This window comes from Pipistrellus kuhlii, unplaced genomic scaffold (assembly GCF_014108245.1).
Source record: "Pipistrellus kuhlii isolate mPipKuh1 unplaced genomic scaffold, mPipKuh1.p scaffold_m20_p_8, whole genome shotgun sequence".
Classification (NCBI taxonomy): Eukaryota; Metazoa; Chordata; class Mammalia; order Chiroptera; family Vespertilionidae; genus Pipistrellus; species Pipistrellus kuhlii.
In genome coordinates, this window is record NW_023425584.1 from 28,484,468 (window position 1) to 28,624,079 (window position 139,612).

General features: G+C 42.5%; 2 protein-coding genes across 2 annotated transcripts; both read left to right on the plus strand.

Moving 5' to 3' along the window:
- The first annotated feature begins 8,092 nt into the window (after positions 1-8,092).
- TRPC7 (transient receptor potential cation channel subfamily C member 7) lies at positions 8,093-114,678 on the plus strand. The gene is made up of 12 exons (XM_036424952.2): positions 8,093-8,385; positions 16,933-17,710; positions 44,763-44,945; positions 65,925-66,089; positions 76,569-76,785; positions 85,754-85,987; positions 89,703-89,967; positions 98,409-98,604; positions 104,758-104,979; positions 105,586-105,666; positions 111,564-111,639; positions 113,853-114,678. Coding segments are annotated over exons 1-12 (2,589 nt in total). The 5' UTR covers positions 8,093-8,383; the 3' UTR covers positions 114,023-114,678.
- Positions 114,679-131,239: 16,561 nt separating this feature from the next.
- On the plus strand, positions 131,240-131,856 carry SMIM32 (small integral membrane protein 32). The gene has a single exon (XM_036424958.2). It carries the CDS (start codon positions 131,334-131,336, stop codon positions 131,643-131,645), a length of 312 nt encoding a protein of 103 aa, XP_036280851.1. The 5' UTR covers positions 131,240-131,333; the 3' UTR covers positions 131,646-131,856.
- The last annotated feature ends 7,756 nt before the right edge of the window (positions 131,857-139,612 follow it).

Sequence of the window (139,612 nt, forward strand, 5' to 3'; positions counted from 1 at the left end):
ATTCAAGAAAAAATTCTCCACTGGGGAGATTCTATAGGCCCTTCAGGGTTACATTTCTCTTCTCCTCTTCATTCTTCCCTTCTCCTATTTGCTTGTGCTCTCTTCTGTATGGAGTAGTATTGCCATTTTGGAGGAGAATCAAAAGGGAAAATAAATCGGCTCAAACAAAAGCATCCGGATGCAAAGGAGGATAAAATAAATAACAGTGTGTAGGACACCTTTGGTCAACATGGCTTCGTACTCTATCTCCAATGAAACCATTTTAACCAAACACACTTTGGTAATTGATTCCAATGACTAATATATGTCCACTGAACCAGAGCATGAGGTGTGTGAGTGACAATGAATAAGCCTGTTTAGGATACTGTGACTCACTGAAATTCCATTGATAATAAATGTAACAAATGGTGATGCACTATTTAATCATGCAGCACAGTTATAATTGTTAAGGTTGTTCATTACACAGTTCCTTTCTCAGAAAAAAAAAAAAATTCTGCTCTTAGGATCAAGAATTGTCCTTCATCTGGTTACATGATTTCTACAGGTTACTTGGCTTGTTTTTAATCTCATTCTGGCTTCCAGAAAACCTGGAGCCTGTCTATAGCCTATAGATAGGTCTCGGAAATATCTCTGTGCTAACTTAAATCAAAAATCTTATGAACCTATCCTTAAAATTGTCCTATTCTTTTTCACCTATCTTTAATTTGTTTTATACTTTTTATTTATTGAAATAACACTGGTTAAAAACATTACATAAATTTCAGGTGCATAACATAATTCAATATCTGTATAGCCTGTGTGCTCACCACCAAAAGTTTCATTTTCTTCTTTTTCCATATATTTGACCACCTTTACCCAGTTAATCTCCCCCTCCCCCACCCCTCTCCAGCTGTTAACCACCATTCTTTTGTCTGTATCTATGATTTGTTTTGCTATTTATTTCATTTGTTATTTATTCATTTGTTACTTTTGTTTTATATTCCACATGAGTGAAATCATGGTTTTGTCCTTTTCCATCTGACTTATTTCACTTAGTATGATACCTTCAGTGACAACATTTCATCTTTTTGTAGCTAAGAAGTATTTCATTGTGTGTGTGTGTGTGTGTGTGTGTGTGTGTGTGTACACATATACACACACACATTAGTGGCCTGGTGCACGAAATTCATGCATGGGGGGGTGGGTTCCCCTCAGCCCAGCCTATACCTTCTCCAATCAGACTTCTCTCTCACAATCTGGGACCACTGGCTTTTAACCACTCACCTGCCTGCCTGCCTGATAGTCCCTAACTGTCTCTGCCTGCCTGCCTGATTGCCCCAACCCTTCTGCCTGCCTATCCAATAGCTCTAATCTCTCTGCCTGCCTTCCTGATCACCCTTAACTGCCTCTGCCTGCCTACCAGATTGCCCCTAACTGCCCTCCCCTGCCAGCCTGATCTCACTCCCAACTGCCTTCCCCTACCAGACTGACCTCACCTGCAACTGCCCTCTTCTGCTGGCCTGGTTGCACCCAACTGCTCTTCCCTAACAGCCTGATCTTGCCCCCAAAATATTTAAGACATTAAAACCCCTCCTCAGCCCTCACCTTCTCAGTTCACCCAGATAAGGTTCTAATTGGTCAGTTTCCATGCCAGTGTCAAAAGCTCTGCCTCCTAGGCACCCATTGGCTCTTTGCAGTTCACCCAGATTTGGTTCTGATTGGTTGGTTTCTATGTCAGTCAGCATCTCCAGTCCTATCTCCGGGCCTGATCAGAGATGTGGGGCTGATCAGCAACCCCTGCCGAGGCTGAGAGAGAAGGAGAGGTGTGCTGCTGGCCAGGTAGAAAGAGAAAGAATGAGGCAAGGGCTGATTAACAGCTGCCATAGAGGATATGTATCAGACCCTGCTTCTCTCTTCAGGCCTCTCTCTGGGCCTGATCTATAGCCCCCTCAGCAGTCAGTGCTGGGTCACCACAGCAACCCAGCACTGACTGCAGGAGTGACTTCCAGTGTTCAGTGGAGCGGTCATTACAGTCACTGCACACACACACACACACACACACACACACACACACACACATAGATAGGTAGGTAGATAGATAGATAGATAGATAGATAAAGAGAGAGAGAGATATAGATATAGATATAGATATAGATATTATTCACTCAGCCATCAATGGGCACTTAGGTTGTTTCCCTTCTTGGCTATTGTAAATATGCTACAATGAACACAGGAATTAATATATGTATTCCTTTTTGAATTAGTGTTTTCATATTTGTTGCATAAATGCCCAGTATAGTAATTGATGGACTATATGGTAGTACTATCCTTAATTTTTTAAGGAACCTCCATACTGTTTTACATAGTGGCTGCACCAATTTCTTGTCTTTTTTAAAAAAATATCCATTCTAATAAGTGTGAGATGATATCTCACTATGGTTTTATTTGCAATCCCTAATAACTAGTGTTGAACATCTTTTCATATACCTAATGGTCATCTGAATGTACATTACTCTGATACTAAAACCAGGCAAGGACTTCATACAAAAAAGAAAATTACAGGCCAATATCTCTGATGAACATAAATGCAAAAATCCCAAGAAAAATATAAGCAAATTTAATACAACTGCACATTAAAATTACCATATGCCATAAATAAGTGCAATTCATTCCAGGAATGCAACAAGAATGGTTCCATATCAGCAAATCAATCAATATGATACAACACACTAGCAAAATAAAAGATAAAAATCATATCATCTTAATAGATGTAGATAAAGCATTTGACAAGATACAACAAGTATTTATTATAAAAATTCTCAATAAAATGGGCAAAACTATGAATCACATGGGAAGATCAATAATTTTCCATAAAACACATACAAAATGAACAAGATTAAATTCTTATCACTACATTGAAACACAGTACCATTTGTAGTCATTCCCAATCTGTGAATAAAGACATACTTTTTCATGACTTGAGAACTATCTAGATCACAGGATTTTTCTCAGATCTTGTGCTCACTGGGGAAGTTTTCCAGTGATGTTGCAATCAAAGCAAAATGAGAGTCAGTCTTACTCTTTTTGAATATGAACTAAACAAATTGGATTTTGGACATTCCAAGTAGTATTTATTTTTTAAATGAAAATGATCACTTTCTTAAATCAAACATGAAAGTCTTCCCAGTATATTGCTCTTTGTATTTAGGAGTAATAGCCAGGACTGTCCAGTAACTGAACAAAGTAGCACAGACTATTAAAGAGCATTTTTAGAGCAGAAGAAAAGAGAATGAGCATTCCAAAGGATTCAGGCATCTGAAACAGACTTTAATACTTATGGCTGCAGTTTTTTAAAAAATTTTCTCTTACAATAAATAAGACTAGTGTTTCTTCAAAGTGTGATTTATGTATCATCTGCATCAGATTCACCAGAAGTTTTGGGAAAGAAATGCAAATTCTCTGGAGAAGAAGCACCAGAAATTTATATTTTTAACAGGCTTGTTAGATGATGATGGAACATACAAAGCCTAAGAATAAGTCAATAGAGCATGTTCACTGTTTAGTCATGGAGTAAGCTGTTAAGCAATAATGAAAACTGACATATGCTAAGCTCTGACTATGTGCCATGCATTGCTGCAAGCATTTCATGTGAGTTCTCTCATTGTATCCCCACTATAACTCTACAAGTGAAAGGCTATTATTACTTTCACTAGAGACCCGGTGCACAAAATTCATGCGGGGGGTGGAGGGTGTCCCTCAGCCCAGCCTGCACCCTTTCCAATATGGGACCCCTCAAGGGATGTCTGACTGCCCGTTTAGGCCTGATCCTACGGGCAGTTGGACATCCCTCTAACAATCCAGAACTACTGGCTCCCAACTGCTCGCCTACCTACCTGCCTGATTGCCCCTAACTGCTTCTGCCTATCAGCCTAATCACTCTCTAACCATTCCCCTGCCAGCCCAATTGGCCCTAACTACCCTCCCCAGCCAACCTGGTCACCCCCAACTTCCCTCCCCTGCCAGCCTGGTCACCCCTAACTGACCTCTCTTGCAGACCTGGTCCCACCGTACTGCCCTCCCCTGTTGACCTGGTCACCTTTAACTGCCCTTTGCTGCCAGCCTCATCGCCTATAACTGCCCTCCCCTGCTGGTCTGGTCTCCCCACAACTGCCCTCCCTTGCAGGTCTAGGTCCCTCCAAACTGCCCTCCACTGCAGGCCTGGTCCTCCCCCCCACCTACCCTCCCCTGCAGGCCTGGTCACCCTTAACTGCCCTGTCCTGCAGAACTGGCCCCCCCCAATTGCCCTTCCCTGCAAGCTTGATCACCCCCAACTGCCCTCCCTTGCAGGCCTGGTCCCTCCCAACTGCCCTCCTCTGCTGGCCATCTTGTGGCAGCAATCTTGTGTCCGCATAGGGGCAGCCATCTTTGACCACATGGGGGCAGCCATCTTGTGTAGAGTGACCATCAATTTGCATATTATTCTTTTATTAGATAGGATAAAGGCCTGGTACATGGATGGGGGCTGGCTGGTTTGCCCTGAAGGGTGTCCCAGATCAGGGTGGGGATTCCCTTGGGGCGTGGGGTGGCCTGGGCAAGGGGCCTGTGGTGGTTTGCAGGCTGGCCACACCCCCTGGCGACCCAAGTATAGGCTGGAAGCAGGTATCTGGGATTTATTTATATTCTATAATTGAAACTTTGTAGCCTTGAGCAGAGGCCGGGGCAAGCCAGGGCAGGCGAAAAGTTTGGCTTCCTCCATTGATGGGGGCAATCCAAGCCTCCCGGCTTGCTCTAGCTCCATGGCTATTGCCATTTTGGTTGGGTTAATTTGCATAGTCGCTCCCGAATGGCTGGTGAGCGTGGCTTGTGGGCATCGCAGAGATATGATCAATTTGCATGTTTCTCTTTTATTAGACAGGATTTTATAAGTGAGGGACACACTTAGAAAATGGAATATATGGAATTACTAGTAAAACACAAGATGTTTGGCTAGAAGTGGTATGGACTCTACTGAGACCCTGGGAGAAAACAAAGCTCAAGACCTTACACATGAACTTTAGACACCTTCTACTCCAAGAGCTAATAGTATTATTTTTAATTTAAGTTCTTTATTGCTTAAAGTATTGCATAAGTCTCCTTTTTCCCCCATTGACCAATCCCTAGCCGTACCCCCCAGCACATGCCCTCACACCCTTCCCACATTTGTCCCCATTGGTTATGCTCATATGCATGAAGACAAGTCTTTTGGTTGATCTCTTACCCCCTCACCCACCACCTTCCCTCATAAGTTGGACAGTTTCTTCTATACTTCTATGACTCTTGTTCTATTTTTGTTCATCAGTTTATGCTGTTCATTTTATTCCACAAATGCATGAAATCATGTGATATTTATCTTTCTCTTAGCATAATGCTCTCCAATTCCATCCATGCTGTTGCAAATGGTAAGAATCTTTTTTTTTATAGTGAGCTAATAGTCTTCTGAACTTTAAATTTTTTTCTGTAAGAACCTAATTACTTCCTTGTCTTACATATCGAAAATATACTTTTTTTAGTTTCAGAGAGGAGAGGAGAGGGTAAAAGAGATAGAAACATCAATTATGAGAGCGGATCATTGATCAGCTGCCTCCTGCACACCCCCCACTGGGAATCAAACCCACAACCTCGGCATTTGCCCTTGACCAGGATCAAACCTGGGACTGTTCAGTTCATAGGCCAATACTCTGTCCACTGAGCCAATCTGGTTAGAGCTGAAAATCCTATATAATAAAAGGATAATATGCAAATGAACTAAATGGCAGCATGACTGGTCACTATGATGCACACTGACCACCAGGGGGCAGATGCTCAACGCAAGAGCTTCCCTAGTGGTCAGTGCTCTCCCACTGGAGCAGGACTGCTCAGCCAGAAACCGGCTCACGCCTGGCGAGCACAGTGGTGGTGGCAGGAGCCTCTCCAGTCTCTACAACAGTGCTAATGATATCCGACTGGGAGAGTGGGCCTAAGCCATCAGTCAAACATCCCCCAAGGGCTCCTGGATTGCAAGAGGGCACGGGCCAGACTGAGGGGAATCCCCCAACACCAAGTGCATGAATTTAATGCATCAGGCCTCTATTATTTTATATGCGTGTAATATTTTTTAAATTACAAGTGTTTATCTAAGTGTCATGTAGCTATCTTCTAGAAGCAATAAAGCTCTCTAATAATGTAGGTTGGAACACTGAAGGTTGGAACCTTCACTAAACATCATCCTATCCTATCACTTTTGAAGAACTGTCTGGCCTGATTCAGACCTCTCTTCAGGTATGTACCTATAAAATAGTCTGCTCACTTCCTCCATATATATAACTGTACCATCATTGACACATTTCTTAAAAATATGATTTTTTTAATAAGCTCATCATGAATAGAAACAAGACTAGTTCATGTCAAAATATCATGGAAATATTCTCTTGGTTACTTACTAAAAACAGACTATAATAAGACTCAATTTCCACTGTTATCAACTAAAAGCTACAACACTGTATTTTTAAGGAAGCATTTTATAATTAAGAGTATCTTTTCTATACTGCTTCACTAATCAATATGATGAGACTCCTAATCAACAAGATGTTATCAGTGTCACAGCTAATCTTCTAATCTTGTGGTTGTGTAAGACATTTTTATTGAATTACACATTTTGTATTTTCTTCAAATAATTAAATGTATTTGTTGCTGATTATAATTTTTAAAAATTATCTTGTTCTTCAGACTATAAAAATGTTTAGTGTTATTTTTTTTAACTTCTGAACAGGTGTTTTATTCAACAAAACATAATCTTTAACATTGAAAGACTTTTATAGAAGCCTACAGAAATAAAATGCATTTGTGCCAAGCTTCTTAGAGAATTTTAACTAGAGAATTAATTTAATCTCTCTCGAGCAAGAAGGGAAGAACACTCAAACTTATTATGCATATCTTAAATGCTAAAATCTTCTGGGTGCTCTATATATTGTTATTTCCCAGTTAATTATTACAAATTTGGAAAAAGGCATTATTACCCACTATATACATAGGAGAACTCTGAAGTTCAATGAGGTTAAGTATTATGCCAAAGGTAACACAGTTAATTAGTGAATCAAAAGCCCAAGGTCTTCTTCTGTATACTATATTCTTTTCAGAGTAAATGCTAGTAGCATACTAATGAACTATGCCATTTGATTTACATATAAACCTAGAATGGCACCATGCAAAATCCATTATAAGCCAACTTTTTAATCCTAAATATTGCATTTGCATACACTGTCTTTACAGACTGTGAGTTGTTAATATATGACTTGATTTATTGTTCAGTGACCAAAGTAGATCCTGGGAGTAATCCTGGTTTCCCTCACACAGGAAGTACAGGGTGAGGCTAAAGTAGGAAATAATTAATAAATAACAATAGAAGAATAAACTCTGTGTTTCACATAATTTGTACTCACAACTGTAAACATACTTTTGTCCGACCCTGAATTTCAATTAGGTTTCTATCCAATGAGGCCAATACAATATTTTAGTGTTAAAAGAGCAGACCACTTGTTAACATAGCAACTGATGAGAGTGGGGACTGTGGAGGAAATGGAGTTTTACATTAGGAATTTCCTTTCAAAAAATGGGAAATTACAAATGAAAATTAATCTTGTTCCAGTCCTGTTACTAACATCAGACTTGAATTAGCTCTTCTTGCTCCTAGACAATGCAAAAAGATATGAAATAAAAAAGATAAAGGTAGAAGATGCATCACTCACAGTAAAGCTTATTAAGAGAGACTACTGTTGTCATATTTCAGGTTCCTCTGGCTTTAGATTTTTTAACTCCCTCCCCTCTGTAAATTTATAAGGAGACACAACACGTAAGAAACTAATTCATTCCTCATTTTTCATTTATTTAAACAGATCAATATTCTGCCTCAGGAGCCAGAACCTGCTGCCTTATATAACTGAGGTAGGGATGGGAGGGTTGAGGGGTGGGAGGAGAGTGGAAGGGGTAGGGAGAAATCCTGAGGAGCTCAGCAGAGTTGCTACCTCCCTAACAAAGCAACTGTCTGGGAGAGGGGGTGGGGACTATACCAACCCATCACCACTCCGCATGCCAGTCTCACACACGGATCCTTCTCCGTCATGTTCCTTGGGAAATTTCCCCCGGATCAGAGGAAAAACAGACACAGGAAGGCGGGTCTGCTTCGGAAGGCGAGTTTTTACCATCACAGCACAAAGGAGTGAAGTGCGCGCTTTCACATCCTTCTAACTCCACTCACTGGACCAGCGCTATACTTCAGCACCACGGAGAGCAGCACCTCCTCGACTACCACCCATGGGGAGCCAGATTCCCTCGACTCAACTTCAGATTCCCATTTAAAGGAGAGATAAGCCTTCCTATTTCACCCTCAATGTAAGCAGCTATGATGATTCTTTCATATTGTTTTTTTCCAATAGAGGTTGTTATCTTACTGAAATATAGAATTAAATTTTTTATTAGCCCTCTCCCTCTCTTGCATTGCTTGAATACTTAGATGTAAATCTAGATCTAAAATCTTTATTTGTTGGGTTGATAGAGAAATTTTTTTTTACTTCTCATTCAAAGTCTAAGTTTACAACTCATCCTGGTAGCCCAGTCCTTTGTACTGGAGTGTAGTTTAAGCTCAGAAGAGAGTATTGTTTTCTATTTCACTACTGGCAGTTTCTTAATTAAATGTTTGTTTGTTTGTTTGTTTGTGGTTATATTTATCTTAATATAAATATGAGGGTAGGATGAGGGCAGAGGCTATATTTTAATAAGTAGGCACCACTAGAGAATAGGTGAGAAGAAGAGATTATTTTTCTTTCCTTTGCCTTGCTGAAGATACATCCTTTAGACGTAAATTTCAACATAATGAATATATTCTTAATAAAAGATCTAATCTGAGCAGGGATTTGACACAAGCTTTGAAACTGGAACACAGAATCTCCCTCTTTAAGTTTGAATTTGTAAATTCACTTAAATTTGATTGAATAGACATAACCAAGATGCCCCTGCTATTCATTGTAATTTAAAGGCTTAATGGATTCAGAGTATATTGAAAGAGGAAATAAAGATCGACCCTGTCTGGTGGAACTGCATGAATTTTTGCCTCAGAATGCCACCTGCTGGTGGGTCCTATTTTTGAAACACTGGGCACAAAGATTTATGAATGAATTGACATTAAATCCAGAATATCCATTATGGATATAATTCAAACTCACTAAGATATTTTAAACTCAATTATTTAACAACTTATAAAGGTCTATGTCACAAATATAATTTCATAAAAATATCTTTCCAAAAACATTTGTTTCTGAGCTTAAGGCATGTAAACTAGCTAACTCCTTTAGGCAGTAATTAACCCAGAAAAAATAAGAACTATGGAGTATCATTGAGATTAATTGCAAATGCATGCAGTATCCTTCATGGAACTTCCAGGATCTCTTGCTTAGGAAAAGCAATCAACATTTTTCCCCAGTTAAATATTCACTATGCTACTTTTTTCAGGATGATCATTTCACAATTTAAGAGCCTCTCTTACTCTTTTGGTAGAAGATGTTCATTTCAAACTCTGTTATCATCAAGGTCAATGAAAAAATATCTATTTTATTACAAGGCAACCCTTTGGGGAACAAAACATAACTATTAGAATTTGTTTCAGCTCTATCTGGGGCTATACACAATGAGATCTAAACATCCAGTTTCTTAATTTCCCAGTTCCACAGACAAATAAGGATTTAAAAAAAAAAAAAAAAAAAAAAAGAAGTAAAAGAAGCACACACAACTCACTAGTTATACTTGGATGGCTAATATTATATAAGGTACCTACAAAATATTGAGAATAACCTCTTTTGTAAATGTTTACAGATATAATGATTTGGTGAAAAAATGCTGATAAAATAATTTATTAACATTCAGGAGCACTAGATAATAGTTTCAATCTAAGGTTGTTTGGAAAGTATATATTGGTATAATGCATTGTAATTAAAAGAAGGATACTTTACTTGTTTCCTATAGGACATGACTGACAAGGTATATAAACTCCTATATATTCATGGTATAAATAAGGTGGATATATTTATTCAAAATACATGTGTTGTATAAATTATTATCTCTAGCTTAAGTGGCAACTTGAATACTCTAGATCCACAATTATTATAATTGTAATAAACTAAAATACTTAATGTTATCCAACATTACTAGAGCACTTACTAGGCATTGTAATTTATATGCACTATCTTATCTCAACTTCAACAGAATAAGGAAGATGATACCTAGAAATAAGTTGAACGCCTCTGGAAATACATTAAAAAAATTTAGGAGTATTATGCAGAAGTGGGAATGCCTCAGTCTTCTGCCCCAGTCATCCATATACCCTTTGATGTTAGCTGTCTCATCTTGCAACTTATGGGCCATTATTTATAGAGGAGCTAAGTAGAAACTAATTTTTCATTGAAACTCAGTTACAAATGGGATATAGTAAAGGATTAATGGCTCCTATTTTTGTAAGAAGCCACAATTAAACATTAATACCTCTATTTTACTGGTCTTCTTTAATGACTAACCTCAAATATATCAAGAATATAAAAATATATAAAGTTATTTGATCATGCACCATAGGCCAGGCATTGTAAGTACTAGATGCCAGGTATATATACCATATAAGCTAGTTATATTCTTCTGCCCTCAGAAATCCTGCACTCTACTGAAGCATTCTACAATATAAAGAAACATAGAAAATGCAGGAGGAAGACAGATGGCAATAGTATATCAGCCAAAAGCACTGGCTTTGAAATCAGACTCCTAATAGTGGATTTACTACTCACAAGTAGTGTAGTCTTGGCAGTGTTTAATTTAGTTGAGCCTCATTTCATTATCTACTAGATAATAATAATAATAATACTATGTCATGCAGTAGTTTATGAGAATTTAAAATTATGATGCATGTAAAATACTCAGCAGTTGCCTGCCATGTGGCTTGTGTGTCATAATGCTAATCATTATAACTGATCAAAGAGGAAAATAGCTAAGCTTATCATATGATTTGTATAAGTTTAAAATAATAATTCATATAAAGTATTTAATACAGTGTTTGTCAGATGGCAAACATGTGATAAATGTTAACTATCACTATTATATTATATAGCAATTTAGAAAAATAGCCAAGTTGGAAAATAACAGTGTAAACTGTTAGCCAATTTATAATCATTTACCTACATGTACTGATATGTAGGGTTTTGATCTTTACTGTCATGGACATTTGTATAACGCTTTATAGTATTCAGGGCATTTAGCATACATCACTTCATTCCCACTGTGGTTCTGAAGCACATGGAGGATAGATTCAATCATTCTCTTTCCATTGGTAAGAGAGCTGAGGTTTAGGAGAAAGTTCTAAATCACTTGACTATTTCACCGCTGTTGCTCTGGACTAAAATTCAATATGCACACTTGTATAGACCAGAACTAGGTTGTCCTGGGTAACGAGCCTGACTCTTGGATTTTATTTGCTTCTATGTTCAGTTGTTGAATGTTATAAACTGAATTGGTTAAAGGCTTGGATAATTTCCAGAGATCTATGGTGCATGTCCCAATTAAAAAAAAAAAAAAGACAACAAATATCTCTAAAAAGACATTTTGATTAAGTGGCCTTTTCTCATCAGTAATTAACAACAATCCCTGCACTTAGGATACAGAATTCATACTTCTCATGGATCACTGACATCTGGCTTCCTTCAGACTGGCTGGCTGATGCATCTGTAAGAGCAGCTTGATAAAAATAGCAACCAAGGGTTTAAGAGGGAATTTAATAATCAGTTCTCTCAAACATAGTTTTATTTCCACTGGAACCCTTCTCAATGACATCAAATGTCAATGTATGCATTTATGAAAAATGAAAAACTGTATCTTAATTGAGGTATTTGATGAGTTTGATCACTCACTATTCTCAATAATATATGCAAATAAAAATTCATTTGCATTCAAAGTTCATTTTTAAGAAAAATATCAAAGTACGGGCAATCAAATGCTAATTGCACCATAGAGAGAATCATTTTGCTCCTTACTGACCCTAAAGCTGTGACAAGATCCCCAGAGTCTTTCAGAGAAACACATCTCATTCATGAATGTCAGCTTTGGCCACCAGCTTTGGTGGCCCAAATGACTTCCTCTTTCTGACTATCTTTTATGAGTTCTTTCCAATCCAAGTGAACCACATAGCTAAAACCTGACTAAAGTCATAATTAAATTACAACAATATGGTAGCCTAATGTATTCCTAGGTGTATAAATATTGAAATGGGGGAACTAGGGAGAGGTGGATAAAAGGGTATTAACTTTCAACTTTAAAATGAGTAACATCAGAAGATCTAATATAAAACATGGTGACCATAGTTGATAACTGAAATTTGCTAAGAACTTACATGTTCTCATCAAATATATATGTGTGCATGTGCGCGTGTGTGTATAATATCCTATTATAATAAAGTGGTGATATGCAAATTGACCATCACTCCATTACACAGTATGGCCACCTCCATGTGGTCAAAGATGGCCGCCTCTATGTGGACACAAGATGGCCAGCAGGGGAGGGCAGTTGTGGGCGATCAGAGGGGAGGGCAGTTGGGGGGACAAGGCCTGCAGGGGAGGAAAGTAAGGGGCAATCAGGACTGCAGGGGGGGGGGGCAATTGGAGTTTTTATCAGACCTGCAGGGGAGGGCAGTTAGGGGTAACCAGGCCAACATGGGAGGGCAGTTAGGGGTGACTAGGCCTGCAGGGGAGAGCAGTTGAGGCAACCAGGCTTGCAGGGGAGGACAGTTAGAGGTGATCAGGCTGGCAGGGGAGGGCAGTTAGGATGACCAGGGTGTCAGGGGAGGTCAGTTATGGGCAATCAGGCCAGGAGGGGAGCAGTTAGGTGTTGATCAGGCTGGCAGGGGAGTAGTTAGGCTGGAAGGTAGAAGCAGTTAGGGGCAATCAGGCAGGCAGGCAGATGAGCAGTTGGGAGCCAGCAGTCTTGGATTGTGAGAGGAATGTCCGACTGCCCATTTAGGCCCAATCCCACACATTGGAGAGGGTGCAGGCTGTGCTGAGGGACACCCTCTATCCCCCATGCATGAATTTCATGCACCGGGCCTCTGGGGTGTGTGTGTGTGTGTGTGTGTGTGTGTGTGTGTGTGTGTGTGTGTATAAATAATCACATATACGTGATAGTGTGTAAACTAGATGGTGAGATTTCTTTTATTATGTATACATATATCAAATAATCACAATGTATACTTTAAACATTTTACTATTTGATTTGTCAGTTATACCTTAAAGCTGAAAAATAAATGTTTGAAAAACATTATTAGATGGACATCAGGATAAAAGGCCTCCACCAATATCTGGATTAATTCATGTGGTTTCAGGGTCTGCTGTGAAACACCTGATGTTGGAAGTAATCTCTCTGAGTCACATGTATGCTTGTGTGCATACATGATTTGAAGGTTTTATCAATACCAAATTCTGCTAGGAAAGAAGCAGAATTGATAAGTCCTTGAGCATCCAAATGTATACCAAAGCTGAGGTTTTAAGGGCTGGGGGAAAAGGCTTATTTACTACTCTGGGTTATCTGCTTTCATGGCCATTTGTAAAAGAATGCATGGCAAGTGGTGAGGACATTTTAACTTCGGGCAAGTACTATCCATACATATGTATTTTTCTTTGATAAGATGTAGGTAATTGTTATAGAAACATCAAGATATATATGATGCTCTACTCTTGTGTAGAAATTACTTGTCCTAAGGTTTATTCTTTGTGTCACCTACCTCAGATTCTCCACCCAGAAAATATCCTATATAATAGGACATTTATTATATAGGATATTTAATGAGAATGCTAATACCTTGCTACGTATGTTTGTTTGTGTAATGAGGGGAATTAACAAATAAATGCTTTAACATCCTTTAAATTTGTAGGTTGTAGTGTATGATAGTCATGTGGACTCTAAATTTAGATTGGGTATTTATGTGTTCCTTGTGAACTGTTTCTCTACCCTGACTTGGTTCAGTAGTTATTATATTTCCTTCGAATTAATCTCTCCATGGCTTGTTGTTGTGTAATAGTTGTATATTTTTGACCTTGGAGTCTGACCTATTTGCCTTCTTGAGCAGACTTCTAATGGAAAGTGATGTAGAATCAAGCTCAAATCCCTTCCAGGACAGCTGCCATTTCATCTCTCGCATACTGCTCAGATGCTCTTGAGTGGATACTGCTTTTTTTTCGGTAGAATTGTGATATCCAAGTCCTAAAAGGTGCTCCCTAAAGGGGTAGAAGCATCATCATACAACAGGCTATATATTAGTCTTTTGCAGGCTAAATTCCCACCTGAGTCTGTGTATACAGATGACAGATCTTGAAACTGAATGCGTAACATCCTTTGAAACTAGCCCCCTTGGGAATAAAAATCAGGTGATTTCAACTAAATCACCTCCTCTTCTTTCGAAAAACCTATAATAATACATACTTGCATCCTATTTGTGAGTCCCTCCTTGGTTGTACTCCCAACCTATGGTCTGCTTTGGCATCAATGAGCAGCCAGCCTCTCTGGAATAGAATTGTTGAGAGTAATGGGCTCAGAAGGAGCTCATGAACTTGAATCCTAAAAATCTTCATCCAGCCATTTTCTATCAAAGTGCACTTTAGAAAAGTGGATGGCAGTTCAGATGCTCTTCCTAAAGGAGCATAAAGCACTCTATTAGGCTTTATCACCCACAGCTGCCCTTTGAGGGAGTTGCCCATAATTATGCCTTTTACCTTTTGCAGCTAAAGAAGCTGCTCCACTGACTAGTTTAGCAATTTCTCCCAAGAAGTATGACTCAGGCCCAGGTAAAATGAGAGTACAAATTCTGACCTCCAAGTCTTTGCTTTAGGTTCCCCTAAAGGAGCTAAAACCAAAAGGTTCTCAAAAAGTTAAACAATTAAATGAGCAGAAAACTAAATAAAGCCCTTTTTTTATTCACAAGACTGACACTACTTTTTTTTTTTAATCTCAAATCCTTAGGTTTAATTTAAAAGCCTTCCTCTGTGATTACTTTTTATAAATGATTTAAGTGAAATACTTAGTATTCTTAATGCAGGGAGGCATGACCAATAACAAACAGAAAGTGAGAAACATGGAAAGTAGTCCAAAACAAATACCCAAGTGTCTTCCTCTTTAGAACATATATTCACTTATTGAAATGTATGCCATTCTAATAGTACTTGAGTAATATGAGTAGAGGTAGACTAGAAAAGGAGAATAAAAATATAAGTAGGGCCAAGTGGAGAATCAGAAAAGTTTGAAATGTTCAAGTTCTTAGAGAGTTAGGAAATGTCTGGTCCAGGTTCGTTCTTTCTCTTCTCTCTCTCTCTCTCTCTCTCTCTCTCTCTCTCTCTCTCTCTCTCTCTCATAGTTAAAGCATCTTGAGCTGGGGACTTGCTCAATATCTGAAGACTAGCTGGAGATGAGTATCTGGTTCAAGCTCAAATTACACTATGGCTATTTTCTCTCTAGTCTGCCACTTTAAAACTCTGGCAAACTAAACATTAGGTAACTTTTCCAAAGTCACAATGCTAGCAAAAGTGGACTGAGGCTTCTGATTCTAAACCTTCTCACCTCAAAGCCCATCTCTCATCCATACTTGTTTCATTATCTTCATCTGCGATAAAGGAAACAATACGATCTCATACGGTGGATGCAAGAATTATACAAGTAATGCATGTGAAGTACATTAACTTCTTAGTATAGCTCCTGGTATGTAGTAGTTGCTTAATAAATGTTAATAGCTTTTACTAGTAGTATATTATTAACTCTACACTATGGGAAAGAATAAGTTAGAAATGAACCTGTATATAAATTGACCTGCCCTCTCATCCATAAAAAACACCTAGGTTTGATCCTAATAAGTTATGGCTAAATTTTTTGAGGTGGGCTGCAATGTGACCATCAGTAAGTGGGATGATGCTCCCTGCCACATCCTGACCTTCCATAAGCACTTAGGCTCCATGGGGACAGAAAGTAAGCACAGTCCCCATACAGCAGGGGTAGGGAACATCAATCCATGGGCCATATAAAGCCCACAAAATCATTTAGTCTGGCCCTGCCAAGTACTAGGAGTTAATTAAATGTTTGACCAAATACAGCAGGCTAATTTTTAAGCTGATGATTTTGTATGGCTCTCGAATGATGTTATAAATATCTAAATGGCCCGTGGCAGAAAAAAGGTTCCCTCCCCCTACCATACAGGATAGCAATGACAAATGTGTGGCTGGCTTGCATGTTATTGCATTTTGTCACTGGGAACAATACAAAGGCAGCGGTATCCATGGTGGCCATCGCTATGGCATAGTCCTTGGAGAAATGAGCATATCAATAGGCAGAAGGAGACACAATAAAACCAATATTGACTAAGTACTTTTGACATACATATCACCTCATTTAACCCTCCTATGGTCCCTATGGCACACACAAGTTGTTCACATTGTACCGGTGAGAGCACAAAGAAGCATTGCACTACAGTGCAGAGAAGTTAAAGTGACATACTCAACTTCGTACAAATGGAAATAAAACCGACAGCCCTTGGCCTGTGTCAGCCAGATCAGCACCCAAACCCACCACCTCCATCTCCCATTACACTCCACCTAAAACCACATTTCAGCTCTGCTACCACTCCTCCCCCCAAGTGGTGTAGATGCTGGATAACGAATTCAATACTTTCACTTGAATAAGAATAGTTCAGGTCATCTAATTTATCTTAATCTCAGTAATAAGACAATTATTTCTAATAAAATTTCATATTTTTTTCTAAGATTCCAATCATGAAATTTTTCTTTATCACAACAATTTTTATTTGCTCTGTCCCTAGGGAACCCACAGGCCCATAGCAGAGTAACCAAGCATCTTTGCCTTGTCACCCCACAGGTTGGGGAGCAGCACTTTCAAAAATATGCAACGCCGGCACACAACACTGAGGGAGAAGGGCCGACGCCAGGCCATCCGGGGTCCCGCCTACATGTTTAATGAGAAGGGCACCAGCCTGACACCTGAGGAGGAGCGCTTCCTGGACTCAGCCGAGTATGGCAACATCCCGGTGGTCAGGAAAATGCTGGAAGAGTCCAAGACCCTCAACTTCAACTGTGTGGACTACATGGGGCAGAATGCACTGCAGCTGGCTGTGGGCAATGAACACCTGGAGGTCACAGAGCTGCTACTCAAGAAGGAGAACCTGGCACGGGTGGGGGATGCTTTGCTGTTGGCTATCAGCAAGGGCTATGTGCGCATTGTGGAGGCCATCCTCAACCACCCAGCCTTTGCTCAGGGCCAGCGCCTGACGCTCAGCCCACTAGAGCAGGAGCTCCGAGATGATGACTTCTATGCCTATGATGAGGATGGCACACGCTTCTCCCACGATATCACACCCATCATCCTGGCAGCCCATTGCCAAGAGTACGAGATTGTGCACATCCTCCTGCTCAAGGGTGCCCGCATCGAGCGGCCACATGACTACTTTTGCAAATGCAATGAGTGCACCGAGAAGCAGCGAAAGGACTCCTTCAGCCACTCACGTTCCCGCATGAATGCCTACAAGGGACTAGCAAGTGCTGCCTATTTGTCCCTGTCCAGTGAAGACCCTGTCCTCACCGCTCTGGAGCTAAGCAATGAATTAGCCAGACTAGCCAACATTGAGACTGAATTCAAGGTAATTCACCACTTACCACCCTGCAGGCAGCTTGTGCAGTGGGCTCTTCCAGGTGTGCCCAGTAGCCAAACAGGTTGTCTTCCATCTAACACAGGTGAAAGCGTTGAGGTCCTGTCTTTTGGGCTCACAGGGAGGAGGGCACTTCCTCAATCTGTCAGATATAGGCCTGGGGGGGGGGGGGAAAGCAGTGCATTACATGGAATATTTGAAACCATGTAAGTGTGGTAGAGAGATGACTTACACACCAACTCATGCTGTAGAAGATAAATGGCAGGCAGGCAGAATTACACTGTGGTTCTGGTGCAAATACCTCAGTTCTGCCCCCAGAGAGCTCAGGAGTGCCAGGAAGTCCAGTGGTGGTTTCCTAACCCAGGTCTTGGACTTGCAGTCTCACCTGCATGGTTCTGATTGTCTTGTGCACACCTCTATCCAAGCCTGGACTGTGCTAATCCTAGACTTAGTCTCATATCTAATGCTAGAAAGACTTGGCAGCAGCTTTACTCAATTTAGCAAGCTATTGCTTTGTCCTGTCAAAGGGCTGAGGAGAAGACACATGAAAATGAAAACTGTCTGTAGAGTTGGGCTTATTACCCTAGTATAGGGGTGTCGAACTCAATCAGAGAAGGGGCCAAAATCTAAAATCCAGCCTAAATCGCGGGCCGAATGGTTTACTGAACAGTCATAAACTGTCATTGTGATGGAAACACAGCGGAGTGCAGTGATGACAGCGCGGTGCGGGCCACATTGCAAGGCCTGGCGGGACGGATTTGGCCCGAGGGCCTTGTGTTTGACACATGTGCCCTAGTAGATGGGCATGGGACAAAGCCCTGTAATTCAGCCACCCTGATAATACTTGTACCTACCAGGTGAGCCCAGGAGAAGGCGACCATCTCCAAAGTCCACTATTCAATAGTGGGCCTATGTTTTTCCTGTCAACTGACATTCCCCCCCTAAAAGAGAAGACTGGGGTCTAATTCTTTTGACAGTGTTTAGTAATAATTAAAAGTAAACCATTTAGTGAGCACTTACTGTGTGCCAAAGACTAAGCACCTTAATATGATGTTGTTTAATCCCTTCAACAATCATTTATATGGATACCATTATTACCTTCATTTTAATTCTTACTTGAAGATATGTCTTATTATTATCATTGATTTGAGAGAGGAAGTGGGGAGAGAGAGAGATATTTGCAATCAAACCCGGAACCTAGGTATGTGCTGACCAAAAATTGAACCCACAACCTTTTTGGTGTATGAGATGATGCTCCAACTAACTGAGCCATCCAGCTATCCTCGATTTATATGAGGGCTATCTTGGGTGTTATCCTGCAGGAAATGGGGAGCCACTGGAGGTTTGTGATTAGGGTATGTACTAAAATGATGAAAGCTCATTTGGGGGTTTACTTGGCTGGTAGGTAAGGTGAATTAGAAGATTTAGAGTGTGAGGCACTGCAACTAAAGAGGGGGACAATTTAGCTTTGCATGCATGAGGCCAAGGAAACCTCTCTGTAGGAGTGGGATCACCCACACTCAGGGACAAAAGAACCAGGAAGTGCAGAGCACCAAAAATTGTGAATAGATGAAGAATATTATAATTAACTAGTTTTATTCCATCTATCCTCCCATCTTTGACCCATTTGCTAAATTGAAGACACTTTCCTACTCCTGCCTTATACATAGCCTTATCTAGAAAAATTGGTGGATGTAAATGCAGAGATTACCCAAAGAAATTCACAAGAAATGTAACTACTGCCTCTCCTTTCCTTGTTTCTATACGATAAACTCCACCTACCAGCAATAAAGTTAACGATGTCCCAAGAAAACCTGGTGGAATTTTGCTGTACCCTGGGCTTCAGACTAAATCTGCATATACATCATGTAGGGGGGGAAAATGGCTAAGCCAAATAATTTAGATATTTCTGGCAAAGAAAACAATTCAAGGAAAAAAATGTTTTCTTAATTCGATTATCTGAATAATGGCACAACTCTCTACTTATCTGAAATCTGGGAGCATGCCAGCCATTCTAAATAAAATTATGCTAGATTAACATTTGCAGTTACATCTGGGCTTTTTTATTTTCCTTTTAATAAAATGCGAAGTCTGATTTATTTTAGTGTATATATAATATCTAGAATTGGAAGTTTATTAAAAGCATTTATTATGGTATTTTTATTTTAAAAGTAAATTATCAAAATTATGGATAATTAAGAACCTACTAAGATGATGACGAATGCAATGATTTAAGCAGATAAGAATTCACATAAATACACATTCACTAGCTACTAACATCCCCCTTTGTTTGAAATGTCTTTTAGGTATTGACTTAAGTGTCATAAATTAACTTAAGTGTCCCGTCAGAACTGTATCACTTATTAAACTCTCCTTGCACGTGGATTCCTGACATTATAAATCTTCTTGGAGAAGAGAATAGCTTAGCAAGAGGGAAGTCAAATTGTAATAAAAGAGTAAAGAGTAAATGCACGTGTTATACAGTGCACTCTTTTGGAGTCTGTTCTGCCTTAAGGGAACTACACATTACTGACTGTAGCCATGTGTTACAGAGATGACACAGGGTATAGCACAGCTATCAGGTTCTCGATGGAGATGTCATGTCATCCTTCAGAGCCTTTAAAACACACATTCTGGGAGTGACGCTCCTGACTAACACTGTGCATGAAAACCTGATTCAGTTGCTGAGGCTATAGTTTTGGGAGACATTTTAATTTACCACCAGAACAGTCCAGTACAGCTAATGTCAAGGTCTCCAATAAATTGTAGCTGGTGTCAGATGCCTGCTAGAAAACCATTATTTTTAGTGTGGAAATGATACAGCTGTTCAAGGATTTTCTTATGCCCCTCTAAAATCTCCTTAGGTCTAGAGAAATATTAAAACTCAATGTGGTCACTGTGGCCTTCCTAATATCTTGAATGGTGCCCAGTAATCTAGTAAGCATTCCATAAATATTTAATAAAGAAAATCCTAAAAGGATAATCATTTCAACTAATGAAGCAAGTGATTACTATTTCTATGGTTTAAACTCTTCCTGCATATATGGATTTAATAGAGGTATTTGATGAACATGGTGAAATGGGGAAGCTCTAAAGGTTATAAGATAGCTGAAGGGATAAAAGCAAACCACATTAAATAACTAAAGATCAATCATTAAATGCACTGTATGGTGCCAATGATCACTAAACTCTGGAGGGTGCTGTGTGTTTTCTTGGTCTTGCCCACAGTATGTGGTATCTGAGAGCACTAGCCCAATGACATTTTGGTTGATTGGTTTATCTATGTGGTACGAGACAGAGAAGGGGAAATCCAGCATGGAATGGACTATTCAGAGGTGTTTCACTACTGCAACAGGTTCTGCTCTCTCTGTGTAGAAGCACCTGCAGTAGCATAGTAAAAAATAGAACTTTGCCTACCTCAGTCAAGTTACTGCCACCAATAATATAATATAATAAGGTCTCTCTCTACATTTCTCTTGAATGAGTCTGCTTGGTTTTCTTTATTGGTCATCTTTCTGATAAAAACTGCTCAGGGTTCACTTTATTTTGCTGTTGTCTTCCCAAATTATTTGGCATTCTGTTATGCATGTTGTTTATTAATGGAGCTATTGTTTTGAAAAGATTACAGGCATTACATCTTTCTTCCAATTCAGAGTTATGACAACAGCAATACCTAACAGGGGTGAGATGGGAAAGGGAGGCAAGAACAAAGAATATTATAGAATGAGATTCAAGGCTTTGAAAGGAAGAAACAGGATGGGGACTGGAGGGACCTCTTGCTCTCTCATCTTTTGCTTAAATTGAAAAGTATCCCTTGTTCCCAAGTCAGGAAACTGTGGAAGCCCAACAAACACTTTACGGTAGTTATTTAGGATTTGATCATTCTGAATAACAATAAAACTACAACTGAGAAAGCATTTCCTGCTGACAAAACATCAGCAAGGAAGCTGCTGACTGTGCTGCAGTCACATGCAATTTATCCTTACAGAGCACAGAGGGGAAGAATAGGAGGCAGAAAGATAGACTTGTATCCTATCTTGTTCAAAGTGTTGATTAACTTTCTATTTGTCAATGAGCTGCTATCCACATGTATTATGAAAAATAAGTAATGAATTAGGTATTAATGTTTGTGTTGCCATTTTAAGGCCAATAAAAAAGTGTAACTAAAATACCACAAATTAAAATGCAAATAATGACAAATCAGACCAATTTACCAAGTGCTATGATTATGATCTCTAGTGAAATCTCATTGTGGAAGGTAAAGATGTTGAAATGACAGTTTGTAACCTACTTGCAAACTTTATCAAAATGGAAAAGAGAAGGAGAGAGGGAAAGGAGGAGAAGTGACTGTACTGTGGGAGAGACAGCTCAGAGCACATCTGAACTCTGGCCTTATGGAGGGAGCCAGAAGCCAGGAAGTCTGAGGAAAGGCCCACCCTGGGCCTGAGGCAGAGCCAAAGGCTGAACGAACCCATTGCCTCCAGTGAAATCTGTGTTTGCACCTATTTCTCACATGCTTTGGATATTTTTAGAATTTTTAAATTTTATAGATCAACACTCTGGGAAAATATATTTTCTTGAAGTTTGAAATCTTGACTGGTAGTATAAACAAATGCCCACTTAACATACACAAATGACTTGAAAACGGTTTCCTTTTCCATTGGAAAAATATTTTTTAAACTTTGGAGGCTGTAGGTCTTAAAAGCAGTTGTTATTTAAGAGACTGGCAGAAAATTCCTCAAAGCACTCACTTATTTGCCATCGCCAGTACCCTCAGTGATCTGACTGGGTCATTCAACTCTCCAATTGAGTACCTGGTAATGCAGAGCAGAAGCAGAAAGAGAAAGATGACATATGTCAGGTGATGTGCTATGGTGGAATGGCCCCCCACCAAGCATGTATAAGTAAGGTGAGGTTAAGAGCACCCATGCCAGTTAAAGAGTCCACACTGGGGCCAGGATCATCAACTTTTGAATCTGACAGTAAGATCTGGGGACTGGCTTATCTCAAGAGAAGAAACAGAGGTGACCTCTGCCATGTTAGCTTTGTCTTTTTCTACTTTTCTACCTAAATGTCTGGAGCAGCATTTATTAATGCCAGAATCTTCATTAATAAATCGTAACAGAAAAAGAGTTAATTAATCTGTCCTTTAATGACAATTTTTCACTGGGTCATAACTAATGCCTAAAGTCAAATGATTTTCCTCTTCTGGGGTTAATGCCAAGAGTATAAGCCAGTGTCCACTTGGTGACAGGTATATAGGTGGTAAAGGAGGCCACTTTGTTCAATAAGGACAAGGGCAGTGGACAGGCTCTGGTGAGCACCCAGGGCAGCAATGCTTCAGTTCCTCAAGGCTTTGAAATAGAGCACAAAAAGCTTGGCTCTGGAATCTGACTGACCAGGTTTCCAGTCCCAGAGTCATCCCCTGGCAACCATGCAATCTCGGAGAATCCAGTGGAAATTAGTTTTCTTATCTGAAAAGCTGTAAGCGGGTAGGCATTAAAATTGTAAGAGGCCAGAATGGATGCTTATTTTCCTCACCCAAACTCTTGCTCTTACCCTAATCTCTGTGACATCATGGTTCACCCAGTTGTTAAGAGCTTTCCATGTCTCATCCCACTTAACCTCAAGAAAGTCCTGGCACATATTAGGTATTCAATACCTAATATTAGCTCAGTCAGTAAATGAGTTGGTGAGTGACTTAATGAATAATAGCCTCCCAAGGTACTTATGAGGATTAAATTAGATGAGCAATATAAAACATTGCAGAGAACCTGAAACTCCCCCACAACATACACACAAAACTCAGTGAGGATCCCTTTTTGTTCCCCAAAGCCCACTGGATTTTCAGTGCCACAACCTTTCCTCCCAACACAACTTAAGTGTCAGCATTTCTTCTATTCAAAAGGTCTTCCTGATTTTGGTAAACTTCTCTCCTTGCCCACCAAGACATCTTTTCTGACCAAGAGATAATATAAGCTGTACATGTAAGCTCTGTGCTAAAAAGAGGGCAAGGGGATATTTTCAATTGGAAAATGCAGACAGTGAAACTGAGCAAGCCTGGAGTGCTTCTAAGTATTGTGAAAAGAAGCAGCATGGGCAAGAAGACTAAGGAGCAGAGGAGAGAAAAGAAAATGGGCAGGCACAGCTCCTGTGAAACACAGAGCGATTACTTTTTTTTTTTTTAATATCTCCATGAAAAATTTCATCATTGCACACACAAAAAAAATTTTTGAGAAAAAATAATTTCCTATACAAGTATAACTATCATGATGAAATATCAGAGATATGGAGAAAATAGAAAGAGTTCTTAGAGAATATTAGTCAAGGAGAAGTAGCACAAATTAAATCAAATGGAAATGAGGAAAATACAGGACTTATCTCTGAAAAAAGTTACAATACTATATAAATTACTTAAAGGCATGTGTTTTACTAACAAATTCACCTTCAGATTAATATGGAAAATATTCCAGGAGGGTAAAATGGGAGATGGGCTATAGACTTTCAAAATATCAGAACTGGATAAGCCCTCATTCAGAGCTGCCGGATAATTTACATTCAGCATCGTTAGCCCTCTAGTATGAGCCAGTGTTTAAAGAGGATGTAGTGTTTAAAGAAAACCCAAAGGTATGAAAGAGATAAAGAGCCAGCATGGAATGGGGAAATGGTTCTAGGTGTAGAAGTAACACATGAAATACCTCAGTGCAGAGAGTGGAAAGAGAGGCCTATTAGAGAATTGTGAGTAGCTCCCCATTGCAAGGAGTAAAAAAGAGAGGTAGCATGTGTTGAAGAAGAACACTTCAGACATGACTTTGCCATTGGCAGCTATGGCTAAAAGATGGATTTCATTTTAGGGTGAATGGAGAGCCATTGGAAGGTTTCATCAGATAAGGGAGTGATTCATACCTGCAGTTTGGAAAAATCCACTTTATCTAATATAGAAATTGATTGGAGGGGACCATACTGAAAGAAGTTGGATGACCACTATAGGAAGGGGAGGTCCACTCAGGAAGGGGATGAGTGGCACCTGAGTGCAGAAGAACCAGCACATCCCAACCAGTGGGTGATTCATCACAATCAGAGTAACAGCACAGTCAGACAAGGTTCCTGTAGAGGTGGAGAAACTCATTCCCCAGGTCTGGGCAAACTGTTCATTGCAAAACACCACCAGCACAAAGATCCTGTAAAGCAGGTTTAGGAGTAAAGTCCCAGAATAAGGATTCCATTGGATTTTGACATTTCTACTATATTTTCCAGATTCTAAGGACATCTTTCTCTCTGATGGCTGCATGAATCAAGTAAAATTTTAATTAAAGTAGAGGAAAGTGGCTAAATTTTACCTCCTATTTTGATTCACCTGTAGCAGGTTTTAGCATAAAGGTATAGACTAGATCTCTCCTTCTTCCTCCAAAGCTTTGGAATAGAAACTTACTCTCATAGTGCTAGAGGCCAGAAGTCCAATACCAAGGTACAGGGCCATGCTCTCTCTGAAGGCTGATCCTTCCTTGTCTCTTCCTAGCTGCCATGATGATTCTTAACTTGAAGACACATCACTCCAATCTCTTTTTCTGTTGGCACACAGTGGTCTTATTGTTTGTAATTGTGTCCCTTATTCTCTTCTTATACAGACATTCTTATAAACAGCAATCATTTGGGATTAAGAGCCAACTACTCCCGAAGGACTTCATTCTATCTAATTACACCTGAAATACACTATTTCCAAATAAGGTCCCATACGGAAGTTCCAGGAAGGATGTGAGTTTTCAGGGAATACTATACAACCCAATACTATGGGAAAGTACCAAGTTGAGATAAATTGGGGGGAAATGAACCTCACAGCAGGGCAAGATAGAAAGCTAGAGGTCAGTTATTCTGGGAAGCCAAAGACAGTCCTAAAAATAGGAGTCAGTCTGGAGGAAAGGAAAAGGGTGCTGATGCTTTTCTGTTGACCAAGGTACAAGTGGAGATAGAGAAATTGGAATTCTGTGCATCTATGCATATGGTATTTGGGAAAGCTGGTGGGTACGGGGTGGGAGTAACTGACAGAATAGGGGAAATTTAGAATTGGGGAACTGCCCCTCCTAAGTACCCATTTTCCCATACCTCAAAAATGCACATGCACACACACACATATGCATATATATATATGTATATGTAGTCTGTATGTATGCATGTATATATGTCTACATGTATTATTCAAGAAATATTTCTTTTGAACTTACTATGTGAAAAGCTCTAGACTAGAGGATGGAACACCCAGAGACCATCAAAGTCCTGTAACCTCTGCCTACACGCTAATTAAGACCAAGAAAAACATACATTGCTGGTGCGTGTGTGTGTTGATAAATTAAGTAAAAGGAATCGTAAAATAAAATTGTGATCTTTCTTACTCGTTCACTCATTACCAAGATTTTTAGTCTCTCCAAATTGCTGTATATAAACCTAGTCCATTGCTTCTGTCTGAGGCCTAAATTCCATTATCTGTATCTGCAACCTCTCACTTTCTCATTCCCATAGTAATAGATACCTAGACTGCCTCTAATTTCTTGTTACCACAAATAATGCCGCAAAGAACATCCTGTCCCTGCTTCCAATTCTCATTTAGCATTCATGTGCTATAGACCCGTAAGGTCTGCTCTTGGCTCATTCCACTCAGCACCACTGATGCTCCCGACACCTGCCCTTAGGGCTTTGGTTTGCCATGTGCTGCCAGCTCTAGGTAATACCCTGCTTTCTAATGTTTGCCAGTGTGAGGAATGCAAAGTGAGTTTAATTTGCATTTAATTACTAATGAAGCTGGGTGCTTCATATATTGTTCAGCCACTTGAGTTTCTCTTTTCTGTGACTTGCCTCTTCCTATCATCCTTCACCCACTTTTCAACAGACCTTCTACAATATTTGGGGGTATTTTTACATTTTCTTTCACAAGTTACTCATATATATTATTACTAGTTCCTTCTTTACTTCAGGTATTGCAAATATCTTCTCCCAGTCTGTCACTGCTCTATTAGATATGTACATGGAACCTTTTGTTGAGCCAAAAAAAACCTTATTTTTGAAAGATTTTGTGCATTTAGTTTTATTAAGAAATTCTTCCCCACCCAATGTCACAAGGATATTATCCTATATCACACCTATTTTTTTCTTCTATTGCCTTCAGAGATATACCATTTACTTTTATTTTACCATATTTATTGGGGTGACATTGGTTAATAAGATTATGTTTCAAGTGCATTCCACAAAGCATCTTCTATATACTCTATTGCATGCTCTCCACCTAAAGTCAAGTCTCCTTCTGTCATCGTATATTTGACCCCCTTTTCCTCAACCTTGCCTCTCTCCCACTTCCCCTACATTTGTATCTATAAGGGTGGATTTTTTGTTGTTATGTTTGCTGCTTTCTGTTTTATATCGCACAAAAGTGTGAAACCATATGGTTCTTGTCCTTTTCCATCTTTTTAAGTCCATAGTACAATTGGAGTTTACTTTTTATAAAATTTTATTGTTTAAAGTATTACACATAGTAGTACATATATCTCCTTTCCCCCCCCCATTGACTTTCTCCCAGCCTCCCCTACTCCCTGTCGCATGCCCTCATCCCACCCCACCCCCAGTGTCTTGTGTCAATTGGTTGTGCTTATATGCATGCATACAAGTCCTTCGGTTGATCTCTTTCCTCCCCTCCCCAACACTTTTATCTATAGGGTGTTTGGGTCAGATTTTTGCTTTTCTCCATGAGTTAGTTTCCTAGCACCATTATTAAATAATCTAACTTTTCCCCACTATCCTGTGATGCCACCTCTATAACACACCAATTCCCAAATACACAGGTTTCTGCTTCTGGACTTTCCATTCCAGTCCAGTATCCCAGTGACTATTTCTCTACCCATTTCTCAAGTTTTATTCCTAAGACTCTGTTGTATGACTTATTTATTACCTGATATGGAGATCCAGTGATATTTTTCTATGCATAGATTTGTTCTATGCAATGCTAACAAGACTATATAAACAATCTGGAATCCTGGTTTTCTCATTAAATATTGTAACTTTGGCACTTCCCTCATGTGACATCAACACTTTATAACTAACAGTTCCTGGAAATTTTCAGTGTCCTGTGTTGCTAGGACATTTTAGGTTGCAATCTTGGGGGAGTGGGGTGCTGTGACTAACAGGAGAAAAGACAGAGCTTATTCATACAGAAGTCCCTAAAAGTAGCAGCTACCTGAACAATAAAAGACCTAATACATATGTCACAATACCAACTTAGTGGGAAAAGAGAGAGAAGAAAACAGTTTCTAAAGGGAAAAAGGACTGTTAGGAGACACTCAGGCTTTTGGGAAAACAAATGGAAGGCATGAGAGTTTGTGATGTTCTCACCTGAGTGTGAGGGGTCAGTCTCTTTTCTTTCTATAATACAACACCCACCTCCACTCTCTCACCCCCAGCAGATTTATAGTGGCTATATTTTGGGGAGGCTCTGCTAAAAAGTTTAAAAGAAGTAAACAAGTTAGGCTGCTGTTTATTCAGAAAATTTTAGCTTAAAATATTCTTTATGCCATTCTGATGAATCAAGAGTCCCTACATGTATAAATAAATAAATAAAACTAAATCTCTGACAATTCATCACTGAGTTTCAAACAATCCCTGTGGCCCAGTATAGGGTGAGAGTGGGCCCCAGGGGCTGAGGAAGGGCCATGTGAAAAAGGACATCTGAGTCCTCGGCCAGGGAGATACAGGCAGGCCCGTGTAGGGAAGGAAAAATGATTTCCCTCCACCCTTCTGAGTTCATAGCTTTGTACTATTTTAGTGTTTGGTTTTTAGGTTGTATAATGGTAAAAAGTCATGGTTCTTTTCTTCCTCTATTAGGCTGTAGGGGAGGGAAAAATTGTTTTCCCTCTACCCTCTTGCTTCTCCAGCTAGAGCACTGTAAACTAAACAGGCAAAAGGCAGATTAATAAGGAAAAAAAACACATATAAGTTTATTAGCATGTACATATGGGAGAACTCAGAAATGAGTAACTCAAAGTGATGGTGAGGACTTTCTATAGCTCTTAAAATTCAGTTTTAGAGAAGTGATAATGCAAAGGATAAGGACTTGGAGCTTCTAGAGGTATAAAATTGTGGGATGGTAAGTCTAGTAGATGAGGTAGATGAGGACTAGTTTTAACCAGGTTTTGTTATATTGATAATTCCAGTGCTGTCTCTAGCTGATAAAGGTCTAAAGTTGTTTTGTCATTGGTAGAGAGGGAAGGGAGGGCACCCTTACAAATAAATATATGTCCAGCTTTTAGACAAGTAGGGGGAGGGCAGAGAGCTTTTCTGTACCCACTTCTTCTTAATTGCTTTCAGCTCAATATAATCCTTATACCAAAGTAGCATATTTGGAGATGGCATATTCTGCTACCCTTCAAACACACGAATTATAAGTTGGCAAATGCCATTGCATCTCCTGGATCCAAGATAGAGTTCCATTTAACACTAATCAAGAAAACTGACAGAACTGTACTTGATTGCAAAGTGAAAAAAATATCCATCATTCAGAAACTGCACTTGTTATGAATGAACTAGAGGCCTAGTGCTCAAAATTCATATAGTCAGACTGGCCTGCACCCTCTCACAGTCTGGGAGCCCTTGGGAGATGTCCAACTGATGGCTTAGGCCTGCTCCCCGCCAACTGTCTAACTGCCAGCTGTGAGCCACTTCTAGCTGAGAGGCACTCCTCCTATGGGATCACACTGACCACCAGAGGGCAGCTCCTGCACTGAGTGTCTGCCTCCTGGTGGTCAGTGTGTATCAGTGACCAGTCATTCAGTTGATTTGCATATTAGCCTTTTATTATATAGGATTAAGTGTCTCCCTCCTTCTTTTCCATTTCTAAAATATGTAATCAGTGCCTATCATGATATACACTCACAATATAATGATAAGAAACTTTCAATAAACACTGAATTTCCCAATACAGGCTTCATTTTAAAACATGCATTGCCTGAACATTAGGAGGCCATGAACTTATCCATCAGCTCTCCACAAAAGAGACCAGGTGGTATATACCGTATTTTTCGGACCATAAGATGCTCCGGACCATAAGATGCACCAGTTTTTAGAGAAGGGAAATGAAGAAAAAAAGATTCTGAAACAAATAGTGTCCTAAAATATTTTATGTGCATTAAAACCCAACATCACAGTCATAAACACATGTAATCAACCCTGTAAAGTAAACAGCAGCATTTAGAACCATTTTAGAGCCAGGCAAGCACACAGAGACCACACAGAGCCGGGCAAGTAAAAAAACTTTTTTTTTAAAGTATATGTGTAGGCTATATTTGGACCATAAGACGCAGGGACTTTTTCCCCCCACTTCTGGGGGGGAAAAAGTGCGTCTTATGGTCCGAAAAATACGGTATTATAGTACAATCAGCATTCTTATAAACATCAGTAGGTCTGCAGAAGTTGGAAAGTGTGGTCTCTGATCACAGTATGGGCAGTATGATGTAAGACCCAGGAAAAATAAGAAAACTAAAGTTGTATATCTAGTCCTAAAATTACAGTGACATAAGAATGATTGAAGCTAAAGTTTTCTAAATATTATCACTTCTCAAACAGAAAAGGACTTTCCAAATGCTTGGTAGCATGATTATCTTCCATATTACACACACACAAACAACACACACACACACACACACACACACACACACACACACACACACACATCCTAGAAATAACACACACTTTACATTTACTAATAATACATTTGTTTGGATGCAGTGGGGGGCAGAGCTCATGCTTTTATTCTTAGGAACCTAATACAGTTGCTGACCTATTGGATGATGAAGACCAGGGTGCTGCCTGTTTAGTTAATAGTTCTTTCCAGATTCTCTTACATACTTTGAAAACAGTGGCCCAAGAATCTTTCTGATGACAATCTTCTCTGGTAAGTACTGATTTTGCTTAAAGTCTGTACTCCAAAGTTTTCACCCAATACCCTTCCACAGCATACCAGAACCTTGATGTTTTATGTACTTAAAACTGGTATTTTAACATATGGAGATGAGCTCCAGGAAATGTGCAGGAAAAGGACAAAAAAAAATGTTTTACTTCAGCTAAAAAAAAAGGTGAGAGCAAGACATCCCCCTCCCCAATGGCATCTCATCTCAGATTACCAATTTAGAAATCAGACATCAAAGAGAGTTGGATCTTTTCTTCACCAAAAGCTGGGCGGAGAACCTTTTTTTTTTTTTTTTTGCTAAGGGCCATTTGGGATATTTATAACATCATTCAGGAGCCATACAAAATTATCAACTTAAAAATTAGCCTGCTATATTTAGTCAAACATTTAATTAACTCATCCCTAATGCCTTGGCAGGACCAGACTAAATTATTTCAAGGGCCTTATGTGGCTCGGGGACCTGACGTTCCCCACCCAACTTAAAGGAAATGTTTGATGAGTGTTTTCATGGTAATCATTAGAGATTGTTTGAGGAAACCAAATAGCTTGGAGCCTTACAGTCTCTCTCCCGAGGATATGGCACCAGTGACATGGCATCATAAAGACCTTTTCAGGCAATGCTAGGATGGAGCCTTGATAGATGGGGCTCCCAAAGCAGAAGGAAAGGAACTGAGTGAGGAGACCAGGCTCCACCATAAACTGCCAGGTGACCTTGGCCCAGCCACTCACTGCTCTGCAGCTCTCTCTTCCTCATTCATTAAGCCAGGTGCTTAGACTAGTAATCTTTAAATGAGTTCTTACCTATTAGCCCTTTTTGCTCCTCATTTCTATTGAGCACTTTGATAAACAACATCTAAGCTGAGATTTACAAAATGATTATTATTCCTGTTTTACAGATGAAGAAGAGACTAGAGTGGTTAAATGATTAATCAGCAAAAAGAAGTCTTCCTTCTGTGTGCAGGACTTATCAGTGTAGATGGCCACTTGGCAGATGAATATTTAAATCATCTCCTTAGGTTGGAGTTGGAGGTAAAAACCTAGGGGTCATCAGCAGATAGGTAACAGTGGAAACTTTGGAGATATATAGATGAAATCATGTCAAAGTCTCAGTCTTTTTTTTTTTTATCTTTACAAAATAGGCACATAGAGTCCTACTTCCAAGTGTTATTCAGTCATGCACTGGATAAATTACTTTAGGCAAAAAGCTAGATTCTGATTTTCCTGATTACATTTGAAGTTATTTAAATGTAATCACTTATCTTTTACTCATGTCTTCTGAGGCTTTTAGAAACTTACTGTAGTTGTCTATGCACAATATAATGAGCCTCCATCAGTCAGCTTTGGCTTCAAGACAACTCTTAAGAGTCCAGTATACCCTCCTTGCTATTCCTACATCAATTCCCCAAGAGCCACATCCCAGCACTTACTTGCTCCTCAGCCTCCTACAAATAAAATTCTTAAATCAGAATATATGTACTAAGTGATTTTATGCAAATTTATTGAGTCCTATAATGTGGCATGTCCTGGGCTGCAATATACAAATAATTGGTTAAGTATGAAAATGCCAAAAATACAGACAGCACTTTGACAGGGTTCCAGAGCATGAACAGTGCATTTCCCCAAAGACATAAGAAAATTCTGGGGTTACCTTCAAGCTGATCTGAGGAAGGAGTGGGTTTCTTAGAGGAGGCAAAGAGGAGCATCAGTCCAGGCTTGGGAACATAATGGACAGAGGCACCAAAGTGGAAAGAATGGAGCATTCTAATAAATCATAAGTATATCCCCCTTTATCCACAAATTCACTTTCAGCAGTCACACACAATCAACCGTGGTCTGAAAATAATAAATGGAAAATCCCAGAAATAAACAATTCATAAATTTTAGATTGATCACCATTCTGAGTAGTATGATGAAATTGCAAACTATCAGCTCTGTCTTGTCCAGAAGGTGAATCCCTTTTCCCTGGGTATCCACACTGTATACACTACCTGCCCATTAGTCTGTTAGCAGCCATCTCAGTTATGGGACCAATTGTTGCTATATCACAGAGATTGTGCTCCTGTAAACTTTATTTTACTTAATAATGGCCCCTAAGCACAAAACTAGTGATGCGAACATTCAGATATGCCTAAGAGAAGCTGTAAAGTTCTTCCTTTGAGTGAAAAAGTGAGTACAATACAATAAAATACTTTGAGAGGAAGAGACCAAATTTACATAACTTTATCACAGCATATATTCTTGTTCTATTTTATTAGTTATTTTTGTTCATCTCTGTGTCTGATTATAAATTAAACTTTATCATAGGTATGTATGTGTAATAAAAAAAAAATTCACGCAGTATCTATAGGGTTCAGTACCATCCAGGGCTTCAGGCATCCATTGGGGGTCTTAGAAATGATCCCCCATGGAAAGGGGCACTACTGTAATGATTTGCCTAACTTTGGTTTTTGTTTTATAATAATCAGGGCTCTACATTTTTCTAATTGCTACTTTGCCATATAGTCTCATACTAGCATTTTGAGCGATCATGAGAAAATTTTTTAAAAATTACTTCTATACATATGTTGTTCTATAAGTACTCTTCAAACTTGTCTCATGAACATTTACTATTCTAAATCCATAATGAGGTGAGTCATGATGTATCCCTGGAAGGGTATGATATCTGGTGATGGCAAGTCTAAATTAAGAGTTTCTCTGAAATGTTTTCATAATATACATACAGTTAATGCAAATAAGATACATAGGTCACAATAGCTCTGAACCTTTTTCAATCTTATTTTCATTTGACATATTTTTAAAAACCAACAAAGTTATCAAACATCAAGCAGAGAAGACTGCAGCCCTGGCCAAGACAGCATGATGGGTGATACCCTTCTCCAACATTGAGGTTTAAGGGTTCAGCAAACTTGGTCCAAAAGAAAATGAACATGTTTAAACATCATAACACTCAAAAATGTTTTGTAGAAAATAAATTTGTATATAAGAAAAATTATCTGTAAGCCATCAGATGTTAACATGTCAGGGAATTTCCTTCCAGTGTTTGATGTCCCAACCATGACACATACGAGCCCTGACTTTCTCTCTGTACCTTAAATTGTGTTGATATTAAAACTTACTTTCCTAATCCATTTCTATCCCTGCATCTCTACCACCACTGTACTTGACCAGATGATTACAACAGCTCCCACTCTGACTCCACATCCAGGCCACAATATTCCCCTGTCCACCAATGTGCCAATCAGACCATGACAGTCTTCCACTTTAAAACCTTCTTAGCTCCCTCCTTCACCACCTTCAACTCTCTATCTAAAATCATGTCCTCAGGGAGTTTCTGCCTAACCTTCTATAAAAATATAGCAATCTGAATAAGCTTCTGACTGTTTTGCTTATGGCTATATCTCAAAGATTGAGAGCGGGCACTCAATGACTATTAAATGAATGAATGACTAGCACTGCCACATACTATTCACACAGATGGGTTATGTCAGTGGTGGGCAAACTCATTAGTCAACAGAGCCAAATATCAACAGTACAACAATTAAAATTTCTTTTGAGAGCCAAATTTTTAAAAATTAAACTTCTTTTAATGCCACTTCTTCAAAATAGACTCACCCAGGCCATGGTATTTTGTGAAAGAGCCACACTCAAGGGGCCAAAGAGCCACACATGGCTCTCAAGCCACAGTTTGCTGACTACGGGGTTATGTGATGTCTCCCCCATTGTGGGCAGTGACCACATCTCACTCCTTGCATCTCCAATGCTGGGCACAGCTTCTAGAACACACCAGGTTCAATAAGCTCATTTTGAACTGAGTGGAACATCAACATCCTTTTAAGGGGGATTATTGGAAAGCGCTCAAGCTTTCAAGCTAAGAGGCTCATACTATTTCTGCTGCTTACCAATTGGATTTACTTGAAAGAAATGTTTTCCCAGAAATTGCTATGAGATTGGATGTAAAGAAACTCAGTCTAATTTGCACAGAAAGGAGAGTTCTTCGTTACACTTTGCAGTAGGATCTGTCTACCATTCCCTCTGGTCTGCCAGCTCCAGGAGAGCAGCAATCATGCTGCCTCCCTCTTCGTTGTTTCTTCAGGGCCCTAGCACAGAGCTCAGCACATGACAGATCTTTATTTATCTTTGTTGCTTAATGAAGTAATGATCAATGAACACATGAGTTGTTCCACAAGCCAATCCATGGGCCAAAGTGACTTAGGTGTGCTTGTGGATCAGAGTTTTGGAAGGATCCAAGAATAGGGTATTGTTAATTCAGCATTCAGTACTCCTCTGCAGCTATATTGTATGCTTCAGCTCCACCAGAACAGACAGACCTCAAAATGCTTGCTAAAAGCAGGATACCGTGAACAGTAGTCACCATACTGTCCTCTTTGGAATTCAGCTGGTACACACAATGCCACCTCATCGCCACACTTAATTTCTCTGTATCTTCAGAATAAGCTGCCAAGGTCCCCCAGCCACTGGAGGGAAGAAATTGCAAACCCTTGGCTTTCCTCCCATTCCCCCGACTTCTTACATGAGGATAGTGATCCTGGATGAGACAAGGGAATGTTATAGAATAGAGAATGATGACCACCCGATGAGAGTCATGAGAACAAAAAGGGTGTGGGGGAATAGACAGACTGGCCCTTTGATAAGAGGCGTAGAGCCTTGGGAGAAATAGAATGACCTCTACTCTGACACTTTGATTGCAGCACACCTGTGGTAACTTGTTGCGTGCAAGTCAAACTCAGTGCGGGACTGTGCGGGACTGAGTTCAGCCAGCCTCACTCCCTGGCTTTCTCCCGAGTGTAGATGTGGGGTAATGCATTTCAGTTTCAGCACCTCTGCCTCTTACCAACAGACCTCCTCTCTCTCTTCCTCTTCACCAAGGACTCTGAAGCTGCCCCTTCAGAGTGGTGCTTGGGTTTTTGAGCACTTACCAGGGAAATGGATATTTTTATCAGATGAGTACTTCCCAGAGTTAGGATTATAAAACTTGGAGCCCTTGCCAGTTTCTCAGTGGATAGAGCATCGGCCTGCGGACCAAAGGGTCCAGGGTTCGATTTCAGTCAAGGGCATGTACCTTGGTTGCAGGCTCCTCTTCAGCCCAGGCCTTGGTCGGGGCTTGTACAGGAAGCAAGCAATCTATGTATTTATTTCACATAAATATTTCTGTCTTTCCTCCTCTCTTCCACTCACTCTAAAAATATCCTCGGGTGAGGATTATAAATTAATTAATTAAGTTAACTTAATTTAAAGTTAGCCATACCCAAGTTCAAATCACAGCTGCCACTGAAGTCTCTGGGCCTCAGTCCTTGTTTATACAGGAGGAATGATGATAGTATCTACTTCCTAGTTTTGTCATGAGAATTCAATGAGCTAAATATATAAAGCATTTAGACCTGGGCTGGGCAAATAATAAGTATTCAACAAATGATAACCAATAGTAGTAGTAACTATGAAAGTCTATGTTTTAATATTATCTCCCATTCTAATGGGTTCAGAAACCAATAAAAAATGCTTAGGCTAAACCCATGTGGTGGCAGGGCAGGAAGGCAGGGCAAAGGTGGGCCTGCTTTTATGTAATTGAACCATGGAGCTTCCTGAGCGTCCTTCTTTCTCTTTTAATTCATAAAGCCTGACTGATTTTCTGAGTTGCAGCTTGAAGCAATCATCAAGCTGTAGTACCTTCTATCTTTTCTTCTGGTCTATCAGTTCCATGAGGGCAGCAACCACTCCTGTTTCATTTTTCATTGGCTCACACTGACCTATGGATGACAGAGTAGTCATATATGAGAGAGAGGGAGGAGAGACAGAGATAGGTAAACAGAGGGGGGGAACAATAAGAAAGAAGAAAGCAAGCCCTGGAGCCTTCCAGAAAGGTGTGGGGATGAGGCAAGGCTCACATAGGCAGACCTGCCTTCCAATCTTGGTTCCTTATGGTTCCAGCAGAAAAGGCAAAAAGCTGAGAAGAGGCTCTCCTGGGAGCTCAGCAAGAGAGAACCAAGCAGCCTCTTTAATCTGGATAAGGATGCACAGAGAATATATATTAATTTCTCTCTGGATGCATAACCACATTCATGTAACAGTGAGAATTTATGTAAAACATTGGATAATGTTCATGACCTATGCACATAACTACACTATGGTTAAAATAGTTAGTAACTATATGGGTCTACATGTTGGTGAATGTTCTCTCCTCTCTTTTGCACTTACCAATACTTCTTTTTAGAATGTTCATTCCCTGTACCTCTCCTTCCACACCTGCCTCGCCCCTGCTAGCTTTACTCATCCTCAGGTCTCAATTTATACTCCACCACCTCTTAAAAGTCCCCCATATCTGTATCTGGGTGGCCTGGCATGTCCCAAGGCACTTATGGGCCTTAACTTGGTTACTTCTTATTCTCGCTAGAAAGACCCTGAGTTCCTCAAGGATAAAAACTATGCTTTATTTAAGCCTGTATCCCCAGTGCCTGGCACACAGTGGGTGCTCAAATATACTTGCTGAGCTAGGGAATAAAATACTTGAGCTGCTCTTTTGTTTCCTTGAAAGACAGCCTCTATCCTCCTTAGACAAGCCTCTGAATTCATCAGAGAGGACTTGTTATAAAATCAACAAGCAGAACAATCCATTACTTCTGGGATTTCACAATGTCATGGTGACGGATTAAGGAGCCTGTTATAATGTCAATAAAAGTAAACCAAAAAGCATGGTGGAAATCAAAGTATCAAGACAGGACAGTACTGTCAGCACTCCCTGGCTAAGAAAGGCAGTGCAGTCACCTGCAGATTCAGGCTCTGTACTCAGGGGCCTGCACCTGCACTGTGAATTACCAAGGACTCTGCTCCCAGCCCAAGTTCCAAGTTTCAGCCCTGCTGTGCTACCTGCACCTTCCACCTGAGGGATGATTCAGGGTGAAGCTGTAGAACTGAGTCTAATGAGCAATGAACTGGCTTTATTAAAAAGGCCAAAAGAGAGAAAATTTCCATGTTTATACCCTCTACTAATATACCTATAAGCAATTGGTATAACATGGCTAATATTTGTTATATATTGTAAGTGAGTGAGATGGGTTATTTCATTTATTCCTTGCAACAACCCCATTAAGTAAGCAGCAGCATCATCTCCATTATACCGATTAGAACACACAGAGATTAAATTGTACACTCAAAATCACACAGCCAGTATGAAGCAGAGCTACGATTTGAACTCAGATGCTCTGATTCTAAGAGCCCAAACACTAACCACCCAGTATCCTTCTCATGTAAGAACTGATCAGGCCTGTGCTGAAAACGTATAAAATCACCACTGGCTCACATATCATCTTTCCCAAATTCTGAAACACTTAGGACAGAGACCCCCATAGGGAGGTGCAGGAAGTTTGTGATGAAAAAAGAAAGGCCTCCTTGTAGAGAGAAAATAGAAAATAATAAACTCAATGTGGCAGTGGGCAGCCTGTGGCAGCCTTAAAGAGTTGGGCCTTTGAGATGTCATGGAGCAAAGAGCCAGCCCTATCCCACCACATCTTTGGGGTAGAACTCTGGATTCTGAGGACAGAGGGGCTGTCTAAATCCCCTGGGAAAGGCCAGGTGAGAAATTCTGGCTATCCAACTCATGCACTAAACTAAAACATGCTGAGGGATACTTGCCTTTAATGATAATTCAGAGTATGGGTTTATTGATATGGGATTTTTTAAGGTTAATGAAACAAGTATATGCATAAAAGATAAAATATGGATTGAAGCTTTTCAATTTATATCTGCCATAATGAGCACTAGGCTCAGGTTTTTACCCAGCATTTGACACCCACTAATTATTTCAGTGATTCCAGTTACAATTAATAAAAACTCAGCCATGTGTATAAAATCTTAATATTCCCTTTTGTCATCCATCAACTGAGTAGAGGGACATGCAGATGGGAGTACTAGAAGGCAGGATGTGGCTCTAAATTCTTTTCTTAACTAAAAGATATTGAGCATGACCTACATGCCTAGCACTGTGCTATGCACTTCACTTCACCTGCTTTGCCTGACTCCTTACATACAATTTAAGTGCCCTAATCCCTTTTTATGTCATCATCATTTGTCTCCCAAGTCACCCTTCAGAACCTAAAATCCATTCTCTACAAGACTCCTCCTATCCCCCTTCATCCTCACACCTCCTTTTTTCCTCATGCCTCCCACTTCACCATCTGAAAATCATAGTTCCTCCTCAGTAAAATCTCCACCATTGCCCCTCCTCTTAAAAAATGCATCATCTTATTGCTCTCCCTAAAGACTGGTTCCCTGAAGAACAAACTTCCCAGCAGCTCTTTCAAGAGAGCTTTTCAAGTTTTGCTCTCATAATCCCATATCACTCAGATGGGAATGAGGTCTATCTTTCTTGCTGTTCCTTAGTACTTCAAACCTTTCCCTCACCTCCCTAAAAACACTCAGCTTTAAATCATATTTCATCAAAACATATTACTCAATAACCCTCATCATTGCAGTCTACAACAATGGGTCACTGTCATTTGTCCATGGTTTCGGTCCCTGCTATTTAAATTCTTGACACTCTAATATATACATAGATGGATCATCCTTTTAACACTTTGCCTCAACTTAATGAACTCATCTCCTTCAGTGGTCTACTTTAGTCACCATAAGTCAATATGAGCCTACAAATGTCATGATCAATGCAAACTCTCCATAATCTAGGCATCACACCTCATGCTACTCCCTGACTACTTGCTCAAACTTTCTATCTCCCTCTCATACCCTAACTCTATCAATCTTTTGCTCCCCGCAACCAGGATCTACCTCCCAAATAACTAACCTGATCTCTTTTTTGAGAAGTTTTTGGTTCACACCAGTATTCAACAGAAGGTACAGAGTTACCATATATCCCCAACTCACACACATGCACAGCCTCCCCAAAATCAACATCCCCCCAGAGAGTACCTGATAAACCTACATTGACACATTATTATCACCCAAAGTCCCTATTTATATCTTATATTGGGGTTCACTCTTAGTGTTGTTCATGGGTTTGGAAAAATATTATGGACCATTATAGTATCATACAGAATAGTTATCATAAAAATCCTCTGTATCCACCTATTCGTTACTCCTTTCCCACTAATCCCTGGCAACCTCTGATCTTTTTACTGCCTCCATAGTTTTGCCCTTTCCAGAATGTCATATCATTGAAACCATATAGTATGTAGCCTTTTCAGATTGGCTTCTTTCACTTATTAATATACATTTAAATTTCTTCCATATTTTTCCTCGGCTTGATAGCCCATTACTTTTTATCACTGAACAATATTCCACTGTCTGGGTGTACCAGTTTACTTGTCCTATTAAAGGATGTCTTGGTTGCTTCTAAGTTCTGACAATTATGAATAAAGCTTATATTAACATCTATGTGCAGGTTTTTGTGTGGACATAGTTTTCTTACTTCTTTGGATAAATACCAAGGACATAGTTTTTTACTCCTTTTGGTAAATCCAAGTATCATGATTTGTTGGATCATATAGTAATAGTATGTTTAGTTTAGTAAGAAATTGCTAACTTTATGTTTAAAGTGGGTTTCTTGTGGACAACATATGATTGGGTCTTTTTTTCTAACCATCTTTCCCCTTCCCTTCTTACTTATAAGTCCTAACTCTCTCCATACCAGCCTCAATTCCATGGACTATCATTATAATCTTCATCACATACAGCTCAATTTCTCTGTCCCTCTCTTGATATGGTGTATTCTTTGGCAAAAATACAATCCTGGTAAAATCTAATTCTCTACATTTCCATGCCAGCACCATGAATGTGTTAGAAAACATCAACCATTTTGATTAGTTTTGTTTGTTTGTTCGTTTGTTTGTTTGTGAAAAACAACGTTGAGAGAAAAATCAGTTGGCTCCTGCACGTGTCCCAACTAGGGATCAAATAGCCAACATTTAGGTATACAGAATGATACTCCCATCAACTGAGTCACACTGGCCAGAGCAGCTAGTCTCATTTTAAATTTCTGACAATGAACCTCAAATGGGTTGTTATTGTTCTCCAGCAAACATACCCTGTCTTCCTAATCCATTCACTCTTAAAATTCTCCTAAAACTATTTCAGACCTTTCCTCAAACTTCTATCACCTCCTCTCTAATTTTTACTCTTAACTGATAACTTTTCTTCCTATTTCACTGAAAAAAAACAACAACAAAAAAAACACACACTGAGCAATAGAAAGAAAATGTCTAAAACCCCACCACCAATGCTAGCTCCTTCACCACATATTATAGTTGAACTTCCTCCTACTATAGGTAAACCACATATGGTTCTAACTAAATTCTTTCCTATTTATATAAAATCAAATTGTCTGTCATATGCTGTTGAAATACTTGCTGGATTAATATAATAATCTGCTGATATCATACACAAAGACCAGCAAAATTATCCACTGAAAAATTCCCATCAACATACAAAATATGCGGTTTCTTCCCCATCAGAAGAAAGAAGGCAGGGGGGAGGGAAGGAAGGAGGCAGTAGAGAGGAATAAAACCAAACACTTGTCTAATCTGTTACCATTTCTCTGCCCTCTTTTGCAATAAAGCTCCTCAAAAAGGTTATCTATGTAACTGGCTCCAATTCTTTATCTTCCAGTTCTCTAATCCTCACCAGTCATGCTTCCATTCTCCCATATGTGCTCCCATCAAGGTGACCAATGACCTCCAAATTGCTAAATCTAGTGGTCAATTCTCAGTCCTCATATTATTTAGGAATAATAATAATAATAATACCAGCTTTAAAGGATAATTATGACCAATTAAAGAAATATTGGAATACTCAGAACACTTTTATTGTAAATTGTTATTGTAATTATTTCTTAAACTCAACCTGAATGTCAAAACTTCCCAGGCTGACAGCATGCAAACTTATGGTAATTTATCTTCCATTGTTCTTCAATTGGAGCTTTCAATGAACATTCCTTCTCCATAACTGGGTCTCTAAAGGGAGAAAAGGGGGAATGGATGGGAGGCCCTCACTCCTTTTTAATCTAATTTCTAAGGTCTGAGAACTGAGTTTTAATTATCTTGTATTGGGTAGGTGTCTCCACAGCATCCATCTGAAAAATTAATTTTAACTTTTGACCAATGAGAATAATAAGGTTCTCCTTCTTTTCTAATTTGTTTGACAGTAGCTTTGAAAATGTTTGAGAGTTGGGGATCTTAACTAAAGTAAGCAAACTAATAATTTCTTAAATTTTATGTTATCAAAACAATAGTTTCAGCAGCACAAATTCAAAAATAAAAATATATTTTGAGCCAGAGATTCATCTCAATAATAAATGAAATTGTAATTTATGGACCAAAAGGAAAGAAATTCTGCAGCAGTTGAAAATCGAAGAATCTCTATTAACATCTGTGTTGAGCAGAACACAAGAAATAAATGGTAGAATATTAAAAGACTTGAAAGTTACATTTGAGCAAAGATTTGAAGGAATTGAGAAAGGTGTTCATGTAGATACCTAAGGAAACAGCATTTCAAGCATAGAGAATAACCAGTACAAAGACATGGTCTGTACCAAGTGTGTTTGAAGAATAGGAGAGAGTCAGAGTGGCTGGAGTAGAATGAGGGAGGAAAAAGGCCATAGGAAATAAAATCAGAGAGAATGGAGAGGCTAGATCCATGGTCGGCAAGCTGCGACTCGAGAGCCACTTGCAGCTTTTTGGCCCCTTAAGTGTGGCTCTCCCACAAAATACCACAGCCTGGGTGAGTCTATTTTGAAGAAGTGATGTTAGAAGAAGTTTAGGTTTAAAAATTTGGCTCTCAAAAGAAATTTCAATTGTTGTACTGTTGATATTTGGCTCTGTTGACTAATGAGTTTGCCAACCACTGGATAATGTAATGTCTTTAGAGAGCAGTATAATGACTTTACCTTTACTCTAAGTGGATGGGAAGTCCCTGGAGAGTTTGAGCATAGCAGTGCCATGATCTAACTACATTTTCTAAATATTCCTCTAGCACAGTGTTTCCCAAAGTGTGGTACGCGTACCCCCAAGGGTACAGGAAGAGTTTGGTGGGGGTACGCGTTGCACCGGAGTTTGGTGGGGATATGTACTGCACCGTGCTTAGCTGTGCCTAATTCTACGTTCTCATGAGTACCAGGGGTACTCAGCATTACGAAAATTATAGAACACGTATATCAAAAGTTTGGGAAACACTGCTCTAACTGATATATGGAGAATACACTATAGAGTACCAGGACAGAATCAGGGAGGATAGTTAGGAGTCTCTTGGATTAATTGAAGAAAGAGATGACAATGGTTTGGACCAAAGTAAAAAGAGCAGAATTGGTTAAAATATATACAAATATATAATCTGTGTGTGTGTGTGTGTGTGTGTGTGTGTGTGTGTATATATATATATATAAATATATATATATATAAAGGCTAAGCAACTGGCCGACTGGCCAACCAGCTGGTAGCTATGATGTGCACTGACCACTAGGGGGCAGATGCTCAATGCAGGAACTGCCAAGCAAAAGCAACTTTGCAGAGTGCCCTCTCACACACCCTGGGACCCCTTGGGGGATGTCGGACTGCTAGTTTCTGCCTGATCCCCACAGGCCAGGCCGAGGGGCCTCATTGGTGTATGAATCCTCTAGTATATATATATACTTAGTGGCCATATTATTATGATCTCTGAATGCATAATAGAGGACTGGTACATGAATTCATGCATGGGTGCGGTCCGGCCAGTCTGGCCAGTGGGAGAGGACATGGGCAGTTGGCTGACATGCCTGCTGGTCGAACTCCTGGTCGAGGGAGTATATAAATGGGAGTCCCCTATTTTCTGAAAACACTTTCCTGATCCTTTTTCTTGTCCTATCTAATAAACATTTACTTAGCTCTTCTTTAATGCAAGGAGGCATTTTGATGCAGCAGTGCTGGAAGGAGGCAAGAATCATTAATTCAGAAAAATGGCTGAGCTTGTGCAGTTTGCCCAGCTTACATCTATTTGCTGCGGAATCCAACTTCTGGAAAAGCAAAACTGCTCTCCTGTTTATAACTATCACTTACCAGTCAGGGCTGCTGACACTGATTAGCACTGAAAGGATGTTTGTCTCTTGTGTCCTCTCTGAACAGACTTTGAATAGGTTCACTTTAACTAAGAAATCAACAAGGAAGGCCTCCAGGAGAAAACATTTGGGAGGAGTACCAGTATGAGGGTAACATGAAACATATTTTTGTCTGATATATTTTGGATCTTTATCTGAAACTAAAGTAGTCTGTCTGGGGAGAGAAAAGCTGGTCCGTCTATCACTAGGAAAGGAAGTCAGCTTCTCAAAAACAATTCTAAAAGGTATACCTAGGGAAAAGAAGAGAAAACTCCAGTGGCAATTTATTAAAAACCAAAACCAAAAAATTCAAGTCTAAAATTGCTTATTCAACAAGCAAGCAAATTAAGAAGCCATGATTTGTCACACAAAAGGATTTGTGGTAAGCAAGACTCTGTTAGTTTTAAATTACATTTGGTTTTTAAATTGATCATTTATAAGCAGGTTTTGCAGCATATAAAAAGAAAGCACACCTGTGCACATTTTTTTTTCAATTTAGCATATCAGCCGTATCTTTTCAGTAAACTTCCTATGAAGAGCAGCTTCCATTATAGATTGGCGGTAAATGAGTGAAATGTTAGTTTCACTAAGCCTTCAAAGTTCAATCTTTGTTACTCCTCCCTCAGAATTGAGCAGCAGGGAGAGCTGCTACTTTGAAAGAGTGCAGGATGGGCTTTGGCAGGCATCAGAATCACTTATAGGACAAGGTTAAAAAATTCCTGGGTCTCAACTCCATGAAGACTGCAACAGGACCTGGCATCCAGGCTGACTCTGATGCAGGTGGCCCAATGAGCACATCTTGATAAATCCTAGATTAGAGAAGATGACTTCTAGATTGTTGTAGCAAGACAAATTGCCCTGCCTTCTGGATCCAGCACATCCCCTGGCTTTAATGCTCTTCTTAAGCTCACACTTGGTGGATAGTTGCTGATCAACCCTGCTGTGCTGGGCAAGCCCACCAGTGGGGCTCAGTATGACACACCCTTGATTTCTTTTTATTCTATTAGAACGATTACAGGAAGTTATCTATGCAATGCAAGGATTTTGTGGTGGGCGTGCTGGACCTATGCCGAGACACAGAAGAGGTGGAAGCAATATTAAATGGTGATGTGAACTTCCAAGTCTGGTCTGACTACCACCGTCCAAGTCTGAGCCGGATCAAACTCGCCATTAAATATGAAGTCAAGAAGGTAAGCTTCCCCACTTCTCCTGGTCTTCCCACCTGGCATGGCTGCTGACCTAGCTTTGTGCTGTTTATTTTATGTTTATGCAAGGTGACAGTGACAAAACCAATTATCCAACTTCTCTCTAGACAGGGAACTGCCCAGAGCCCCTCTCTGCAACTCCCTTCCACATCCCCCGGCTACCAGGAGAGAGACCATAATAGTCACACCATAGAAAGACTTTGAGGCTTGAGAACCAAACAGGACTTTCAGCCTCCAAACCACTGTCAGGGACAATGTCACAATTAGTGTTCCTATCAGCAAGCAGGCCAATTTGAGGGTTTTCATGAGAAGCAAATTACTCAGGTTGTGCAATAGCATGTACTGCGCTTTCTCCATGTGCCTGGGGACCCCTTGTGTAGAAAATGTTTTAGTGTAGAGGCTTTGTGGAATCCATGATTCTGGGAGGCTTAGAGGAATTGCACTCCTCAGGCTCATGAAAGTCCACAGAAGGAAGCTCCAGTTGACTTTCACAAAGCAAGCCTGTTTAATGGCCACTGGCAGCCAGTTGCACTCAGACCTACCGTAGCTGGTCAGATCAAGGTCCTAAGAAGCAAAACTCAATTATGGTTCCAATTTAGATATACTCTTAGTTCTTTAGAATCTGCTCTTATGTTAAATGACATCATTCATACTGATGAAAATGGCAGAGTTCCAAAGATCAAAGATCCAAAGATGTGTTTAAATATCAAAGTGCTTTCCACATATGCAGGATGGCTGATCAGTCTTTTGGGGTTTTCCCCAGTTATTTCACAGGATCAATACTGGGCATATTTTCAATGCCCCAAAACGTCTTTGGGCATTTCTGCTTGTCTGATTATGTTAATTTGTGAGGGATGAATGGGATGAATTTTATGAGGAAAATTCCACATATATATCTGTGGAACTCATCTAGAGATAGCGTCTAAGTTTGATAAAATCTTCTTGCCCTTTTAATAATAAACAAAAATCAAAAATTCTAAGAAAAACATTTTTTAAGACTCTGAGTCCCAAATATATGTTGATAAAGCTTGAAAAAGGTGGCCTTAGATAAATATTAGAAAGTATTGAGTGATGGAAGGAGAGGAGTCAGGCTACAATTTGAATTTTTTTAGCTCAGAGAAACACACTTTTTAGCCTATCCCAAGAGCTCACTGAGGCTTTTCATCAAAGCAAGGACATCTCTTCCTGAAGCTGCTGACACATTCTCCGCCTTGAAGTTCAAACACACCCTGCTGTGAGACTAGCAAAAGTAAGGATGAGCTTGAGTTTCCAGAACCACAAGCATTTCTTGCCTTCTCCAAGCCAACCATGCCCCTGCTTCCCAGCACAGAGAAAATCCAAAGTATTGGAGATGCTTAGCATTTACAGATTTACTTTTACAGTTTTGGCTATTCAGAAGCAATTCCAACAGTCCGTAAAAGCAAGCATTCACAATTTTTTCTGAAACATAAATCCAAATATTTTAGCAAAACTGTCACTGAAGGTAGATCATCCGTCAACTAGTCCAAAAGTCTGGCCACTACCTCATAGCTACATGTTCCCTCTCATTGTCAACTACAAAATGGGCACAGTGATGAGCAAGAAGAAAAAATGAATTACTCCATGAACATGACGATTCCAGTCAGAATAAAGGTTTTATGAGGAAAATAACTTACTCTAGTGGTATTCATCAATTAGGGCAGGAAATATCCATCATGAATGTCAAGTGTCTGCTGCAATCCACAATTAAGACAATGATAAACGGCCTGCATAAAATGTCAGCCTTGCTCACACAAAGACCTCCCTCCATCAAAGCACCACCATCCCAAACCACATATGTCATCAACCAACAGTAAACAGACTCATAGGTTTCCTTGACATTTATTCTACTATGATTTACCAGTGAAAATACCCAATATTAAAGACTTATTAATAATATAAGAAGATTTTAGTTTTAATTTATGAGCTTTAGCATGCTTGCCTGGACACAGTCTACTCCTGGGTCTTTGAGTTATGAAATGTCTAACACCAAGGCCTATTTACAAATACACTGCCTTTCACACCTGATACACCTATGAGTCTTGAGGCTAAAATCTAAAACTGCAAAAAAAAAAGATATAAAAAGCAAACCATTAATTAGTGATTAAAGTAAACTAGCTGTTCTTGGCATTTCATGGGCTGCTAATAGGTATGACTTTAAGAAAAGATTTTGTATTCAAATAAGTCAAATAGATTTATTTTTCTTAAATACATTAGAGAGCCTTTAATATCCACTGCTACTTTAAAAGAAGGCAACTATATGAATACTTAACCACAGAACTGTATTTCTTATGGAACATCTGATGAATCTAGCTGTCCATCTAACAGTCTGGAAAATTCTAATATAGAATCAGCCTAAAAACCTATTAAGTGCATAGATCTGAATGAAGTAGGTGCTACCCTGTGGCTGGTACTGTTCCCTGGATCCTGTCTTCACTTGCATGTTTGCCACCACTTTCATGTCTGGTCCCGGGCTGGCTCTGTCATAATGTCAGCCCTTGTTAGATAATCACCCTACTATGGCACAAGGACCACCTGGTAAAGAGGAAGGAATCATGAAGTTGGTGTCAGGAGATTTCTAGCATGATTCTTACACTTACTAGTCATGTACTCTTGGGCAAGTCTTTGAAGCTCTCTGGGCCTTATTTCCATCTGCAAAATGGGAATATAAGTTTTTGCTTCACAGAGTTTTCTGTGAACTTAGAAATAATTGATACGAAAGGAAATGCTCTAGAAACTATAAAGTTCTGTGAAGTTCCACAGGGAAGCATCAGTGCTAACATTCAGTAATGTCCCTTTCCTTGGGACTACAGATATATTCCATAGCTTATCTTTGATATCTCCCCAGAGAATGCTAAAAATGTCCCCATGTAAGGACATCATCCTTATAGCCTAACATGCCTCCTGAAACAACCAAAGACCTTAAGAGGATATGATTGTTCTTCATGACTTCTATTCTAAAAGGGTCACTCAGGCCCTAGTCAGTTTCACTTAGTGGATAGAGCATCGGCCTGTGCACAAAAGGGTCCCAGGTTCAATTCCAGTCAAGGGCACATGCCTGGGTGCAGACTCAATTCCCAGTGTGGGGCATGCAGGAGGCAGCCAATCAGTGCTTCAGTGCTTCTCTCTCATCATTGATGGTTCTATCTCTCCCTCTCCATTCCTCTCTGAAATATATATATATATATATATATATATATATATATATGCCTAAGCAACCAGCCGACTGACCACCAGGGGGCAAATGTTCAATGTAGGATCTGCCAGGCTGCAGCGACTTGACAATTGTGGTTCTCAGGTGATGCACTGGAACCAGAGAGGAAAGAGCCCGATTCAAGGGTGCATCACTCAAGAACTGCTCTCTCTCATAATCCAGGACCCCTCAGGGGATGTCAGAGAGCTAGTTTTGGCCCAATTCCACAGGCCAGGCCAAGGGACCCCACCAGTGCACAAATCTATGCACCGGGCCTCTCATCCTATATGATAAAAGGCTAATATGCAAATCAAATAGCCAGTCAAGATGAGATTGTAAATTCTTGGGCAATAGCCTGTGTTCTGAATAAAAATGGAAAATCTCTACCAAAAAAAAAAAAAAAAAAAAAAAAAAAATGGTTAACACTGCAAGTCAATGTCTTCCATGAACCTCATTTTAAGATCCTTTCATAGACATGAGACCCAGAAGTGCATAAAGTGTGCCCCTGGGGCACAGCATCCAGAAAAGAAAGTCAAGGAGGGAGGGGCAAGATTAGAAGCACAGAGCCAGTGAAAAAAAGGGAGCTGGGGACACCAGCTTTCTAGAGGACATCTGAGAGGTCGATGAGAAGCTCACAGGCCCTTAGCAGACATTCTCCCACTGTCTTTTCCTGCGGAGGCATCATTCGAACAGATGCTCAGAATTAAGAATATCAGAGCTGTCAGAAACACAGTCCAGCCGGCCAGGCACTGCCCAGAGCTTCACTGCAGGACGCCAGCGCTGAAGAATCCACTGGTGCCAAAAGCATCCATCACTGTCTTCTCTGGGATTCCTCTGAGCACTTCTGTGACCCCAACCTGGGCACATAGCACAAAAATAATCAATATCCCTTAATCTTCTGGCTAAAAGGGGCTATCTTCTGCATTAAAAAATGTTTACTTTTTCAAGCAACAAATCTTAAGAAGGATTAATCCAAGTATATATGTATCCTTTTTCTGCCTGGAAAACTATCAGGAGAAGAAAAATAGAACCTGTTGGGCAATAGTATAATGTTGTGGCTCAAAGCTTGACTATACATGTTCAAATCCCAAGTCCTTCATTTATTCTACTAAATAACTAACTACAGACAAGTTATTTCTCCCTGAACCTCAGTTCTCTTAACTGTTTAATGGGAACAAATAATAGTACCTAATAATAATCAATATTAACACAAATAATGTAGCTAGAACATGGTAAATGCATACTAAATGTTACCTTATAGAAGTTGTTTGACATGTTGGCTTTATAAGCAGAACTCCCCTTAAGACTAGGGTTTATCAACCTCAGCACAAGTGACATTTGGGGCCAGATAGTTTTTTGCTGTGGGCACTGTCCTGTGCATTATAGGATATTATCCCTAACCTCTACCCAATAGATGGGAGAAAGCACAAGGGTGTGACAATGCTTGGAGAATTATAGAAGGTTGATGAAGGCATTTAGGAAGGTAGGAGGCTGAGGAAAAGCAGAGAAATGAGGTGGGAGAATCAGAAGCCTGGGGTTGGAGGAAACACAACCTGCTGAGGAAGCAGGGAGGCTGTGGTGGGCTATGGTGGGCCATGGGCTGTGAAGATGTGCTGAAGGACCTTTAGATCATAAATTCCGTAACAGAAAAAGAACTCTTATAAATGTACTTGCTTTTTTATTGCACAAATAGTATTATAATAAGAAAACTATTTAAAAAGCAAAGAATCATCTACAATCATATGCTCCAGGTCAGTTTTCATTTGTTTATGTTCTTCCAATTCTTACCCATGTGCAGACATGTATCTACATATTTAGTTATAGATTAAACTAGAGGCCCAGTGCACAAAATTCATGCACTCAGGCAGCGGAGGGTCCCTCAGCTCAGCCTGTGCCATCTTGAAGTCCAGGAGCCCTAGGGGGATGTCAGTCCTAAGCCGGCAGTCACACATCCTTAGCGCTGCCATGGAGGTGGGAGAGGCTCCCACCACCGCTGCTGTGCTTGCCCAGTTGTGAGCTCAGCTTGTGGCTGAGTGGTGCTCCCCCTGTGGGAGCAAATTGACCACCAGGGGGCAGCTCCTGCATTAACCATCTGCCTCCTGGTGGTCATTGCGCATCATAATGATTGGTTATTATGCCCTTCAGTCTATTTGCATATTAGCCTTTTATTATATAGGATTATTTTGTAATCACCTAGCATCAGAAGGTACGCATTTTACAATTTTTTTTAGTAATTATTCTTTTTCTGCCAGCGTAAGATTGATGTAACATTATTTACATATCTTCTCTACTGGTGAATAATCACTTTATATATATATAAATAGTAATATATATATTACTATTATCATCACACAGCACTTTCCTTTGCTTCTACTTGCTAACACTGAATTTCTTTTTTTTTTTTTAATATATTTTATTGATTTTTTACAGAGAGGAATAGAGAGGGATAGAGAGCTAGAAACATCGATGAGAGAGAATTATTGATCAGCCGCCTCTTGCACACCCCCCACTGGGGATGTGCCCGCAACCAACATACATGCCCTTGACCGGAATTGAACCCGGGACCTTTCAGTCTGCAGGCCAATGCTCTATCCACTGAGCCAAACTGGTTTAGGCAACTAACACTGAATTTCTGAGAGTGAGGCTACTAGGTCAAAGAACACAAATATTAGTGAAACTCATTGCAAAATTATTTTCTCAAATGGTTACACTATTTTTTATATCAACAGTATTATACAATTGAACTGGTTTCATCAGTACTTGCAAGCGTCAGATATTATCAGTATTTTTCCAATTCAATGGATATAAAATACTATGTTATGCATATTTTTAAATGCATTCCTGTGACCACTAGGTAGATGCACATTTTCTCTGTGAATTCAGTCTGCCCATAGCCATTCACTACACCACACCACCACCATCCTTTAGCATTTATGAACTGGAGCCTTGATCTTTTCCATGTTGATTACTACAGCACTCGAGTCATAGAGAACTTACCACCCATTTGTGTTCAAGTGAGTAGTATTTCATGGCTGTAGGCAACCTTGCCTTCGTTAGATAGTTCTAGTAGCAAGATTTGATGGTATATATGAGAACGGGACTAGCTAAGATGCTATTTTGAAGAGTCCAGTGAGAAGTGACAAGGGCCTAAAGTGAGATGGTTGTCAGTGCTCATAAAAAAAAAAAGAATCTCTGTAATGGTCATTTTGGAGGTGAAAACAGGACTTTGCAAAATAGGACAAAAGTTCAACTAAGAAGCTTCTGTGAGGGTCTGGCCTACCAACCACAGGATAAACAGCTTTACTCATATTTCTAAGTTGTCCTAGCAGAGATTCATTTAGGTGAGGAAGGGAACTGCAGCCCATTTAGGAGCCTGGAGGACTTTGTGGTAGGATAGGGCAGTGCAGAGCCCTGGGTGCACATGAATGAAGAGAGGAGAGGGACAGGGGGAGGACAAGGAGAGAAGAATCAGGACTTAAGAGAGATGCTCAGAAAGGTGCTGTAGAGTGCCAGCCCTGTCCCTGCTTTTCCCATGCCTGCTAGCCACATCCTCATAGCAGCTTCAGGCATGTTTCCCCTGATGGAGGGAGAGCAAGTTATGAGAAGTTAAGTAGCTGGTCAGAAGCAGAACAGACTCCAACTTACATCCCTGGTCCCAAAGCCTCTGTTCTTCACTCCCACTGTGCTGGGACTAGAGGACCAAGACGAGCTCCCTCTGCCTAGCAGGCTACCAGAGGAATTCTCAAGCAGGGAGGCGGAGGGCAAGAGAACCACGGAGCTGGGCACTCTTGCTCAAATCCACATGTTCAGTAAACCAGACCTTCAACTAACCCTTCTTATCCAGCTTCTCCTGGGTTTTTTAATTGACACAAAATAATATTGATTTTCTAATAAAGATCCTCATTCAGTGGGCAAGAAGATGCTAAAATGTTCATTAATTTGGAATCTGTGTTCAGTAACCATTAGGATGAAATTTAGAGAAATTAAGACCCCTTAGGGAGGATTTATAAAGACAAAGTTCCATCACCCAAATCCATTAGCACCAGTTACAGATCCTTGGCTAACAACAGATGACTGTGCAGAGAAAACTGGCAGGGGACATATGCATGTACATTATGATCTTTTATAATAATAATTGGTTATTATAGTTACATTAGAAAGGCACACATATTCTGAAGGTTCTTTACATGGCTGTTAAGGACTTCTTACTAAAGTAACTGACTCTCAGATAATCAAAAGATGCATATTTCTGCTGAAATACAGACCTTTCAACATGTGGCACAAAGATTCCTTGTGGAATAGTGGTTAGAATCATGAGCTCTGTAGTCAGGCAGCCTGAAGTTGCTTTAAGCAAATCACTTAACTTCACTTTTCCTTTGTCTCTAAAGTGGGGCCAGAATACTTGCCCTATAAGTTCTGGCACATAGTAAGTACTGGAGAAGTGTGGGCTACTGAAAAACTACAAATATATCTTTCAGGAATTATTCTGATATGCAACAGGGACACTGGCTCCATGCTACCTGGGCCACAGGAAAGTCACAGCCCACTCTAAGTTCTTACTCTATTACAAAAAAAAAAAAAAAAAAAAATCTGTTTCTAACCTTAATCTGTTCTGTTGAGAATATTATTTGATATTACTTATTTAAAATAATAGCCACAAATAAAAGCCAGCCTCTTCCTGCCCCTCCCCATTCACTGAGCCTTGATTTAAAAAAAAAAAAAGTCCAGCCGAAACCTGTTTGGCTCAGTGGTAGAGCACTGGTTTGCGGACTGAAGGGTCCTGGGTTCGATTCCGGTTAAGGGCATGTACATTGGCTGTGGGCACATCCCCGGTGGGGGATATGCAGGAGGCGGCTGGTCGATGTTTCTCTCTCATTGACGTTTCTGGCTCTCTGTCTCTCTCCCTTCCTCTCTGTAAAAAATCAATAAAATATATATTTTTAAAATAATAATAATAAAAAGGCCAGCATGTGGTCTTCAGAACAATTCCTAAACACCCCCGCCCTCCCCCACCCCCCCCAAAAAAAAACACCTGTGAACTTCCACCTGGCCCACAGAACCCTCCTGGTCATCTCCTCAGGAGGTGGAAGGCAAAATGCCATTCATTCTCCCATGATGAGACTTCAGCCTAGAAAACAAGACAGACTCATCTCCCAGGCTCATTTTTCAGATACCCAGAGATGCAGAGGGATCAGGGAGGAGGTATTATGGTTCAGCAGGTGGTAGAAGGCATCTGGGCTACATAGATGTGAGAGGAAAAGACGACACAAAGCAGACTGGTGGGTCTGACAACCAGACGAAATTCACAATTTTGAGAGCAACTGCAATGGAGTTCATAAGCCCAATTTCAGATGGCCCAAAGGCCATAGGAAAGATCAAGAACACAGGTTAGGGCCAGCTATTATTAGGAGGGATGCTCATTCCCCTAGGAAGGGAGAAGAGCAGAGGTGACATCCTGGCAGAGAACAGGTTAGGACTGAGGAGGGAGCTCTTGCCCAACAGCCCCATGGAGAAGGAAACAAAATGGAATGCCAGGAACTGCAAACCGAACAGATGTGTTCAACTTATCTTCTGGTGCATGAGACTTAGTGGCTTAAAAACACACAATCGTTTCACTTGGTAACAATTCTATGGGTCAGGAAATCGGGCATGGGTCAAGTGGGAAGTTGTCTGGAGTCATTAGATCAGTTGAATTCACTTGGTGGTTGAGCTGGAATGGAAGATACCAGAAGGCTTCCCTTGCATGCCTGGCACGTTCATATCACTCCCTCCCTCCCCTTAACCCTTCTCCCCCCATCCCTGGCTATATTGTGCTTCCTAACAGCACAGTGGTCTCAGGAGCTTCTCTCTTGCACAGCAGTTACCTTCCAAGAGGGAGCTTTCCCAGGAGTGAAGGTAGATACTGAAGATCTCTAAGGCCCAGTCTTGGAAAATCTTGCAGCATCTCTTCTGAAACATTCTATCGATTAAAATAGATCAATGAGAGCTAGCCCAGTTTCAATGGCAGCAGGAATAGAGCCCACTTCTGGATAGGAAAGAGTCAAGGTTACACTGCAGAGCATGTGAGATACTGTTGCCACCATCTACCCCAGGAGGAAAAAGGGATAGATCTCCTAGTTGTAGGGGTGCACTGTAGAGTTAAACATGAACTGATTCATTCATTCAACATATATTTATTGAGTCTACTATGTACTGGACATTGTCCTAAGTTCTATGCAATAAAAATAGTCCTTGCTCTTATGGAGCTTACATTCCAGTACAGTGACAGATAATAAACGCGTAACACAAAATCCTAGTGGTTGCTAAGTGATATAAAAATATGTAAAGCATAGAAAGGGACTGAGTGGTAGGTAGTGGGGAGACTTCTGTTTTGGTCATATGGTCAAGGAAGTCCTGGGTGTGTTTTAGGAATACTGAGGAGGTCAGTGGGGGCTGATTAATAGTGAGTGGAGAGAAAAGTAGAAGGATGTAAAGTAGGCAAGAAAAAGACTACCAAGAGTCTTACAGACACAGGAAGAAATGGAATTTTTTTTTTAAAGCATAATAGACAGCCACTGTCTTCTTTTCCCGCTGAAGGAAGCTTAGCTTTTAATAGTAATCCATTCTCACAAACCAATAATACTCTTTCCCTGCTCTAGGAAAGATGAAGGAAGGGGAGATTACAGAACCACCATTATCCTTAAGCCCTGTGGCTCATCCTCAGATCACCAGGCTTCCCCTCTGGATTCTCAGAGCTTGGGGATAGTGTCTTTGTTATCCATTTGACATTATAGTATCTAGAAGCTACCCAAATTTGGTCTGGCAAAAAAATGGGAAAAGAATGCTGCAAAGCTCCAGATGGCTTTGTAAATTAAATTAAACTGACAACTGGCCTAGGAACTTTCCCCATCATAATTACACTACTGATCATTAACATTTAAAAGAGATTGCAAACAGAATCCTGGTTGTTGCAATAAATTATCGTCTACTGGGCATGTTCTATGAACCAGGTGTCCCTAGAGCCTTTTGAGACTGTCTGATATTATTATTTAAATGATGTTGTTCTGCTCTTTGGTACATGGGAGAACATTGGGGATGGAAGTTGGGGCAAGAATGTGTGCAGCTACCATCTACACTATGACCCATATATCTACAAATAAGAGTCTGTTACAACCCCCCCTAACTCCCAAGGAACCCTGCCTTTCATCATAATTTGAATGAACCAGGTGTTCCTGGAACCTTTTGAGACTGTCTGATGCTGTTATTTAAATGATGTTGTTCTGCTCTTTGGTACATAGGAGAACATTTCAGTCAAATTTAGTCTCCATCTTAGCATGCTGCAAAACCCTTGAATCATTCCCCAATGGACCACCCATCCTGAGCCACCAGCACCTCTCCTAACACACAGGCTCTGAAGCATCACTAATAATAGCAACAATTTATTAAGCACTTAATCAGCACCCTTCACCATGCCAAGATTTTTGTATGCACTAATTCAGTGCACCACCAATACTGTCATTCCCACTTTACAAACAAAATAGATATGGCTCAGAAGTAGAATCAAAATTTAAACCAAGATCTGTCTGACTTTCCAGCCCAAACTCTTTGCACTCCTCTTCATCAACAAGCCCTTCTCGACTATCTCGGTAGCCTGATTACAGTCTCCATAATTCATGAATCCATTCTCTAAGAAGTCTTTCATCACTTTATCACAGTCCCTCACATCCCCTCTTGTGCTGGATGTTACTGTATCGCATTTTGAGCTAAGCCTTGTTATGGCACTAATGGAGCTTTAGTGAATTTTCCTGTTTATCTGTCTGTTTAACTGACAAAATTTTGAGGGACGTGAGAGCCAAGACATTGTTTTCAATCTTTGTGTTCCTGGTGTCTGGCTCAGTAGGTATTTTCTGGATGGGTAGATGGATGGATGGATGAATAAGTGAGTTGATGGATGGATATAAATTTATGAATACATAGATATAAACTTAATATATCACAATAACATATGAGACTAAGTTTCTACTTCTGAAGAATATTGACCATGTTGAGAGAAAGAGATTTTATTTGCCAGTGGTGGATAAAAACCAGCATTCAAATTATGACCAAAATTAATAAGTCAAGGAATTTTCTATTAAAACAAATAAACATCTTCTATATATATCAGAGTGTGGGGTTTGGCCCCTGAATGACAAATGGGGCTACTGCCTCTTTCAACACCAAACACAAGTGTTGATGGAATCTTTGCATTGATTACTAAATATTCACATGCCTCATTTGACATCCAAGAATAGGGAGCCAACAGCCAGCTGCATGATCAGAATGTGCCTTCACCAGAAATAAATGCTGTGTGTTTCTCACTGCTGAAGGTGTGAAGAGTTTCCACATTTATCAGAGAAGTGAAAGGAGCAATTGAGGGTGTCCAGGCTGAAAGCTATGGGTGATAGAGTGGGCACAGATACCACCAACAGAAAAGAAACCAACATGTACTAAGTATCTGGCTAAGGTATATGCCAAGTTTTTTGTCTAAGAAACAATGTCCCTGGAAGTATCAGAAGGTAGAAAAAGGCAGTTCTCTGTGCGCTCCAGATGTGCAGAATTATGGTGGTTATTGAGGAGAGGGTTGTTCATCTTAGACACTCCATCATATTGTTTACAAAGGGTGCAGAATCACATGAAAAAGTACTTTGTTAGAATGTGCTTTCTTTAATTAGAACAAAACAATCATGGTTAAAAGAGCATGGTTATTACTTCTTACAATCATAGCTGGTCCCCAATATTCTATTTCTGCCCCTAACAGTACTACAATTATTGTACAAGTTAGAAGCTGTGTTTTATATTTCAAGGAAGCATTATCTAATCAGATTTTGGGATCAGAGAATTACCTGAAACTCCAGCTCTTCCTGGCAAGATGTCAGTGCTAGGTGGGATTAGGCAAAAGGGCCGAGATCCTAATAGGTCCTCCAATAAAGTGATTTTTGGCCAGTCTGTATATTTTGAGGTTGTAATCAGGCTTAATTGGCCTTCACATTAACCTGGTTCCTGGTAGAGTGGTGACCAGGCAGCCAGCAGAGCCACTGCTGAATCAGCTGCTACTGCTATGGTCTGCTTGCAGGAGAGGGTACAATGATGACTCACACCTTTCAGGGAGATGAAGTTGTCCAGGAAACTGTCTTTAAGCCCTTACTCTTATGTATTCCTGATTTGTATCTTTACTAGGCAGAAACACAGAGAACTGAGAGTTCTAACAAATTTTTAAAACATGAGGTCTCCTGGCCTCTGTGGGCTTGGAGAAACACTGTGGTGCCTCCTGCTTTGGTATGTCTGCCTAATTTTAAAACTACCTTGAGGAAACACTGGATAATAGTTGAAAACATTGTCCTTGAAGTCAGACTGGTCTGGATTCAAGTCCAGACCCTGTCATAATAACCTTTGTAATTATAGGTAAGTTACTAAATTTATTTATGCCTCATTCTTCCGTGTTTAAAATAGTGATATAATAATACTCATCTCAATAAATTATGTGAGGGTTAACCAATATAGTGACTATTAAGCATGGAGCTTGAAAAAGAACACATACTCAGTAAACATTAGCTGTAAGTTCTTTGTAATGATAATAATTATTATGGTATAGATATTTTCATGGTTGATGTCAGTTGCATTGGTAACTGCATACATAAAAAGTAAACAAGCTTCAACAAATCCAAAAAGTACTCCTCAAACCCTACTTTAACCTCACATTTCAATCTTTTCCTCCACAAGAGGACAAGAGTCTGGTTTAGTTTTCACCACCTCTCCCTGTTTTCCCTTAATAAAGATGTGAAGACAGTTAAGTGTTTAGCAAATCCTGAGTAACAATGGATTTGTTATACTTAGAAATTATTCTGGGATAATGAGTCAAAGAGAAAACCATGAAGCAAATATTAGAGGCTTTAGAAGAACAAGCAATTTATCACTCAGCATATGTTTCTGAGCACCTATTATGTGCAAATCATAAGGCTGCATACTCTTGGGAATGCAAAGACAGTTGGTTCCCTCAAGAAGCTTAAAAATAACAGATAAAGAAAAAAGAGATCAGAAGTAAACACAGCAGATAGCTATTCACAACTTGACCATGAACCATGACTGCCAAGTGAGTGGACCACAGAAGAGGACCTAAAGGAGTCTAACATCTCTCAGGGGGGCTGAGGGACGTAGTAGGACTTAAAGCTAGAAAAAAAGTTGGGTCTCAAAGACTAATTAGGAATTAAACCAGAGAGAAGCAGAATGAATTATCCTTGAACACATGGGGTGGAAGGTGGGTTGGGGGTACATATGCCATGTTTGGGATCAACATGTTGGGCAGCATGGGAAGAGGGGAAGGCTCAGAAAGGTGAGTAGTAGTTGGAGATAATCCAAGGTCTGCTAGAAGCTGCGTCCACTTCTCCTTTGGTTTCAGGCTAGGTCACAGCCCTAGTGGAGTAGAGAGAGTCACTGCCCAGGTATGGAGAATGACATTTGAAAGAGCAGAGGCAGCCATCTGGAGCCAGCTAGAAGCTCACTCTGAGCCCTAATAGGCAGGCATCCAAAGCATGTGGGACTCTGGCCATGACAACATGGCTAGACTGTAAAATGAGTCATCTCATTAGCACCCTCTGGGCTCAGTACTATGGGAGGTTCCTGATGAACCTGGAAAACCACACACTTAGCATTCGCTTCCAGGAGGGCCAACCAAGGCCACCTGCCACTCTGTCTGCCCTCAGGAAATGGCTCACCCACAACTTTAGAAGTCCAGCACTATTTGTTTAGATCCCTATAGCCAAAAGACTGAAGTGCATGTGGTTCACAAAATTCTTCTTTCTCTGGCAAGGGAGAAGTTGCTGAGTCCTCAGAGCAACCTACCAATTTGAGACATTTGTGCGAATAACCCTCTGGAAAGTTGGAGGTTTGCTTAATTTGAGGTGGGAGAGAGTTTTTCATGTCCTGCTGTCTCTGAGAAACAGGAACAGAGAATTGTCTTTGAGAACAGAGCAAGCTACTCAACTCAGTAAGTGCTATCAAATCACCATGGGAGTGAAGAGTCTTCTGCAGTGCCCATCTCCTCTTGCTGCCCAATAGATTTCCAGAATGGCTAGGTGAGCAGCTTCCCAGGAGAACCTCCAGCTGTGGAAAGACCTAAGAAGCATGCCAGGGTTTGTCCTGCTTTTAGGTACACAAATGGAAGAGGAGGTGGGGAAGGCTGTAATCAAGGGAGATATCTGTATAAGGATTTAAATGCAATCTTCTGGCAATGAAGAGACTGTCTTGCAGAGGTGATCAGAAATGGAGAATTTTTAAGGTGGTGCTGGGAAAAGGTGAGGAGAGGGAGGCTGAGACAATGTTTATGAAACAAGGAACCAAAAACCCCCTTGAACTAAGTCCAATCCCTAGCTTGGTTCTTGAGCTTGGCTTGGTTCTTGAGCAACCCCTTCAGATGATGGCATAAATTTTTTCCTGATAAGAGCCTTAAACTCCTACTTCAATTGACTCTGGGGATAAAGTTGTTGTTGTTTTCAAATCTAGCACTCCAATAGTGAAAATAATTTAGTGGCAACATGAACTCAGGCATTTACATATCCATCATATTCCCAAGAAAGCAAGCAAACTTTCAGCCTCTTGTACCCATGTGCCTCTTCCAGATATGGTGACATGGCCAGAGTGCTGCACACAATGAGACGATGAGTGAGGAAAGTCACTCTGGTTCTATAGATGGCCCCAAGTTTGCAGGCTGAACAGAGAAAATTTCCAGCTGCACCACTTATTCAAACAGTACTTCCTGAGAACCCACTTTCTGAGAACTACAGGAGCCCTCCAGGAGTTTTCTCTCTGGTAGAGGGTCATTCAGACATACAAATTTGATAAAAGGTAGGCACTAAGAATTACATGAGAGGAGAGATTCTCACTTGAGTGAGTAGGATAAGCTTTCATGTGAGAGATGGTTATTGAGCTAGACAAAACTTAGATAAATGGAGATGAGAAAAAAAGCATTAACAGGTAGCAAGAGATGCCCTGAGCCAAGGCTCAGATATGGTCAAGCTTGCAACAGGATCTGAGATTTTGGCCAGAGACCAGAGATGGGAAGGAAAAAATCAGGAATAAAGCTGGAGCAGAGTTGAAAATCAGGTTTTAAACTCTATCACCTTAGTTCTGTTCTCTTCTTGTTTTACCTTCCTTCATTCCCTTTCACTTGCTTCCTTTCTCCTCAACTAAAATCCCCTCCTCTAATTATGCTTCAGTCCTTCCATGCATCCCAAGCAGCGCAAATGGAGTGGGCATGGGATTAACACAGAACTTGTAATGCCTTGAAGAGGGAAGGTAAAGGTAACTGTCCTCCCCAGCAGGACACAGCCCAGTCACAGGATTGGGCTGGAAAACCATATGAGCATCGGAAACTGCAGGGTCACAGAGATGCTCTCCTGCTTGGCAGACAGAATGAGATAGAGATATGACCTGGAAAAGAGTCAGGAAACCTGAGTTGAGAGAAGCAATACAAGGAAGTGATGAAAAATGTCTGATCTGGAGACAGATCTGAAAAGTCACAGACCATCAGCTTATAATGGGCATAATTATTCTCACCTCATGTTTAAGGCAGATTAAATGAGAAAATGTTAATAATATACTCAGCACAAGGCCTGATCCAAATGAGTGATAAATAAGTGTTTGCTTTTTACTGTTTTATTTATGACAAAGAACTAAGACCAGGAAGGGCTAAAGTCAAAGCCAACGAAATCAAGATAATTCCAGAGGGAGTGTACTGGAAAGCACCACTGAGCTCAATCTTGTGAGATACTCCAAGCAGGAAATTCAGACTCACCGTCCACACTAAGAAAAGCCACTTGATGATTGGTACAATGGCAGTCTCCTTTTACCTATGTAAACAGTTTTGTTTTGTTTTGTTTTTGTTTTGTTTTTTTTGTTGTTGTTTTTTTTCTTTTGGGGGGGGGCCCCGCGGGAAGGATTTCTATAAGCAGATGCTGATGATGAACTAATGAAAATAAGTGGAAAATCTTAACCACAGTCCCATCAGACCTCAGTGGGGCCTTTGATAAATTATCTGTATAAAAGAAAGTTATTTTCTTTATAAGCAAATCATTCATTGCTACATATTTGAGGCCTAAGGTCAGAAAGAAAATAATCTGTGCTTAAGGGATATGGAAATCACACAGCCTCAAAGCCTCTGAGCTCAAATGTGGTCCTCTTCCCGTTTTAAGGAGGAGGGGGGAGGAACATCACAGGGGGAAGAGGAGTGCCTTCCGCAGGTTCAGTAACCTACACAGCTCCTCATTGACAGAGGGTTCCATAATCAGGGTGAGCTGATTGGACCTGATGGTACCCTAGCAGCACTAGCAGAGATGAGCCCATTTTGAGCTAATTGCTGGGAAAAATCAATCAGTGGAGGATGAAAAAGGAAGGATTAGATAGAGTGGCCTAACCCACGTGGTTGGCCTACATGGACCTTTCAAAAGGCACTAACACTTCAAGAAATTGTCTGTTAAAACAACATGAAGGGCAAAGAGTAGTGCTGTAGGGAGTGAAAAGGAGGGAGGGGGGAAAGAAGAGAGAAATAAAATGGGAAAGTCATGGGCTTGTTTTTATTCATCAAATATGAATATAGTGCTTACTCTTTGCCAGGTGTTGTTCTAAACACTTGACAAATACTCAGTTAACTATCATTACTGGACTCATTTTACAGAAGAGGGAAGCTAAGCATAGAAGAACTAATGACCAAAGAGCACAAAGTCAGCATGTGACAGGGCCAGGATTTGAACCAGGCAGCCTTGCACCAGTCCATGCACTTAACCATGCCCATATCAGGAAAGTCTTAGACCCTGTAATAATGTGAGAATCCGGCCCAAGGATGTTAACATCCCAAGAAACAGCCCTAAAAAATACTCAGTTGTTAGCGAATGGTTATAGCTCTTCAACTATCCTTAAAATGCCAGATATTTCCTTGTGAATGAATATAAAGTGGAGAAGAAAGTTAAGGAAATGGCTTTCCGTTGGCCACCAATAAATTAAAAGCAAAGTGAAAGCCAACATTTGGCCAATATATCCAAGAGTTCCCTATGCCAGCATTATACTCACACTATGTCACTAGGGTCTGGGAGGAACAAGAAATTCAGGTGAGATATCATCAGAAAATTAGTTTTGGGTAGAAATGTTGTTATATTAACTATAAAGGCTGGTCAAATGTGCCACCAGAATAACTGTCTTGGGAGGATTCAAGAACCAGCAGCCACATACATTCTGGTCCCTCTGACTCAGATCATTTCCCAGTCTGGTTCATCTCACCAGTCTCCTTTCCCATTATAGGAACTGCTGTCTCAGAGATCTCTGCTCTCTCTCTCTCTCTTTGCAGTTTAATTTCTCTTAGCTCTCCCCCTGCTCCCTGCCCAGTTCTCTGGACAATCCAACACAATGGTGGATGTGGTTTGATTTATATTCTCTTGAGGCTGCTTAGCTCCATGTAAGCCACCTTAGCAGAATCTCAGCTCCAGGCATTACACACTCCCTGCTATGAAGAATGTGAATCATGTCACTGGGAAAATGGAGGTGGTTACTTCAGTTTTCCCTAGAATAACTTTCATAAAAGCAAACTATAACCTCAATCCAGATGTTTCAGAGGCAGGAACAGCCTGGGCAAAGCTCTTGGTGTCACTCAGCCTTTGACTATTGCATCCTTCTGTGAGCTAGATGCCAAAGAAAACAAGCCCAAGACAGTGACAATTTTCTGAGTTCCCATTTTATTCTATTAGCTGTATGCTTTTTTCCCATCTGTTCCTCTCTGACCCTGCTTTTGAGAATCATGCCCCTGCCTCAACCTGACCTCTAGGAGTTCTTCCTGCATTTGTTCTGTGGCTGAGTGCCCTTTTGGTTATGGTGTTCTTTGTACCATGATGGTATGTCTCATGTTACTCTCATCTTCCTTGGGTCAGTGGTGATATTTCTCTGTGCTTCAAAGCACAGTACAAAAAATCCTTTGATACACATTAAACTCTATGTCATGAAGTTGTCTTTGAAGACCTGCCACAAATACAGAAAAGTGCCCATATAAAAATAAGTAATTTGGACTTCAGCTAGCTATCTGCTACTGTCAGCTTTCTGGAAGCATTAGAGTATAAAGTCTGTAAACAAATAAATAGTATATTTGGAGCAAAGTTGTTTCATTATGGAGGGGAAAATTTAGCTGTGGAAATTAACAAAGATCTCATCAGAGGAGGATAGACTCCTTAGAGAACCCACTTGTTTTAGTAGGGACCACCATCTTCCTCCAAGGCAGACAAGAGCAAATGGGAATGGTTTCCACTGTGTCCTCCCCTCCAGCTCTGCTGCCCAATTGGTCATGCTGAGTTGTTTGCAAGAGGCAGCAGAAGCAGCAAGGATGAATTCTCACAGACACAAAGAGGCCAATGGGGGGATTAGTACTGGAGTCCTGCCAGAGCAGCTAAGTGCAGAGAGCCATTCCACATCCACATGGTCTTCTGCTATTTCATGGGCATATGTCCCACTGTCTAATCAGACTGTCCACTTCTCCAGAACAAGGCCATTGCAGCACGCAGAGAAGGTTGGCTATTGAAAAGAAAACTGACTACACCCCCACACTCACCATCCTTCTATGGTACCTGTGTTGTGACCAGGCTCTCAGAATTACCTAAACATTCATATGATTGTTTTGCTTGCTCCACTTTTCTGTGAAAGGACACAGGAGAGCATATCGTCTGCTGGCCTGGTGTTCCTACCTAGATCAAGGAGAATCATTGCTATGGGGTTACTATGTATAAAGCTACTGATGTTTGAATTACACTGAGTGGTCACATTATTATGATCTCTGAACACATAATAATCTGGCTACTCAGTGTATATCCTATGTAATAAAAGGCTAATATGAAAATTGTCCCCTCAAATAGGAGTTCTACCAGCAGGCAGGCTGGTCAACCGCCCATGTCCCCTCCCCACTGGCCAGGCTGGCTGGACCCCACCCATGCACAAATTCATGCACCGGGCCTCTAATATAAAATATATATCTCCATCCACATACACTAAGTGGCCAGATTATTATGTATTCAGAGATCATAATAATCTGGCCACTCAGTGTATAGTATTATTAAGAGACACTTCAGAGCCAAATACCTTTGATAGTGACCTCACAGGTCACTTGGCTACTGCCATGAGTTCCCAGAAACCAGAAACAAGAATGTGTTGCCATCTGCATTGAGAAATTTTTTAAATTGCTTTATTTATATTGTTCTTATAATCAAAGGGAATGTTTCCCAGGAATTATTGTACATATCCCCTTAAAACCCAAAAATGCAAATGAGATGAAAACCAGCATGTTTATACTACAGGGTAATCAGATGGAAACTCAACCCCTTTGAAAAATGCCCAGTCTACCTATTCCAGTCTATGGATCCCAGCTCCTTTAGTAGGGCTAAGGAGCAGGGTTACCAAAGCACATAATGGCTTTCTCCCGTCACACGAAAAAAATAAGCAAATGAGTATAATTTTATCAAATGTAAACTGTGTTCTCACAAAATACTTAAATATTGCATATTACCAGTTTCCACGGGTCAGGACTCAGAATCAACTAACAATTGACCAAGTACATCAAATATATGTATGGTTGCATGAAGAAACCAGTCAATTTGCTGGATCAAGCAGAAAAAGGGTGAATCCAGGAGTGTCTCATGGACCACGTGACCAGAGTGGAGCTGGGCTCAAGAGAGTCAGACACTATCTGAGCCTCTTTCTTCACTTAATTCTTTCCCCCTTTTAAACTGGCGTGTTTTGCTATTTAGTCCACACAGTGGAAAATGTCTGCCCAGATCTTCCAAGGTTACATGTTAACACCCCTGGAAATAAAGAGACTGCCTTCTCTTTCAATCATAGTTTCCAATACCCTGGTGAGAAAACCTGATGGGCCCAGTATAAGTCAAGGCTCTACCCCTATTCCAATAAGCTTTATCCAGAGGGCTAAGATCAAAAATATAAAATGGCCACAAGAGGTTAGCCATGCAACCTGGGCAATTCCAAGAGAGGGAGATGGTTTTAGAAGCTACTGCATGGGGATACAATGTGTCAGAGCTCCAGCATACCACAAAGAGTCCACTAGCCCAAGCCAAACACCACTGAAATTCAGTGGGGAAATACTGAGGAGTATCAACAAGTCCTCTGGAAACACTGCTAGTACTTTTTTTTTAACTACATAGCAATAGAGAGAGGAAGCTTTCTATAATATCTCATTTAATTCTATAAGGCATTATGACAGACTGTTTTACAGATGTCAATACGGACTTTCAGAGAGATTAAGTAGATAAGCTAATGTCACGAGGCTAGTAAATGGTAAAATAAAAATGAAACCCATGTGGACTCCAAAACCCCATTCATGCTCCATCCATTCTTTCATGTTGACTCCCAGATGAACTCTGCCCAGAGATAAGTCTCCCTGGATTGGAGATAATCATTTACCTAGAAGCCGGCTGTCATTTTCTTTGTCTGAGACTTCTCTGAGCTCCCACTTGGCCAAGCACTGATGCAGCCAGTCCTGTGAGGGCTCTGGCCACTATACAAAGACCCCCAGCATCCCTGAATTAGAAGGACCCAGCAGGTACCTGACCCAGATGCTCCTGCTCTAACATACAGGCAAACTCCCAGGTAGAACATTTCAGCCCCAAGCTACTCATAAGTTGTATACTGTTCAAGTGCTACTGATGTCATTTCCTGTTTGCATTTTGTTTTTTGTTTTTGTTTTGTTTTTACAGTTTGTTGCTCATCCTAACTGTCAGCAGCAATTGCTTACCATGTGGTATGAAAATCTATCAGGCTTACGTCAACAGTCTATTGCTGTGAAATTCCTGGCTGTCTTTGGAGTCTCCCTAGGCCTCCCTTTTCTCGCCATAGCCTATTGGATTGCTCCGTGCAGCAAGGTACAGATTGCTTAAGGTGCATGTCTTCGCGGTTATTTCTTCTCTCTCTACTTAGCAAGACTGAAGTCCCTTTGTTCAAATAAGCAGCTGATCACTTTTCACATTTAAAGAAAATAGATCTGAGATACCTAGCAAAAGTAGAAAATCATATTAGAGGAAATGTTAAGATCTGTTTTCTTTCAACCATCTTTTTTTTTTAGGAAAGAGGAGTGATAAAATGAGAAATTTTAAATATGTGAGACAATCTGATCAATAATAGATCAGAGAGGGGAAAAAGTCACTTCCTCTTCTAAATATGTCCTCCAAACCCACAGTAATAATCTTACCTAATAATAGACAAACATGTAAATTGACCATACCTCCGCCACACCACCAGCCAATCAGGAGTATTCAAATCAGCCCAACAAAGATGGTGGTTAATTTGCATACACAGGCACCCAGTGGCAGGGGTAAGCGAGACACTTGCGTCATCACCATGGCAACAACGCAGGCATTCTATCCCATCCCAGTCTCTCAGGACATCTGGGCAGCGTGGGAAGGCGGGGCTGGTGCAGAAAGAGGCGGCTCCAGCATTTGAACAGAAAGGGACTGGGCCAGAGTGGAAAGTCAGTGCCGGCAGCCAGGAAAAGGAAAGCCCATTCTAGCATAAATCTTTGTGGATCATTGCTTCTAGTCTACACTAATAAAAGAGAAATATGCAAATTGACCATACCTCAGCAATGCCCATCAGCCAATCAGGAGTGGATATGCAAATTAACCCAGCAAAGATGTGTTAATTTGCATGCCCAGACTCGAAGTGGTGGGAAGCCTGCTATGAAGGGGGGGCGGAGCTACAGAAGCTGCACTCAGGTGGGAGCAAACACTGAAGACAGAAGGCGGCCAGAGGGAAGGCCTGGGTCCTGGGTGCCAGCAATCAGGGGAAGGAAGGCCTATTGCATGAATCTCCATGCAACAGGCTTCTAGTTATAATTATAATAAGAGGAATAGCCAATACTTATTGAATATTTTCCCTTTGCTACATAAGCCCTTTTCATGGAATATCGCATTTCACTCCCTCAATTACATTAGGACACATACACTTAATGAAGTAGGTTCAGAAAAGAGAAATAACTAGTTAACTCTAGTTAACTGAGAGTCAAATACAGCTCCTGAGGGAGCACTACAGATACATGCCCACTGCTTCCCAGTTTCCTTGATTGGGTCTGGCCCCCACGGACAGTTAATTAGGTCACAAAAAGGAAAAAGACAAAGGAAAGAGAAGAGTTTAAAAGGTACAAAACTGAGTTCTTTTCTCACAAGGAAGAAGTATCTAGTGGCCAATGGTAACAAAAATAGTAGAACCTGCAGGTCTCAAGCTGCCACACACACAAGCTGTCATCCCTACAGCCCATTCATTTGATCCACAGTCACAGAAAGCACCAGCAGCTATTCCAGCTTCAGACAAGAGTTAGCGCTTTTAAAACTGAACCATGAAAAAAATTTTCAAATAAATGTCATGAGTTAAAATGGTAATTAAAGGTTCCAAAGCTGCATATACCTAGTGATATATTTTTAAAAAGGACTTAAGCTTAAGTAATCAACATTCAGTAGAAGAAATATGACTACAGGGAGATTAGTTCCACAGCAAATATGATCAGCTAATGCAGTTAATAAAAGTGTCATCAGTGAATGGATCCTCTTGTCAACTCCACCAAGAGGGAACTCATGCCCGGATAGTGGGTCTAAGACTTAAGGGCTGCTGATAAGGCCACTTAAGCAGGCAGGCATTTTACTGACTACCTTAGATTAGAGGTGTGTCACAGAGAAGGGTTAGTACTCAAAATCCTTCCTCTGCAGAATGGCATTAAAAATAAAAATCCTACCGTAGCTGGTTTGGTTTAGTGGATAGAGCATTGGCCTATGGACTGAGGGGTCCCGGGTTCAAGCCTGGTCAAGAGCACAAGCCAGGGTTTTAGGCTCGATCCCCAATGGGGGGGCACATAGGAGGCAATTGATCAATGTTCTCTATTGATCATTGAAGTTTCTATCTCTCCCTCTCCCTTTCTCTCTGAAATCAATAAAAATATATTTATAATAATAAATAAATAAATGAATAAAAGTCTTCATACTGAATATCTGTGGTGTTCAACTATCACCATTCAGGATTTTATTCCTATGTTAGTCTTCCATGACATGGATTTCTAAATCTGAATATCCCAAATCATATATATGTAGGCAAAGGCAATTTTTTCTGTCCTTCATTATGAGCTGAAAAAGCAGTGAGTGAAAAAAAATGAGTAAGATTTAAAGCTGGATTAGAGCTGGTCATTGATTTTAGGCACAGGTTTCCATATTGGTATTATCTGGTCTGTTCTACAAATTATTATTGCCTTTGCCCAGAGTCTAAATGGATGGGGATTCTTGCCTCCACACTCTCTGAGCCCCGAACTTATTCTAGGACATTCAATCATTAAAATAACAACCACTTTGTGGAGAAAACACTGAAAACATCACTTTTACTGTAAAACTAAATGTGACCGCTTCCAGGAAACTAGGACTAGCCAACACCATCAAATTGGTTTGCCTCTGCCTGCCCGAGGAAATATTTACAAAGAAATTATACGCCAATGGCTAACTTTCTAGGACTAAGAAGAACCTTAGCCAAAATCATGCTGAATGTGGGGATTTTGGCCTTCCTTGTAGCTCAGTAACTCTAAGAGACTGATGCCACCATGGAACATAGGAGTCCAAGGTATAGCAGTCTTCTGAAACATTCTAGAAGAAATGCTTGCCAGGTGTGGCCTCATGGTTGTGGCTTCCTCTCTGCTGTGATGCATGTCTGACTGACATTTGGTACTCCTGGAACTTCCACTCAAGATAAAGTGGTCATTAAGCCATTATAGTGTCTGTGCACCTTCTGGGCTCCAAGTCAAAGCTCAGTGCAGCAGAGGGTGTGTCCACAGCTGAGTGACAAGTCCTAGCCTATGTATGGCATGAGATAATTTTCTTTAATTTTTATTTTTTTGTATGAGATAATTTTTTATAACAATGCTTATTTCAAGGGAAGAGTCCCTCAGTAAACAGCTTTTTAAACTTGCTCCGATGCAGCCAAAGGAGAGATAAAATAGTCACTATATGTTAAGTCTTTCCTTTCATATTTAGAAAGATATGTTCAAGTTTGGCAAAGAGATTATATCACTGGGGATTTCGAAAGTGAAGAAACCTGCTCTCTTTAAAAGTTCCTACTGTCGGAATACAATGTCCTCCCAAGAGGAGTGGCACAGTGGATAACTCTGTTCATATCCTAGAATTCCTCCTCTCAAGTGGCCACTGCCTTTGTATCTGTCTAGTAATTCTATGAAAAAGCCAGCTGTCATTCCAGCAAGTCCATGTTTTAATAATCTATTATTACACCTTCCTCAAAGAAATTATGTATTCATAAAATCTCACTGCTAAACCTCATCAACCAGCTACTGTCTATCAATGTCTAATAAATATTGAGATTTCTGCTTCCAACTTAATGGCATATTTACTTCCTAATAGTTGCTATCATTATCTAGAGACACCAAAATTACTTGATTGGCCTGCCAAAATCGCCTCATCATTTATTTCCAATTGAATTCCCAAGGCTGTCAATTCTTTTACGTAAGTTTCTGAGGGTCTCTAAAAAAGACAGTTAAATAAGATAATAAGATTAAAGGTGTCAACAGGAGTTCAGCTTACTGATCTGGTGGTTGAAGAGGGTGACTAAGTCACCAATGTGTACACACAGTAACTACAGATCTGGAGCACTGGAGAGGTTTGTCAGGGTCAATAAACAGATCAGTGATTTTTTAAAATCATTTCTCATTATAAAACCAACATAGGTGAGTTCAGGCAGCCCCTGAGGGGCCAGTGGGCTCTTATTCACAAGGATGCTCTCAAGTAGATCTTTTCCTAGAGAGCTCTCAACAAGGCCCCCAATGCCAAAGGGCTTTGATAACTGATTACGCTACTTTCCATCCTTTGCTATTCCCTTCTGATTCATATTTTAGGTTCTTTACCTGTTAAAATCTGACAACTGAAATAATAACAGCCATCTTCAAGGGCTCAGTGTCTCTATGGCAGTTATACTGGGACAGAAGTCAGCATCATGAGAGTGCTGAAGAAACACATAAGTCCTAATTATAAAAGTACAAGAGGGGAAGCTGACTTCCTTTGTTACCTGTCACTGTTCCGCTGTCTTTATAAATTAGTCCCAGGACCCAGGCAGGGAGAACTGTAAACAACTGTAGACTCCCATGTGATGTCTTTGCAGAGTGTGATCTATCAATGCTTACTGCCACGTTACTCTTGCTTGCAGAAAGATGAAAGTGTTAGTTGTTGCCCCCAATCCTCAGCCCTATCCCAAACAAAAACATCTAGTGGTGGTGTGTGGGGGTTGGGGGGAAGATGGCAAGAGATTAACCAAATAACTTATATGCATATATGCATTGCCCATGAACACAAACAATAGGGTGATGAAGGCCTGGGGTGGGGTGGAAACCAGGTGTTGGGGTCAAGGGTGGGGAAAAGGGAGTACATCTATAATATTTTCAACAGTAAAAAATTGTTTTAAATCTAGTCAGGAAGTCATGGGTGATTCTATAGCTTTTGAAGATCCCTGCTTTGCCAAAGCTATTGTAAAATAGTTTGAAACATGTGGTCCAGGGCCAACCATGGGAGGACAGTGCCTTCAAAGGCCTCTGTGTCTCCCTCATTTGTCTCTACCAAAGCTACACTGGGTTAAAAAAAATCATAATGCAATTTTTGAAGCATTGCCAGAGAGAGGAAATTTGTGCCAAGAAATACGAGTTTTGCTTCTTTGTTACAAAAGCTTCTGTCCTCAAATCCAAAAGGAGAGTCCATCACCATTACCCTGTGGGATAGGATTTAAGAGTGCCAGAAGATTGATCACTTCCATACCCAGCCCAGTATGACACCTGCAACACTCTCCCCATCTCTTCATCTATTTCCTACCATAGTGTTCAACCTGTCTCTTCCAACTGGCAAACCAACAACTTTGAAGGGAAGTACCACCTCGTATAACCTGTTTCATCTCCATCACCTTCAGTATTCAGAAACATGTTATACATAGATAAGTGCCCCCAAAAAGGCTTGTGATGTAAATACATAAGTCTCCTTTTGTGAACCCTTAGCATATAAATTTCTCAAGAGTCAGTCAAGTTTAAGTTTCCCCTTAGGGAAACTGCCTCAGGCTTTCCTGTGCCACGTCCCAAATGCTTCCTGTGTGCCAGTAACTGTTCTGCTTTGCACATATTAAAATAATTCATTCCTTATGTCAACCTTGTGCATTAAGTACTATTTCAGCCCCAATTTTACAGATGAAGAAACTGAGACACAAAGAGATTAAGTAACTTGCCAAAAACTATGGAGCTGTGATTTAAATCCAGGCTCTCTGGCTTCAGAAACCTGACCTTACTTCTCCTCTGCACACATGCCCACTCACACACATGCCCACATCCATACCACCCTTCCTTCCAACCGCACCCAGTTACATCAGCAGCATTACAACCTTCAATGCTGAATGCAAACATCTTAGCTGCTGACTAACTGATCTTATTTTATTGATTTCAGAGAGGAAAGTAGAGGGAGAGAAAGATTTAAACAAAAAACAAAAAAAACACATCAGTGATGAGAGAGAATCACTGATTGACTGCCTCCTGCATGCCCCACACTGGAAATCAAGCCAATAACCCAGGCATGACCTCCTGGTTCACAGAGCCATGGTGGTCAGACTAAATAAAGAAGAGGAATAAAAATCTACTACTCCTTCCTTTTCTTTTTCTGGAAGCCCTACCTTTGAAGTACCACTGTTACTCAGCACCTCTTCAGCCCCCAGGATGACAGGCGGATTCACATAGTAATGTAAGAGGACCCTGGTTATAAACTCCTAGGGAACATTCCCCATCCCAAAGATAGGAAGATCACTGAGCCCTAGGTTAGACATTTTGAATAACATTTTTGGAGGGAGTGTTCTAAAGAAACTGCCACTAATTTAACTGGGATCTCTCTAACATGTGAGAACCATTCCAGCCTTGAATATGTATTTTTTAAATACTTGATCTAAAGTTTTTCCACATTCAGCTTTCCAACTTGTACACGGAGCCCTTATTTGAGGCCATTGGCACCTGGTGATGAGTGAGGGTCACACTGGTGAAAGGTATTCTTGATGTCACAGACTGGGGAGATATGCTGGAAACACTGTGTGTGCTTTACTGCAGTCCTGGCCTTTTCTATAGGCATATGGCCACAGGCCCTGTTAGGTGCATACACCTGGGGTTAGGGTGAAGAGCCAGGTGCCATGGAACACAGACATGAGCATACCAGTAGAAGCAGGTGCCGAACGCTGAGGGCTCTTAAATGCAGTTCATTCAGGAGTGCTACTTAGTTAGCCATCCTCACATTCATACACTTCCCAAAGTAAAAGAAAAGTGCCCAGAAAGTTTGGGGTGAGCCAGACTTGGCTATTACAAGCTTGGATTTCCTGGTAAGTTCTTAGCTGGTATGGTCCAAGTAAATGACAGAGCTGCTGAGCTCATGTGTTAGACTAATGAGTTCTGCACTCCACAGAGAGCAGGCAAAGCTACATCTCCCAAAGCTTTGCCATTTCTTTTGACACCTATGCTGTTGCCTGACCCAGCTTTAGTGATTCCCAGCTCAGAGCCGTTGGCATATATTAGTTGACCTTTCTCCTTTCTTTTGGGCCTTGTGAAAGGATGAGGCTTTCCTAAATATAATTTGCTTCAAAAATTACCTTTGAGAGACAAGAAATGTCCTACACAAAAAAGAAAGAAAACTATTGAAATAATTTGATCTCATCTGACCTTTATCACAGTTTTACCAGTAAAAAGACACATTCAAACCCAAAAGGTAATTAGGAAAGGAGCATCAATGCCTAACCTCACTTTTCTTCCTTACAGCCTAGATAAAGTAGAAACTGAGCACAAGATAATCTTCCAAATCATAGCAGGCCTTCTCAGGGTTTTTTCTTACGGTTGGCTGTAGATATACCGTGTTTTCCCGAAAATAAGACATCCTCCAAAAATAAGACCTACTTACAGGTTTCCTTCTGAGTGAAATATAAGGCATCCCCCCGAAAATAAGCCCCTCCCCCCTTAGGCTAAACATGAGAGATTTGGTCCACTGATTCTGAAGAAATGGAGTCACAAGAAATTCAACAGGAAATTCAAGAATTGGATTGTTATGATGATGTTCCAGATGATGATGACATGATTGTCATTGAATAAATGAGTAAATTCTTGATACTGTAGAATTCACAGTTTGTGTGGTTTGTGTTGACAACTACCGTACTACAGTACCGTATACACTAGGGGTGTCGAACTCAATCAGAGAAGGGGCCAAAGTCTAAAATCCAGCCTAAATCGCGGGCCGAATGGTTTACTGAACAGTCATAAACTGTCATTGTGATGGAAACGCAGCGGAGTGCAGTGATGACAGCGCGGTGTGGGCCACATTGCAAGGCCTGGCAGGACGGATTTGGCCCGCGGGCCTTGTGTTTGACACATGTGGTATACAGGTAATAAATTTTCTTTATTTTCATTTAACAATAAATGTGTACCACATTCTTCTTCATGGAAAAATAAGACATCCCCTGAAAATAAGACCTAGCACATCTTTGGGAGCAAAAATTAATATAAGACACTGTCTTATTTTCGGGGAAACAGGGTAGTAATTTTATAGATGCAACTTCTGTCAGAAAATAACAATCAAAGGAAGTAACAAAGACAACATTAAGTTCCTCAAACCTGTTCTCCCAGGGAATCTCAAGGCTAGCTTAGGTACAGCTGCATGCATATTCCTGCAATCAGGTAAGTCACCCAGGTGAGAAGATGGAAAGATATTCATCCCCATCTCCTCACCCAGGAAGTTACTAGAGATGCTACATAGAAACCACTGGTAGTCCAACTGGCATGGCTCAGTGGTTGAGCACCGACCTATGAACCAGGAAGTCACAGTTCAATTCCCTCTCAAGGCACATGCCCAGGTTGCAGGCTCAATCCCCAGTGTGGGGCATGCGAGAGGCAGCCAATCAATGATTCTCTCTCATCATTGATGTTTTTATCTCTCCCTCTCCTTCCTCTCTGGGAAAAAAAAAAAAAAAAAATATATATATATATATATATATATATATATATATATATATATATATATATATATATATATATATATGAAACCACTGTAAAGGATGGATGAAACTTAGCCATCAATCCTTTTAGAGCTATATCTACCTCTATAATTTCTATCTTTTTTCTGATATTTCTGGGGCCTTGCTGGGATACACACGAGTGGGTGGCCCTTATCCTCTCATCAACCTTCCCTCTCCCCACAACCCACTCTCCACGCTGCAGTCATTCTCCATCTTCTCTTGCCTCTCACCACTACAGCAGCAAGGACACAGTGACAAGCAGCAATGTGTTGACTATTTAAGGATGTCTCCTGGATACACCTAGTGTCCCAGTGTCTTATTAAGAAAACACTCTCATATGTCTGGCAACAGTCACGTATTGAAAATTTCAAACTTGCTACTTGAAATCATATAAATAAAAATGAGATTTAATTTCATGTTTTACTGAATTTATGTGAAATATTTGTCTTTATATTAATCTCTGCATTCTGAATTTAGCACATTTTCTTATGACCAAAAATAATCCACCATTAAAATTACAAAGAAAAGCCATTTCTCAGATGTTTGTGGACCCAGTTATTTTCCAGTCATCTTTTTCCGTTTTTGAGGTTATTCTGGTGCCATATGCCAAGCTGTGATGCAGGTGAATCCAAACAAGTGTTCTCTAGCACAAGCAGGGCTTCCCAATGTCTGGACTTGAAATGCAGTTTTTAAAAAAAGATAAAAACTATCTTTATAAAATTTTTCAATGGGTAAATAGGTAGGTTCTATGACATGAGAATCTTAATAAATCATGTTACACAAGTAACTAGCATAATGAAAGTAGATGATTAGCATATTTACGCACATTATCAAGCCATCTGATTTATAAATATTGTGTTGAGCAGTCATAATAAGGAAAATTTTACTTGGAGAAACCCTGTAGTTGATCTGCTACCAAACCAACACTCTACCTCACTCTAGGACTCCTGAATGAGGCAGGATGTGGACTATCTAGTTCATACTGAATTCAATTTGATCTGTAGTATAAATCCCAAATTAACCAGTCACTGGCTATAAGGGAACATCTGCCCTGAAAAGGAACTGAGCTTCAGAAAAGGATTCCCTCTTTGATCTTGTCTTATCAGTCAGTACACTTGGGTGCTAGGTAAGACTTGGTACTTAGATGAGGGTGATGGCAGTGGCCTGGAAGAGAATCAAGTGAGTCATTGATGGAGGTCAGAAAAGACTCTCTGTTCTATCCCCAGTTTAGTCCTCAGACAACTAAGTGGCCTTTGGATGGCCTGCAAGGAATAAAGATGTGACCAACATTTGCTCCTTAGCAGGGCATCTTTTGGATCATTTCAGGCTCAGATGGAACAATTGCACAAGTTAAACATGGGCTAGGCCACAAGGAAAATCTCAGTGTAATATCATAGCAACTATGATCTGTGAACATGCTGTAATAAAATTAGAATTTTTAAAGCAGAAAACAGTCTTATATGTCTGGCAACTAAAAAAACCTCAGAATTAAAAATGAAATAAAAAGCCCTGACTAATTTGGTTCAGTGGATAGAGAGTCAGCCTGTGGACTGAAAGGTCCCAGGTTCGATTCCAGTCAAGGGCATGTACCTTGGTTGCGGGCACATCCCCAGTAGGGGATGTGTAGGAGGCAGCAGATTGATGCTTCTCTCTCACCGATGTTTCTAACACTCTATCCCTCTCCCTTCCTTTCTCTATAAAAATTTAATAAAATATTTTTAAGTGAAAAAAGGAATTTATAAAATCTTTAATAACTGAATATCAAAGAAAAGGCTACAGTCAAAATTTTATAGAAACACAGCTAAAGAGTACCTAGAAGAAATGTACACTTTAAATAAATTTACCAGAAAACCATCTAAACATAAAAGTCAAGAAAATGGACAAAAGAGCAACACAGCATATATCTAAATACTTCTCTGTGTTTGTTTTTTTAAATCCTGAATGCTATTAACACACATTACTTTTTCCCAGATTTGAAGGGCATAAAATTCACATCCATGTGCATGGGAGCTGTGCCATCAAAGTGTAACATGATGATAGTGAATGTGTTCCATTCCTTTCTACTTTCACACTAAATTCTCTAAATAAGAAAAATTGAATTCAGTATGAACTAGATTTGGCCAAATCTCATCTCACAAAAAAACGCAAGAGCAAATATTACCTGAGTTCAGTAAGCAGTTTCTGTTCAAAGACCCAATTCAACATTTGGCAAAAGCAGTGTTTTAAAGAGAGAAACGTGAGCTCACCTAGAGTATCCAGTTTAACACGTATTATATGTGTTTTGTTCCCAGCTAGGACGAACCCTAAGGAGTCCTTTCATGAAATTTGTAGCCCATGCAGTTTCTTTCACAATCTTCCTGGGATTATTAGTTGTGAATGCATCAGACCGCTTTGAAGGTGTCAAAACCCTGCCCAACGAAACCTTCACAGACTACCCAAAGCAGATCTTCAGAGTGAAAACCACCCAATTCTCCTGGACAGAAATGCTCATCATGAAGTGGGTGTTAGGTAAGCAAGTCACCCTATCTTCTATCCTCTCTCCCTAATTATAATAGGTTATTGCTAAACTTTGACTCTTGAACTGTTCCTTCTCCTTTCAAGTGCGCTCTCAGCAGACAAAATGGAGCATGATGACCCACAGAGAGGTCAAAGTCAACTTCTGTGTGTACTGGTGTGTAAGATGTATAGATCTGTAGTATAAATCCCAATTTTGAAAGTAAATGTTGTTAGAAAATGGTTAGGTACTTTTCATGATATGTGTATTGAAAGTGATTGTAAAGTGGCTTTGCATGGGAAAATATACCACTTTTCTCATTTAACCATAGTCTCCTGAAAGCTGAGGAAATCAAGTTTTGCTTCTGAAGCAGAGTATAAAGTTACATAGCAAAAAAAATACTTTTGTTATCATTGAATACTGATATATAGTAGTATCTTCAAGATTAATATGAATCTAAAAAGTTAGGAGTGCCAAAACCGGTTTGGCTCAGTGGACAGAGCATTGGCCTGCGGACTGAGGGGTCCCAGGTTCAATTCTGGTCAAGGGCATGTACCTTGGTTGCCAGCACATGACCGTTTGGGGGTGTGCAGGAGGCAGCTGATTGATGTTTCTTACTCTCTCCCTCTCCCTTCCTCTCTGTAAAAAGATCAATAATTTTTTTTTTTTAAGTTAGGAGCATAACATTTTCTCATCATTTGTGTTAATGAATGCAATGAAGTTGTGAAATTCCTTTTTGTGGTGGTATTTTGTGCTGCCAATGTTTGCCACTGGAATTGGCAAGGAAATTGTTCCCATTCCCCAATGACTAGCTAAGAAAGGCTATCTCACTTTGCCCAACTCATAAAAACTTTTACTAATAGAATATAAGCAAGATAAAATATAACTGGCAATGGCTAAAATTGTACATGACAAAATGTGTTATAGATTTTCCTAACATAGAAAACTTCAAAAAAGTGAAAAATTGCAAAAACTATTATCAATGATATTATATATGATCAAAATCTGACCAATAAATTTTAAGGTTTAGCTATTATCATAAAGACAACAAAAAACAAGTATTGGTGAGGATGTGGAGAAAAAGAAACCCTCATATACTATTGGTGGGATTGTAAATTGGTGCAGACAGTATGGAAAACAGCATGGTGATACCTCAAAAAATTAAAAATAGAATTACCATATGACCCAGAAATTCCACTTCTGGGTATTTATCCAAAGAAATCCAAAACACTAATTAAAAAAAATATATGGGCCACTATGTTCTCTGCAACATTTTTAAAGTAACCAAGGTATAGAAAAATTCTAGGTATCCATCAAAAAGATAAATAGATAAAGACGATGATGATGATGATGATGATGTGTGAGAGTGTGTGTGTGTGTGTGTGTGTGTGTGTGTGTATACCATCAAATGTTACTCAGCCATTTTTAAAAAAAGAATAAAATCTTGCCACTTGCAACAATATGGATGGACCTAGAGATTATTGTGCTAAGTGAAATAAGACAGAGAAAGACAAATACTGTATGATTTCACTTATACATGGAATTTAAAAAAACAAACCAAACCAGAAACAGACTCATATGTTTCTGTTTGATGGTTGCCATATGTGAGGAGGGTAGAAGTATGAGGGGGAAAAGGTGAAGGGACTAAAAAGTACAAATTGTCAGTTACAAAAAAAGTCAGGAGGATAGAGAATGTAGTATAGACAACACAGTAATATCGTAATAACTGTGTGGAGGCGAATGCTTATTAGAATTAATCATAGTGGTCACTTCACAAAGAATATAAATATCTAATCACTATTTGTATACTTGAAACTAACATAATATTGTATGTCAATTATAATTAAAAATTTACAATATTTAAACTATAAAATTTCTATGAGAAAGATCTGACTTTGATAAGAATGTTTTGAGTAAAATAAAACTGAAGATAGAAAAGACTGAAAAAATTTAACTATGCAGTATCAAAATTTGATCAATTAATTTAATTGTGTTTCTGTTATTTATCCCAGTCCATGTTTGCTTTTGTGACAAAATTTCAATATTGTTATAATTTTCATTACTTTTATGCTCACAAGATTGAGTCAAAATGTATTCAAGGTCAAAGTATGCCATCAATTAACAAAATCACAAAAGAACAAATACATGAAAAGACAGCCCAGCACATGGCCTGTGCTAATCAAATGGTTTAGCCTAAGAGAGCCAGAGTTGAACCGCTGGAAAGTATCCTATAGAATGCCCAAACTGACAGTAATTGGGAATATGATCTCTAAACTGGATCTCTCAGTAGGCAGAGGGAGATGAGAAGAATACTTTCATTCAAAGGACAGAGGAAGAGAAGCACACCATGCTTTCAAGGGCAAGTCTGTAACCAAAGGCTCATTCAGTGGAGTCTTTGGCATTAAAGTTAACAAGGAACATTAAAGCTTGCTGCAGATTGAGTGCTGTGACATCATTTTCATAGCTCATAGTCTATCCTGATTCTCTTAGTACACTGGGCACTTTGCATGGGCTGAATGTTTTAAAAATTCATACGTTAAAATTCTAATCCCAAAATGAGGGAAATAGAAGGTAGGGCCTTTGAGAAGTGATTAGATCATACAGGCAGAGCCCTTATGAATAGGATTAGTGCACTCATCAAAGATAACCCAGAGAGCTCTCTCCCCAATCTCTGTCATGTGAGGATAAAATGAACCAGAGACCATCACTCCTTCCAGCCTGGAGAATCTCCAACATCAGTTCATACCATAGAAACCCATCTTTCTTGCCTGTATCCTAACCAATTGTGCTGGGGTGGTTGAAAGAGCTTGTGGTAAAGCTTTTCAGCCTGAGATTGTGGCAGTGGAAACATTCATCAGAGGACTATGTAACAACAATAGAGGTCCCAGGAAGCCATCAGGCTTAAGGCAGGAAGCCTCTCCACAATGCATGTCATTTCTTAATCAGGAATAGAATTATGTCATGAAGGTTGCTTTTACTTCTCTCCCAGACAACCTGACAGTGTTTTCTTAAGCAGATGCCCCAGGATGGAAAGCCCAAATGCTGGAGGGAGATGGAAATGCCAGCATAGCGGAAAAATCAGCAGAGCAGAAAGAGCTTAGGACTGAGTGTGTCCCTTCCTCCTTGGTGGCTCTGTCTCTTTCAATTTGTTTTCACATATGTAAAATGTAAGCTACTCCCTCATCCACCTAGCTAGAATTACAAACTTTTTTAGGGCAATACTAAGATTTACCTCCAGAAATGAGAAGGCTAAAAGGCTAATTCCAATGTAACCCTGATATTTGGGGAAGGGGGAGAGGGAGAGAGTGAGAAGGGGGGAAAGAGAAAGACTAGCAATCTGAATCTGTGCCAGCAAGCCCAGTGTACATTATTGATAATTAAGTCACTGCCTCCTTCCCAGAAACTGGTCTTACAGGACCTGTTTCTCAATTGCTCACATTTCAGAGAGGCCAAAAACTATGAATAGTGCACAGTCCTGGCGGGGTGGGGGTGGGGGTATTAGCACTGACGCCAGGCCAGACCATTAGATATGGTATCAAGATCCCCAACACTTTTTTGCAAAGCCCATGAAAGAACCAGAATCATAATCCATTTTTGGGGGACAAAGACCCCCCAGAAAAATATAAAAGAGAAGCTCCCTGCATGCTACTTTGCTCAGACTTGGGAGATTATTCCACTGAGTCCTCCAGCATAATAAACTGTGTAACTCCATTTTTCTAGAGCATTGGTTGTTTGTTCTCCGGTCTTCTACAACAGAATCACATGTCTAGGTTGGACCAAGAATAAAATTGTAAAAGCACATGGGCGAGATTCCTCACTTAATTTGTTCTCTTAATGGTTTCACTTATTTGGACAAGATTTCCAAGCAGACTACTCCAACCAATTTGCCAATTTTTCCCCCAGCAAGTCTGACCATGTTTTGGCCCTGCTTATCACCTTTAGGGGCTGCAGATGCCTGTAATAAAAACCAGTCTCCCCCTCACGGTCTGCTGGGCCTTCACTAGTGCTTCCAATCTCTAGGCCCATGTCCCGATCATTGAGCCACACTGAGCCTCTTGTGTTCCCTCATTTCCATGGCCATGACCTGAAACACTTGCCAGCCCTCCTCCTGCACCTAGCTAACTCCTGGTTCCTCATATCAACTGTCACCCCCTCCATGAATTCATTCCTTTGTTCAGTCAATGGATATATAATGTACCAGACACTCTTGATGAGTCAAATAGTTATAATACAGATTGCTCTTATCCCTGTGTCTCCCCTGATCATTTTTCTCTTATATCATCTGTTTCTGTGTAGCATTAGTGCTTACAGATACATCTGTCTCCAGCACCGAACCTGCTAGCGAAGGGATGTCATCTTCTGGTTGTTGTATCCCCAGAATGGTGTCTGGCACAGATGTGGTGCTCAAAAAGGCCTGGTAAGCAGGTGAACAAGTTCCTACCATAGAATAGCTATGCATAGTAGAGGCCATGGTGGGTGACAAAACAATAGAGAACAAGGGTCCTGGGCTGCCTGTGTGACTTTGGAGGACATACTTGCCATCTTTGTACATGAGGTTTTTTTCATCTGTAAAGTGAAGATAATTACAGTAGCTACCTATCAGGCTATTAGTGTAACCAGACAGTCAATGGGTACGTGCTACCTGAGACTACTTGAGGCAATTACTAGTAAGCAGGGACAGGCTTGAATCACATATGAGCATTTGTCCCAATAGTGCTGGCAGAATAGACCAGCAGGTCATCCACAAAAATCTGCTGTGCCTCTCCCCATAAACCAGCTGTTTATATTGGGTAGAAGGACCAAGATTACATGGGGAAGTAGGCAAAAGGATATGCCAAATGGGCAATTAACAGGTAATGCAGGCTGGAGATTTGCAAAGCCCTATGGGTATGCAAAGGCTGGTGGTCTTCAAAAGGCTGGCAATATGCAAAGGGCTGGGGGTCTTCAAAGGGCTGTCAGCTCTGGTTTCTGCAACAAGGTTGTTAATCTTTCGATGATAATAGGCAGCTCCCTGATGGGGAGGATGGGCTGCATTTCCAGGTGAGCCCCCAGGTCCCACATGCAACTCCCAGCCAGGTTAGAATGTGCCTTCTTTAATCAGAACAAAACAATCAGTTAATAGGGCATGATTAATAGTTTTTACAATTATAGCTGGACCCTAATATTCTGCTTCTGCCCCTATCATTAGGAAGATTTAGTGTTAGCAAAGTACTTAGCACAGGGCTTGGCACCTAGCTGGTGCTCAATACTGAAATCAGAGGAAGATGAGGAGCTTTAACAAAGTTTTTAATCTATTAATGCCATCTTCCTGTCAGGAAAACATGAATCCTGAATGTGTCTGAGGCTAGGATCTGTTGCATAGGACTTGCCACTGAGATAGTGATTGGATATTAGGTCTGAGGGTTATGTTCTAGGCATATTCTCCCTCCTGTGAGTTCTGGCCCATTAATCAGAAGCTGACCTGAAAGGACAGACAGACCTTCCAGGAGGTGGTGGGGAAGAAGTGTGCTCTACTCGGGTTCTAGGACAGAGGAAGGCATGCAGACCATGGCCATTCAAGGAGTGTGCACATTTTAGTCTCACCCCAGGCCCCAGAATTTTGAAGGAGGATCCCTTCTGAACTGTATCTGAGGCAGGGATAGGAGTGAACCACCTTTTGAAGGGTCAAGCTCCATCTCAGCAGCTGTAGCCATTACTCCAAACTTGCACATATAAAGCTACCCATTGCCCCCAAGGCTTCCCAGCCTGTTCCCTCGCCAGCTACCCTCATTAATTATCAGCTGACCTTGTTCTCCAGACTCCCTGAGTGAAGGCAATTTTGCCTGAAGGAGGCTCCAGTAGCCGGCAGGCAGCCTGACCCTCAGAGCTCCTGGGCTAACACTCCTCTGATTGACAGGCTAGAGGCAAGAGACTATGAGGCTCAGCTTGAATATAAACTGCTGAACTATCCTCAGCACCTTGGAAGCAGAGGGTTTAATTTCACTCACTAAAGTATTTAATTTCACACATTTCTTTTCTCATTAAGCATTCCTGCTGCCCAAACCCTTGGGCCCATGCTGCTTTTACTCGTGGCCTTGGGATAATTTAAATTAGTCTGGGTGAGTTAATATTCAAATCTAGGAAAATTGATATGGACATCTGAGCATGGAGGAAGTAATTTGGAATGCCCAATGAGGAGCTCCATATTGGCCAGAAAAGTGAGTTTCCTGCAAATAATTTGCATTTCAAATTTACAGAACTTTTAACACTTGAAATTACCCCAAAACCCCAAGAAAATCAAGGGACTTATCCAAGGTCACAAACCCACTATGTAGCCAATCTAGAGGGCCGGCTTCCTGAAATAAAGCCAGTGACAGCCTGTGCCCAGTTAAAAGCAGTTCCACTAAGACATTAGAAATTTTAATTTGGGGGTAGAGGAAAGCAAACAAACATTTTTTCCAGCCTAGAATGTTTTTTCTAATATTTTTCAAATATTTATTTGGACAGGCACAGATGAAAGTAAATCTCAGTGTTAAGGAAATTACACACAAATTTTGAAATGATAAACTTGAGAAGTGTGGCTTTGGGGGAGGGGGGGTCAAAGGCTGGAGGAGGGTATCATGTAAACAGACTTGGATTACTTTTCTCAAAAAACCATTTAGGCCTGGCTGGTGTGGCTCAGTGGTGAAGTGTTGACTTATGAACCAGGAGATCATGATTTAATTCCTAGACAGGACACATGCTCTGGTTTCAGGCACAATCCCCCAGCAGGGGGCATGCATAAGGCAGCCAATCAATGATTCCCTCTCAACATTGATGTTTCTCTCTATCCCTCTCCTTCCCTCTCTGAAATCAATAAAAATATATATTTAAAAACAAACATTCAATTTCAAATCATTTTATTTGATGGATAATTTTCACCAGAAATCAAAAAACTCTGATTTTAAAAATATCTGGGCAGAGTCCCAAAGAAATGGAGATGATCAGCTCATCACTCAAATTCTACCAGATGTGGGCCTGTGACCAAATCAGCCATGCCTCCAACCCCATTTGTTTATTCCTAGTATTATCCTTAACTCCAGGGTTCTGGGTCATCTGCCAGTGTGCTTGGATTTGAGTTCTGGAGGAAAACATTCACAAGGAAATGAAGGACAAAGTTGCAGGGGTGGATGAACTTTCTCAAGAACAGAGGGAAGAATGAGAAAGGCTGAAACCTTGGAAAGCAGCAGCCTTTAAGGCAGGGGTGGGGAACTGATTTTCTGCCAAGAGCCATTTGGAAATTTATAACATCATTCGCTTAACATAATTCACTTAATATAAATTTATGTTGCTATCAAAAAAGCTCCTAGATTTATTGAATTTCAAGTCCCACCTGAAGTTGCCTTGGTAGGGCCAGACCAAATGGTTTCGTGGGCCTTGTATGGATACTGAGAAGAGAAAGGAGGCACCTGAGAAGGCAGGCCATTGTGCCTGATGCATAGGAGCAAGGGGAGTGCAAAAAGAGGCTAGCAATGTTAACATTTTGGAGTGTGCGGCCAATGAGGTAGAACTGTACCACTAACCAACCAGCAAGTGATTCTTCTACACATTAACCTCCTAAGTATGCCTCCTAGTTGGGCACATTTTAACTCTCTGTGCCTAACAAAACATTAGCTGTAAAATTGAGATAATAATAGAAAGTACTTCATAAGATCATTGCAAAGATCAAAGAGAGTTAATATATGCATCTATATCAAACATTTCCTGGCTCATATTAAGTGCTTGAAATGTTATTTAATAATTAATTTTTAATAATCTAAACCAACAATCAGTGAAGATAAAGGTAAAATAGCACTATTTAATAAAATATAGTGCAAGACACACCATAAACTGCATAGTTAATTTTAAATGAAATTAATAAATAACATATTTAACCCAATATACCTAAATTATTATCATTACAACATGTAATTGATATAAAAAATTGGTGAGGTATTTTACATTTTTTGTACTTAGTCTTTGAAATCTAAAGTGTATTTTACACTTATACAGCACCTCTCAATTCAATAGACCATATTTCAAGTGCTCAGTATCCTTGTGATTAATGGCTCCTACATTGGACAGAGCAGGTATAGAAAGATACACACCAAATTGTTAGTCTAGGCTACCTCACAAAGCTTAGGAGTGGAGTGAGGAAACTAGTAACACTTTGTTTACATACCTTTACATAGTTTACTATGTAACAATGAGGACATCTGTCTTTAAAATCCAGGAAGTTATAAAAAGGTATTAAAAAGTTATAAAAAAGAAATTAGTAACTTAAAACTAACACTCACTAAAATAGTCATAGAAATATGGAGGAAAGCATTCTAACCTGGAAGTAAGAACACCTGGGTTCTAAGTCTTATGTGGGACCTTCAAAAAGCCCACCTGCATCTAGGTTTCTTCAGAAATGGATGATTTTCTTAAGACCTCTCCGTTGTTCAAATGTATAAAAGTCATCCAATGTACTTCTCTTATATTGCCCTCAAGAATCTATCAATGGCCAAGACTGGTTTGGCTCAGTGGATAGAGCGTCGGCCTGCGGACTCAAGGGTCCCAGGTTCGATTCCGGTCAAGGGCATATACCTTGGTTGCGGGCATATCCCCAGAAAGGGGTGTGCAGGAGGCAGCTGATCAATGATTCTCTCTCATCGATGTTTCTAACTCTCTATCCCTCTCTCTTCCTCTCTGTAAAAAATTAATAAAATATATTTTTTTTTAAAAAGAATCTATCAATGGATGAGAACTCTCTTCTCACCTCTGGAGATTTTCCAAAAGGAGAGGCACAGGTAAAACCTATTCTCACGGTCTAAGCATTTGCAGATTCTCAATCTGCCTTTTAAGATAGGTTTGTTTGTTGCTGGCTGTCAACCTTCTCAGCTCCCAAGAGTTTTTATTTATCCTGCTTCCGTCTATGCTCCCCTGTAATCACAAATGTCAAGGAAACTGAAAAATGAGCCTGACCTTCTCACTCTCCCACAGGGATGATTTGGTCCGAATGCAAGGAAATCTGGGAGGAGGGGCCGAGGGAGTACATGCTACACCTGTGGAACCTCTTGGATTTCGGGATGCTGTCTATCTTCGTGGCCTCCTTCACCGCGAGGTTCATGGCCTTCCTAAAGGCCAGCGAAGCCCAACTGTATGTGGACCAGCACGTGCAGGACAACACACTACACAATGTCTCTCTTCCGCCGGAAGTGGCATATTTCACCTACGGTGAGTCTAAGTGTTCCTCCACATTCCTCCCCAGGCACTTCTGGGTGTGGCCTTGGGCCCTTAGCCTGGCGGTTCTGCAGCAGTTGGTCATCTAGAATGTTAATGTAGACACAATCCTTAGCCCCAAAAGAAAGTCCCAGTCACCGTACTACAAGTTGAATTAGTGATCATGAGAAATGAAGGTTAAGGTGTTAGAAAGGATGGATTTGCTTGGTAAAGGTTCTTGGAGCATTTCTGTGGGATTTTCTTTCTTTTTTGAAAGAAAAATCTCAATTCTGATGAGGATCCAGAAGCTTTTCCTTTCATGTTGGATCCCTGTGTTTTGTGCAAAGTCCTGGTTTCTCAATTTAAAAGATATTTTCTTGTGGCAAGATAGTGTCTTATGAGATGTCTTAACTCTTTCAAACATAAGGCCATACAGTGTGAGGTACTAGATTGAAATTTTAGAATAATGAGTTATAGGATCTATTTATTGAGGACCTACTAATGTTTATGAACTCTACAGACATTTTATACCATAAATTGCAATCTTTGCAATAGCGTTGCAAAAGTGTCTTTTTAGACCAATTTTATACGTGAAGAAACAGGTTTTCAAGGCAGGGTTCACAATGTTCCCATAAATACAGTATTGCCTTGGATTGCAAGGGATCCAGGCCCAACATGAATTTGAAAATCATGCAGAAGTCACAGTGATTATGTTCTCAGGCTTTGGAGTTAGACATGAATTCAAACCTACTTCTGTAGCTTACTGTGAAACCTTGTTTATTTAACTTTTTCTGATCACCCATTTTCTTATATGTAAAATTGGGATAATACATGTCAGAAAGTTTGTTTTGAGGTGTAAATAAGTGGGTTCATATGAAGAATATTGTACTGTATTCAGAAAATATTAAATGCTCACTAAGTAGTAACAGTAATTATCATACTACCTCTTGGGCCATTTCTTTCTCAAATACTGTTCTTATTGTACTAAAGAGAAAGATATGTGGGGAAAAGAAACAGATATTTGTTATGCATAAATTAGCTGGACATTTCATATGCACTCACTAATTGCAGCTATTACATCATGAAGAGTTTGCATGTAAAATGTCACTGTCAGATAAAGCCACAAGGCTCCTGTGACCACAAAATCTTCATTATCAGGTACAGTGATGATCTGCAGAGGGTTGGCCAATTACTGCAAAAGTTGAGTCATTGCCTATATTCAATGTAGATTGTCATGCAGACTTTGACTTATAAATGTGGTAAGAAAATCCCCATTGAGAAACGAAGAGTCTTATAATATTACAAATTATCCACTCTTCATTTATTGGCTTGAAAATTCAGACTTTTTAAAAGTAAAATGGTCTTATATATTTTCCCCTCTGTGCTGCTCAGGGTTCAAGGAAAGATGAGAGAATATTGATACTGCACTGGATACTTTTCTTATTGCCATAATTTAGGCTTCATATTGGCCACTTGTAACTTCTAATCCTTTTATGGATTATATTAAGGTCTAAACCAAACCAAAGCATTGCACATTTATTGCCCTTGCTTTTATGATTCATTCCAAGCCCTGGGAGATCTTTTGGACTGTATTCATTTGTGTTTCTGTTGTGGAGAAAGAATGCCCTCTTGTGGCCAGATAGGCAGTGGTCCCTTCCAACCTCTACAGTACTAAGTAGGCAGGTATTTTTCAGTTTAGGACAAATTTTCTCGTGGAAATAGCTCCAAGAAAAAAAAGAAAAAAAAATCCTTGTCAAATTATCACAGAGCTGTTTGTTTTTACACCCACCACAACTCTTACAAGCCAATTCAAGGAGGATATTTTTCACTAGAAAGTGCTGACCTGGTCACCAGGGTCTGATGAAAACTAAATCTATCTTAAGACTACAGGATTGCCTTATATTATTTCAGCTGAGGTTTAAGATGGTAAATTATAGGAGGAAGAAAAAATAATTCCTTCTGGTGTCTGTTAGAAGAAGCTAGGTCTTATTTTATACTAACCAAATGTTTTATTTATCCATAGAGGGTGACAGATATATTGGAAAAACATAATTTAGTCTCGTCTTTCGTAGGCTTCTGAGTTATGACCTTGATGAGAACACAGAGTCTATAATTTTATTATATTTCCAAATGTAATTTACATGCACTACACGAAACTTTGTGGCAAACAGAGGCCTGTTTTCCTTACTAAAGATTTTTTACTGCTCTTTATTATTGTTTAACGGAGTCTAGCTTTGAAAATAAAGAATAAAATTATTCTTCTTCCATCTCCCTTGGGATGCCAAGATTGCTACATAATCTCTTTGTTCTCTGCATTTACTTGGCTCTTGAAAGGATCCCATATGCCAAATCCAGCCTTTAAAATGGCAATAATATATAGGTATCCTACAGGGATGTTGTGAAAATTAGAGCTAATGTAAATGTAAGGGCTAATTAAGGTTTCTCGGTGTTTCTCAGTTTAAGTTTCATTTCGCATTTCTCAACAGGACCACTACTGACTTTTTCAGCAGGGGAATTTTCATAGTGTAGGTCTGTCTGGAGCACTGCAAGACATAATCATCACAATAATACACCTTCTCAGTCATCATGACAACCACAGATACCCCACACAAATCCCTAGGAAGAAGGTGCTGCCCTCATTTGAGAATCACTATATGTCTTGACACATAGTAAGCAGTTCACTAGAGAGAGATGCTGCTCCTTGCACCACTAGACCTGCAATAGGAACATTTTGCAGGTTTGTTCTGCTGCAGGAATACATCCAGGGTAGTTCAGACCTTCACTGGTGACCACATGTAGCAACTCCCCAGCCTCGGACAGGTCCTAGGACTCCTGCCACCTTGAACAGGTCTGTCATAGCAAACTTGGATAACTGGTCACCACTCTAGGGTTCTTAACTCAAACTTGGTAACAACTCTCACAGATACACAGTGAGGAACACAACTCAGGAGCATTTCCTCAGGCAAGATCCTCCAGATTCCTAGCCCCCACATGAGCTCATTTGTTCTGATTTGTGGCTAAACTAGTCTAAACTTGTGGTTAGGATTTAATTCCGTTATTTAACAAATATTTATCAGCACCTGCTATGTGCTAGACCCTTGTCCCCAGAAGCCCCCGAGTTACCTAGAATTTGTTTTTCAGCTAAGCACTTTACATATATGATTTCATTTCATCCTCACGACAGCTCTCCTAAGTTGTTTCCCAAGTTACAAATGGGGAAAATAAAACTCAGGAAGTTAACTAACTTGCTCAGAATCATACCGTCAGAGTATAGAAAGGCCACTCTCAACCTCAGGTCTTGTCTGACTCTTAAATCCATGCTCCTCCTCCTCCACCTACTCATAAATGGGACAGCCCCTGCTGATGGAGCTCAAACATAGAATAGCAAACAGCATGGTAAGTGCCACAAAGGGGTGTACACGATATTGTGGTGGAGTAGAAGAGGACAGGGAGGCTTCCCTATTCCATGGTGGGGTCATAGAGGGCTCCCTGAAATTGATGACAGCTGAGCAAAGTCTTGAAGAATAATTGGGAATGAAATGGGCCTTGAAGTGAGGGAACAATGTTCCAGGCAGATGGTCCAGCACACTCCAAGAGGGGGAGTATTGGGATTAAAGACAACGATGGGAATGGCATGTAATGAAGTTAGAGACTTCTAAAGATGACTAACTGGTTTCTCTTCCAGAGCTTATCCTATCCCCAGAGAGTAACCCAGATTGTTTTCATTTAGCCAGGGACAAGTGGTGGCCCTCAGACCCTCAGATCATATCAGAAGGGCTATATGCAATAGCTGTCGTGCTGAGCTTCTCTCGAATCGCGTACATCCTGCCAGCCAACGAAAGTTTTGGGCCCTTGCAGATCTCCCTGGGGAGAACAGTGAAAGATATCTTCAAGTTCATGGTCATTTTCATCATGGTATTTGTGGCCTTCATGATTGGGATGTTCAACCTGTACTCCTATTATCGAGGTGCAAAGTACAACCCAGCGTTTACAACGTGAGTATCCCAGGGCTTCCTAAGGTCTCTGTGGACTTTCTAGGAGTCTTGCAGGTAGCTCTTTGCAGAGATTCATGTTTCCTTGATATTTCTAAAGGTTAATGGCAGCTTTATTCAAGGGTACTTTATTTATTTATTTTTAATAATACTGTCATTTTATTCCATGTTTCTTTTTTTAAAATATATTTTTATTGATTTTGTACAGAAAGGAAGGGAGAGAGATAGAGAGTTAGAAACATCGATGAGAGAGAGTCATCGATCAGCTGCCTCTTGCACACCCCCTACTGGGGATATGCCCGCAACCAAGGTACATGCCCTTGACCGGAATCAACCTGGGACCTTTCAGTCCGCAGGCTGATGCTCTATCCATTGAGCCAAACCGGTTTCGGCTATTCAAGGGTACTTTAGAGTTCGTGTTCTCGAATTGGAAGAACTGAAGAGCTGGGTTCAATCCTCATTTTGCCACTTACACGCTATATGTTCCTTAACTTCTCTGATCCTTAGTATCCTCATCTTTTATTTTTTATCTCTGGTCTCTTTAAATATATATATATGTCTTTATTTTAGAGACAGAGGGAGAGGAAAATAGAGAAACATCAATGCAAAAGAGAAACATAGATCAGCTTCTCTTACACATTCTACACTGGGGATCGAGCCCACAACCTGGGCATGTGCTCTGGTGTGAAATCAAATGCCAGCCAGAGCAGTTTCTTTATCTTTAAAATAAGGATAATATAGATAATAACAGTACCTGCTTATTAGGGATAGTGTGCCCTGGCCAGGGCTCAGTTGGTTGAAGCGTAGCCCTATGTACCAAAAGGTTGCAAGTTCAATTCCCGATCAGAGCACATAACTAAGTTGTGGGTTCGATCCCTGGTTGGGGTACATATAGGAAGCAACCAATTGACTGTTTCTCTCACATTGATGTTTCTGTCTAACTATCTACCTATCTATCTCTATCTCTCAATAAAATCACATCCTTGGGTGAGGATTTAAAGAAAATTAGGATACTTTGAAGATTCAATGAGCTGATATAGCTACCACACACTGAGTTCAATAAATTAAAGGAACTATTATCACTACTGTTATTATTGGCTTAGCCTATGTTACCTAGAAAACAATGCTCTGGGCAATTTTTGCATGCCAACACATTAATGGAGCAAGAGAATTGCAATCGAAATGAAATTAGACTAAAGAAAATGGAAAATGCAGTGTGGGAGGAGGAAAAGCACATACCGGTTGCTAACTTGGCCACCATCTACCAGAACATAAAACTTGGTCATGTCAGACTTCTCCAGGAAGACTAGTGGAAACCAGCCCATCTCAGAATAGCCTATCAGGATGAGAAATCAAGAAGTTATCAGCCAGATCTTTCCATCTGCTATCTGTCATTAGTCAAACTCACTGCCTAGGACATTAACTTGCCTATACTTCCAGGGAAGCACCTGGGGTAACCATATCCACATAACATGGGAGGTAGGTCTGCCAGTGGATACAGGTCAGCAGCTCTCCATGCCTGACTGAGCGAGCCAGCACCTGTGCAAGGCCCCTGAGCAAGCCCTGCAGTATCATGTGCCTCAGCAGCAGTAGGGAAGGCCCAGGCAAGGGAAACAAGAGACATGTGGTACAAGCCTGAGGCTGGGCACAGTCAGGTGGATACATCAGGGCCCAGAAGCAATTGCTGCAGACCGAACAAGGCAGTGGCACAGCCTCCCCCCATAGAGCTGGTGTCAGATCTCAGTGAACCTGTCCCCAAAGACCTGTGTTCCTCCCCTCTGTGGGGGATGCCAGGCATCTCCTGGAGAGGATCAGTAGCACTGAACAATGGGCTAACAGAATATAGCAGGCCTGAGCTTTCATTATAGCAAAGGATGACCTTACTAACAGTCAAGTCATTGGGCTTATCAGAGCTTGTATCTGTGCAGACAAGTATAAATAAGACTTCCCACCTTACTCACAAATACCCTTTTAGTGATCAATGAGGCAGTTTAGTAAAGTGCCTGAGGCACATAAGTGTTTCTGTCCAGGTCCCACCCTAAGCCACCTAGGCCCAGAACTTCTCCCTGCCTTCAAGCTCCCACCTAGAATCTCCAGCCATAATCAGGTCACCAGCCTCAGGCACAGCAGCTGGGACCAACAGGGTTAAGTTCTTCTTGACATCTCTAAGAACCCAGACCCAATGCAATGAACCCCGTGCCCCGCCCAAGTGAAATTACCAAGAAGGGTGGGGGCCCCAGGGCCACTGAACCACAGAAGCTATTACTCTCTGTTCACATAGAGCAAGAACTGAGAAATGCACCTGAGGAGGGCCTGGCTCTTCCCCTCAGCGCATGTACCCCATGGCTCAGACAGACAAGGTTTTAGTCTGAGCTTTCATCTTATTAAGCAGTTTGGCCTTGAGCAACTGATTAAACCCCCTAGGCCTCAGTTTCCCTGGATCTGAAATGAGAACACTAAGATGATCAGCATCACAGGATTGCTGTAAGGATCCAATAAGAATAAATAAGACTAAATCCATCCTTGGTGTATAATAAGCCTTCAGTGAATGGTGGTGATCATAATAGAATGAATGAGGAGAAAGGGGGAGGGTAAGTTGTGGACTGATTTGGCTCCACAGGACCCTTTCTGGACAGGGGCCTAATTTACAAACTGTCTACCAGCTCAGGCCAAGATCAGTAGTGAATCAGTGTACTCCAAAACCCAGTGATCAACTGTGGAAGAAATTAAATCACCCAAAAGCACATTTGCTGTAGACCTGCTAGAGAGGCAAAGTTAAATGTATCCACTATGGCATGCACTGTTATTGAACAACAGTCAAGATGTCAATTGATAAACACAGGTTCCACCCCTTGATGGTCAGGCCCTGATGTCCCTCCTGTGTTTCCAGTCTAGCACAATGCTGTAGTATTGTTCACCAAGTTTTCATTAAAAAGAATGAGGGAATGAACAGGAGAAATGAAGCTGGATTCGAGGCAGATTGGGAACCTGACCATGTGGACTCTATCACTTTTCTACTACCCTGTGTGTTCTGTGCCACATTCCTACACTGCCTGCCCATAGCTCCTCAAAGGTGCCATGACACATGGGAAGATGGAAAAGGTCATGACTTAGAGCAGGACTGACCTGGCCACAATTCCCAGCTAGATGCAGCATAGCTAATTTGAGGGAAAATGTGAAAAGAGGAGAAGGAGACAAAGCAATTGGCTTATCCCATGTGCTGGGAACCAAATGAAGACTTCCTAGACATGAGGAACCCAACCAAAGAGGACCCAGGCCCTCCAGGATGGGGAAGGGAAGATATTTTAGTGGCAGCAGGTGCAGTGAAGAAAGGACAGGAAATTTATCACCTTGGCAGCTCCTAAAATGGGATGCACAGCTGTAAATAGGATTACATTGAACAGGAAAAGAGTCAATAGAGCAGTGAGGGGGAGAGGAAAGAATGGATTTTTGTAAATGCCATCTCTTACCTTTAGAATGCTCTCTAGAGCATGTCAGCGCTTGGAACTTCCTTTGATAAACAAAAAGCCACACTAGAGTTAAGTGTCTCCTGCATTAGGGAACTCAGAGCTATTCTGAGAACCAGCTAAGCTGATGATAAAGACCAATGACCCCTCTCAGGTGAATGTTTGCTTCATAGCGTCTCATGCCCAAGCCGCCCTTCCCAGCTCAGGATCTTCCCTTTGGCCCTCCCACAGGAGGTCTTTTTGAGCTTGTTGGGAAAGATGGTCCTACAGAGTTGGAAAGCTCAGTCCTACAGAAAGGAAATTTGGCTGAGAGAATAGTGTAGGTATCCTTGCCCCATCACTGACTCCCCACCCTACCTCAAAACTCACCCCTGCTATGTTCAAGGACAGCTTAGGTCCCTAAAGACTATTCAGGAGTCCACTTTGCAATCCATCTATTAGGAACTAACAGAAAGCTATCTTACGGGAACCTTGTTCAACCTAGGAGTGCAGTCCCAGGTCAGCTCACAAAAACCACTCCCACTTAAACCAGTAGAGTACTATCCCAGATGGGAGATGTAGGGACATCCTGGGACAAACAGAAAGGTTTCTCTACCAATGGCAGACCTCCAACCATCAGCCAAGCTCTGCCCTAATCCCCACTGTGTTCCAGTTCTGGAATCACATACCTCCTTCCCACCCTCATCCGACAAGACCTCAAGGAGGGGGTAAGAAAACAGATTGAATGGAATCTGCCACAGGATGAATAAACACACAGTCTGAACAGTCTTGATTGAGATCAATGATCCTCAAACCACACCAGAATCACCTGGGGAGATGGCTAAACTTGGGCCTTCCCAGACTCCACCCCTTCGAGTTCTACATAAGGCCTGGAAGCCTGCATTAACAAGCCACTGGGGTATTCTGATTCAGTTGGTCTTAGGACCATACAATGAGAAATACTGATCTGACTCAACTTCATCATTACTCAGAGAGGGAGGTGGAGACCAGTCTCAGCTCTGCATTAAAAAAGTCAGGAGCTCTGGAGTCAGATCCTTTAATTATTTCCTAATCTGTCAGCTTCCTTTCACTTCAGAACCACCAGTTTCCTCAAAGGTCTGCGTCATGCTTCTCAGCTGCTTCTGTGTAGGAGGCGGCCCTGAAGGGAAGAGCAAGAACAGGGCTGACTGAACATGACAGATAGTGCACCTGCTGACAGTTCACTGTCTTCAAGCCACTTCCATTAGAAACTGCAAATGACCCATGGAAAGAAGATGTTCAGATATGTTTCATGCTCTCAGAGTACAAAATCAAGTATCCTAAGGCCAGGGTGAGGATGTGAAAAGTAAACTACCTGAGAATGCACTTTCTTTCAGAAAGTCTGTTAAGAAAAGCTCTCAATTTCAACTATTAGGAATTTTGTTCTAAATGGGAACATATCTTTGTTTTTATAATGGAAATCAGTAGACAAATAGGATTTGGTTTTTGGTGTTTTGTTTTATAATCAATTTTGCTGAAATGGACATACTTCATAAAACAAGGACTTTTCTGCTTAAGAGACTGTATGGAAATCTTGGGGTCCCAGCACTCTGTAGTAAGTGTTAGAAAAAGAGAGACAAAAAACTCCTTGGCCCACTAATGAAATGAAGCTGAATGAGAATGCACAGGAAAAGGTGGCCTTCTTTATACCCATCCAATTGGTGACCATCGAAGAACAGGTACACAGATGTGACCAAGAATGCCCAAGATGGGATCCTCATCTTCCCTTTGGGTAAACTTGGCCTCCTCCACTTACTTCTGATTGGAAATTAAATGTGGGCCCTGATCTCCCAAGATGATCCCCGCCAATGTTTTCCACAAGCTGTTATGGAGGCAGCATAGCTGGGTTGAGACTTTTCTAATTAAAAGAAAAAAAAAAAAAAAATATATATATATATATATATATATATATATATATATATATATATACACACACACACACACACACACACACACACACACACACACACACATACACACACATACTTTTCCTAAGGTTATTCTGTTTCCCAGGAATCTTTTTAATGGAAGGAACTTCAGCAGTGCTAGGCAAAATTAGAAGCTACTGTTTTCCATGACAGTTATGGAAAATTTCCAGACTCAGACTCATATGCCCAAAAGGAACAGAAGGCACTGATTCAGCACAGCCAGCTCAGAGGCTGGCTCCAATGAACCTGAAGTGGCACTGGGGCTGAGACTCTTTCCATGCCAACCCCCCACCCCCACCCCAGGACCCTGCATCATCCTGTTGTTGAACAATTTATGATAAGCACATGAGCTGCTGTCCCATTTGATCCACCTAACAATAGAATGACACAGATATTACTACCAGGAAACTGAGGCTCAGAGAGATGCTGGACTTTCCCAAGATCACAGAACCAAGAAAAAGATTTGAACCCATATCTGAATGACTCCAAGCCCATCCTCTACCTATTGACCAGAAATTCCCCCCACTTCCCACACCAGGGCATATGTTCTGAGGTAGAAGTTGGGTGTCTTTACAGTAGCTTTCCTGTGGCCTTTATAAAAAATAGCATACAAAATTCAGATTATTGATGGTCACTGAGAACCTGGTGATGCTATATATCTCAGCTCTAAATATGCAGCCTGTGATTGTCCCCTAGGTAAAGCAGCTTTCTACTCCAAAGTATGTACGTTCATTTGACAAATACTATGGAGAAGCTACCCAGTTGCAAGTTCTGTTTGGCTCTGGGGTCATTGAGATTAATAAAACAATCCTCTCATCCCTAAGAAACTCATAAACAAGTAGGGGAGTCTGAAAAGTAAAAAAAAAAAAAAAAAAAAACAAGCATCAGCTATTATGGAGACAGCTTCACAACATAGCTGGGTTGAGACTTTTCTAATCAAAATATTCTCAAAAGGGTACTTGGACAGCACAATGAGGAAGAAACACTGGACTCTGTCTGGCAAGGTCAAGGAAGGCTTCCTGGAGGGAGTGACCCTAAAAAGGTCTTTGAGGGTGACTAGGAGGACATTCTAGCCTGTGCAAAGTGTAAACAAGCAGGTTTTTTTTTTTTTTTTTTTTCTTTTTTTTTTTGAGGTGAAGGAGAAAGTAGCTGCCTTACTGCCCAGATACCCAGATACTGATGTGCTTAGATGGTACAAAACTTTTCTTTAAAAAAAAATAAAAGCTGTGCCGAAACCAGTTTGGCTCAGTGGTAGAGCATCGGTCTGCGGACTGAAAGGTCCCAGGTTTGATTCCGGTCAAGGGCATGTATTGTACATTGGTTGCGGGCACATCCCCGGTAGGGGGTGTGCAAGAGGCAGCTGGTTGATGTTTCTCTCTCATCGACGTTTCTAGCTCTCTCTCTCTCTCCCTTCCTCTCTGTAAAAAATCAATAAAATATATTTTTAAAAATAAATAAATAAAATGAAATAAAAGCTGCTTCCATGTTTGGCCACAAAGGTGGCAAGAAGCAGGACAAGGAAAACAGATAAGACAAGACGCGATAGCAGAAACAAAAAGAGAAGAAATATGAGAAGCTCAAGATGGAAGGGCTCCCTGACCACAGAGGAATTAAGAAATCTGCCAAAGAGTAAGCTGTTCTTTGTGCGTAAGGCATGGTGATCCTTAATTCCATTCCTGTCTAAACATCTGGATTACCTGCCCTATTATTTGCTGCCACCTATAGCTAGAATGTAATATTATCTGGGAGCTTGTACATTTAAAAATCAACTTTTGTAAAAAGGAAAAGAAAAAGTAGGCAAGATCACCTGGACTAGTTGACACTGGGATCGGGAACCAAGAAGCTAAAATGTGTTTCAGGGACTTATTCTTTCATTCAATGGACATTGAACTTATCCAGGGCCTTCAGTGAGCCAAAATCTGGACTAGGTTTGGAGATTCAAAGGTGAAGAAAGCACAGCTCAGTCGGGGGCACTGACCTCTTTTACCTTAGATCAGTGGTCGGCAAACTCATTAGTCAACAGAGCCAAATATCAACAGTATATCGATTGAAATTTCTCCTGAGAGCCAAATTTTTTAAACTTAAATTTCTTCTAATGCCACTTCTTCAAAATAGACTCGCCCAGGCCGTGGTATTTTGTGGAAGAGCCACACTCAGGGGGCCAAAGAGCCGCATGTGGCTCACAAGCCACAGTTTGCCTACCACTGCTCTAGCCCAACACCTGCTACTGAGAAACAGTCTATTAGGAGCTGATCCTCCTGATTAATTTTACCCTGCTATGTGCAGATGTGGGTAGGTAACAGAACTTAACTGTTTGGGGGAGGAGAGAGAGAGAGAATGCCATGACACTGGAGGAAGGGCATCATGGCATTCTGAAGAAGCAGCAATTTTTACAACAATCCTCCCAAACCCTTGCCTTTTAGCTCCTAAAATTTGTAGTGTTGATTAGTACATGTCCTGGTGTTTATTTTATTTTATTTTTCTGGTGGTTGGCTTTTTTTATTTTTTATTTTTAAGATAGCCACTTGGAAGTTGATTCAAAGTTTTTTTGGAGTTTTTAAAATATATTTTATTGATATTTTACAGAGATGAAAGGAGAGTGATAGAAAGTCAGAAACATCGATGAGAGAGAAACATCAGCTGCCTCTTGCACACCCCCTACTGGGGATGTGCCCGCAACCAAGGTACATGCCCTTGACTGGAATAGAACCTGGGACCCTTCAGTCCGCAGGCCAATGCTCTATCCTCTGAGCCAAACTGGTTTTCGGCCCTGGTGTTTAAGTACTGAATTACAAGATAAAAATGATACTACTGCCAGTAGTCCAAATAAATGGATTGAATGAAAAGAAAGTATCTGCCCTTTATAATACTCTTTCCAAGTGTTCTTAGAAATCTGAATATCTCATTATTTCAGAATATAGGCCCTACCAGCCAGCCCTAGCCCCACTTGGGTAACCACTGAAATAGCAACTTTTGTGTGAAAAATATTGGCTGATACAAACTCCCTGAAATGACTGTTGTTTCCTTCCAGAGTTGAAGAAAGTTTCAAAACCTTATTTTGGTCCATCTTTGGCTTGTCTGAAGTGATCTCAGTGGTGCTGAAGTATGACCATAAATTCATTGAGAACATTGGCTATGTCCTCTATGGCGTTTATAATGTCACCATGGTGGTAGTGCTACTCAATATGCTGATAGCCATGATCAACAACTCGTATCAGGAAATTGAGGTAAGACCCTTTCATGGAAAATCCTCTCTCCATTGGTTTAATTTACATTGCTGTTTTAGGCAATGAAGGTAATGATTTTAGAACCCCTGCATATTTTTAATGTTAAACCAAAACAGCAAACAGGCATTCATTCTTCCTGGATTGCTCCAAGAAGCATTCCTGTCACCTGCCACATGGCATAGTGGGCAGCACACATAAAATGGACCAACAAAGCAGAAAGACTTGGGTTCATGACTCTTTACTCTTTTACATGTTTCTCCACAGGATGGCATACAGGTGACTCACAGCAAAATAAAATAACTATATCTTTAACCCCTTCTGCTTCTCATATGTATTTATTAATTCCTTTCTGTATACCATGCCTGGAGTTAGGCATGATAATACAGAAATGACTAAGATATAATCTGTGCCCTCGAAGAACTCAGTTCAATGAAAAAAAAGACAAACATGTTAATCAACAAATTATAGTGCCTTGGCCAGCGCACCCAAAGAAGTCCTACAAGGTGCAGAAGGTGCAAAGCAGAGACTGTGATTGGCCATGGGGGGAGGAAGCTTGCAGAGGTGATGCCTGAAGGCCATTCAGAGACTAATACAATTCTGCCAGATAAGGGAGTTGAGAGAAAGTACCAGGAAGCATTCATCAAAACTAAAACGCATAAACCATAATCTATTGATGGAAGCCTTGTTTAGAACAGCAGGAAATTAAAAATAAACTAAATGAGCATTAACAGGAATCTAAATAAATAGATTATGATGCATCTCAACAGTGAGATACTGTGCACTTTTAAAAAAGGGTGAGGATGTTCTCTATACACAGATTTGGTGAAACCTTTAAGATAGAGTGTTAAGTGAAAAAAAATCAAGTTGCAGGACAATATACATGGTGTACTCTGTGTAAGAAAGGGAGAGCGGGAAATACACATGAATTTATGATTGTATAAGTATCTGAAGAAGAAAAGCCTTCTGAACAAGTATGTAACAAATGCACAGCAGGGTACTAATAAGAAGTGGTGCTAGGGGACAAAGGTGGTTGAATGCCTTTCCATTTATATTATACCTTTTTGTTTCAGAAATCATGTTACTGTTTTACTTATTATAAAGTTAAATAAATAAACTAAAAATTAAAACAAAATAAAATGCACTAACCCTTTCATGCAATAATTTCAATTCTAGGAATAGATATATATAAAAATACGATTTTACATGGTTGTTCATTAAAGAAAAACTTGGACGTACTTCATCAATATTAGAATCTTTAAATAAACTGTAATATAGTATAGATTTTAGGATATTGTATATAATACTATATATATAATTAGAAAAACTTGTGCTGATGCCGAAACCGGTTTGGCTCAGTGGTAGAGCGTCGGTCTATGGACTGAAAGGTCCCAGGTTCGATTCCGGTTAAGGGTATGTACCTTGGTTGCGGGCACATCCCCGGTAGGGTGTGTGCAAGAGGCAACTGGTCGATGTTTCTCTCTCATCGACGTTTCTAGCTCTCTATCTCCCTCCCTTTCTCTCTGTAAAAAATCAATAAAAATATATATTTAAAAAAAAAAAAAAAAACTTGTGCTGACATAGCAAAATTCCTTTGATAATAATGAGTGAAAAAATGCAAGTTATAGAAGAATATAAGTAAATCTTATTTACATGCAAATGTGAATATACAGAAAGAAAAAGTAGAGAAAGAGAAAAGATACCACACCCTCTAGGAAAGGAAGTAAGAGAGAGGAGTTTTGAAAGAGACATTCACATGTGCTTGTTATATCTCTGCACTTAAATCTTTTATAAGGAACAATTATTTGTGTATTTCTCACATAGAAAAAACTAGACCTCCATGTATTAGTTAGCTACTTGGTATACCAGTTAATAATGCGGATTTTTTTTAATAGATGGAGATATATATATATATATATATATATATATATATATATATATACATATATATATGTGTGTGTGTGTGTGTGTGTGTGTGTGTGTGTGTGTGTGTGTTGATATATATGAGATTTGATATGTATGGTATTTTGTTGTATTGACAGCAAGCTTCAAAACTTCATATGTCAAATTTGCTGAAGGTGTTAACATCATAGATATTTTTACGCTTAAAAAAATGTCTAATTTCATGCCCAAAAAAAGAGCATTTACAGGAAGTATTAATTCATTACTTTATTTTAAATAAAAGTGCTGCTGAATACTTTGGGAAGCTTATGATAAACATGCTCCATCTCAAGATACTTGTGAACGCTGGTTTAAATGCTTCAAAGTGATTTCTATGTAAAAGACAAAGAATGTCCAGGTCAACCCCAAAAGTTTGAAGACCAACAATTACAAGCATTACTAGTATTGGCTGAAGATGCATGTCAAACACAAAAACTACTTGCAGAAAGATTAAACATTGCTCATAAAACAATGTCCAATCTTTTACAAGCAATGGGAAATATTTTAAAGGAAGGAAAATGTGTGTCACATCAACCTAATGAAAGACAAATAGAAAACCGAAAAGTCATCAGTAAAATGTTGCTTCAACTGCACAAAAGTCTTTTTTTGTTTTGTTTTGTTTTTTTGAAAGTCTTTTTTGCATCAAATTGTGACTGGCAATGAAAAATTGATTTATTTTGAAAATCCCAAATGCACAAAATCATGCGATGATCCACGTCAACCATCAACATCAACTGCCAGATTGCTTAGGAAAGAAGACAATGCTCTGTGTTTGGTGGGATCAGGAAGATGTGGTGTATTACGAACTTCTAAAATCAGGTGAAGCCATTAATTCTGATCACTACTGAGAATGAATAGTCAATCTGAACCACACTTTGAACATAAAACTATCAGAATGTTCCAGAAGACACGCAAAGTAATTTTGCTTCATGATGACGCACCATCACAAACTTCAAAACCAGTTAAAAACACATTAAAAGATCTAGCCTGGGAAGTATTAATCCACCCACTGTATTCACCAGACCTTGTTCCTTCATATTACCACTTGTTCTAATGGATAGCGCACGCATTTTTTGAGTAACACTTTAAAACATACGAAGAAGTGTAAAGTTGGGTCTCTGAATGGTTTGCCTCAAAACAAGTAAAGTTTTATTGGGACGGTATCCACAAATTACCTGAAAGATGGGGGAAATGTGTAGCTAGCAATGGACATTACTTTGAATAAAGCACTTTTGATGTTTCTCTTGAAATTATAGTGTTGTCTTTGATTTAAAAATCCGCATTATTAACAGGTACACCTAGTAGATCTTCCATAACAAAATACCTCAGAGTGGGTGGCTTAAACAACAGAAAGTTATTTACTCACAGCTCTGGAGGCTGGAAGTCAAGATCAGAGTGTCAGCAGGGCTGTTTTCTCCTAAGGCCTCTCCTAGGTTTGCAGGTGGCTGCCTCCTCATTGTGTGCTCACATGGCCATTCTTCTTTGTGCATGCATCCCTGGTGTATCTTCTTCTCCTTATAATGACATCAGTCATACTGGATTAGGGTCCCATCTTTATAACTTCATTTAACCTAAATTACCACTTTGAAGGCCTTATTTCCAAGTACAAACCACATTCAAATGTATAGAGGATTAGAGTTTCAACATGTAAATTTTAGGAGGACACATTTGGTCCATAATGCCCTCAAAAAAAAAAGTATGCTTAATAGTAGAGAGAGGGGTCAAACAATTTGATAGATTATGCAAGGAAAAGAGGCAAGAGGTGAAAGGCAGAGATGAGCTAGACCCTGAAGCCCTTATTTCCCCCGTCTTCCTCCCCACGCTCCTCATAACCTCCCCCTGCAAAAATGCAGCATCTGTCGAGAAACATCTTTTTTTAATGTGCTATGCTTATTAGGTCACCACCTATGTGGGTGAGCTATTGCTAACTAGCCCTCCCTGCCCTTCTGGGCCTCAATTTCCCATGTGTAAGAGAAACCAGATGGTGCCTAGTAATCTGTGGGTCTCTGTACCACTCACCTGAGATGTTTGGCCCCATCCTAATAAGCATATCATGCTTTGGTCCAAATGAATGTGAAATGTAAAAACCATGTTATTGATGTCTACTAGTTTGGGAGTTAACCCTGTGGCTTGTCAAGTGATCCCAACAGTGTGATGACACAAGATAGGCAGAGCTCATTGCAGCCGACACTTCTCATCAGCTGAGAGCCCTCGTCCCCGACCCATTTCACTAGTGTTATATGTGCAGGAACACAAGAAGTGGAATAAGGCCTCATGAAAGTGCCCACTACTCAAGATGACACTGAATTTTGATAGAGCACATATTTATAAAGCCTTCCATGAGAACACTTATTCAGTCAATAGATCTTGAGTATCTACTGTCCAAATCCATGCACCCCCCTGCTCTGCCCCACCTGCGCTCCTTCTCCATCCTATCAGGCTGCCCACGTGCCTTGGCTCCTTGCCCTCTCATCTCCTCAGGAGCCACCATTATCCTGACTCCATATGCATCATCACCCTCTCCCTTTCTATCTAGTCCTCCTGTCAGCATTTAAGTAAGCCTCTGGATCTTAAAAGGTAACCACAAAAAATCCTCCCTCAATCTCACTTTCTAGCTCTCAATCTCTTCCTCTCCTACTTTTACTGCAAACTTTCTCAAAAGTTGTCTCAAGAGTTGTTTACACTTCTCACTGCCTCTTCCACAAATTAGCTCCAACTCTTCACCTCCCAGCCCACCCACACTTTGACATGGTTGGGAACTACACATCCCTTGGATCTCAGCTCAAATGCCAGCCACCAAGACAGCCTTCCCTAATACTCAGGGCCAGGCCACAGGCCTGAATACCAGAGCCTCCCACTGCTCTTAGCACACAACACTAGGTAAAAGTCTAGCTGATGTATTGGTTAACATACTCGTGTCATTGGCCAAATTGTGTGTTCCACAAGGGCATAGATTGTCATCCCCTGTGCCTACCTAGCACAAGCCAGAATAATAGTAGGTGCTCTATAAATGTTTGCTAAATGCCAGAAGGTTGAACATTATGCACTGTGTTACACTATAGAGATTTTTTTAAATAGTATTGCCATAGCCAGTTTTGCTCAGTGGACAGAGCGTTGGCTTGTGCACTGAAAAGTTCCAGGTTTGGTTCCAGTCAAGGGCACATATCTGGGTTGCGAACTCAATTCCCATTAGAGGGTATGTAGAAGGCAGCCAATCAATGATACTCTCTCATCACTGATGTTTCTCTTTCTCCCTCTCCCTTCCTATCTGAAATCCATAAAAAGTATTTTTTTTTTAAAAAAGATAGTGTTTACTGAGGTTTACCAATAGTCTGACACTAAGTATTTTTCAGGCATTAACTCTTAATTCTCACAACAACCTATGAAGTGGGTATTATTATTTTACAGATGAGGAAACTGAGGCCCAGAGCAGCTAAATTACCTGCTACTGTGACACAGCCTGTAAGAAATAGAGCCAAGCGGGCTCCAAAGTCCATGTTCCCACCACTATATCACCATTCCTCTCAGGTCGAGTGTCTCTGTCACACCTCTCGGTTGTACAAGGAGTGACCCCCTACTCTCACAAAGCTCCCAATCTAACCACTATACGATCACGGCGAGCTACCGGAGCCTTAATGCTCCCAATCTAAAAGGGTGTCCCATAGACCAGGCTAGGTGCTGATGGGGTCTCAGCAAGAGCAAACAAAATGACAACACCTACTGGTGATAACCTTATATCTCATGGCACATCCCTGCAACCTCACACAGATGCTTGAATGTAACGAATGCCTGTGGGGAGAGGAAACCTCCACTCTTAGAGCACATACTCAATGCCAATCTTAGGGCTATGTAAGGGAGGCAGCATCATCTCCAGAGCCCAGAACTTTCTATTAGTTAAAATACCCAGTGGAGAATAAGGGGAAAAGAACTGGCTGTTTTCCGTGCTGAATCCAAGAAGTGGAAATTTTTTGGAATGACTGATTGCATAAGGTATTAGCGAGAGCAAACTCCCAGTGTACCCCTGTAGTGAGGATCCACAAATGTATGAGAGTCCTGTTTAGAAATCTGCTTTCAGAACTTGGAGTCTACAACCCCACCTCCACCCTGAGATTGAGTTCAGTTGTTAAACCATGGCCTTAAGCAATAAAAATAAAAAATAAAAATAAAAATAAGTCATGGCCTTTGATGGTGTCTTGCTGTTTCCCTTGTTCACAGGAGGACGCAGACGTGGAATGGAAATTTGCCCGGGCAAAGCTCTGGCTGTCCTATTTTGATGAAGGAAGAACTCTACCTGCTCCTTTCAATCTAGTGCCAAGTCCTAAATCATTTTATTATCTCATAATGAGAATCAAGATGTGCCTCATCAAACTCTGCAAATCAAAGGCCAAAAGCTGTGAAAATGACCTTGAAATGGGCATGCTAAATTCCAAATTCAGGGTAGGTAGCATGGAGTTTATGGGGCTAAGAAGGCAGCAGGAGGAGGAGGAGGAAGTTGTGTTTCAGATGGGGCCCCTGATACAAGGAGAGCCAGGCACCAAAAGGGGCCAATACTTTTCAAAACTCTGGGCACATCAGCAAAGCTACAGCATCAGCAGTAGTGCTGGGGGCCACCTGCTCCCTGCAGCTCCTTGGAAAGGTGCATTGCTGGGGGCTCAAGTCCAGGCTCCAGTTTAGGGGAACTCCTTAATGGACTTGGAAGTAGAATAGCTCTTCCTAGAATGTAACTGGAGGATGACCTCTGGGAAGAAAGGTTCCCTGCCCATTATCTCCTCCTCCCAGGGAGTCTCAATATTCACACATTAAAACCTCTAAGGAGTCCTGGAGAACACACATAACTTTAACTCAGTGCTTTCCAGAATTGACAAACAACATTCCATAACCTGTTGGCAAACTACAGAACTAAAGTGTTCTAGGAAGCCAAGCAGCACTGGGCATATTGCCTTCCCAAAGGTCTTCTTTTTAGGGACCATCCCAAAAGTGGGTGATATTCAAGTCCTATTAGGTACGTATGAATTATGTATTATGCATGTATTTTTCTTCTAGAAGACTCGATACCAGGCTGGCATGAGGAATTCTGAAAACCTGACAGCAAATAATACTTTCAGCAAACCCACCAGATACCAGGTAACCACACTTTATTTCAGGCATGGGCAGAAGTGGATTCCATTAAGGCACAAATTCAGTCACATGGCTGTGTCATCCCCTCAGAACACCACTTCAGTCTTTCTTTCATTCAGTGAATATTTACTGGGTACTTCCTGTATCCAGGCACTGTGCCAATTAATAGGGATAAAGATATGTTTCCTATCTTAATGGCACTTCAGTCCAGTAAGGGAGGCAATGAGCAAGTAAACATACAGATACATACATTCAAACTGATAAAAGTGCCAAGAAGAGAATAACAGGATGAAAAGATGGAGAAAACAGGGAAACCCTGCTTATCAGAGGAGGCCCCTTCAAGGAGAGAGCAGTTAGCTATGACCTCATGAATGATTAAGAGGCAGCATGCATGGCCTTACAGGCAGAGGAAAAACATCAGCAAGAGCTGGATGGGAGAAACTAGGCAGAGGGGAGGGGAATAAAGTCAGAGGAGAAAGCATGCAGCCAGACCAAGATTAGGGTGTCATCTACATGACCACTGAGTAAGGCAGTTGGAGGACCTTAACTTGGGGATGAAGATAAAATTTTATTTATGCTTTAAGAGGTCTACTTAATTGTTATAATGAGAGGAAATTGGCGGGGATTATCTGAGAGTAAGCAGGGAGACCAGTGAGGACAATGTGACAGTCCTGCAGGTGCAGAGGATGGTGGCTTGGATTGGGGTGTGATTAGGATGATAGAAGGAAGCAGAGATTCTGGATATAGAGCCAATGGGATGTGAAGCATACAAGCAGGTATGCAGTAGGGAGAGGCAGCATGACTCCCATGTATTTGTCTTAAGCTACCAGGTGGCTATTGCTGCTTTCAGTGGGCACCTGGCCTTAGACTCCCAGGCTGCAAAGTCTGTTATAAAAATTAAAAGATAACCTCTTGTCCTTACAATGCTTTTGGAAATTCATGTTAAATATTTGTATCAGTTTGAATCAGCCCGTGAGCCAGTGATAAATGGCAACTACAGGTTATTGATTATAAAAGAGCAGCCATTCTTTTCCTGACTCTTCCCTATGATCAGCAGTTTGATCCATGCTGATAATTTCTTATCAGATGAAAATTTGAAGCTGTTCTGAGTGTTCCTCTGAACCCAAGTGATATGTCCCTAGTGCCACCATCCAAGAGGGAGCAATGGCAGCTGTAATATCTTCCAGACATATTCTTAATTGAATTTCCATCTATTATATATTTCAGAAGTCAGCTGTGCGGTTAAGAGCATTTAAGTACAACTAAGAAATGACTCATCCCTCAAAAGTACTAGTACCGTTTCCCCAAAAATAAGATAGTGCCTTATATTAATTTTTGCTCCCAAAGATGCGCTAGGTCTTATTTTCAGGGGATGTCTTATTTTTCCATGAAGAAGAATATGGTACACATTTATTGTTAAATGAAAATAAAGGAAATTTATTACCTGTATACGGTACGGTAGTACAGTAGTTGTCAACACAAACCAGACAAACTGTGAATCCTACAGTATCAAGAATTTACTCATTTATTCAATGACAATCATGTCATCATCTTCTGGAACATCATCATAACAATCCAATTCCTGAATTTCCTGGTGAATTTCTTGTGACTCCATTTCTTTCAGAATCAGTGGACCAAATCTCTCATGTTTAGCCTAAGGGGGGGGGGGGGCTTATTTTCAGGGGGGATGCCTTATATTTCACTCAGAAGGAAACCTGTAAGTAGGTCTTATTTTCGGAGAATGTCTTATTTTCGGGAAAACATGGTATTATCAGATGATACAGGCTAACAATTGGCAATGGGCAAATCTTACATTTAATCACACATAAAATCGGGCCTGCCTAGTTTGATCTGCTTTGAGTTATTTTACAGGACAAATCCTTTGGTCATGGAAGGATTTTCCTTTCTCAGCTTCTCAGAGAGAAGTTTTAGATTATCTATATTACAGAAAAGATAGATAACTCCAGAGTTAAGGGCTAAATCCTGCTGAGATAGAGGAAGACTCATTATGTGGTGAATGTCCTGTACCCGGAATGAATCCTTTGTAAGCAAGACCATTTTCAAAGGCCATCTCAGGGCCATTCCATTTCTGTTCTCCATCATCATGGGGTGAGCCTGGCAGCCTCTCATCCCTTGAAGAGTTTCCGGCTATGATAAAAAAAAAACAAAAAAAAAACAAAAAAAAACAAAAAAAAAACACACTGGTCAGTTTGCAGCTTCAGGCTACTGATAACCTTGAAAAGCTCCTCACCCAGTGTTCTGTGAATCCATCATGAAAAGCCTGAGGCTACTGATTCAATCAGTTGTCAGGGAAAAGGAAGGAAGGAAAACTGAACCAAAGCTATCAGAGGACAGAAAACAGGAGCAGAGCATTTTGCACTTTGTTCAGCCCTGCTCACGAGTTCTGCTTACACAGGAGTAAACCTTGAGAAGACATGAAAGGAGAGCTGGGAGCAGACTAGACGTGAGCATTGGTGTGATCTCACCATATTGCTGTGAGAGGGGCAGCATCTTTAACCCCATTTCACAGAGAGAGAACTGATGCTCAGTGGCAAAGGTCACATAGCTGGATGAACTGAGATCTGATTCCGAATGACACAGTCTTTCACCACACAAGCTGCCTGGACACTGGCCCACCTTTCACCTTCACAGTGCTGCACGAGAGCCTTTCTGGGACATGCCCTTCCTGTGCTTCACAGTCATGATGAAGAGATTCAGCTGAGCCTTTGCAACCTGAGGGAAGGCCAGGGGCAGTGGAGGCACTCCACTATCACCAGGCAGCAACAGCAACTTGGAAACACAGTGAAGGACTCAGACAAGGATCTACAAGGCTCATCTTTTTTCTCGGGCCCATTGGTGGCTTCCCAGCTGCATTGCTTTCTTCCCACAGCAACTTACAATGTGCAGAGATCAGGAAAAGTCCAGTCTGCTCCCTCTGCTCCAATATCCAGGCTGCACCCAGAGCTGCCATCTCACTGAGCACGAACACCGCCAGCCTCTGACACCTTCTCAGTTCTGAGAAATATTGTAGCATTCCCAGTAACACAAAAGCCCTTTTTTCATCCATGAGTGGTTTTGTAGCTTGTTTCCTTTGTGTCTCTTCCACAGATCTGCTTGATTGTTCAATCTTAGTGCCTCAGATGTTTCTTTTAAGCTGTCAGTTCTTCATTCTTGGATTGCTCTCCATTGTAAGGGAAGGCATTTCCTTCAGACTTCAGAGAATCTCTGTGCTTTGCTTTCTTAGGCTTCCAGGAATCTGAATTTTTATTTTTAACAAAACTGGTTCCTTTCTTTTGCAATTTTTCCCCCCAGTTTGGGTTTTATGGACATGAGACTAAACAATGAACAAAACCATGATATCAACAAGGTTGCCATAGTGTGCCTTCTATCAAAGCTCCTATGACCTGTTCCAAGATCCATGTGTCAATTTCTTGGGGTGTGTACTGACCCCATATACACACTCTCTGAGAGGTAGATTATCAAGGAAACATCAAATAAGCCATATCCCAAATGAACCACAGAATCTAAGCAAAGTTCATCATTCAAATAAGCCCATCCTTGCTAATACAATGCCTTCCCCCTAATCCAATGGGGAATCCTCTTTTTCACATTCTAGATAGTCTTTTCTGTAGAGATCAAAGCAAACAGAAGAGACAATTTGCCAGTGCTAATTTACTCTATTCTGGTGTCTGATGAAACCAGTGTGACACATCAATGTCCTAGGATACATTCTGTCCATTCTCTTCCAAGTGTTCCTCAAATTCAATTTTCCTAGGTGAAAATATTTGCTTCCCTTTGGATTCTACTTCATTTGCCATCTTAAACATACCATATGTATTCTCTTCTTCGTTATGTCTTTAGCTGCCTTGGCTGCTCAGAGAGGGTTGTCTCTTTCTCAGAAAGACTTTCTATTTTCCCTTCACCAGCAGCAGCCAGACATTAGGGGCCTCTTGGAATCTAGGCAAGGGTAGCTTTGTGCCTTCTTCCCTGGATTTAGATCTCAAGGTCACAACCATCCTTATCCATCATCCATCTCAGTAATATTTCTTTTGCCTGAGTCATGTCACTAAATATACTCATCTCTGGCTCTTGCTAAATGCATGGGGGAGGTGGGCCAAATGGCCGTAAACTTGGGGAAAGCTTATCATCTCCATGCAGTGAAGGAACTCTACAGAAGCTAGCAAGGAGATACCGCAGATTGATCATGAAGAAACATGCTTTCCTTAATGCAGAGAAGGAGGGAGGGCTTTTAATGTCTATCTTTTCTGGAAGCAGAGATCCTGTGTAGCATCCATTTTAATAAAGCTCTGGGGCTTTTTCTAACTGTTTCAGACTTCCTGGAGACAAGACTGGCATCTTGCTCCTGCTGATCCCAAGTTGTCTGACATGTACATGTCAGAGGGGAAGCTAGATCCCCATCAGGACATGAAATTTGTAAGCAACTGACAGATGGTCACACTGTTCTCCCATTTTTCCTGAAAGGCAACAACTAACTAAACCCCCTTATATTGTACCAGCCTGAAAGTTGTTGTGGGAGAATACTTCTGAATTCCTCTTCAGTAAGGATGTTAGACGCTTGGTATCTGGGTTGTTTATTCTGTTTATGTGGGTGGTTGTTTCTTTTCTCAGAGACTGGTTTTGGGTAAGCCTTGTTTTGTTTCTTCAATTCAAAGTGAAAAGAGCATTAATGAGCCCCATGGAAAGGCATATATTCTTGTAATTTAGTTAACCTGCCTCAATGACCAGAAGAATATCAATGAGGAATCTGGCACTAACATGACAAGACTCGGACCTTGAGAAAGGACAGCAGGAAGGGAACTTGCTAATTAATGATTCAGCCTGAAATTCTATCACAGTTCAAACCATAGAGCAAGTAGACCTTCAGCCAGCTAAGGGCTGGGGAGGGACAGTACTGATCTAAGTGGACTGACAAAGCTCACCAGAGAGAGCATTTGCCAGAACCAGTCTAAGTCTTGGGATCACAGAGCCAGGAGACACCTCCTCAGCAAGGTCTTCACCAACAAAGACACTAAAAGAACCGCTGTTTAATGATAATAATGAGTTAAATCCTCTAGCTCTTTGCATCATGTCTTTTACTTGCAAGAAGCTTTTCCTGAGCCCATGTAGTCAGAGAGAACTTAACTTGTTTGATATCCCACAGCTAAGCTAGGGACAGGATTCAGGTCCCTTCGATCTAGAAAATGCTCCTCTGTCCCCTCAGTCCTTAGGTGTGAGCAGGTAAGCAGATCATAGGAAGGGATGACCAAGCACAGGGAATCCCTTCCTCTCTGCCTGGCTGCTCATCTCTTGCAAGATTCAAAAGTCTCAGCTACCAGAATACTTTTAAATCCTGTGATTTCGCAAGAACCTTTGAACAACTAGCTGGCAAAATCCAAAGTTCACCCCCTTTAATTTTTCTTACACTTGGCTCTATTTTTGGTGTCTCCTGTTTGTTCATGCTTAAAGAATCTAGTGTCTGCATATTAAATGAATCTTCAATCCAAACCTTTACCCTCCAAAATGACAAGGGATGCAGAATCAGACACGTGGAATTTCTTGGCAAAACTTCCCAAAGCCTGGCTATATCTATTTCTGCCTATGGTAGGAATTTTCCAAGATATGGTGGGCTTGTCCTCCAACCCTGGTCCTGATTCTGTACTAAGCATATCTCCACTCACACACAGCACCTCAAAGGGATACAGCTCCACCAGGCTGGCTGCTAAGGCTTAGTACTCCCTCCTGATCACATCAATTGTGTGTTTCAGAGCTGAAGCCCTGAGAAGAGGACATAACAGGCTGAACTGACCGAAATCTGTGGGAGGGGGAAATTGTACATACACAGTACAGGCTGCCTCCAGGCTTAGCCAAGCTTATCTGACGCCTTCCTTGTGTTCACATTTCAGAAAATCATGAAACGGCTCATAAAAAGATATGTCCTAAAGGCCCAGGTAGACAGAGAAAATGACGAAGTCAATGAAGGTAAGAGACTGGATCCGTTTCCTTCAGAGCTGCAGGAGTTGAGCAGGGTCTCACCAGGCTACAATCACGGTGGGGTTGAGAAACAATAGGGTTGTCAGATTCTGAGAGCCTAGAAGTGAGACAGGATGGAGCCCAGGACCAGATGCAGTGTCAGAATCAGAAGGAGGTGTGTAGGACTGAGACCCCTAGTCCCTTGCTGGCTGTCAGCTGGGACAGCCCTAAGCTCTAACCTCAAGTCCATCCTTTAGTCTGGCTGTAGCATGGAGCAACTCATCTCAGAACCAGCCGTGAAACACACACCTCCTCCACCCCCCACTTCTCATGCTGCCACCTCTCATGCTCCTTCTGTCATCACATCTCTCTGACCTACTCTTCCACTTTTAAAGACTTGTGATTAGATTGGATAAACCAAAATCATCTCCCTATTTAAAATCAGCTGATTAGCAACCTTAATTCTATTTGTAACTGTAGTTCCCTTTTGCCACATCACATAACATATTCATAGATGGGACGCCAGGGATTAGGGATATCTTTGGGGAGTGGAATAATTATTCTGCCTACCGGTGTCTGCCTTGAGTTGCCCTCATGGCCACTGAGTTCAGGACGGCCCAGAATTCCTCATTCCATAGTGCACATGCAGGTACCCACATCCCTCTCATTCTGCCACTGTTTCAGCCCAGCTGACTCCATCCTCTCTCACTTCCAGGCTCTCAAAATCTGACAACCCCAGTTTCTCAACCCCACCTCAGAGTCACTTGTTAAAAATACACATCCAGACCCCAAAAAAAAACAGGCTCCTCCTTAAATAAAGGCACAAGTCTCCCCCTCACTTGAGCCACAGGGGCCTACAGGAAGAATCTGGTCAATATCAGTGACCCTCTGCTTCACCCTGGGGCTTTCCCTCTGGGCTGAAGCTATCTAGGGCAGCGTTTTTCAACCGCTGTTCCGCGGCACACTATGTTGCCTGGTGTGCCGTAGGTGCAGACAAGACAAGAATTTTATAATTTTTCACTATTTTGTTTACTTAATATTTCATAATAAAGTAATTATAAAATACTTTCTTTGTGTTTATTTGATTCCTATTCAAGAGAATTACTTTATATATAGTCAATATAGGCACAGAGTTAAATTTTTTTAACATTTTCTAATGGTGGTGTGCCTTGTGATTTTTTTCACGAAACAAGTGTGCCTTTGCCCAAAAAAGGTTGAAAAACACTGATCTAGGGAATGAGCAACAACCCTACTACCTACCCCTACTTTTCTAGCTCAATCATAAAATTGCCTGGAGCAGTGTGTAATTGTGACTGACAAGAAGATACCTGATCATAGAAAGTGGGGTTGCTCAGGTTTTGTGCCCCTGGAATTACACCAAAAAACTTAGGCTCAGTGAAGTTCCCAGTGAGTTTTGAGGGATGTCAAAACTGACCGAATTTACCTTTAAGACCTCTACATTGTGTGTATGTAAGGCACAGCTAGAAAACAGATGTGAATACTGTGTCCTCAGGCAGTGACTTTCAGTTTCTATATCAGGAAATATTCGACTCCCCTCTGTGGTTAATAAAACAGTTCCCACAGCCCAGGCCCATGTGGATTTCTAACCTGTGGTTCACTGTGGAAATAAGTGGAAGTCCTCACTTGGGGGTCCTTTGTACGAAAGGAGGGGGCAGTAGGCTTGTCACAGGGCTCCCATGACATAGTGCTGCTTACGTGGTCAGGACGGGCCTGGCACCTGTGTTGGCTGCCCAGTTCTATGGCCCAGTTAATTATGCTAAGCTGCTCCCTTCACACTCGGGAGTTCCTCCCCTCTGCAAATAATGTCAGAACAGTACAGGGTGCATCGTGAAAACAAGGGTTCCAGTTAATGAGGGTGTTACTCAGACTCTTAAAGTCTGCCTTTATTGGCTCTAAGACCAATATTCTAACAATCATTATATGAAATAGATGCTAGAAATTTACAACCCTGATCTTGACTCCTCCATCTACCTCAAACCCTTATCAGAGAGCTTAAGCAAGAATGAAAGGAAAGCAGTCTCAAATGGATGGGTATGTCCTTTAGTGGTAGCAGGTCAAAAAGAAGCCCCTGTCCCCTCACCAACACCCTTGGTGGGCTAGACCAGCAACCTGGCATTCTGCTGGAAAACAAACACCCAAATGCATGTGGCATGAGTGCCTCCTGCCTGCTCACACTCACCAAAATCTCTCCTGTCTTGCAGGTGAGCTGAAGGAAATCAAGCAAGATATCTCCAGCCTGCGTTATGAGCTTCTTGAAGAGAAATCTCAAGCTACTGGAGAGCTAGCAGACTTGATCCAACAGCTCAGTGAGAAATTTGGAAAGAATTTAAACAAAGACCACCTGAGGGTAAACAAGGGTAAAGACATTTAACAGCCCATATGAGCATCTATAACTTTTACCAGCATTCCAAGGCCAGGCTGAATGCCCTGGCCACAAGCCCTGATGGAGAGGGTCCCAAGCCCACTCCCCTAGGATCCTAAGGGGATCCACTGGCTCTGTCCTGAGCAGCCTTGCTGATACCTGCAGCCCAGTGGCCTGCCTGGATCCAGAACTGTCATGAATCTAGGCTGTTGAATGAGAAACATGACCATAGGAGAGGAGGAAGTGCCCCCACACTCACACACATACACGTGTGAGACCTTCAGTCCAGCCACAGTGACATACATCCAGTGGCTAGTGCAGGAAAAGGCCTTCTGGGATGCACATGCACCCTCCCCCTGCACATGGAATGCAGTTCTGTGTCCTGGAAAGACAAACGACCTCACCCATGCGCCCCTTCTCAACCCCTCCCTGCCACCCACACATCCAAACAGAACCGGGAGGTAACCTGTGATCTATTCTTAAGTGCCAGATGAGAACACAGATAGCCTAATAGCAAAATAGTTCTATTTGTTTAAAAAAAATTTAAAAATACTAAGTCAAAAATTGCAGTGTAGGTAGCACTGTTCAAAATCCAAATGATGTATTTTTACCTTTATTATGATTATCTTGTATTTACTATTTTTACCTAAACTGAAAAGAAATAAAATTACCTCATAATAGCCTGGGGAGCTCCGTGAATGCGCTACCCTCCTGCTGTCCTGTGCCCTGCCTGGAGGTGGATTTGGGAGTCCATGAATCAGTGATTCTCTGGGAAGAAAATGAGGCAGGTGTGAGGAGGGAAGACACTCACTCCTTCACCACCCCCACCTAAAATCCCCTCCTCCTATCCCCATAACTAGTGATCCTAACCTCACCAAGCTCAGGAAGGAGAAAAAGGAAATGGTGAGCAATATGTTGTCTCTGGCCCCACCTCTCACCCACTCCCCTGTGTGTGTGTGAAGAGGGGGTGGGGGGAGGAGGAGAAGGGCTCCACGGAGTGCCAGGTAAAAGGGAGCCAACCATCTTTCTGAAGGAGCCTAGGTGTAAGTGGGAAGAATGGCCGCCAGAGGGCGCCCCAGTCCCAAACAACACCCATTCGGAGAAGGTTGGGGATATCTTTGGACTCCAGGAGAGCCTCCTAGCCCCAAACCCCAAAGAAGCAGCTATAGTGACACTAGCTGGATGTACTGAGTGTGCACTTGCTGAGTTCTAGGCACTGTGCTGATGACTCTGCCTGCATCAGTCCAAAGAACCCTCACTGCAACCCTGATCAGGGTCACAAATTCAGATTCCTAGCAGACACCCTAGAAGAGTAAAATACATGTGTGTTTTATGTACGCATATGTGGGGGGGGGGGGGGTCATGAAACAGTATATCTTCAGAGATGAAAGTTTTTTACTTAATTGTGCTCTAAGAAAAGAGCATATCAAATGGGGCAATGAACAGAACTGAAGGTGGTCCCAGCACTGGGGGTGGTGAGGGGCACAACAACCTAGAAGGCTATGCCCTCTAAAAACTGGCCAAGGACACTCAGCCTAGCCAATTACTACCCTGAGGAATATAGGCTCAATTTTGCCAAATCTTCCCAATTTCTTGGGGGTGGGGGGACCCCACATTTGTTGGGTCCATGGTAGCTGGAAAAGGTGCCCTGAAATGTGGCTCCATACGTGGGCCCTCCAGGCACCACCACCCAGTGCTCAAACAAAAAACAAACAGAGGATCAGATGGATACAAAGGCATAGTGTGTGCTCAGGGAGCTTTTCAGAGGCAAATTCTGCTTCTGTGAATTCGACCTGTGAATCCAAAAGTGCCCATCAGTCTGTGCTGGTCTTTGTGGTGGTGCACTGCTCTGGAGAGAATACCTATGGCTTTGCTCAGATCCTCCTTCAGGGCACCCAAAGCCTGGAGAGGGCTGAATTCATTCAGGAGATATTTACTGAGCCCCTTGCCAGGTGCAGGGTTGAGACACAGGCTTCCCACAGGGCTTCTTTTGAAACCTGACAGAGAGAGGCTGAGATGCTCTGTAGGAAGAGCAATTGATTTATCCAGGAAACATATTAGCAACATTTCTGGAAGATTTCCTTTCCGATTCCTCACTTGTCTTCATCAGAATGCTAATAAACACTTCTAACATGCATTATTCAATTTCCCTATCTGCCTTCAACCAGAAGCAGCTGGCAACCTTATTTTTAAATCCCAGGGCGTCTTTTCCCTATCACACCTAAGTCTCAAATTCACCCTGTAAGGAGATAAATGGGGACAATCCCACTAAGTAATTAAAAATTATCCATTAGGCTTTAGAAGGCACGTCTGGGAGGTGAAGGTAGACCAGGAATGGATTCCTGGCTGCTAGAAGGATGTGGGGGAGGAGAGGAACCTCTCTTTTGTCAAATGCTTTTGGAAAGGCCTTGGGAATGAGGGCTGGCAGAGCTATCAGCCCGGGGGAAGGGGGGGGGGGGGGGAGACAAGAGCTTAGTGATTTTCCAGACACTGACAACCTTCCTCATCTCTCTTCCCCCCTACATGCCCCCTCTCCCCGCACCCAACTCTCCCCCCCACCCCACTCCCCACCCCCCACCCTCACCCACCCCCCGGCCCAAATCTCCTTGGCTCCTGTTGAGTTAGCCAGATAGGGAAAGCAGTTCTTAGGGGGAAAAAAAGAAAAAAAAGAAAGAAAGAAAGAAAAAAAAAAAAAACCAAAAGAGTGAAGACTGGAGTCTTGGAGGAGCTCAAGGGCAGACAACAGGAGGAGAAAGGGCCCAAACGCTCCCTGAAGAGTCCGACACCCCCAAGTCTTGCACACTTCCTAAAGCACCAGGTCCACCCCTTACAACACTCTGCATGCCTGCCTTTGTTTAGTCTGTAACTAATGTATACATGTAGGCCTGCCTCTGCTGCCCAGCGGAAGCTCCATGAGGGGTCCAGGTCTGTTTTATTCCTACTGTGCCCTGGCACAGAGCCAAGGACTAGCCACTCAATGAATCACTGCTGGACCCCAATTTTCTCAGATTCCTTCAAATGGCACCACCAGGCTCTGAAATCTGGTGAGTCTCTGGGAAATACAAGCCATCCCTGCTGCAGCTCAGTGCAGAGTCAGCAGCACAGTGCGCCTGTTTCCCTCTGGCCACAGCATGAAAGTAGCCTGGCTCCGCAGGCGCCCTCTGCTATTACTGAACTTCAGACTCTGCCCCTGCCCCAAGCAGACAGCCATCGTGCAGACCCGGCTGGGGGAGCTGAGGGACTCAGGAATGGCAGCTCTGTCCAGGTCTCCTGGTAATCAGTAGTTAAGCAGCAAGTTCTCCAGCAACTTGTCACCTTCTCATGGCTCATATTAGGACTCTACAAATCCTAGTGACACTTCATGCACCAAAAACCCCAATTAGTCCCCAGAGCTATTCCTAAAGGACAAGTGCTCATACACTTGAGAAAGCACAGCTGGCCTCCTCTGCCCATCATAGGGCATCTCCTTCTCTCCCAATAAGGCCCAGAAGACAAATATTTGGCCAACACAGTCTGAGTTGTGTTCCCTAATGTGGGTTCAACTCTGCGAGAGCTCTTCCAAAGTGGCCATATGCCTGGAAGGCCACCACACGACACCTGTTGCCCCCACCTCACAGGGAGTGGGGTGAGACATCTTGCCCTGCTCAGGAGCACAGTGTCTGGTTAAAAATAAGTGGCTGCACCACCTGTCACTCCTCCAAGTGCTCGTTAGGGCTTATGTAAAGTACAGAGTCTGAGGCTCCCAGAGGCTGACAGGAATTAGGAGTTTTGATCCGCTGAGGCAAGAAGGCAATGCCCCATTCTATGTTTATCACATCTCTTCCCCTCATGCCTTAAAAGGTGGTGGTGCCAGAGGGAAGGGACTGTGGGAGAGACACATAGGTATAAATCAACTCAGGCTTGTTCAACAGGCGGCAAAAGCCCTTCAGACCCTCCACCTGGGTCTGCAGACATGCAAGCCCCCGGGCCTGCGCTGGCTCTTCCTAGAGAAGCCCACTGACTCGGCCCAGGATTTCTCCCTTCGCTTCACCCCAAACTGTAGGCTGAACTGTGCCCTTTACCTCAGGGAAGGAATGACACAAACTTGGGGGGAAATAAAGGTGACCCAGGCTTGGGTTCCCAAAGGTCTGAGTCTTTAAAGGAGATGACTGAATAAGGAATCCACAAGTTTGAGAGAAAGCATTGAAGAGTACAGGGCTCTCCTGCCTGTGAGGGATAAGTGCTCTGATGCCCACAGAAATGGGGACCACAGCTGGAAGGCCACCTCCTCGCCCAGCTGCCCTTCCACTGGCATCCAGAGAGACATGAGGCAGAGGAAGGAAGAGCGGACCCAGCCCAGGCCAGGGCTAAGTGCCTTTTCATTACAACATATTTAAAATGTGTCTGAGTGTCTGAGTCTGAAATAACTGGGTCAAACAGAGCCCATCGCGTGTTGACAAGGATGCAGTGACAGCTGGGCTGGCTGACAGAGAGGCCTCCAGATCCTGTGGTGCTGACCCCACACACACAGGCCACGGCTCACCCACCCAGCAGTGTGCTGGGCTCAGAGAAGGCAAAAGAAGGCAATTTACATCCAAGTAAAAGTTCAGGGTCACTTTCAGGTGTCTCGGTGCAGATGTAGACACTCCTGGGGTAGTCAATACTTATAATGTTGCCACTTCTGCCCACCCACCTCCAGAACAGTGTGTACTCATAGAAAAGAAGAGGGAAGGCAGGGGCAGAAGGGGGAGTGAAGGGGGAATAGGGCTTGCCCGAGCTTGCACAGACTAGTGGACTATTCAAGTTACATAAATACAACTCACTACTGGGTTAGGGGGACTTTTGCTGCTTCCTATGAACACTAGAGTCACGTGAATACCAGTATCTGTACCATGGACTCACCTGGCTTCCAGATAGGTGCTGGGAGGGAGGGGGGAAGAGTAGTGACCACCCCCAACCTGAGCTGGGTGAGCCTCCCAGAGAGGAAGTAACTCTTGGACCATTTCAATGATAGGAAAGAGCTGGGCTTTCATGCTCAGCTCAATCCATCACAGGCTAGACACCCCATCAAACAGAGCCTCGGGTGCCTTCCCCATCTGCAGAACTAAATTAGACACCCCCAAAGCTGGTTGAGCCCTGCTGAAGGGGACCGTTCCATCTGAGTGCCAAGCTGTTTTTTCAGACACATTTTCATGTAGAGAGGCTCACAGCATCGTCGCTGCCTGGCACCAACAGCACGAGCATCACGCGTCGCCTGCACTTCAGCAAAGGCCACAGGGGCGCGGGCCAGGGTGTCTGCTCATAACGTTTCCCCTCCAGGATGCACAGCCCTGTCTGCTGTGCTGAGCTGCGGAGCCAACACGTCCCCAAGCCCAGCTCCAAGGTGAGGGTTTCCACTGGGCTGAGGCGCAGATCAGTACTCCAGATCTTCAGTTTTCCTCTCAAAGGGTAGAAATACCATTTCTGGATTCCTAAAGACCGTCCCGTCTCCCCTCCCACTGCACGCAAATGGCGTGAGGGATTCAGCCCAAGGGGAAATATAAGGGTTCTCTTCTGGAAAACGGAGCTAACAGTCTGAGACAAGAGCACAGGTGTGTGTGTATGTGTGTGTGTGTGTGTGTGTGGAAACCAAGAGGCCTGCACTGCCCACAGGACCTAGGTGTGCAGCTACCCCTCAGGCCCCAGGCATGCCAGGCCCCGCGTGTGCCAGGCCCCAGGCGTGCCAGGCCTTCGGGGCTGCGGGCACCCCCGCGCCCACCACAAGGTCAGAGAAAAGGAGGGGATTCGGGGGTGAGAATGGGATCTGGGCCCAAGCGCCCAGCACTCCTAGGAAAAAGAAGAGGCGGCGGAGCCCCATAACGCGCTCCACATCGGTCAACTTGGGGCGAAGACCCGGAGGCAACCCAAGCACAAGTGGAGGGCGTGGCGATTGGTGGCTCCATCCACAGGGACCCTGGGCGCCCTGTGCAGGGCCTCCGGCAGAAAGAGGCCAGAACCCACACACAGGGCAGCGGCTGCGCGAGGCCACGCCACGGCCAAGGAAAGTAAAGGGGAAGATGCTTACCGGCCAGGTCTCCTCCGCGCAGGCCTGGGTCTGGGCGGCCTCCCAGGCACACCCGGGCCTCACGCCTGGGAGCTCGGCTCTGGTGCAGTCGATGGAGGGCGAGGGAGAGAACAGAGTGCCTTTCACGGCAGCTGTCCTGTCCTGGGAGTGTTAGAGCGCCTTCCAGAGAAAGGAAAATGCGGAGAACGGAGGTTCCAGTGAAACGCCCCTGACTCAACCGTCCTAGCGGCTGCCGCTCTTCCCTCGAGGCCGTTAGGCGTGGCCACGTGATGACTGGTGGGCGTGGCCACGCGACGATTGGTAGGCACGAGTCACGTGACAGCTGGTGGGCGTGGCCACGTGGCAAGTACAGCAGCTGCAGCTGCAGCCTCAGCAGCAATGGTCCGCAGAGCACGTGCCCAGTGCCCGGTGCCAGGGGCCTGGGCAGGGGCTGGTCCTCAGGACGCCGCAGCTGCGCAGGAAGCAGCCGGCAGAGCGCTGAGCAGCGTGGAGATGTGGCCGGAGAAGCACCGCGGGCAGAGGCCTCTGGTCCTGCCCAGTCTGGCCCCGCTCCCAGCTGAGCGCAGCCCCGGAGAGAGTCAGCGCCGTGGAACAGAAAATCCCTGAAGCCTGTGGACCACGGAATCAAAAGAAACAATAAGTTGTTCTTGTAGTTAAGCCACTCAGTTTAAAGCGCTATTGCCGAAGCAGTAGATAGCTCAAAGGGTGAAGAATGGTCCGGGAACGTCAGGAGAGGAGTCTCCTCCGTGCACCAAGAGAATGACTTACTCGGAGGGCCTCCATCAACAGCGCCCTAGGAATGCACGTCTGCCAGTGTTCGGGTTCCCAAATGCCCAGGTCAGGTCTGCTCCCCCTGGAAAGAAACCCTGTTCTGTCCGCCAACAGAAACCTCTAAAACAGCTCCGGCCACCTTGCACAAGGAAACACTGGTGAACAAGCTGAAGGGAGCCCGTCCATAGTATTGCAGTTGCAAAGGACGGAAAGATACTGTGCTCTTCTAGCGCCCAGGAGCTGGCAGGCTCACTGGAGAGAAAGGAAGCAAGCCTGGGAACAGTGAAGATTTGCAAGATTGTTAATGAGCGGTAGATAACAAAAAGGAGATGTTATAAGCGAAATAAGCCAGTCAGAGAAAAATAAATATCACATGATCTCACTCACATGTGGAATCTAATAAACAAAATAAACTTATGAACAAAATAGATCCAGAGACTGTTGAATCTCAAAGGAAAGATGGGGTGGGGGGGGGGAGATATTAACTGGAGAAATTATATGCATATATAGACAATAATGTGGCGAAGGCTTGGGAGGGGCAGGTGTGGGGTGTAAGAGGTCAATGGAGAAGGGAAAAAAAGAAAGGGGACCTCTGTAATACTTTCAGCAATAAAGGTAGATTTTTTAAAAATTGTCACAAAGCAGTCAGTGAATCATTGCCCAATGGGTGATGGTAACACTCCCTTATATTTCCAACCTGACAGCTATCCAGCTATCGGAGCACTTTCACATCCTTTATCTCATTAAATTAAAACAACCCAATGAAGTGGGCAGGGCAGGATTAATTACCTCCTTAGAAAGAGCTTAAGTAGTGCAGGGGTCCCATTGAGAGGGATCTCCACGAACACCTGGGGCCCTGAGCACCATCAACTGGACGAGGTGCAGAGTGAATGCCAATGAACACAGCTGAACGGGAGGGATGTCCTCTGGCTGCACAAGAGGAGAAGCTCGGTCCCTAAGAGGCTGCCTGGGCAGAAGGAATGGTCCTTGTAGGGTATTTCTCCGCAGTCCTCACACCCCATGCCTCAGAGTCCCCCTGAGACGCCTGTTAATGATGTAGATCTGGAGTAAGGCCTGGGAATCTGTATTTTATTGTGCTCCCCAGTGACTCTGATGATCAACCATATTTGAAAACTATTGCCACGGAAGTCACCTTGCCAGATGGCATGTTTTTCAAATCATCTGCATAGTGCAGTAGTTGGCAAACTGTGGCTCGCGAGCCGCATGTGGCTCTTTGGCCCCCTGAGTGTCTCTCGGCATTAGAACCACTTCTTAAAAATAGACTCGCCCAGGCGGAAAACCGACATGGTATTTTATGGAAGAGCCACACTGAAGGGGCCAAAGAGCCGCATGTGACTGCGAGCCGGGGTTTGCCGACCACTGGCCTAGTTGGTGAGGGAAATGGGACTGGAGACTCATGGTGCTCTAGCTGGCTGTCAGGTCTTCACCAGGGAGGTGGGACTGATTCTGTTTTGGAAGGATGTGTAAGATTTGGACCCACGGAAAAGATGGGGGAATAAAGCATTGGAGGCACCAAGAAAAAAAGTGGGGGTGAATAGTTCTATCCCACTCTATCCTCTGCTGCATATCCATTATTAAACAGCATTATTATGAATCAGAAACTCGGTGAACAGGAAACACTAACAAGGGTTTGAGTAATAGCATTCTCCAGGGACAGCCTAATTGGGATTTTGTCTCCCGTTTCCTGGAGGTAAGGAAGCGTCACTCTTACACTGGGGCTTGGGCAGGGGCCCCATCCCTGTCTGCCCTGGGATCTCAGGGCTCAGCTGGAGGCAGAGAGCAGAGCCCTGAGGCAGATAACCTGTCCCAATGAGGTCAGCAAGCTTCCTGGGTGCCAGGGCTTTACCCCATGATGGGGAGAGGCACCCCTCCCCCCATTCAAACAGGTTCTGCCTACAGAGATGGCAGAGAGAAAAGCTCCAAGCTGGCAGAGAGGGGAAAGACACAGTGCTGCCTCCTCATATTTGAGATCCACCTTTTTGTTTGTTTAATCACCCATTTCTACTCTTTGTGACAGCATCGGAGCCACTTCCTATCTGTATCAGAGGAAATGTGCTATGTACGTGTGCTCATAATTAGACCCAGGATATTCACTCTTTAATAATCAGCCCGTTTCTCCCTCCAGCTCACCAAACCTCCGCCTCCGACCTCCCATTCTATTTTCATCCTCTCCCCTCCCAGGTGGGGATTCCTTAAAGGAGCCCAGCTGATTTGTCCTTTCCCTTTTCTTGCCAAATGGCCCTTTCCGCCCAGAGTGGGCCTTTTCCTCCCCGTGATTCAGAGCGAGGCTCAGAGCTAGGGCTCCAGGGCCAGAGGAGCAGATGAGGAAGGGCACTATTTCGGGAGCTTGGAGAGTGGAAACATCCAGACTCTAGCTCAGCAGATCCCAGCTCAGATCCGCTGCCTGGGGCCTGGGGCGGAGGAGAGACCTTCTCCACGAAGCCCAAGAATGATGAGTGATCCTTCTGCCCTGCCTGTCCTCTCACATGGGTGCAGAAAGGAATAAAAGTGTCCTAACGGTGCTGTTGTCATGTCATCATGAGCAGGCCTACGGCTCCAGCACCTGCCTGTCCAGGCCAGCAGAGCAGGCCCGGGGCTCCAGGGTCTGAAGGAAGCAGGATGGAAGAAACGTGTAAGGACTGAGGGCCCCAGAGAGGGGAGAGAAATAAAAAAGCAGAATACTTTTGCTATGTTTATACTTTTTAAATTATTATTATTCCCATTATAAAAGTAAGCCATGATCACTGGAGAAATTTTCAAGATGCTGGCACTCAGAAAGAAAATGAAAATCTCCCTTAATCCCATCACAGGGATTATTACTGGCTTCTGGTTTTCTTTGCATATTTGTATCCATTTTAATCTACAAAGCCAAGTGAGTACGAAATGCAGCATTAGTTTTCCCTCAGTGGGAGCCCTCCACTTACCCCACTTCACCCCCACCCCCCAGCCATCCCACTGGGATGAGTGAGGTCTCAGCTCTGGGTCCCCACAACTCATCTCCTGGCACTGTGCTATCTGGGGGATGCAGGTGGGTGGTGGACACCCCTCTGTGCGGGCGTCCACCAAGCACTCTGTGCTTCCTGAAGGTCAGTCCTGCAAGTCCCCGCTACATGGAGCCTCATTTCCCATCCAAAAGATGTCCTCCGATGCCTCCCTACCATTCCATGCCCTTCTGGATGCACTGGCACAGGAATCCATCTTCTGTCCCCAAATACATCAGAGCTGGAGGAAGCCACTTCCAAGCACTTAGGTGAGCTTGGAGGAATTATTCCACCAGCTTTCCCGGTGGGGCTGGGGAAGCCACTCACACATTGAGGGCTCCCGCCTCCCTGGGGCTCTATCCAAGAAAGGTCTTTATTATCCTCTGCACCCTCATCCCCAAAACTATCCGGTTTCTGTCGTCCTTCCCAAGGCAGACAGCGCCCCTCGCAGGGACCCACCAGATCTAAGGGCACCCTGTCTCCCACCGACATTCCTCTCCTCACCTCCCACCCCATGCTGCCCTGAGATCAGGGAGGTCAGAGGTGGGGAATCTGCCCCTCCTCGGGGCTGCCACATCAGACTGAGCAGTGTGAGCCCTGCTGAGGGGCGAGGGGGCCACAGGAGAAACCCACCCTTTCATAATGCACCCAAAAGTGCCATGGATGCTAGCCACAGCCCTGACCTAACTCGTATCTTGTTTCAAGCCTTATACACAGGCCTAGACTTTTAAAACTAAACAAAACACACACACACACACACACACACACACACACACACACACGCACACACACACCAAAACAAAACAAACAAAAAACAACACATCATTTGACTCCTTTGTTAAGTCTGTGGTTCCTTCCTGGAGGCAGTTAATGCTGGGTGGTCTGACTGTCACCTGCCCGCAGGGAAGAGCCACAGCTGTGAGGATGTGCAGGGGCTCGCCTTGGTCAACACTGGTTACTCACACCCATGCACATGCACACATGCACGTACAGGTGCACTCCCAGCTCCAAATCTTTGGAGTTGGGGCCAGACCTGAATTTACAAAGCTCCCTGCGTGATTCTGAAGGAGCTGGGAGAGGAGGGGGAGAGGGGACTGAGACCGTGTTCCTGGAGAAGCCGCCCCACAGTTGGCAGCAGCCTTGGGAGGGCGGCGCCCACGCTACCCTTCTTGCGGGCGTGGGGGATCCAGGGCCAGGCCGTGCTCAGTGGTGGGCTGTGCATCTCAGAATGCCCTTTACACATCCAAGCATCTGTGTCCCCTATTTGGTTCCAGTCGAGATGGTGAGAAAATCCACTCAGTGCCATTTCTGGGAGAGTATCATCTTAAAGACCTTCTCACGGCCGGCGGGGTCTGAAGATTCTGAATCACCCACCCACTCACTTCTCTGCCCACAGAGAGCTCACAGGCAGCATCCTCCGGGAGGGGTGGGTGATGCTCCTCCCCCGGTGGTCCTCCCCAGAGGAAACCTCCAGGGTGGAGATACCCTAATCTGAGACCCGGGAGCCGAGCCCTGGGTGGGGAGCAGTTGGTGGGGATTTCTATTCCCTCAGCACAAAATGGCAATGCTAACGTACTTTCCAATTTAGATTTTGAAATACCACTGAAAGGACAGCTTCAGTTCTCTCGCTGAAAACTTTTTTTTTTTTAAATAATCACATTTCTTCAAGAATCAGGCCCTGGGCATATGTGTCCCTACCCCCGTCAAAAAGTGATGGAGCAAAAAGGACGTTCTCTCAGAATTTTTCATGACCAATGTGTTGCTTCTTTGGGTAAGGGTCCCTCCTCTGCCCCTCCTTCACAGGGAGAGTCCCCTCTGCCCCAGGACTCTGGACAGACATGACACCCAGCTCCACCCCAAAGATGGTGCTGCCTAAAGGACCGAAAAAGACAGGAGCGCTGTCCCCCAGACACTAGCCACAGGAAGGTTTGGAGTAGGGGTGACCGGCTGTAGAGTGGGACTTATCCAAAATTAAGATTATTGGGATCCCTAAGAATCTTGTGGGAGAGAAACCAAGGTGGTTTTTGTTTTTGTTTTTTTTTGTTTTTTTTTTGTGTGTGTGTGTGTGTGTGTGTGTGTGTGTGTTTGTTGTTGTTGGTTTTGTTGTGTTTAAACTTTGGAAGAAAAAATAATATTATTTTATAAATTAGGAATAATCTTTTAGGAATAATTTTCTAACTATTCCTAATGGAATATGCTCCCAATTTTCGTAACTATGGAAATCCATCCCTACATTATGAGTATAGGTGGGGGGAGGGTGTATTGTCAGAAGGTTGACTCTCTGATCCGACCTTCCTGTTGATGTAGAAAGTGGCTTCAGGATTTGTGGCCATGAAGACAGGGTCTGCAGGAGGCCCAGGCCAGCTGCCAGGGGCCCCATCAAGGAGGTAGAGAATTCTCGGAACTGGTTTGCAGGCTTGACCTGGTCACTGGCGTGGAGTAGGTCGGGAGGGCGTGCCTGTCCATGCAGGACCAGGACTAATCACCTGAGTTTCTGGGAAGTTAGGCCTCTAACTGCCCATCTAGGAGACCAGCCCAGAGCAGAGTATGGAGGCGGAGCTCAAGTCTGCACCCGCTGCAGCTCCCCACCAGCTGTCCAGGGCTCGCTCCAGAGGCAGCCAGGAGAACCGTGTACTGATGACAGGAATGGTAACACCCCTTCCTGTAGGTTCCCAATCCCAGAGCTTCTTGCTAATTCAAAGCAGGTCTTTCCAGCTGGTGCTGCTTCCAGCCATTGAGCGGGGGGGAGGATGGGAGAGACACTCTGACAGGTAGCCTGGACCATCCTCTAGTCCTAGAGTCTAGTCCTCTGTTCCGAGACTCCTAGCACCACCCCAGGCAGCCCTATAAAGCACCTAACAGACTCTCTCCATCCTACCCTCTGACCCTATAAGTCACTGCAGGCCCAGGGGGTCAGGGGAAAGAGACAGAGGCCCTGTGTTTAGGAGGGAAGCCCTATTGTGAGCACTCTCCTTATAGGACCATCCCTTCTTCACACACATCCTTTCTCCAGATATCCCACTCCAAAAAAACCAACAGCAACCTCTTCAAGAGCTCTGGCTGACCATTCTCTGAGCCTACCACTGTCCATTACCGTTTGAAAAATCCCTTTATTTCAGAGTCTGGGCTTGGCCTGCTGGCTGGTGAGTTCTAAAATGGTAATTCTAAAATGCAACCTTAACTTGCCAACCACTACAGGTGCCAGAGCCATGTATGAAAACAAAGTCAGCCCTGGCCGGTATGGCTCAGTAGGTTGAGCATCATCCCCTGCACTGAAAGGTTGCCAGTTCAACACCCAGCGTACATTCCCAGTTTGTGGGCTCAATCCCTGGTTGGGGGGGTGGCATGCAAGAGGCAGCTGATAGATAATTAACTCTCATATCAATGTTTCTCTCTCTCTCCCTTCCTCTCTCTCTCTAAAAAATCAATTTAAAATTTTTTTTAAAAAAAAAAGCATTGCCAGGGGTAACGGTTTAAAAGAAAGGTCTGGAAGCCAGGACATCCTCAGCATTCACAGAGGAAGTGGAAGCCGTTCCACAACAGTCTAATATGCAGCCTCCTGCAGGACACAAGGAAAACCAGCCAGCCAGCAGCAACAAACGGCAGCCTTCAGACAGCAACATTTCGCCCTTGGTCCTCACCCCAGCCTGTTGGTGGCACTGAGTGGTTTAATAATAAACCCCCCGGTGTGCAAAAGAAACAGAAATAGCTTCACCGGGGCAGCACAGTTTATGAAATCGTGGGGCTCTAATGCTCCCAGCCTCCCAAGTTTCCATTAAACAGATGCCAAACGGCCCTATGGTGGCAGGGAAGGCACCCTTGCTTTGCCTCTCTCTGTCTCTCCCCAGAGAGGCTGGCTGGCAGGGAAAGGAGGGGGTGCCACTCAGCGACCACGTAATGGAAAAGAGGTGGCTCTGGGGTCCCAGCCCCGTGACCTCTGCTTGTCAAAGCCAACCTCTGAGCCCCTTTATGCTCTTTTTCAAGACTCAAATGTGTGGGTACACAAAGCTCCCTTAATGGAAGGTCGCTCTGGCTTGTGTAAAAAAGCTGTGTAAACTTCATCGCTGCATTTATTTAGCTCCAAGCCTTGTTTCATTTCCTGCCCGGGGATATTCAGAGAACATGACTACCCTCTTGGGTCTCTGAAATCTCTCAGCAAAGAAATAGTGCCCTCCCCACTTTGGAACCAAAAGACCCCCCACAAACAGGCAAGATACCTCCTCCCACTTCACCAAAAGGCAAGGCAGTTTAACCACATGCCCTCTGCTGAGTTTCCCGTTAGAAGCAGCAGCTTAACGTAAGTGGAAAAGCACAGCTACAGAACCCGAGGCCCTCTTGCACCGTGACCTGGCTGTGCGACCTTGGCGAGTGACGCCTCTTCTCAAGGTTCCATTTTAATCTACGTTGGGAAAATGGGGAAGATAACAGCGCCCATCGCACAGGTTGCTGTGAGGGAAGAGATCACGCTCAGCCTGTGGGAAGAGGTCCACGAATGGCAGCTGCTGGAATAGCTCTGCCATGGGAGGCAGCCACGGCAGCGGCTGAGTGCATGGACTCTGGAGCCTGGCTGTCCAGGTTCAAGTCCCAGCTCCACCCATGCAGGAGCTGCCAGACCTTGCATGTGTTACTTCTGCAAAATTCAATATGATGGTGAAAAGCAGCAGCTTCGGGGGGGAAAACTGAGCAGTGCATGTGACCCCAGGTTCACAGATTTCCCCTCCTAAACCCCAATAGGAGCAACGACGCTGCAGGGACCCCTCTCGCCATCCACACCAAATCCTTCACAGACTCCCCCTGCTCCATACCCACTTCCTGGATGCTCACAGCATGCTTCCAGAACAAGACCAGAAATCATCTACCGTAAACCCCCATTTTGTAGCCCTAGCTTCCACTGAGGACCTCCCTACGGAGCTGCCCAGGCTTCCTGCTACCACCTGGTGTCTGTGGTACTTGACCTCAGAGGTGGCCTGCGGAGGAAGTGGAGACAGAGGAAGTGTTACTCCCCCTGCAGACACAAGAAGGAAATCCTAGGCCAGACCCCACCCAAGCAGTTAAGCCCTACCGGGACCCAGCGAGTTACTGAGAGCCCAGGTCCCACCTGGACAAACTCCTCTCCATCCACCCCTCAGGCTGACCCTCCCCGTGGCTGACAGTGTTGGTCAGGAGGCGTGTTTTGGTTTCACATCGTATCGCCTGGGGTCCTCCTGGCTTAGTAAAATGCCTTCAGAGAAAGGGACATGGGTCCCTAGTCCGAGTGGCCCCCTTCCATGACTGCTGAGTCACCGCTCCATGCCAGCTGCCCTGTGCTAACAGGGATAAGCCTTGCCCCTCTTGCAGTCAGCTTTCCCCTCTGGAAAATGCAGCAGCCAGGCATAGGGACTCAGGGGCTGATGCCCCTGGAACGTACTGGGCTCCCCACAACCAAGGAGGGCAGAGGGGCAGTGCTGAGTCTTGCCAGGTCCTGCAGCCCACCCCATCCACACACACAGCCCCCTCCCAGTCCAGGGAGGCCCTCAGACATCCGTCCATGGGACGAAGAGGAAACTCTGAAGAGGGCCTCCGGAGCTCACCGAGCCAGCAGTCAGACACTCTGCAGGGTCAGGACTTGGAGCACAGTTTCAATGTCAGACAAAGAGCTCACAGAGCTGTTTGTCCTGGGCTGAGCTGAGGTCTGTGGGAATGAGCTGTGGTCAAAGCTGGCCTTGCACGGCTTAGTTGTCCACGTCACCCAGGTGGCTGAGAGTAAGGTACAGTGAGGGAAAGGGGGATATCTAACTCTTTCAGCCAGTGCTCACCAAGCTCCCCCCGTGCACTGCACCTCCTGACAGGGGGAGGAAGATAGCTGTGAATGCGGCCGGCCTTGTAGGGCTCCCAGACAAGTGGCCAGGCCACAAGCTGAGACCAGGCTGGGGGTGAGGTGCCTAGGGCGCCACATGGAAGGAGGCACACTCACTCTTGACTGCATCTGCAGGACCTTTCTCAGTTTCATGCCCTTGGCTTCTCACCTGCCTCCCCTTAATGCTGCCCCTGTCAGACAGTGACAGTCCAGGGTCTTTCTTTCTTTCTTCCTTTCTTTCTTGATTTAGAGAGAAAGAGGAAAAGAAGGAGGAATGGTGAGAGAGAGGGAAAGAGGGAGGGATGAAGGGAGGGAGAAAAAGGGAGAGAGAGGAAGGGAAGGAAAGAAGGAAGGAAAAACATATTGACTTGTTCCATTTATTTATGCTTTCACTGGTTAATTCTTGTATGTGCCCTGACCAGGAATCGAACCCAAAAAAACTTGGCAAGGAGCTATGCTGTAACCAACTGTGCCACCCAGCCAGGGCCTGTTGGTGTTTCTTGAGAAATGCAGGGGTGGCGGTGGCCAGGGCACCAGTTCCCATTCTGGTGTGGGAGGATTGGAAGGTTTCTCGGAGGAAGTGAGGAATTTAGGGGAACTCAGACTCCGTTTCTCCTCCCTCAGCGCTGCTGACTGCTCACCTCTGTCCTGGCCACCAAGCCTAAGCCAGGGCTGCCAAGAGCAGGTGAGCCATTGCCAGCATCACTCCTTCTCTTGTCCCTGTGCCAGAATTGGCCAGCCCAGGGACAAGAGAGAATGAAATCCTGGTGAGGGGAGCACATGGACCCTCAAGACACAGCAGAGCGTTGCCTGGGCCCACCAAAGCAGCCATCTTGCCTGGGAGCGCCCCGGCTTTCCCTGAGAGCCCCAGCAGCCAGCGGGGCTCTGCGAACCAGGCTTGGCTGGCAGGGAGAAAGGCGAGGAGGATAAGGAAAGCAGGTGCCCATGCCTGGCTGAACTCTGTCTCCCATTCAGCTTGCTGTCCACAACTGTCTGTTTTGTATGCCTCTGTTGATAGATATGTGCCCGTTTCTTCGTCTTTCAGAGACCCGGTGTGTCCCTCTGTGAGGGATGCGAGGTTGGGCAGGGGCAGTCACAGCCCTGTCCTCTCTCACCCTCATTGGTTCCCAGCGACTCCCAGGGGACAGCCTCTGCCAGTCCCGCCTCCACCCAACCTGAGCTTGCTCAGAGCCGCCTCAGCGCTCCATCAGCTGGAGACAGGAGTGCAGCAGCCCGGGCAAGTGGGACAGGTTTGCCGCACACTCGGCGACTGGACAGGGACCAGAGGCTGCTAGGGCTGCCGGCAGCAGCGCCAGACAACTCCCAGCCTTCGCCCTCCGTGCATCCCGACGGCACCCTGCAAGGATCCAAGCTGCAGCCGCTGCAGCCCGCAGGCGCCCCAGAGCGCGGAGCTCACCGGAACTGGGGGTCCCAGCCCGGAGGGTGATTTGGCACCGCCACTGGTGACGGCCAGACAGGGAAAGCCCAAGGGGCGCGGGCACGGAGCCGTCCACCTCGCCGAGAGAAAAGCTGAGTCCGGTGGCACCCCGACTCTTGGGTCAGTGGCGCGCAGCGGGAAGGGGGCGCAGCAGGACGCGCCATGGGGGCGCGGGGCAGCGCCGGTCCCCGCGAGGCGCAGTGAGCGCGCTGGCCGGGGACCCGCGGGCCATGTACGGCGACGCGTTCAACGCCACCGGCGGCCTGGAGGCGGCGGCGGGCGGCGCGCTGGCGCTGGCGGCCACGGCCAAGGCGGAGGGCGCGCTGCCCCTGGAGCTGGCCACGGCGCGAGGCGAGCGGGACGGCGCGGCCGCCAAGCCCGACCTGCCCACCTACCTGCTCCTCTTCTTCCTGCTGCTGCTCTCCGTGGCGCTCGTCGTCCTCTTCATCGGCTGCCAGCTGCGCCGCTCGGCCTTCCCCGCGCTGCCCCACGACCGCTCGCTGCGCGACACCCGCGCGCCCTGGAAGAGCCGGCCGGTGTGAGGGCTCCGCGGGCCGGGGCGGGCAGCCGGCCGCCGGGTTCGGGTCTTGCTACAAGCAGTCGGGTGTGAGCCGGGCAGAGCGGGCTTGACCTCAGGGGTCCGATGGACTTGACCTCTGGGGGTCGCCACACTCAAGACCCTTCCGGACCCGACCTCGAGCGGCCACCGGGGCGTAAAGGAAGCCGGGCTGCCTAGGGAGCCGCTCCTGGTAGCCCTGGAGCCTTTCCTCCGGGGCCAGCGGGGCCAGCTCGGCCATTCCTGAGAGAGGTCACCGCCTGCTCACTGCCTCACTTTGTGCACGCAACCAGGACCGGAACGTGAACTCAGCCGGACTTTGTGAAATGATGGCCCTCGGGGAGCGCGTGCCCCAGGAGACGCGGAGATTCACGGGGTCCCGCCCAGGGTTCTGAGGACCCAGTTTGTTCTCCGGGCACGGATGGAGGGGAAACCGGTCTAGAGACACAGCCTGTAGTGGGGATCCACGTCCCGCATCTCCAGGGGCCGCATTTGTACAATAAAACCTCCCCGAATTAGACCCAGTGGTGAGCACGCTCTGGTCATTGTTTGCGCCACTTTGGAAAGCGGGATAAGGGCTGGGCACCCTTATGAGCATCCCGAGAGCCAGGCGCAGCCCGCATCCTGCCTCGCTGTGGCCCAGGTCAGTTTCAACACAGCTTTCTCCCCTTCCCCCCGAGGGCCAGTCAGTTACTTGCTCTGGGAAGTGTGCTGCCTCTTCTGCTGGGGGAAAAACAATTGCCCTGAAAAGGAGTTCCATGGCAACTTTCCCTTCCCTGTTCTTTCCTTTGCTCTCAGAGCCTCCCTGGGCCTGGATCTTCTAAGAGCTTCCTGGATCAGAATCAGGTGGTGAAGGGAGGGCCTAAGGGTCTGGGGGCAGAATTTCTTCCCAAATGAGGCAGGAGGCCAGCTCCAGGAAGCACAGCAGAAAGCAGTGGATAGTAACCCGGGCAGGAGACTATCTAAACTTGAGAGGGAAAAGTTCTGATTACCTTGACTTTTCAAAGTGAGCCTAATTCTTGGGAGTTTATGGGCATTTGAAATCCTTTCAGGAGTCACCTGGCTCTGGGGCACTAGAGCTGAGAGAATGTTTACTGAAAAATGATGTGTTCTAATGCAGTGTTCTAAACCATTTGGGGTCACTTGGGTGTTGAGAATCTAAAGAATGCTGAGGACACTTGCCTCTGGCAGAATGCATATAGGCACACAATTCTTCTACCTTTGCACAACCCTTTGAAAGGGTTGGCAGACACTGAAACCTAAGGACCCAGGCTAAGTCTTGGAAATGTGTGGTAGGGCTGGAGTCTCAGGCCAGAGCTCCTCACCACTTCCCACTTGTGTCTGTCTGTGGGCTGGCGTCTCAGGCCAGAGCTCCTTACCACTTCCCACTCTGTCAACAGAGATGAGCAGAACACGTTTCACCTTGGGCTTCATTATTTATGTTTTTGAGAGCTAACACCAGCCAAGACCTTATGGTGCTAATTCTGTGATAACTCACAGAACATTTTAGTTTGGTCTTTGGAAGTGTAGCCAGATCTCTCCAGGCTCTACAGCAAGGGTAACTCAGCTAATCTGTGTGAACCTTGGTTGCAGAAACGACTAAATGGAATAAGTAAGGAGATAGGAGGAACTCTGGCTGGCATAATGCAGTCACACAATGCTGATATGGGGGACCCTTAGGCCTTGATCTGGGGGCAGTGGGGAAGTAGATTAATGTAGAGGCAGAGTGTTCCTCTTCCACATCTCCCCATGGACAGGCCTGAAGGCAGTGTGCACAGTGGTCAGAAGCACACGTCCTGGAGTCCCACTGTCCGGCTTTCAACTCCAGCTCCATCGCTCACTGGCAGTGTGGCTCAGTTGGTTGGGCATCCTCCCATGCAAGGAGAGGTTGCTGGTTGATTCCCCGGCAGGGCACATGCCTAAGTTGTGGGCTGGGTCCCCAGTAGGGGGCATGCAGGAGGCAGTTGATCAACGTTGTACTCTCAAATGGATGTTTCTCTTTTCCCTTGCTTGCTCTCTAAAAATTAATAAATCAATAAGCTATTCTTTGAGAGAGAGGAGAAGAGAGAAAAGCTGGCCCCCAAACAAGATGTAGTCTTCCTGGAGACTACAAACAAAAGTGCCCACAAACAAATGCAAGGGTTGATCCTTGCAGGGGGAGAATATAAGTGAATGATAAGTGAATGAGGTCACTTAGAGTTCCTGGGCCAGAATCAGCTAAAGTCAGTGATCCAGGAGGCTGTTGTAAAACACAAGGCACATGGAGGTTAAAGCTAAAAAATGCCAGCATGGAGACACTTGGAAAGCATTCCTCTGAAGTCTCTAAAGGCTTGCAATGGCCTCAGTCACTGAAACCAAAGGCTTCAGTACTTCGAATGAACAGAGTTTTCTGGAAGAAACTCCTAGGTAACTGGGCCTGCAGAGATGGAATCTAGAAACCAAGGGAAGTCAGTGAGAGGAATTAGTCTAAGCACTGTGATCCTGGATAATTTCACTCGCTTTTCTAGGCAATTATTAGACCAACTGAGCAGTAATGGTTCCTTTCTCATGTTGGACCTAGCCCCAGATTTTCCCTTCAAAGCAGGGATGTGGCTGCATTCATGATATGCAGGTAAGTGGACTACAATATGGTAACTGGACATTTAGATGGACATCAGGTTTATACACACTTCCTCCTGCTCTCTGCTCTTCTGTAGTCCAATGATGCCTTGGGACCACCTTTGGAGAGCTGGGCATGGCAGGCTGAAAATAGGATAGGATGACATAGGTGTTTGGATTGGAAGCAGACAAGAAGGTGGAAAATATATTTTTGATGGGAGGTGAGGGGTGGGAGTGGAAATTAAGAAAGTGGCTGCATATGCTAGGAAACAGGGAGAAGTAGCATATTGTAGTGACCGAGAGTCAGTTCTGGAGCGAGGTAACCTGACCTTGGTCATCCACTCTATGCCGTGATGATGTTTCTGGATGTCTGAGAGCCTCAGTTTCCACGTCTGTAAAATGGAGATAATAGCATCTACCTCATAGGATTTCCAACATTGCATGAGACATTGTAGGTAGTGTTTAATTCATGTTTGATATATGCTAAATGCTCTGAATGTAAGCTATCATTCTTCCTAAACAGGATAATCATTCCAGAAATGTTTCTAGTAACACAAACACTCAATGCTTTCCCTCAGTGACTTGCAGTCCTTTTCAAAAGGCATGTACTATCTCAGAACAGTAAAGAGGCCTGCCATTTCCCAGTGGGAATGCCAAGCTAGAAGGCAGCTGTCCTAGGTCCTCTCTCACTATGCTTTCCACTTAGCTCAGCCACTCACATAGCTTCAGGTGCTTTTCAAACAACTCTCTCCAGACTTTATCCCTGAGCCCATTCAGCACCTCCATTTGGATATCTCATAAGGAACCTGAAACTCAGCCTGTCTAAAACTTACCTTTCCATACAAATCGGGTTCTCCTCCAGGCTTCTCCTTCTCTACAAATGGCATCCCACAGCCCAAAGTAAAAAAGACCTGGTGATCATTCTTGACCCCAAACTGTTGTTCATCCTTCTCACATGCAATACATCACCTGCTAGACACCACGCTACTCCATCCACTCCCCGCCATCTCCACCAGCACCAAATGAATTCAAAGCCCAGCATCCATTTTGCCTCTCTCCAATCAAAATACACATCTGATCACATCTGCCTCCAGCCTCTGTTTACATTCCAATGGCTTCTTCTGGATGAGAAATTAAAACAAAACTGTAATATTGGGCAATAAGACCCAGCAGCATCTGACCCCCAACAACCTCTCCAGCCTCATCTCACACTGTTGTCGTCCAGGCTCTAGTAACTATGGCCTTTCAATCCCTCAGGACTCTGCCTCAGCCGTTTGGTCCTACATTTGGCTAATACCTTCTCATCCTTCAGGTCTCAACTTAAATATCTCTTCCTCAAAAAGGACTTGCTTGCCTGGCCAGCATAGCTCAGTGGTTGATTGTTGACCAGGAGGTCATGGGTTTGATTCCCAGTCAGGGCACATGCCCGGGTTGCAGGCTTGATCCCCAGTGGGACATGCAGGAGGCAGTCTATCAATAATTCTCTCATCATTCATGTTTCTATCTCTCAACCCCTTTCCCTTCTCCTCTGAAATAAAAATATATTTTTTTAGAAGGACTTGCTTGAGTTCATATCAGTTTCATTCATTTATAGCCCCCAATCAGCTCCCTTATCACAACTATTAAATAGCTATAAACGTCATAGCCTAATGTCTCTCTCCCTACTAACATGGAAGCTGAGGTCAGGGACACCATTCATCGTGTAAACTACTGCTTTCCCAATGCCTAGCATCATGATAAACACAAAATAGGCAATGAAGTATTTGTTGAATAAAACATAGTAGAAAAACAGAGCTAGAGGTTAAGGCAAATCTGTCCAAGAGTTCTTCCTCTGAACTCTTCCCCTTTATTTTCTGCCTTAAGCTTGTATAAGATGAAATATTGAGTTGAACTTTTCATATTGATTCATAGTCCCGAGTGGCCAGTTTCCTGGAGGTGGTAATCTGAAAAGTTGTTAGCAACTGATACTTCTTGTCTCCATCTATGTAACACTTCCGTTATTATTGTATCTCCCACAGAGACTAAAAGAACATACAATTTAAATGTTTGTTCCTTTAGTTATTTCTGCTTGAATTACCCCCTTTCCTGCAGGGATCCTGAGATCTTTACTGTGTCATTCATACGCCTTCTGAATTGCCTTGACAAAGACTCAGCTAAATCACTACTTCACATACCGACTTCCTCACCTCTTCCTAGACTTAGATCAAAGATTTCCTTCTCAGTGAGCTTCCCTGGCTTTATCTAAAATTTCATCTGCCTCCCCCCCCCCCCAACCCCTGGATATTTCAAATCTCCCTTTCCTGCTTTTTCTCCTTAGAACTTACCACTAACCTATGCTATATTTCACTTACCTTGTTTTAGGTCTCTGTAACCAGAATGAAGCTCCTTGAGGGGAAAAAAATTTTGTTTTATTCCTTTTATCCTCAGCCTGACATCTAATAGGCCCTCAAATATTAGTTGAATGAATGAGCAACCAACCAAACACTGCTCAGGACCAGAAAAGATACAGTTAGAAAAACAGAAGCAGAGGTTATTTTTAGTTTCCTTCTCCATTCTGCTTTATCTCCACCCTCCAAAACTGGATAACTAGATGGGGACTGAAAACACTAAACTATGTTATTTTCACTTTCCACGAGAACAGGAGGTGACTGCCTGCTGCCCAGCAGAAAGCCTGACTTGTAGAGAACTCTACAAGTGTTTGGAGAGAGTAAGTGAATGAGCAAGTGAATAAAGGTTTGGTGAGACTAAGTAAATGAACAAGCTGGTATTAATTAGGTTACATTCTAAACTGTTGTAACAAAGAACACTCCCCATCTCCAAGTTTCTTGTGCACATATAACCTTCCAGGAGTAGCACAGCTATCACCATATCCCCTGGCTTCTATGGCCACTTCAAGGTAGCTATTCTAGTTCCTGCCATCATGCCTGCATCCTAGCCATTGGGAAGGGGAAAGGAACAAGAACATTACTCTTTGGTGCATATTGCCAAAACAGCTCTACACTTCTGCTCAAATCCTATTGGTCAGAAATTAGTTACAAGGCTACATCCAGCTGAAAGAGAAGCTGGGAAATGTGGAACTGTGGTAGGCAGCTGGACAGAGGTGTTCTGTAATTAACAAAGGGGAGAATGGGTGTTGGTAAATTTCCAGCAACTCATTAAACAGATAATAAAAAGGAAGCACAAGATCTCACACATCTAGAGGAAATGATGAACAACATAGACTGATGAACAAAAACAGACTCAGAGAAAGAAGTACCGAACAGACTTTCAAACCTCAGAGGGAAAGTAGGGGAGGGTGGAGGTAAAGGGGAAGAGATCAACCAAAGGACTTGTGTGCATGCATATGGGCCTGGCCAGCAGCCATGGACAACGGGGGTGGGGGGGTGGGGGGGGTGAGCATATGTAGGGAGGGGTTTGGGACGCGATTGGGGGGATGAGGACAATTATGTGATACCATAATCAATAAAAAAAATGGGGGAAAAATATAATTTTTAAAAAAGGAAGCACGATTCTTTTCATATGCTTATCTTTGCAGTCTTACTAATACGTAACTGCTTTGTGCTTACAACCATCATCACCTTCACTGCTGTATAAACAAATTCTGTAAAATTCACAGAATTTTATGTCAAGAAAGGCAACCAAGGAATGTTTATTATTAATTAATCTTAACAAATGGTGGTATAGTCCAAATCCTCCTGTGCTTCCCTCCCCACTACAATCACACTTGGTCTTCAGCAAAATTTAATCTTTTAGTGTCTCTCAAAGGCACTACTTTGGTGCCCTGCTTCCATGCCTGCCTTCATTCCTAACAGTTGAGGATATTATGGGATCTGAACCAGGGCACTAAAATCAAACTACTGGGCTCTTACCACTGCCATTCCTGTAAGCTATAAAATAAAAAGTACACTTTTTTTTGTTATTTTCTCATCAAAAGCATAAAAGAAAGTATATCCTTTCTCTGGGAAAAATATTAATAACTGTTACTTGTTAGGTTCTCTAAGCAGTAATTCCAGGAACCTGATAACTTTGGAACAAAGGTCCAAAGTTCAGAGAATAGGAGTATTCTAGTTTCTCCTTTCTTGTCTTACGAGGCATGAAATAGAGATTTAATAAAGTACTGAGCTAGAATCCATTCAACTAAGCATTCTCATTAGACAATTTAAAAGGTGAATTCTAGTTCTACCATTCATCCAACAAATATTGGAGTGCTTACAAAATATCAAGAACTGTTCTGGCAGTGGGAACACAGGTTCTGGTCTCATAGAGCTGTAATTCCCATGAGATATGATAGTCTATAAAAAGAGTAAAGAAATATTATATATGTAACAAGTTAGACAGTGATACATGTTATGAGGAATGAAAACCTTTCCTTTTCTTCTTACTGCCCAATGTCTTTTATTCCTTTTTTGAATGCCTTCCTCAATTAATCCCAATTGGCTTTCCCCCCCACCCCCCTTTTTGGTCACTTCAGTCATCTCAGTAAAAAATCTGGATAGACAGGTTTGATATTACACATTTTGGAAAGGTCTGCAAATGAACAAAATAAGAAATAGCAAAGATAGCAAGTGCTCTCTGATACAGAATTTAAGGAACACTTTAGATCCAAACAATTTTCTCTGAGAACGCTTTCAAAAGAGGAGAGATATAACTAAGCTTTTGTCAAAGAAACAAAAGGGCCGATATAGAGTGATTACCAGAACAGGTTAGAAGGGTACACACATAAAAGTGTAGTGATGAGCTAGTTTGTGGTTTTCCATACTGTTAAAATTCTTCAGATTTATCTCAGGTAAAAGTCTTTTAAGTGAAATAACAGGTGAGGTTTTTATTGGGTGGGAGATAGGTAGGAGAGTAAGGCAAGTTAGAAGGAAGCTTTCAAATTCATCCCCAACTTCAAGACTGCCTCAGGAAATGACTTTCAAGATGTATACATACATCCACTTATAGAATATAAATAATCAAAGAATGTTCACCACCAATCTAAATGCCCCTTCAACCTCCCACCACACATACTTTAAGATGGAAATGGTTAAGCAAGCTGCCAACAATTGCTTTTTATATTTTCCCTATAGCCTCATTCCCCTTGCCTTTAAAATACAACCACAAAAAGTGATTTCGATAAAAAGAACACAGATCTCTCCCCGACAAGTCAGTTTATTAAAAACAGGCTTATAAACTCAGCAACAACCACAGTAATATTTAAGTATTCTTTGAATCATATACACTACAAAGCTCTTAAAAAATACTTTTTTCTAAGTTTGCTAATCTGATACTTGTAAATACTAGTATTTATACAATATAAACTGCATCAAACTTCTGTAATATGGAAAAGCTTTGGCTATCAAGTCTCAGGTCTAA

What these genes read in the sequence shown, in the direction of transcription:
- TRPC7 (XM_036424952.2), top strand. An exon ending in TTAAATATGAAGTCAAGAAG is followed by an intron (nt 44,946 to 65,924) that starts GTAAGCTTCCCC and finishes TTGTTTTTACAG; the next exon opens with TTTGTTGCTCATCCTAACTG. An exon ending in ACTCGTATCAGGAAATTGAG is followed by an intron (nt 98,605 to 104,757) that starts GTAAGACCCTTT and finishes CCTTGTTCACAG; the next exon opens with GAGGACGCAGACGTGGAATG.
- SMIM32 (XM_036424958.2), top strand. Translation starts at nt 131,334, where the DNA reads ATGTACGGCGACGCGTTCAACGCCACCGGCGGCCTGGAGGCGGCGGCG.